The sequence below is a fragment of the Dermacentor silvarum genome, chromosome 11, assembly GCF_013339745.2.
Source record: "Dermacentor silvarum isolate Dsil-2018 chromosome 11, BIME_Dsil_1.4, whole genome shotgun sequence".
Classification (NCBI taxonomy): Eukaryota; Metazoa; Arthropoda; class Arachnida; order Ixodida; family Ixodidae; genus Dermacentor; species Dermacentor silvarum.
Window position 1 is genome coordinate 82,226,067 of NC_051164.1, and position 115,887 is coordinate 82,341,953.

The following is a 115,887-nucleotide window of genomic DNA, read 5'->3' on the forward strand; positions in this document are numbered from 1 at the left end:
CAAGTTCACTGCAAGGTCACCGCCAACATAGACCCCTAAGGCTTTCGCCTTAATAATCGGTCGCCTAAATGTTTGTACTCACAAAGCGATACTAATCTGACTATTGCATAAGTCAATGCACTCCAGTTTACTGGGTAAATATAGACCCTTTCTTTTCTGGCTTTTTATGCCCTGGGAAAAAAACAACAACCAAAAACAGTTCTTTCACAAAATTCTCGGTTTTTATTTTCAAGTCCTCACATCCCTAGCCGCAAAGCAAGATGTAAATTAAATTAATGAATATATTTATTAATACAAGCATTCATAGTCGCATCACTTTGACGCTTCTTTAATGAGCCACTTTCATCGAGGAATCAGAAAACGTCGGCCCGTGAAGCAAGCGCATTCTCATGTAAAATTAAAATGAGATGTAGTGCTATTGTCTACATAACTAGCGAAACTGTAGCAACTCCCGGAAGGCGAGTGCTAGTTTCAGTTTCAAGGATCATGCGCTGCTCCTAGCGCTTTCCGGACATCCTAAGTTATTATTTTATTATTTTTTGTTAGTTTTAAATCGGGCGAAGCTCGGGAAGTGGTTCTCTGCGTGCGTCCGTCGAGCTTGCCTCGGCTCACCCTTGCCACTCGCTCAGCGATATCACAAGTCAGATCGCGCTCGGTCACCTGCTTCGGTGTTCGTCCCAAGTATGAAGATGGGAAAGATAAGACAGATAATCTTGACCAAGCGTGCAAGAAACGGAAGACGCAGGAAACCAGGCCAACCAAGCATTAGACGAAGATGGCTAAGTCGCGACATCGCATGTCTTGTGTGGCTGTGTGGTGTTCCAACACCGGGATTTCCCGTTCCGCGAAGTTTTTCAGGTTTCCTAATGACCACGGGTAAGCACAAGTATTTCACTCTATTTTCCGAACGGGTGTTCATTTTGCATGAGTAAACCAGTTCTGTGCGAGCCTGAGTGGACTGACATAGGAGCAGTGTCGCTCGACTCATTCGTCATGACGGCAGCCCATCTGCTGCCCGTGAAACACTTGTAATGAAGGGCTTGAGTACGTGTTTGCCGGGCTATACATTTTTTCTTCACTCTTTACTTTGTTGACATGCACAGCTAAGGTTAAAAAGAAAGAAAGATACAGACATGGTGGTTAATAATTTTCGCATTGGTTTGGATCTTCTGGAATCTGTGTTCACTTGTTATGTACTAATTTCCGTTGTGAATGAAAATTTTTTTCTACACATTGATACTTTCGCGCTGCGCGGAGGTCAGTCTTGTTCCAGTACGAAACGTGTGAATGAAATGAAAACGTTCGACTTTTAATTGTGTTGAGTTTTGGCGGACTGAGAAATCTGCTGGCTTTAGTTGATCCACTTCACAACACAAAAGCAACGAAGTGATGGTGCCAGGAAGTTTTCTTTTGCTGTGATCTGCGGACTAGTTGAACCGTAGCACTAAGCTTCACCACAAGTTAGGAATTTCAAAGCGGCTACTTTCACGAAATGACGAAATGTAACATTTTAACAGCGAATATTGGTAGGTAACGACGGCTTGCTATATAAACATTTCTCATTTTAATTGCTTGGCGCTGGTGTGTACGAGCGATGCCCCAGTGATTTAAAAAACATGAATGGAAGCTAGCAAGGTAAACGCAGCAAAAAAAAAAAAAAAAAAAAAAAAAAAACCGCTTCCTAAACACTTCAGTGGGTTCTGCTTCGCGATTTGGCCAGTGTCGCTGCGTGGCCAACGGACCTGCAGGAGAGCACGAACATAGCCCGCTTGCATGCGAGGTGGGGAAGGAGGGCTTCCGAGGCAACCCTCCTACTCTACGTTGCGCGCCCTCTCCCTCTACCTTCTGAACTCATCAGTGACGTCATGGAGGCATTGTTTTGTTTGGGAATTATTTACAGTACAATATCCGGCAACCGCCAGTGGTGGAAGCGGCGCTGCCACCGCGTATCGGCTTTAGTATCAGCATGGGACCGAGTGTCTTAAGGGAGGTATAGGGAGTTTCCGCCCCCTGACTCTATAGTATGCTTGTTTTTTTTTTTGTTTTTTTTTTCATTTCAATAGCACGGCATGTAATTAAAATGTGTGTTATTGTTTGCTATTCCTGCAACACCGACACGCGTTCGAGAAGCGCAGTTCGTCTTCTTCGTCTGGGCGCCCGCGCGCATCGTCCAGAAGAAACACGCAATATGCATGTGTCAATATCAATTCGTTGATGGACATGTATTATAACTGTCTAACTGGTTTTTTTTTCCGCGCAGTGTGCCACGCGGCATAATATATTAACTACGCTCACATCTTCTTCGTGAAGACGTTGAAGGAGTGCCTTGTAGAACTTATTATTCATGACAAACTACGCGTATACACAATGACATTTTTATTTGAATCTGCTTGTCTGCTTTTATGTATCTTTCATGAACACCTCAATATTTCGTGGCGAAGTTAGTGCATCGCATATTTTTCGGGTAAATTTTTTTCGGGTAAGCTTTTTTCACCCCCCCCCCCCCCCCCCCCAAGAAGTTTTAGGAGAGTTCGGTTAAACCGTATAATTCTCCTCAATGTTACGGTATTTCGTAAAGGTTAAGACTAAATGAAGGTGTGACGAAACCAAAGAACGCTCTCCTCCTTGTGTGAGCAACTTGTGTATCATATTAGCACAAATAATCAAAGCTATAATATATGCTTTCTTTTCGCTTAATATTCAAGCGAAAGCCGGCGTATATATTCAGCGCCTGCCGGCCTCGCGTAAATGATAGCTTGTTGCTCGCTGGGTAGCCGTGTTCACATGCTCTAATGCCACAATGGCGCATCGCAGCGAATTTACCGCGCGTCGTATGTATGCAAATTGGCGGTGTGATATGCTTTCAGAACGGAACGTAGCGCTGACGCTGCTCCGCATTGCGAGCGGTGGCTGTGACGTCGAGAGGACGTTTTCGCGACTAAGGTACGTTCGAAGGCCCGGCAGGTCTATGACGGATGCCGAAACGCTCAAAATGCAAATGATAATGAGCGTCAGCTTATACAGCTTGGGATGAAATGAGCATGCAGCACCATACATTCGCGCATTTTCTTTCTTTCCTTTGTTCAAGTGCAGAGAACAAAGCAAAAGCAAGGTTTACAAGAACGTGTATATATGCATTTTTAATGCGTTAGCAGTAGGAGTGTCGAAGCGAAAAAGAAAATGTGTGTGTCTGAAGTGTGGAAAGCCGGTCACGTGGTAGAGGTATAGCTAGGGAGGATGGGAGAGCTTAACGAGCGTATATATATACAGGGTGTTTCAGCGAACACTTTCAAAAATTCTTAAAGGTTGCCTGTGGCAGATAGCACAATTCTAGTTCATGAGCTGGTCTACTCGAACAGGCGCACATTACTTGCACAAGAAATTGAAATGCATAATCGAATAATGAACAGAAATTCACTAATTCAGTTTTAAACTAATTACCTGATGGCCCATATTGCAATTTACAAATTGTAGCCGTGGAGTTCGCAAGGCAATTCACTTGGAACGAATTCTCGCGATGACACCAGTTTCCAGTTAGGTTCTTAACAAAACGTCGCTTTTTGCATTGAAGCACAAAATTAACTGGAACGCCAATGCATTTCTCCGCAAAGTTTGGGAATTAATATCTCGAAACTGGTGTCATCCTGCGAATTAATGTCCGCCTCTTCGAGTAGAGACCAGCTCATTAACTAGAATTGGTCTATCTGCCACAGGCAACCTTAAATAAATTTTGAAAGTGTTCGCTGAAACACCCTATATATATATATATATATATATATATATATATATATATATATATATATATATATATATATATATATATATATATATATATGCGATGCCTTTATTTCCGAGCAGCCGCCCGAGTCAGAGACGAAGCGCCGCACGAGACAAAATATGATGATGAGTCGTATGTACAAATGACGACGACGATATACACAAATAGCGCTCACAATATATTATATATATATTACTTCAAGGTAGCGGACTACTAGAGGTACAGTATACTAGAATGTTTTACAGTGGGCCGAGCGGAGGCGCATCTTATTGCGCGTCGCGTACCCGCCAAGGTCGATCCTGTACCCATCATGTACCCGCTTTGAAAGAAAGTAGCGGCGGCGCTGTCGTCGCCCGCACTTGAAGCGAGTGTGCGCCGCTTCTGCGTCTGCACGTTGTTTTTCGATGTCGTCGTCGCGGAACGTCGCTTCTTTCGCGCCTTTTTCTGCGTCAGTGTTTCTGATGCCGCCCAGCGGCGGTTAAACTACTGTTACGCGCCAGGCTGCGCAACTGGCTATGCAGCAACAGCCCAGGAGCGCAAGTTATCGCTTTTTAAGGCTCCGAAAGATGAACACCAAAGGCTTCCTCATATTGGCAAAGCCGTTAGCGCAATTAAATAAAGCCAGGGACGTGACAGAGACACAGAACAGCGCTATCCTTTGTCTCTGTCACGTCCCTGTCTTTTTTGAATTGCGCTAAAGGTTTTGCCAATATAAGGAAACCGTACCAACTAGCTCAAGAATCAGCCTTGTTGAACCAAAGGCTTGTTTGGCAGCGAAATCTCCACAGGCTTCACAAGCCGCTGTACCCTGATTGAGCTGTTTGTGAACTGCACTTCGAGCCGCATTTTATCTTGAGGCATTATGTCCACATGGTCAATGAAGCTGAAGTTACAATTCCGAGGGGTACCCCAACGCTTGCTACACTTTTATATTAAAGGGTAAACAAGTCTCACCCGCCGTGGTTCCTCAGTGGTTACGGTGTTGGGCTGTGAGCACGAGGTCGCGGGATCAAATCCCGGCCACCGCGGCCGCATTTCGATGGAGGCGAAATGCGGAAAACACCCGTGTACTTGGATTTAGGTGCACGTTAAAGAGCCCCAGGTGCTTCAAATTAATCCGGAGTCCACTGCGGCGTGTCTGAGAATCAGATGGTCGTTTTGGCACGTATAATCCCATATACTATTATTATTAAACAAGTCTCGTGATGCAGCGCGGAGAAAGTCGCACCAGCACTTGAAGCTTAGTCGCTTATGAGGGTAATTATACCAAGCCGTTGGACAGTGGTCGACTGAAAAGCGAGCATATTGTGTAAATAAAGGTGCATTGTTGTGCTATATCACAACTTTGCTGTTTATGAATTGTTCATAACTCTACCAGCATATACACGCAAAGTGCCTCGAGCGGCCAGTCGCGCGGCAATTTTGCATGTGTTCGCGGGCTTCTTTCACGCTCGAAAAAACACTCTTATGTAGCACGTATTGAGCACCAGAAACCTGTCTCGGGAGTTTTTCATGTTGCTCTTCAATTTTCTCATTGACACTTTTCATCTCATTGTAATATATTTGAGAAGTTGATTAATTAAGACTAATTATGTAATTAGGCGGAATGCAAAAAAATCTGGGTATCTTCAGGCGACGGCAAACAACATTACATTGTTTCTGTCCCGCTACGTGGCATCTGCATATTTTTAAATCTTGGTGCACGATAGTTCGGACACCCTGCATATTGCAGTCGGCTATCCAGCTCAGCCGCTCTCGAAAATCGCGGTAAGCGTTCGCAAATACTCATTTTACGGTTTGCACGTTCGTATAAAAAACAGTGTCGATAATAAGCCAGGCAAACTGCAACGAATACAACTGCGAAATGTGAAGTATTGCTGCTATGTCTCTCTATACCAGACGATTCCACAACTACAACACGCGCAAGCGACAGTATTTGAATGTTTCCATATGCATAACGAAGTGGCAAAGAATAAAAACCAGAAGCAAAAACATTTGTCGCTTGCTAGTCGTGCATTACTTCGTGGCGGTAAACTTCACCCGCCGAAAACGCCGGACGAAGTGGTTGTCGTAACAGCGCGACGGCCGAAAGCTGAATCGCTTTCAAGTGCGGCCGTCTACAGCGCCGCCGCATCTTTCTTCCCTTCGAGGGCCTCTCCAGCGGAAGTGGTCGCGCCACTAGGAGATATTTTAGTTCACTATACTATCTATGGTTGCCGCAAGGTCTGTCTGTCTGTCTTGGAGGAAAGGCACTTGAGTGAGAGGGGATTCTGTTCTTTCAGTTTGCAGACCTCGTAAAACTGCAACAATGTAGTCGTATATTCGCACACAGAGTACTTCAAGCATACCGTTTACGAATCTTCTCTTAAATCACACTCTTTATTATTTTCTGTTTGGTTTGAAGTATTGAGCTTTGAAATTCTGTACCAACTTCCAATAGAACTTTGTCTGCACCGTTCGACTCCAGCTGGCATATTCCCCTTAGTGGGAATGTGCCACAGTGACAATGATGAGATCATTATCATCATCATCATTCGGTTTTAGAACCCGTGCGTAATTATTCACGAAACCCACAAGAGTGTGCTGATTTACGCCGTGGAAAACGAAACTATAACTACACAACGCTACTTTCCGGAACACCGCATCATGGAAAAACTGGTACTAGATACTTCGACTCGTTCACGATGCTCAATGCGGTCTGTCCACTACAACCCCTCCCCGTTACTTTATCTATTTGCAAAGCGTCTTTCATTGTGATTTTCCTTATTCACAATATTAATTAATCTATTTTGCTAGACAGATTTCGAATGTCGATATACAAAGGAAGAAAGAAAGAAAGAAAGAAAGAAAGAAAGAAAGAAAGAAAGAAAGAAAGAAAGAAAGAAAGAAAGAAAGAAGGACCTGCTGCGGTAGTCCAGTGGTTAGGGCGTTGCGTCGCTAAAAAAGCGTTCACGTACTTAGATTTAGGTGAACTTTGGAGAATCCCAGTTTGTCAAATATAATCCGGAGTTCTCATTACGACGTGCCTCATATTCAGATCGTAGTTCTGGCTCGTCAAACCACAGTGTTTATTATTTTAAAGTAAGAAAGAAAGGCAGAATAAGGTCGCGCAATTTTTGTCGTCTGCTTGAGCAGCCGACACGAGTTGCGCTGTCCTTTACCGCCACCATTTGTCGATAACTTTAAGCTCATATCTCAGTGGCAGATTCCAAACTGTCACTGACACAAATTTGAGAAACACACTTTTATTTGCTATAAACTTTCTACGATAATTCAGGCAACAAAATTCTCGCATGATGCAAAGCTTCGCCTTTATAAACTAGCGCCCCTCGCGGCCACTTGTGCAACGAGCGCACAAATGGCCAGTGACTGTCATACGCGCGCAATTTTCGCAAAAAAGACACGCCAGCCACCGTTTTGAAAGAGAAGGGTGGGGGGGGAGTTGTGTATTGTGCCGCCATCTCTGGAGCCGTTGGCCAACTAATCCCGCCGCGCATGGTCAGTGATGCTTTGCCCGCGGAGTGTGCGGAGAAGCAGGCAGCACAGCCACCGCCAGCCGGGCCGTCGCGCTCTCTCCCTATGCAGCGGCTTGCATTCGCGATCGCGTGCGGACGCCTGGCTGACAGGTCGCTTCCATGTGATCCCGCCGCCGCCGCCACCCGATGGGTTACGAACGCCGCCGCACTCCGCCGGGTTCGCCGAGTCGCCGTGGAGCAGCGACTAGCATGACGGTAAGCGTTAAACGTAGCATGCTGGCCGCTTCACTTCATCTTTTTCCCCACACTTTTAGCTAGCAAACACGGAAGAAAAAGCGCGGTTCCGTCGGCTAAATAACAAAACGAGGCAAAACGACGCCGATTTCGCGTCGTAGTACTCGTCGACACGCTGATCGCGTTCGGCGGAGCGGGGGAATTCGGGAAGCGCAGGAAGCGTTTGTTGTTTTTGCGCTGTTTCTCGAGAGGCGCTCGGCGCGGCGGTTCGCTACAGCTGCCGCCTCCGACAGAGATGCTTGCGGCGTCGACAGCGTTTGGTGTACTGTGCTTTCGCAGCTGCGTCGTGCCTCTGCCGTGATTTGTTTTCTTTTTTTTTTCGGGCGTGAGTTGGTGTGGGACTGTTGACCGTCGGTTCGTGAAAGTGTTTGCTGCATCACTGCGCGGATCAGTGCGATACGGAGATTCCCGGCGCGCGGGAATTGCGGTAAGCGTCGCACTTTTGATTTCTACCGGTCATATCCCTACCCTCGCCCTTTCCCCAACCACTGAGTTACGCGCGGTGGAGTTTCAGAACACGCGTTGCATATGTATTTGACAGTTTGCGGCGCGCAGCCACAACGTGCTTCTGGGCTAAACGCGTTGAATGCTGTGATTTTGTAATTCGGTGTTGTGTTTCGGAGTTTCTCTTTGTTGACTTCTACTGAGAGTGCGCTCTCTTATGTTCGGTACCGCTGTGAGTACAAAACGCGCACGCTATTTTTAGAACGCGTAGCAGACGACGCGTTCCACTCGCTAAATGAGGAGTGGTTACAGATGCACTTGCCCGTTTTTCGTGCTTACAACTGCGAGATTTTGAAACATGTCGCTTTCGCGTGTCAATGAAACGAATCGCATTGTATATCTCTGCGCATAATTTAAATGACGCAATAATTTATTTTAAGCTCGGGTTACAGACAGAGTCAAGATGCATCGGACCAGCACCGTATGTGGTTCTTTGAACAGTGTGTTCATACCGTTAAACGTCAAGCAAAAAAGAGCTAGCTGACGAGGAAAGTTTGAAATTATGTTGGACAGCATGTCGGAATATAACCATTTGGGCCGGGATAATGTAATGATTACATTACATTGCCAGAACTTTTCGCGCTTCGTCAGTGGTCCAAGCGGCGTGTTCCGCCCACGTGATCACCCGGGTCGGCCGGCCGTGAACGGTGGACGATACGAAGTAAATAGAATGGAGTGAAAGGAATCGTTACATTCTGGAGTTTAGAATTTTGTGTGAAACAGGAAGGGAAACGTCACAGCCTTGTGTGTGTTGTGTGTTCACCTGTCAGCCAGGGTGGGAAGTATCGAAATTACATGTATCTTAGATACTATCTGAAGTTACTCTTTGGGTTATCTTGTATCTGTATCGTGATGCATTCAGCAAGACGTGTATCAGTATCTGTATTTTCGATACATCGTACGATGTATCGTACATGTTAAGATACAAGATACACCGATGCCAGTATCCACCAAGACACCCAGAGTCACTGAGCGCAGTTACAATTTATTCTGAGGCGACACTTTCATGCTAACTCATCTTTCTAGTAACCAAATACGATTGAGAAAGTCGACTGCTGTGCGGCACTAGTATTAGATAATGAATAAAGTTTTACTAATTAACTTTTTTAATTATACTTATACTCGTTAGGTATAATGTTCCAACCACAGAATGGAAGTCAAACCGGTGCTTGTAGTATTGCATTGTGCTTGAAACTTCGTGCTTAGAACCAGTTTCAAGATATACAGACTAAACATGTTAAGTCAAATGCATTGCTGATCTGGCTACAGTTTTACATACAGTACTTTACACAACGCAGGAACATATGTGGAACATCAACTCACATCTCTGCAGATTTTAAGTACTTTGATTGCGCTTTACGAGCGCCTGATCTATAGTCACTGGCACATACACTGTAAATTAATTTACGCCCCTAAAAGTTAAAAAATTGTCGCAGTTTCACCTGAAAGGCGAAGCATCAATTGCGATAGCAAATTGGTAGAGAGCTATACGGAGTAATGATATTAGCTTTATCAGCTGTATAAACTTGGACATGCAGCAGCACCGGCAACACGCAGAACTGTTGTCGACGCCGTCGGCGTTTTGCCCGCGTTCGTTCAAAATGCGTGCGGCGTTGGTGACTGTTGCCGGAGCCTCTGATATAAATAGGCACTTGGTGCCGCAGCTAAACGTCGCCTCCCTTCCCTACCCCATGGCCTCTCGCGCATCGGAAGAAGGCGCGTTTGCTCTACATATATGGTGATTGTAAAGGAGGAAAGAGACGATTACTTCTTCAGCCCTTAAGGGAGCACGGCGCTGAACGCGCGTTTGTTCTCCGCCGTGCGTTCGCTCCCCGTGAGAGCGCGCGCCCCTCGCGCCCTTTCACTCGCACATACAGCGTTCGGCGCGCGGCGACGATTTCATCTCCATTGACGTCATACGGAACCTCACGGCGACGGCGACGCCGACGGCAGAAATCTGCTTTTGAGTGTCCATATAATTGCTATCGCAATAAAAGGGTGTAAATGTGTCCATAACTCACACCATTTTTGAGTGTAAGAGTGTGAGCTTTTAGGGTGAATTTATGAAATTTAAAAAGGGTGAATTTACACCCTTTTTTCACTTTTAAGGGTGTTAATTATTTTACAGTGTGCCCGGCAGAGACGCCCCGCAGTAGAATTAAAAGCTGCGAACGGAATCGCTAAAAAAATTGTCAGTTTCACTCGAAGGCGAAGCATTGAAAGCGTTGCACTGAAGGCGTCTCAGAACGCCGGCGTGATGAGCGCGCCAGCGGCGTTGCAGATGTCGCATCCTTAATGGCGCACGAGATGATATACCGAAGGAAAACCGTCGGCATTTGTTTAGCGTCAAAGTAAATTATTACATAAATTTGGCTTGACGTTCACCACGGCGCAGATATGCACACAGCTGCTCAGCACGAACGCTGTAAAGTGTGTGCGCGCACAGAGCTGTTGCAGCGGATGCCAGATCGTTGCCATGGGGACGTAGTCTGCGACGAACTTCACTTTCGGCGACGGTATCGTCTGTCGGCTGTCAGGCGCGCGCTGATTGGCTGGTGGAGCAAAATCCGACGAGCTGATTGGCTGGTTGAGCGCTACGTCACGCGAAGGCGGTATATATAGAATCGACTGAGCGGAACGTGAACGCGCGTCCACTCGTTTTCGCCGCTTTTGGAACAAAGGCGGCGAAAACCTCTGGCCAGCCCATGCCAGAAGACCCTCTGGAGGTCTGCTAATTTTCTGCGCGCAGGCGTTGTCAATAGCAGAACAGCACGACAACGGCGATGGCGCAAGTGCGCCTCGAGCTTTAGTACAATTGCTATCGCAATAAAAGAGAGCCTCGATTCTGATCGCCGAAATCGCCCGCCGCTGTCGCACATCTTTCTCCACGTCCGCCTTCTGTTTGAAGTCACGTGACGCAAAAGAGACAGCTTGCCGTATTATTTCTCTGCTGCAGCACTGAGTTTGGTTAATTGTCCACCATTAGGAATCACATAGATAACGTGATTCAGTTTAGAACAGTTTGACGATTGTCACCATTAAGAGAGTTGCGTGAGAAGGTGTATACAACGGAAGTTATGGAACTTGGAGCCCTGCGGTCGCTCTGTATACTGTCGTCGTGCTAACTGCATGTATTATAGCTCCAGCCGTCTTTTGCTATTTGCCACCGCTGATTCATTTGTCTATTTCCTACGCTATATTTAAAGAAGAACAAAATTGTGTGAGCTGTACTAGTTAACTTCGTTAAGCACCAAAAATGTCGCTCTTATAATACTGTGTGAAGAGGTTCGGTAAAGTATGCTAAAGCGAAAGACGGGCACCAACGCTGCCTTGGAGTTCCCGCGCCAGATCGGCGTGACGTCATGGATTTTGAGCCCGCCTGCTCAGACGCTTTTAATTTTCTTTCAGCAAAAAACGGACTACATTGTGTTCTAAAAGCACGCCAGAGCTGGCCTTAGCAAGTTTCAAGAACATTTACTTGGCTAAAGTGGCGCAAATACTGAAAGACACTTTGAAACCCGTGACGTCACAGTGACGTACCGGCGCTGGGGTTTTCAGCGAGATATATATAAAAAAAGATGAGAACTCTTACCTTCATTTTCTATTCTAATGATCAACCTATTACCGATAGGTTGATCCGATATTACCGATAGGTTGATACGATATTTATCGATAGGTTGATATTACCGTGAAGACAGTTTTGAATAGACAGTTTTGAACAGACTTTATCAGTCTATAAACTAATTTAGTGTTTCTCGTTAGTATTCCCCTAAACTTCAGGGCATTCGACAGAGTAACTACACCATTATTCACCTCTGTGCGGGCACTTGGACATTAGAACAGAATCCCGGCCGCGGCGGCCCCATTTCGATTGAGGTGAAATGCAAAAACTCCCTTGTGCTTGCGTTGTAGTGCACGTTAAAGAACCCCAGGTGGTCAAAATTAATTTGGAGCCCTCCACTACGGCGTGCCTCATAATCAGAACTGGTTTTGGCACGTAAAACCCCAGAAAGAGAACATTAGAACAGAACACGCTCAAAAGTTTCAGTGCCATTGCCAGACGCTACGAATGAGTAGTCATGGGCAATTTTTCTCACTATATATGAAGTTCAGAGAATCATATACCCTCATGTGAGTTCGAACCGCAGTGCTGCAGCACTTTCAAGTATAATAAAACTTCTCTCTTTTGATTTCATTCTTTGGTGTTCGATATACAGTTCCACGATTGGCTTCCCCTCCATCATCCCATTATCCACTGCTGCTGTTTCCCGGTCTCGATCGGATTTTCTGCCGCCGTCGAAGCGTCCGTTTATGTAGTATTTGCTGGTTATAGTATCGCGGCACATTTGTACATTCCCTACACCGCGAGTGAATGTTTTTCAAATGTTACGGAGATTTCTTTCTCAACGAGAAAGATGAGTCTGTTGCCAAATGCGGGCGATCGCTGAGATAAATTCAGAAACGGACTGCTGAGTGCCATAGGAACACAGTGAAAGCATTCACAGATATCTTTGCGAGTGTATGGCATTCAATTGTGTATTATACCGTGGAACAAGAGTACGTTTCGGCGCATGGGCATTGCGTTCTCAAACGCGTCCCAGAACCGTCACCTCATGCTGCGGTGAAACGCGACACAGCGCCAACTCTGTGAGCACAGCATCTAAACCTTCAGACGCCGCAACGCCCTTAGCGGGGAAAGTCCGATTATACGAAAACGAGCAATAAAGGCTCCCCTCCGGGAGAAAAATGGTAAAAATTGGATGAATAGTCAAAACGATTAAATAAATTATGCGTTTGACGGCCTATGTTTGTGGTTGCGTTTGTTGTTTCGTTGCGCGATTGGCGGGGAGAACAGAGCCAGTGACTGGCGCATCTGTATAGCGGTGCAGTACAGATAGATGGTAATACTATCCGCCATGTCATTACACGCGCGCTGCTCTGCGTTGAGTCACATCTGGCGACATAGTTTCCGTGAGACGGAAGTCTGCGGGAACGCAAGTCCCGCTGAGAAACCACTTCTTCGTTAAAAAATGGGTTTTTCATGTTCGTGTCATCATCATCAAATGGGTTTTTAATCATCATCATCATCATCATCATCATCATCATCATCATCATCAGCCTATATTTATGTCCACTGCAGGACGAAGGCCTCTCTCTGCGATTTACAATTACCCCTGTCTTGCGCTAGCTGATTCCAACTTGGGCCTGCAAATTTCCTGACTTCATCACCCCACCTAGCTTTCTGCCGTCCTCGACTGCGCTTCCCTTCTCTTGGCACCCATTCTGTAACTGTAATGGTCCACCAGTTTTCTACCCTACGCATTACATGACCTGCTTAGCTCCATTTCGTTCTCTTAATGTCGACTAGAATATCGTGTAACATACCAGTGGGTAATAAGAGTCAATTTGAAAAGCGATCATGTTCCTCAGCCTTGTTCTGGTATCAGAGGACATGGGTATGTTTGAGGAGGAAAGTCGCAGCTTGGGATCGTGGGATAGCAATCTTCCATTGCGATGTACCCGCCGTGGTTGCTTAGTGGCTATGGCGTTGAGCTGCTAAGCGCGAGGTCGCGCGATCAAATACCGGCCACGCCGGCCGCATTTCGATGGGGGCGAAATGCGAAAACACCCGTTCGATTACTCAGATTATTCCGGAGTCTCCCACTACGGCGTGCCTCATAATCGCATCGTTGTGTTGGCACGCAAAACCCCACAATTTAAATAATGGCATTTGTCCAAATGCGCCTCTATTTTACTGTACATTCTTCCCACACGAACCTGTGTGGTGGGTCCACAAGGTATCGGGTTCGAGTCCCGGCTCCGGTGGTCACGATCGTTTGGGGGCAGAATGCAGCAGTACGTTTGTTTACTTGATATTCCTGTGCACGATTACCAGCTGGTGGAAATTAATCCGAGACACCAGGCCGAACGTCGTGATGACACATTCATAGCTGCAAAAGAATTTGGCAGCTGCAAATTTGAAAAAAAAAATAATAAAAAAAGCCGTTGAATATCGTGCGCTCTCACGTTAGAAAGTAAATGTGCTTAGATATTACTGTAAGTCGACATTATAGATGTATTGAAATTCTGGCCAGCATTGTACACTGTCTATATTGGCTGCTGAGAAGTCAGCTTCCAGCCCAAGTAATGGAACGCATCTGCAGTTCAGTTTATCGAAGTCTGGCGTTCGTGTTGTCTTTCTCTTCTCGTCCGTGTTTAATTGTGCGCTAGAACGATGTTTCATAACGCATCTGGAAGGCGTCTCTGCGACATGACGTTACCTCGCGTCGACAAGAAGAAGCTAAGAACATATTATACCGCTGTATTTTAACACTTTACGTGTGCGAACCTATGAAAAACACGACGTCGCTTACATGAAACGCATATGAAAGTGCTAATACGTTTTTCCTTTCCTATCAGCAGAGGACCTTCCCGTCAAGTTTCCAAGTCGGGGCCATCTTGTTTGGAGAGCAAAGTAGACTACATCGTTCTCAACTTCGATGCTTTTTTTCGCGAAGCTCTCTCTTGTACCGGCTTCGATCGTCAAAATGAGAGCGAGACTTGGAAGGTGACCGCTGTCCACTGAGCTGTCTAGCGTCTACAGCGAATATTGGAACACAGCCTATATTTGCGCGTTTTAATGTCGAGATTTAATGTTTAATTGTGGTAGGAATTATATGGACATTCCAGACGGGTTTTCGCCACCATCAGCGTCGGCGCAACCGTGATGTTCTGTATAAAGTCCGAGTGCGACGAGATTGCGCTCCGCGCGCAGTAAGCTGTGGGTGCTAGGGAAAGCGTGCGAGGGTGAGCCGAGAAGGATGGTGGCGTGATGTGCGCAGTCTTCCCGTACACCCAATGTTGGAGGTCGCGTGATCAAGCACGCGCAAAGGATGGGGGGAGGTGAGTGCGTGGTAACGCGATCAAGCGTGATGGGATGAGGGGGGGGGGCAGGTGAGCGTGCGTTTCCTCCTCTATCCCGGCCGCGGCTGTTCATCAGCGTGGCTGCGCGGCTGAGCGCATACGCGGCCCGCTTGGCGGGTGCGTAGGCTGCGAGAGAGAGAGTGAGAGAGATTGTCAGAGAAGTGTAAAGCCTGCTGACCGCACCGTAACTGTCCAGCGCGCGGCTGACACGTGAACATCGGTCTGCAGTGTAGGGAAGGAAGAGAAGTGGCGAAAGATGACAAAAATATAGGAGGGAAGGTTGTGGATGGAGCTGATAGCTCGACTGGTATAAAATGCTCTTCGAACGCTAAACGAGCTCATTAAAAACGCGGAAAGCGAGAAATCCCGATGTGCCCACTACCTCGCGTACATTATACATGGCGTCAAACCTGAACAGTCAACGAACTTGGCCAGGCTACCGTGTGCCTTATCTCGTATGCGGGCGGATCCACGCGTCCAGAAAAGGCATTGCATGCTGTGGGCGAATCGAGATGGCCGGCCACTTCATGCATGTGCGCTAAGGCGAAATGCAAAAACGCCTGTGTGCTTGCGTTGTAGTGCACGTTAAAGAACCCCAGGTGGTCAAAATTAATCCGGAGCCCTCCACTGCGGCGTGCCTCATAATCAGAATTAGTTTTGGCTCGTAAAACCCCAGAAAGAAAAAGAAGATGAAGAAGCGCTGTCTTCCCGCACGCCTATGGTGTTGGAGGTCGCGTGCTGCCCCAAGTCTCCAAGTTTCGGAGGCACATTGAAGTGAGAGGCAGCACGAAGCGTTATCGCCCCGCTACTGGCGGTCTTCACGCCATCGTTGTGACAGCGTATGTTCGCGTTCATGGAGTGCAGGTGTTCATGTTTGCCTGTGCGCGCGTGACACCTGCTTGTTAATTTAGTTAGCAAAGAAATGTTTACTGCAATTTAGACGGCCGATGACACTACGCAGTTTACTTCGTGCAGTTAACTAATACTTAATTTTCGCTGTCAATATTATGTTTCTCTGGCGAAACTGCGACCCCCCCCCCCCACTTTATCTTTTCTTTTATGTAGATGAGCACAGGTGAGGTTGCCGGCACTACACTGTGTGTCAACTCCATGCTGTATAAGCAGGTTGGCTGTGTCATATCGGGCGAGCTAGGCACCGACCGACCGATGCGACACCGCGGTGGGCTAGGCAAAAAACCCTTTCAGTGTCGGGTTTTTATTGCGATATCAATTATATGGACACTCCAAGCGCATTTCTACTGTCGCCGTCACCGTGATGTTTCGCATAAAGTCCAAACACGATAACATCGTCGCCGCGCGCCTTACGCTGTAGGTGCGAGTAAAAGCTTGCGAGGGTCAGCCGACGATCGCGGCTCAATTTCGCGCTCGCGAGGGAGGAAGGCGGGGCGGAAGCGCGCTGTCTTCCGTCGAGTGCGAGGCACGGGAGGGGGGGGGGAGGCGAGAGAGGGCGTTGTACCCCGGCGGCTGCTGCTTATACTGCGCGGCCGCGCGGGCGATGTATCTTGCAAGCGATCTGCGACGTGGATGAAGTGCGCGCCCGCGCGGGCCTCAACTTCCAAGAGGCAGCACGAAGGTCAATTCGCTCCTCGCTGTTGCAGCCGCGCTTCTTCACTCCAGCGTTTTCACGGGGCGTTTCCGCGGTCATCGAGCGAGATGTGTTCACGTTTACCTGTGCGCGCGTGACACCGTGCTTGTTAATCTGGTTAGTAAGCGAATGTTTGCAAGTTTATACGGCAGAGAAAGCTAATATCCTTACTTCGTATAGCTGTCTACCAATTTGCTATCGCAGTCGATGCTTCGCCCTTCGGGCGAAACTGCGACATTTTTTTTCGAAGGTGACGCACCCTCAGCGGTGGTCTTTTTTTACTCGGATATTATAAAACGGACACAATTGTTTATTTTTGGTTGTGCGCGAAATGAAAATTTGACACGGATAATGGCACAAGCTCTCTTGGGGTGGTCCCCGCATTCTTATCTGACAAAAAGAAATGTCAAAAAGAACACGGTAGGACAGAAACTCGGAAACGTACCGGTACGTCAGTGACGATGGAAGTGTAAAAAATGGAAAGTACGGGAAGATAGTAAGGTCAGGCTAAGAACGTATATATCCCAGCGGCGGCGGCCGCATTCCGATTCGGGGCTAAATGCAAAAACTCTCGTGTACTTTTCTTTAGGAGCACGTTAAAGAACTCCATGAGGTGAAAATTTATTCGGAGTCTTACATTGCGGCCTGCCTCGTAATCAGGCATCGTGGTTTTGGCTCGTATAAACACCACAGAATTTAATCATAATTTAAGGTTCGTGCTTCGTCCGCGTGTTTGTCAATATATATACAGAGGTTGCTTGTAGACCCATGTTACAAGACAGCAGCGTGCGCCGCGGCCGTTTACGGACGGCCTTTCATGTGCGACACATGTTCATTGTCAGCGTGCTCGCACTTGCACCATATAGTACATGCGGGACGGCGCCTGGCGCTGACGGCGTACTTGAAGACAGCCTCCCGCCAAAAAAACATCGAGACACGAACTGTCGTTAATGAAGGCACATATACACGTCGTGTGTGACGAGTTCCACTGTGATCGTTTCTTCGCTAACGAGATGAGCCGCTTTCTCCTTTTTTTTTTTTTTTGCCTTGCGCAGTTCCGTTATAACCCCGTCTCCTGCGGTTTCGTTCCGTGTATTCCGGGCTAATTGCGGCATTCCCGAGAGATAATTACCTCGTCATAAGGGAGTTGGAACAATCTTTACAGGCTTCTGCTAGCCTGCCACCGACGTCCACCCGTCCGCCCTTTAATTTCTTCCTCCCTTGATTGATCGATTCATCCTTGTTTTGTTTTTTTTCATGCTTCACTTATTTGCGGAAATCATACAATGTTAATATCCATTTCCGTGCGAGATACACGGGGCCAGAAAAGCGTGCGGAATTCTTGGGATGTAGATGGAACAATATTTGAGAAACACTTATGTCCAGTATAATGTGCGCCTCATGAGCTGCGTGTATCTTGAGGTAAACTCGTTGGTGATTCGAATATACTAAATTAAAAGAGCACGACATTATAAGACCACGTGCGACTAGGGAGTGCAGGCCACGGCCGGCCCCGTGTGTAGTCTGTACGATGAGGATGATGACTATGATGATGATTATTTAATGGCATTCCCTTTGAAACGGGGTGGTGACAAGTATAGTCACCTAGCCTACTTGATTTAGTCAGGTATGCTATGCGTGTTTTTTATCTAGCATTTTTGTATGCATCTCGACGACCGACGATGTAGGCCCCCTTCCGGCGTGTTTTCACAAGAATGTAGTGGTAGTGCCGAAGAAGGTTATGAAAACAACTTCTGATATGACAATCCCCACAGCTAGCCCCCAATGAAGGCCACTGGTGAGAGCATGAGCGAGTGTGTGTATTTATGCGCAGGAAATGCAATTGTGACAGCGGTAATAACACGTGCACTACACCAGGCTGCTTTTGGCTGTCGAAAGTGTGCTTTTGAAGGTTAAAAGCAGGGATGACGAAATTCGCTCGTAGTACACACATACAAACACCGCGGTGGCCGTGTTCTCGTTAGCATACAGATGCACGTACCTCGAATGCACGTACACAGTGAAAGTCGACGAGAAAGTGGTCGGCAGGGTGTCCCAACTATCATGACCAAGATTTAAAAATATGCAAATGCCACGTAGCTGGACAGGACCAAAGTAATGTTGTTTGACGTCGCTTGGAGATATATACTCAGATTATTTTTGCATCCCGCTTAAAGACATAATTAGTCTTAATTAATTAATCTACTTCTCAAATGTTGTAATTAGATGAAAAGTGTCAATGAGAAGATTGTAGAGCAACATGAGAAATTCCCGATACAGCTTTCTCTTGCTCAATACGTGCTACATAAAAGTGTTTTTACGAGCGTGAAAGAAGCCCGCAAATACATGCAAATTGCCGCATGGACGCTCGAGGCACTTTGCGTCTATTCGCCGGGGACGAAATTCAAATCGCTCGCGTGTACACCCTGCATTGGGTGTACGTTTTAAGGAACCATCGGTTGTCAAAATTAACCAGAAGTCCCCCGCTACGGAGTGCCTCAATCTGATTCGTGGGTCTCTGGCACGTAAGACCACAGAATTTGATTCAAAATTTTAATGCGAATCATTCTTGAGTTCAACCCAGCTTTCAGTAACGAGTATCTGGCCGGTATACCTGCCCGCTTTCGTGGGCCGATCCCAAAGGTAGTGCAGTCTAAGAAACAAATTTGCGTAGCTTGCACTGGAAGCGCAAGGTTAAGGAGACAGCGAAGCTGATGGGCACCTAGCTAGTCCTTGCTTTTGGGCTAGGCTAAGCACTACCAAGTCAACCCCAGAATTTTCCGGAATTTATTTATTTTTGATCGATTATCGATTAGCTATCGATTGGCTGACTAAGCTTAAGTAGTCCCATCCATGCTTAGCTAGACTTAGCCAGGCTCAGCTTCGCTAGTTGACAGGAGTATATGCCATTGCGCTTGGACCCTTTCTGCACTACCGTCAGGATCGGCCCACATTTTCTGTTCGCGGTTGACACATTACGCCCGGCTTAAATTTCAGCTCCGCTGTTAAAAATGTGCCAGCATGTGCCGCTCTTCATAGAACCGTCTATAAAGCGGACCTGACACATATATAGAGCGACTGCCCCGGGCTCAAACCTAGAGCGGAACTCCAACGCTTGTGGGACGCAGAAACAAATAACAAGCTTCATGTGATTAAGCCACAAATAGGTTTCTGGCCCTCCATAACGAAAACGCAACGAATTGACGTCTTGTTCTGCCGAATGCGTCTAGGGCACACATTTGGTACACATACTCACTGGCAACGAACCTCCACTGTTGTGGAAAGTGTGGTGAAATGCTCACCGTCTTCCACGTACTTGTCGAGTGTAAGAAAGCAGAAACCGAACGGAAAAAAGCACTTTGCGCAAGCCTTTCGTTACCATATCCCACTACATCCAACATTGTTTCTGGGCTCAGAACCATTCTTTAATGTGAAAGCAGTTCTGAACTACCTAAATGATGTAGTGCTACATGTTATTAGCCCAGCAATGTCGTAGCGCACCCTCTCACCAGACGGTGCTCCTGCGGTAGTAGTTTTTGTAGGGCACACGCCTCCGTACCCTTGCGTTTGAGGGCCTCGTGAGGCGGTAGTACTAGTTCCGTACTCGTAAATTTTATTATATGCTCGCGCTATAACATTTATTTTAAAGTCACAGCACACCTCACTCTCGTGTTCATTATTTTAATACCTATCTATTTCACGCACCTTTACAGCGACTGATTTTAGGCCCTTTTACAGCCAAGTAACATCGACCTGTTGCAATCCATCTGACCATTGCATTGACATACCATTGTCACACATAAGCACTTGCATGACGCTCTTTGGCCCGTATCTGGCCCTTGCGCCACTAAACACAACACATCATCATAACACTTCGGACTGGGAGGTAGCGGTGTCCAGCTCGGATCCCGCGGTCCAGCTGCGGACCGTCAACTGGGCTTTGGAGGTCGCCGACAGTCAAGGGCTTACGGCCACCTCACGCCGCCTAGCAGATGAAGGAAGCCAGTAATTCAAATAACTCTGCATCTGACGAAAATAAAGTTTTAAAAAACTTGGGCCACTGCAGCTATCGCAACAGCAGACGACACCTTCGCTGTGACATCTATACGTAATCGCATTTACGTAGATGTGAACTGGGAGTTGGCTCAGCTTGTAAACGTTCTAAGCATGCTACAACTCGCTCGAGCGAAACGATGTCAAGTGCTGAAGTAGCAGGTGCAGAGCTCGCTCGGTGCAGCGTTGTCACGTGTTCTTCGGCGGAGCATTGCCGGTCGGATGCACGTCACACTGTTTACACGCCAGTTTGTCGAAAAGCAGGCAGGTATATAAGCAGACAGGCTGCGCGAGCCCGAAGGTATCCTGTAACTGCCGCGTCTATAGCTATATTTATTTTTTTAATCTTTTCTCTTGCTTATCTTTGTTTTCGTACAGCCACGCGCCGCCGCTATATACTTCGTGTGTATCGCTGCGCGCACTAACACACACGTGGCGGCAGGAAGCGCGTCAGGTCTCAAAATGCGATGCTCTCTTGTGTTGCTTGGTCATCACAGGTATATACGTAGTGAGATAGTGGGTTATCGTTTTGTCTTCTCTTTCTCTTTCTTTTCTTTTTTTTTTGTGGTAGCTGCTAAAGCTGTAACCACACACGGAGCGCATTTCCGGCGCAGTTCCGGCGTTGCGCCGCGCCCTGGGTCGGCGCGTCGGGTCCATTTCGCGCCACGCGCGATAACAGCGCAATATTCGTGGCCGAAACGCGTGCCACAAGGTATTCTTTCTTACTTCACTTGAAGCGCAAAAAAAAAAACGTGGAAACATTTATTGTAAATAATGGCACGAGCGGTCTTCAGGTTGGTCGGGGCCCATATTCTAGGGCGCCGCTGGCGTGAGCTCTGCGGCTGGCCTGGAATGTGGCAGCCTTCTGGGCCGCCGCCTCCGAGCCGGAGAGCAGGACCTCCCATATCCCTCTCGCGTTGTGGTTTAGTGATATTCGTGTGAACTTTCGTTTGAAGTAGCGCTCGTCACGTCTGGTCTTCCTTTATCGTGTCCTCGTTAAGTCAAGTATGAATTCGTACAAACTCGCCCAAGTTTCAATTCTTGTATTCTTTCTTTCTCCCTCTTCTTTTACGTCATGTCAAGTATAAGGCGTTGCGCTGCTGAGCACGAGGTCGCGGGATCGAATCCCGGCCCCGGCGGCCGCATTTCGATGAAGGCGACATGCAAAATTAAACGCCCGTGTGCTTGCGTTGTAGTGCACGTTAAAGAACCCCAGGTGGTCAAAATTAATCCGGAGCCCTCCACTATGGCGTGCCTCATAATCAGAACTGGTTTTGGCACGTAAAACCCCAGAAATGCGGATGTCAAGTTAAGTATGGTTGTTTTTGTAGATTACTAAAATTACGGGATGAGACTCGCGTCACTTCCATCGTCTGGCTACCATGGGAAATGGTGCGTGGATATAGTGCATGGATTTATCCATTCATTCTTCGTGCAGGTGGTTTCAGGCGTTCTTGTGAGTTTAGAAACTGTCCTTTATTTATCTGATTTTATTAGGCCGAAGTTTCCAACTAATCATATTTTTCGAAGCGCATATGAAAGCCTCTATGCACATGCATAATCATTGCGGGTTGTTGTATTTATACCTCAATATTTTGTTGAATATGCTCAATTTTCAAAGTCACAAAGTCGTTAGAAACCAGGCCGTTCTTCTTATTCTTCTTATTTTTTTTTTGCTGGCTTTTATTTCACACAAGCGCGCACCGAATGGCTCAGCGCTTGGCCTTTCTTATTCAAATATAGTGGCTGAGGTCCCACAGACTTGGCGATTAAGTTATATTGAAGGATCGTGTAACAAAGGAATATGCCGCCTTAACGATAAAAAAAGAAAGTAAGTTTCACCGTAACATTGGCAGCGAGATTAATTAAAGTTAGCAATTGGCGCTCTTTGGCCAGAACTGGCCCTTGAGCCTTTAAACCCATTAATTAGTCAATCAGTTAATCAATCAATCAATCAATCAATCAATCAGCAACCAAGGCATAGCGTTACGCTGCAGCCGTCTCGGAACGTTGGCGGGATGAGGAGCATGTCACAGTAAAATAATTTACACACTTAAAAGGGAATGAGTGTGTAAGTCGGTCTATAACTCATAGTCTTACACCATATTGAATAAGGGTGTAAGGCGAGTCTATAACTCATACTTACACTCTTTTGAATAAAGGTGTAAATCGGTCTACAATTCACACCTTTACAACCTTTTTGTATAAGGGTGTAAATTGGTCTATAACTCATACTCTTACACCCAAGGAGGGTGTACACGGGTCCGAGTTATCGACAGATTTGCACCCTTATTCACTGTTAAGGGTGTAAATTATTTTACAGTGCTGCAGCGGCGTTGCAGGTGTCGCACCTCGATTGTGCACGAAACGAGACCGAAGGGAGGAAAAAGTTTTGTTTTGTTTAGCGTCCAAATAAATGATTACGTAAATTTAGCTTGACGTTCACGACGGTGAGGTATGCACGCAGCATACTCAAGCAATAAGGAACGCTAATGTGTGTGCGCACAAAAACGCTCATGCAAGCAGTGTGTGGGAGCCAAGAAGGTTAAAAAAATGGCTTAAGTAGAAATGGTTCTTCGGAAGTGAAGGCGGACCACCGCCACCTTAGGAAGGGTACAATAAAGTAAGCGTTTTCCTCACACTTCCCGTAGGTTTACCACAGCTTATTTTGCCGTACAGATATACTGCTCAACGTGTATCTTTGTGTTACTAGTTTTCGGATGGAGCCTGAACGTCTTGACACATTTTTATTGGCGATAATAACGGCCATCAACACTCCGACAAAGGTAATAGTGTCGTCGGAAACAACCAGCTTTTATTTGCTAATTACCTAGCGTTTACATTTCAGCAATTTTAGAGCGCAGCTCGGAATGGACCGTTCCTGCGGCGAACGTCGGCGGTGGCGTAACCGAGCGGACGAGCGCAACAGCGAAGGATGATACGACGCGAGCCGCGACCGGCGGAGACCAATGAGAGCGGCCCCTTCAGTGACGTGCGCGCGGGAAACTCGTTTCATGCGGACCCGCCCGACCGCTCGATGCGTACTCGTCGTGCCTGGTATCAGCCGGACCAGCTAGTTTCGTACTATCGTCTGCTCGCGTCAGCTCTCGCTCGCGCTTGTCTGGTTTGCTTGGCTTGGTCTCGTTCGCGCTTGTTTCGATTGTCATGGTTTGCGATTGTTTTGTAATCTGATCGTATGCGCGACGCAAATTGTGTTTTGCTTTCTGGAAGCCACGCGGGCACTCGCGATTACACTGGAACCTTCGACGAGTCATGTATAAAATCTGACGCGCTTAATTTGACCCGCAAATCAGATATACGACGATTGCTGACTCTGCTAGATGGCTCTCTCAAATTCTTTGCCTTCAATATATCGCGAAATGAAAACACGTATATAAGCTGCGCTCAAATTTCGCAATAGGGAGTGTCGTAATCGTCGGTGAATTTTTTTTTTGTAAACCTCCCTTAGGTGGAAGCATACGCTATGGCTTCCATTGCTGGAAGCCTTCGGTGTAGGCATGTAAGGGTCGAGACAGTTGTTGACGTTGCATTGGCGCGTGTAGCGCAAATCACGTCGGTTGATTTATTGACGGCTCTGTAGTCGAGGTGGTTCTCCCCATCTTTCTAGCGCAAGTTTCCGGAACGGGGCGGGCTGGAATGAGGCAGCGGCTAATTAAAGTCCGGCCTGACAGCTGTTAGTGAACGCGGTGGGTGGCACTCTTCCGGTGTGACAGCACGGCTTCCTTAAAGGAGGCTGTTAATTAGCTTTTTCTCGTTAAGAATAATTAATCGCTTCGGTAAGGTGTATCGGTATCAGAAAAAAAGTTTCCCTGAAGTTTGTGCCCTCGAAAATGAAAAAATCGTTGCACGAGTCTACACGTAATTAATTATTTTTCTTTTTTGAGCACGTGATTTCAGTTTTGCTTTCATAACGATCTGTTAAATGAATAGCCAAGTATCCGATTAACGCTGTATATTACTGCTTAACATGTGCAATTGTGTGTATCGGTGGCCGTCATTAATGACTGTGGGTGCGCAGATGTCTCGAGTGTGGAATGTCTAACCAGGCGAGGGAAAAAAATTGAGCGCTTGATTTTCGTTTTTTTTTTCTTTCTTCTTAAGGGTCACAGTTCTTTTGTATCCTTTTATTTTTTCTCTTTCTTCCTTTCTTTTCTTTTTTTTCAGATGGCGCGTGTCGTATAAAAAATTACGATAGCGTAGTATAAACGTATCTTCGTATTCGAGCAATTGTCTTTCAACGAACGCATATCCTATTGTAGCTTGAATTAACCGATATGACCTTTATCACTTGCGTAACACCGCTGAAGCCAAAACGCAAGTGTAAGCTCCCGTGCTGGGCCTTTCTACGACAATGCGTCTCGTTAACCTCGCGTGAACCTGATATGTAGAGCGATAAAAAAAAAATGACTCGCCATTCCGGCCCTGCGAAAGTGGATGTCCAGCGAAGCTGTGGAAAACCGCCACTAAAACTGCTAGGGGGGTGGGGCGGATTATTCCTTATAAATACGAAATTATATGGCCCATGAAGCGAGAAATCTGGCGTTAACATCCGATGGTGCCAAAACCCACGTGACCGAGTGGTGACGTCACGTTTGACATAATGACCAAACCTGATTACGTCATCACGTGACGATATCGTGATGACGTGACGACATCGTCACGTGAAACGGTACGTTACGAGATAACGGTATCGTCACGTGCCGATATCACCTGATGACGTAATCAGATGACGTCATTACGTCAAACGTGACGTCACGCGCTGACGATACGTAATCGGGTCAAACGTGACGTGGTAACGTGATCACACCAAAGGTCGCGTGATGATATCATCACGTCAAACGTGACGTTACGTGATAACGGCATCGTCACGTGACGATATCGCCTGATGACGTAATCTGATTACGTCAGCATGCGGGGTGAGCAGGAGCAACACCACCTAGATAGCACAAGGCCTACGCACTTTGATCCATGACGTCATGCTACCTGGCCCGACTGCCATAGAATATAATGGGGATACTCCCGCGTAAGCAGCAGTGATTTCGACGTCACCGCTTTTGTCACGCCAGCCTTGGCAACGGAAATTTTGGGCAAGGTAGTCTGACGTCATAGATCGGAGTGCGTAGGCCTGTGCTATCTATCTAGGTGGTTGGTGTTGGCAGGAGGCGCTTTCTTTAATGGGCTCGCGCTTCTTGCTTGTCGCGCGAGTAGGGCGGCACACCGCCTGAGGCTGAAGGACGGTGTGCCAGAGAGCTTCTGCGGCGGCGCCATCTTCACTCACGCGACGTGAAAGACGACGTGAGTCGCGTTCTCTCTCGGTCGCGCCTTATAGTGGGCAGCGTGCGCGTCTTGCTACGCCAGCACTGCCGGTATACCTCAACCTCAGCAGTGGCTTCTTGCCGGGGCCTTAATAAGGAAACCTTCGTCTCCCTGTGGCCGGCCGGCCAATATCCGGTGCTGCTATAGTGGAGAGAGAACTATACTGAATTAAGCGCGCTCAGGAGATAACGAAACTATAGCTACGTACTTGCACCTCGGTTGCGTATAGATCGTAACCTGATACATATGGCTCTACTTTTGCAGGCGTTTTTCCATTTCTTGCGTAGACTCACGCGACGCAGTATATCGCTTTGTTGCGCTGATTTGTTTCGCGGATTATAGAAATTACATTGCTCGACAGTACCAAATGGTGCCGCAAAGAGTGTTTTTTTTTTCTCTCTTTTTTTTCTTCTTTTTTTTTTTTGGAGTAGGACCACATGAAGAAACAGATAACGAAGTCAGAGGAAGCGCGGAAAAAGTGTAATCGGAATGGGAAAAAATAACGAAGAAACGGTAAATGTAAATGGACGACAATATAACTCGCAGCAGGTGGGAACCGAACCCGCATCCTCCGCATTACGCGTGCGGCGCTTTACCAATGAGGCCATCGCGGCGGCTATCCTCCCGTCCGCTTTCTTGGATACCGTATAGACTCGTGTAAGGGCCGCACCCCCAACTTGGCAGCCAAAATTTTGAAAAAACTTTTCCGATGGAGCAGCAAACGCATTCGGTGATCGATGGCGCGCGTGCGCATCGGCGAATTTTTGCGCGCTGCGTACTTCCGCGTGCCGCTACTAGATGGCGAGAACGGGCGTGTGCACAAGATCCGGGGTGTGCACAAGTCACTCAGTGGGCTGCATGCGCCGGCACCATTTTGACCAAAAGGTGCGGTCCCGTGTAAGGGCCGCACCTCATCAAACAATAGGTAAAACCCCTCCCCCACAGGGGTGCACGTGAAGCTTGTCCAGCCCTAGTGGAGGGGTTGGTTAGTTTTTTAGTGTTTGAGACACATTAAAGCGACATGGTTGTTGGTGGATGAGAAACGGTGTATTCGCCTGGTGAGCACGAACACGTTCACGAACCCGCTCCCGTTACTTCAACGCCGCAGCTGGCCTTGAACTGGCGAGAAACGGCGCGCGCGGAGCGGGTGAGGAGAGAACCTGTCAAGCAGCTGTGGGTGAGGAGGGTTTCCGGCCGCCAGCTGCGGGTGAGGAGGGCTTGTGTCTTCGCGTACGACGACAGCCACACCGACGGCGCCAGTCGGGCAATACAAGTGCGGCCCTTACACGAGTCTATACGGTATTTGTGTACGTGTGTCCAAAATTAAAGTGCTGGGAGTGTTAGCCCGCGATGCTGACGGCTAAGGCGGCGTATGGGTAACATCATTTTAACCGCAGTCGTCGCGTAATACGTGAGCGTACGGGAGTAGGCAACTGGCCAAATAACCCTCTGTTGGAAATGCAAGAACGCCCGTGTGCTTGCGTTGTAATGCACGTTAAAGAACCCCAGGTGGTCAAAATTAATCCGGAGGCCTCCACTACAGCGTGCCTCATAATCAGAACTGGTTCTGGCGCGTAAAACTCCAGAAAGAAGAAGAGGGGTGCAAACAGGCACGTATACTCAGAGAAGGACACAGAAGTGATTGTGTTAGTTTGTACCCCTCTTCTAAAAGATATGTTTCACCGACTTGCCAAACGAGAAACATACTCCAATGAACCCTCGTATGCATGGCATGAAGGCTGCTATATTTGAGGCCCTCGTTAAGGCTAACACGATATCGAGCTCCTCGGACACCCTTACTAATAAATAAATTAATTAATTAATTTTGGGGTTCTACGTGCCAAAACCACGATATGATTATGAGGCAACCCGTAGTGGCAGACTCCGGATTAATTTTAATAACCTGTGTTTTTTTTTCTTGTTTTTAACATGCGCCCAATGCATGGTACACAGGCGTTTTTGCATTTCGCCCCCATCGAAATGCGGCCGCCGTGGCCGGGATTTGATCCCGCGCCCGGGGCTTAGCCTGCAGCCAACACCAAAGCAACTATACGCCACTACGGCGGGTATGTCCTTATTCTTCCCGCTTTCAGAGTATATAAAGGAATTTCGCGCAGGAACCAGAGAGTCGTAAGACGAAGCGGGCTGCTTACAATCGCGCTAATTCGGTACCCTCGTTTCTTATAACGCTCGGTTCCCTTCATCGCGATCCTCCCGGAAGTTGCGAGCCGGGACCGCGGCAAAGGAGGAAGGGGGGAGCGTGGAGCATCTTTCGTGGATTCTCGGATGGGATGATTATGCCATTTCCGTGCCGTGGCAACGCCGGGTCGCGGGGGCGCTGATGCCACATTGAATTGTGGCTCGGGTTCCACCTACTGCCTCGATGCTGATGCCGCTACTGGCGTGGCGACGTCGTCGACTTTCCACCTACCTTTGAGCCCGACTCGTATACTTCGCCTTATTGACTCCGTGTAGTGCAACGAAACCTACGTTTCTGCGACAAAGCATATATATAGTTGTTGGGTTTGTTGGCTACTGATATACTTCGAAAACGTCGCGGCGCGTGAGACGAGTAACCACAAAACGAAACACACACACAAAAAAAGGCACACCATGGCGTCTGGCGCGTTTCACCCTGCGTCTTTGTCTTTGTAGCGTCTAGCGAATCAGGAACGAGAAAATGTTGTCCGCTGTCCTCCGCTGAATACCCCTTATGCGTGACCTCGGCAAGGATGGAAGGGATCGCCAAAGGCTTAGCGAAGCCTGGTATGCGAGCCTCCTGCCTTTCTATAGGACACGAAACCGGTTCTCGTTGGGGATTAGGGAAAGGAAAGATTAGGATAGATATTAGATGAAGAAAGGAAAGAATGCACTGTCGGCACCAACGTAGCTGATACGCTGTAACAGTTAGCCGAATTACCGCTTCACAAAGGCACGAAGGCGATAGCCATTGTCTTTCAGAGCCCCCCCCCCCCCCCCTCTCCTCCTCTCCCGGACTCTCTGGATCCGCCGGTGGTTCTGCTGTGTATGGCCCCCGAACTCTATGAGGGCGCCTCAAGATTTCGGATACCGTGTGTTGTGTTATCTGTAGCAGAACTCTGCGTTCACAAGATGGCGCCGCCAGCACTACTGTTCAAGTCCACGTAACCGCCATTCCGTAAATGTGGACAGGCCTTGACAGGTTCATTCTCTACGGTTGCGGGCTGCTCGATTGTCACGGTATAGGAGGCGCACGGACTGCGTAGTATTGCGCATGCGCGCTGTTGCTAAAGGTTAGTGCGGTAACAGTACGCTATGACGCAAAGTATGGTATACGCTAAACCTTCGGATTGGGCTGGTTAGCTCATTTCGTATACGTATACAGGCTGAGCAGCAGCGCGCGAAAAGCATGAACAGGAAAGGGACGCGTAAAATTGGACGAGCGCAGTCTGAAAGCCGCGCGGGTGGGGGGGACGTGGTCTGAACAATCAGAGCTTCGGTGCGGATGGATATTAGAGGCAGCCGCGGAAGGGGGCGAATGGAGCTCTGTGTCGATCGAAGACGCACTGCTCAATTGCGACGGCAGAGGCTCGAGATCGTTTCACCGGGAGGCACGTTCTGTTCCCGCGTTGCTTGGTCCCGCTGAGCTGGCGCATGTGAGCTCTCTCGCGAGATCTGGTCGCGAAAATGTTTCTTTTGTATGTGTGTGTTCGGAAGGGGAGGGGAGGCGGGGGATGGCAGGGCGGTGAGGGGAGAAGGGAAAGGGGGGGGGGGGGCAACTCCGGACGGTTATCGAACCGGGGCCGAGAGAGACAACTTTATTATTACAGTGGTTGGATTTGGAGAGAGCCCCTCTGTCCAAAGCCGTTAAAAGCTCGTCAAAGCGGCGTAGCGACTATTAATTTTAAAAAAAGAACGGGCTTTTGTTTGACCGTTGAGTGTCTGCGGAATTTTTAATATACTGGTACATATGTGGCCCTCGTGCGAAACGTACAGACGCAATACGCGAAGAAGTCGGTGAGATCGCAACCTATTTCTTGTGGGTTTGTTCGGGGACCGTTGTGGGGGTCGCGACAGGAGCGCGGGAGTGAATTACAGTTATCCAGATGAAAAGTGTCCGAAATGCATTTGAATCCGTACATCTGTAGCTGTAGTTGTGATCCATAGCAAGATTCTGCAACGTATAAACATAGCAAAAGAAATTTTAAAAAATTGGCAGTTTCGCCCCAAAGGTGAACTGACTGCGATATCAAGGTTGATATAGCGCTGCGCTTGAATTTATCGAGCGTTGTTTGCTCTAACTATACGCGGGTCCGACTATAACGCGGACGCGACATATACGCCGTTGCGCCAGAATTTCTGGCACCCTTTGAAAGCTTTAACACGCCGTGTAGGGCCTGCGATGACCTCGCGCAGGCGCCACTACGTTATGCATAATGAGCCGCGCGCCAGTAAAATTACGTCGCTTACAGGTTTGAACACCTATATTGTTTTGAACTTTTAATATTTAATATTCTGAGATGATTTAATAGAAAAGGCATGCGGGCTGGCGAATGTTATGTTTTCATGAAATTTGTTTGTGGGCTGACATTTTCAAAATTCTGGGGAATAATGATTCCCGAACGTAAGGACCTGGTGTGAGCAACTTTAGGGGTTGAATAGTGTAGTAGTATAACCTGCATATGCGGCATGGATAAACATTTAGTACAGATATACTCGTACTACCTAAATATGTGCGGAGTCCTACGGCAATGATGACGCCGACGGCGAAAATTCGCCTGGAGTGTCTACGTAATTGCTGTCGCAATAAAACACAGGCAGCATGCAAAAGGCGTACGTACTCTCAATACTAAGCAGGCAACGTTTAATGTAACTTCACAATATGAAAAATCTTTAATAATTCAGGATGTAGAGTAAGCACAGTAAACAAATATGGATCACATGAAAGTAAATGGCACCAGGAAACAAACAAACAAACAAACAAACAAACAAACAAACAAACAAACAAACAAACAAACAAACAAACAAACAAACAAATAAATAAATAAATAAATAAATAAATAAAAAGCCTTTGGCAAATAGAGCGCTAAATGGAGGAAAGAAGGTCATAATAGTTTTAATGGTGACTGAAAATTGGCTGTCTGTTTTAGTTCCTAGTGAGTAAGCGGTTCCACATATACTGGGCCAACACTCTGATGAAAGTCTTCGCTGACTATACGTATTGTGGATTGGAATTAGACAATGTATTTTTAACCCATTTTGTGCGTCGCGTCTTCAATGAGCAAAGTTAGTCCCAGGCAGTTGCTAATTACTCGCAATGACATTGTTTACCATTACAAGAGTTTTAACGTCAGCAATGAGGCAAATGGTAGAACATTTTGTTATTGAAAGAGCGGGGCACTGTGTTGGCAATGTGATGAGATTTAGTAATGACCCTTTTCTTGAAGAGGTATGTGACTAGCCCCATATGGCGTATATGAGAGGAAGGAAGTCATGACTATTTTTTTTTTGAAGATGTATATGTTATATGACTAGCCCAATAGATATATGAGCGAGAACACTGGCTCCGATATACACAGTTGTGGAACAAGCTGAAATGATTTCTTCGATTCGAGGGTTTCCATATCGAAGTTATATCGAAGTTATATCGATATTTGAATGGCTTAAAGAAGGAGTTGCTCGGATTTTACAAAGCTTCTCAATATCAGCGCAGGAGGCCATGTGTTAGGCTAGGTTAGGCTAGGTTTGGGTAAGTTTGTCTAGGTTGGGTTAGGACTTAAGGACATAATGAAGCTCAGCCACGATGGAAGACATAGAGGCACGTGACGTAGAAGACGTGGTGCCTGTGCCGTGTGCCTGTAGCCTATGCTTCCATTAACTCGACGTCATCGGATCGACTCAGACGTCGAACTGGCCCAGCCCGACCCCGATCGCCCTTATACGCATCTTGCCAAACGTATCGGGCGAGTCAAATTAACCCACCGCTTGCAAATGGTCTGGCAGAACTCGCCTCGATGCTCTCCGGACGACCGGTTTTCGGTCCGACAAGCCGAATCGACCCGACTTTATCGGTTTCGCGTAAACGTATACTTTACGTGCCTTCCATCGTTGCGCTGCATTAAGAACTTATCAGTACGAGGCTTCCAGCGAAACGATTCATCCGGTGCATAATCCCCGGCTATCGTACAGTGCTTACGCGTTACAGGCCGTTGCCGGCCATAAGCCAATGCAAACTACCGCAGCTACATTCCTCCCCGAAGAGACTGCTGTCCGAAAGAGAACAGCGTTCTTATATATATATATATATATATATATATATATATATATATATATATATATATATATATATATATATATATATATATAGGGCGCTCTGAACGCAACAAAGACCTTTTTGCATAATCCAGCGAGTGCGAATTCTTTATGGCTCCGGAACGGCCGAGCGGAAAAAGACCCCTTTCCGCATAATGAAGAACAGGGGGCTCTCTACCAACGCCAGAGCGGCACTGAGGTTATCGTGATAGGGGCCGCCAGCTTACGACCCTTGTATTAATGTGGCGCCCCCCCCCCCCCCCTCGTCCACTACACGTACCACACACGCAGTCTTTCACTCTCTCGCGTGCTCGCGGTGCGTGCGCGCTTTTACGAGGCTGTGCCTACGAAAGTGCGCTTATTTTTCGCTTGCTCTCGATGCGCGCAAGTGTATAGGGCTGAAAGGCAGTTGGCACTTCTGTCGTCTACGGACATAAGTATGCAGTGGAATCTCGTTGATACGATTCTGCATAATGCGTTTTTCGGGATAATGCGTTTTCCCCCCTTATATGTCATTTTCTTATATACGATTGTGTTCGGATAATACGATTTTCGGATGATACGTTTTATTTTCTGGTTCCCGTTAAGATCGTATCAACGAGATTTCACTGTAGTGGCATCGACTCCAGAGAAAGGGGGTGGGGGGAGTCGCTGAGCGGTGGTTCGACCCCCCGCCCCCATATCCTATTGCATATATTCTTTATAGAGTAATTATCCCAGGGGACAAAACAGCCGGGCAATGCAGAGGTAAGCAAGGGACATTTGTAAGCGTTGTCCCGGCACTGTGCCAAGCATTTCCGCGACGTCTATGCACGCGCTAGCGCAGTATTCTAACACCGATTGGAAGTCCAGCGCTTTGTGAACCTCATGCGGCGTACTTAAACTGTCCCCGTTCTTATAAGGGACACGCTCGTCTCTTTTGAAGAACTTAACGGGTGCTTTTGCGATGCCTCGCTGTTATTTCTTCCATCCTGCCAGCCAGAACCGGTGGGAAGAGTTGGAGATTAAATCTGATGGGAACGTTAACTGATCAGCGGTGGAGATAAGCAAGTGAAGATTAGAGTATAGGTTGAAAAAAGAAAGTATAGGGAAGGAGATGTGGATGAGATGGCCAGAGGCATAGCTAGCATTACGAAAGAAAGCGGGGATAGGCGGAATGCTATATTGCGATAATGTATTAAATAGCTATTAAACAGTAGGTATTTGTCGGCTCGCTTTTGCGCCACTAAACCCCGTTTAACTAACTATTTGTCGGCCGCCCTATTTAAAAGGGATGTCATTACCGATCGTCATGATTGTCCGCGCTTTGAGTGGAGAGTGGTCTTTAGATATTAGACGAGCGCTTGTGGTACGTGTGTGCAAAAACGCGGGTTACGCGGGTTCAGACGCATTACACAGTGTATTATCGCGACGTGCTCATAGAATTGTCGAACAGCTGATGACTTCTCCTCTGCGTTGGTGGCATCTCTAAGGAACTATTTTACTGGAGCGCGGAGGGACGAATGGCGGGCGCATCACGCTTTCTTTCGGGAGAGGAGCCCGTTCCGTTAGTATTTTTTACCTGTCAATGGCTATAGCTTCCGAAGCATTGCTTGCGAGGTTTTGGCGAAGCAATGTAAGAGGTCACGGGAGCACATTCGAACGTAATTTGTATTTACAGCGTATCTGTACCAGCGTGTTTAACAGCGGTTTTCGCGCGGTGGTTAGATCGGCATCGAGTATATAGGCTCAGGATCAGGCCGCCGTCTTCGCCCTGTATTTCGTACAGGGATAAGTTTAAGTGCAGGGTTAAGTGCAGGGTTAAGTGCAGGGTTAAGTGCAGGGTTAAGTGCAAGGCCAAGTGCAAGGCCAAGTGCAAGGCCAAGTGCAAGGCCAAGTGCAGGGCCAAGTGCAGGGCCAAGTGCTGGGATAAGTACCGGGCCAAGTGCAGGGTCAACTACATGGTGAAGACGGCGCAGTACACTGCAAAATAATTTACACCCTTAGAAGTTTATAAGGGTGTAAATAGGCCTACAGCTCTTACCCTTACACCCAAAAATGATGCAAGGGGAGAGTTACAGACCGATTTACACCCGTATTCACTTCTAAAGGTGTAAGTTATCTTGCGCTGTACGGCCAGTGGTAGCGTAGAGGAACATGCGTCGGATATAGCTTGAAGTAGAGGCACTAAGCTCGGATTTAGTGAAGCGCATGAAAATACTCGGGTACAGTCGACTCCGGTTAATTCGATCTCGGTTAACTCGAATGCTCTAAAGAGCTGCTGCTGCAAAAAAAAAAGAATATAATTTATATGGAAGGAAAACTCGGGGCTCAGTTGGAACTCGAAAGCATGCCACTTTGGTTGATTCGACCCTAATTCGCGACCCTCATCGGTACTTCCTCATTCTCGCAGCATTTACTAAAAAGCTCCAAAACAGAAGAAATTTTGCAGGCAGTGCTGCTACTTCCCTATAGGCGTGAAGGTTTGTTTAAATTTCTTTTAAATTTTTTTTTTAGTGGCCGGCGCTCCTTCCGCCCATGAATCCATACCTTCCCGCTTGTTTCATGTCGTTTCACGCTGAAGCAGCGTTTAAGCAAGTGGGCTCTCTTCGCCTCATGCTAGTTGAATAGCGCTTCAAGAGCGAGATACGGAAATGCGGAAACGGAAACTTCAATCTGTAAAACAAAATTTGAGCTCATTCATTTTGTCGCCGTCTGTTAATTCGACCTTTCGGATAATTCGACCAAATCTTGTGGTCCCGCAAGGGTCGAATTAACGGGAGTCGATAAGGAAGTGTATAATGCAGCAGTTGCACCAGATATAATGAATGATTTGCAAAGTCACGTGTAGATTTCTGGCAGTGGCAAAATAGGCCCCTATAGGAACTACGAAGGCTGTCGAAATTCCCTCAATACAGCTTCGCTGCCTTTGATGTAGGAGTTGTTCGGATTGGCATACTCCTGCGAATCTTTTTTTCTTTCTTTCTTTTATCAATAGCGCGCTCTATCAAATATGGTCGGAAACACGTAATACGCGTGCTACACTCAACTCGTACTTTGGGCGTGAGTCAGATCTGCGCACACTTTCCAAGTGGCAGCTAACATGTGTGGCGAGATTTGAATTTTTTTGTGTGTGTGTATGTGTGTGTGTGTGTGTTGTAGTTTACTCTTATATGAAATGTCAAGGGGGGGGGGGGGAGGGTTTCCAAGCAACAAGCGCATTTTCCCATTGTTCGCGCGAAGAAGTGAGATACGATATGTATAGGGTAAACAAACACACAAGTACAAACGAACAGGCAGAACGCCTTCCGGATTCCCATAAACCCGCGGAAATAGAATGCCTCCACGCCGACGAGCGCACGTTTCGCTTTTTCCCATTACAACGCCGGCCCTGTTCCCCTCATATTTCTCGCAGATGTATACGACTCCTTTTTCCCGGCTGTCATATTGCATTACGTCGAGATTTCTCTCGCATATAGGAATAACTGCGTTCGCGCCGCCGTGGGCAGTTTTGTCTGGATATATATATATATGTATGCTCTTCTAAAGCTGACTCGATCGCAAGGCGATCCTGTGTAGGGGGCATGAGAATGAACGAACGAACGAACGAACGAAACGAAACGAAACGAAACGAAACGAACGAACGAACGAACGAACGAACGAACGAACGAACGAACGAACGAAACAAACAAACAAACAAACAAACAAACAAACAAACAAACAACGAACGAAAGAAACAATAAAAAAAAAGAAAGAAAGAAAGAAAGAAAGAAGAAAAAGATGGCGACAGAGAATTGCTTGGTTATGGAGAGATGGCATATAAACGGAGTGGTTGGGGAGTGTACGTGCGATACGAAGAAAACGAGCTGGGAGAAATTGTGATCTCGAGGTGCGATATGTGCACGACCGCAACCGCTGCATACGAACGGAAACTATAGGAAGTGCCTCCATACCCGCGCGAATACGCCAGCGCTTGAGCGTGTTGTGCGTGTGGGTGTATGAATGCTCCCTAAAGGAAACGTGGCCCTCGCTTCGGCAGTACATATAGTACACTGTTCGTCGTTCCGGTATCGCTCTTTTGAAGAGCCGGCAATAATAACCTTCGTTGTAAGGCGCCTGTTACTGTCTTTGTCTTTCTTTTTTTTTTTTTTTTTTTGGGGGGGGGGGGGTGTCTTATTTCTTCCTGTCACGCTTATATTTTTTTTCGAAGTTTCCTCGTGGTTCCGTCTGCGTAATTTCTTTTTATTTGTTCTCGCGGTACACCGGACACTATAGCGAACGCGATTGCACGTTTTATTAGGGCGTTTAAAATCCTCCGTTATTATCATCTCTAGCTTCGCTTCTTTCGTTGCTGTAGCGGTGCCAAAATGGGTCGTATTGGATGGTCCCCGATGGTGAGCAGCGGCCACGTTATCTTCACTCTTTTGAAAATTCAGTTAGGGGGGTTTAAACATTTCAAACCAACTCCCGTGTTTATGAATGACGCCGTATGAGACGTGTTTTGGCTATATCAATCTATACTAGACTATCCGGGAGTTTTTTAACGTTCACTCAAAGCAGACTGCACGTGCGCGTGTTTCCTTTTTTTTTCATTTCACGTTAATCGAACGTAAGCCGCCGTGGGTAAGACTCGTACCCGCGACCTCGCGCTTAGCAGCACAACACCATATCCACTGAGCCACCGCGGACAGCCTGTCTTTTTTTCATAAACCAAATTCATTCTTACACAGTAAACCCTCGTTATAGCGAAGTCGTTTTATTCGAAACACAGCTTCATGCGAAGTCTGTAATGTTTTCGCGTTGCTATGACTCTCCGATAGCTCCTCCGCTTTGAACGAAGTACTGCTTATAACGAAGTGAATTTCTTGACCCGACGACTTCGTTACAATGAGGGTTTAATAATAATATTAATAATTGATTCTCTTTACTAATAATTCACAATGTTCGCCGCGCCGGTGTGTCCTTGGGGCTGAATTTTTGTTCTTTACAGGGGGGAGGCGAGGGAGACAGGTGCCCGGTGTTCCACCCCCTGGCTACGTCACCGGTGCCACCATTCTATCAAACAACGTTGAAATGAAGCGCATTGAGATTTAATCCGAAGACAACACGCTGGTGCAGTGTCCATAAATAGCAGCAAAAAGTACCCACTGCCGAATATCTCGTCCGAGTTAAATTTAAGTGCGAATGATCAAGGTTTATAGCTGTTATGGACTAGGTTCCAGGAGATCGCGTCCGGCAACGGAAGTAGGTAGATAGACCGGAAGTAGATCAACAATTTCGGCTCCATGGTGCGTGTCGGTTTGTCTCCATGTGCGTAGCGGTTTCCCGCCAGCTGTGCTGCGGCTATGTACGCTGTGGCTCATGCGCTAGTCTATGACGATGGGGCGGACTTGGCGCAGCAAACGCACTACTTGGCCATTGCGCCGGGCGAAAACAAGACGCCGGTGTCCTTGCTCTTTGACGAACATGCCGAAGATGCTCAGTATAGTCAATAATGATAATACATAAATTCACTATAGCAATATTCAAAACAGCAGACCCACCACAGTCACAGCTTCACTGACTTCCATCTTCACAGTAGTGGAAGGGTTCTGAATTTTTTTTTTTTTCGCATGCTGCTTCGTTCACTGAAAATCAGTCACGTGCTAAATTATAATGTCTGTGTTCGTCGATTTCTCCGCGAAATAAAGCTGCGTAATCTCGTTGCCCTATGTAAACGCACAGCGGGCGGCGAGCGATTGTCGCATCCTTGAGGACTGCGCTCACAGCGAGCTGTGAATGTTGCCGTCTTAGCCCGTTTGTCGCTTTGCGCGGAGTCATTAACGTGAGCTCACGTGATTATACGCCATCGCAACGCGGACGGCGTTGGTCAGCAATAAGCAAACCGCAGCTAAACGCAGCTTCGTCATTTCCGCAACGGTTTCCGCAGTGTCTGAAAGCGAAAGCGATTCGTAACTTGATCTTACTTGCCGGCAAGCGCGTTGAAAGTGTTTTCCTGTGCCTCACTGCGACTACGTCCTCTCGGCTTCGTCGTGCTGCGAAGCCATTTCTTCTTCCTGAGCCTAGTAGAAACACCCCCTCCGTCTTTCTTTCTTTCTTTCTTTCTTTCTTTCTTTCTTTCTTTCTTTCTTTCTTTCTTTCTTCTTTCTTTCTTTCTTTCTCATTTTTTGCTCGAAACTCGATCGTTGCAAGCGTTCTTTTGTTTCGCACATTCCTCGACCGACTATATACTTCCTCGCGCTTTCCTCTTGTACGGTCACGTGACCGTCTCTCCTGGCTCCCCACTTCTTGTCGTGGCGGCAGCCCACGAGTCGTAAATCGCGGAGCCGCGGAGATTGGAACTCGCCTCGGGTCTTTCAAGCCACAGCCCTCTCTCTCCCCCCTGTCTCCTCGCCTTGCGCCCCGACTTGAAACCCCCTGCGGAAGGCGCAAGCCGCACGACGTCGACGGGGACAGCTGTGATGTATGTATATGTGGCGTGCCCGACGTTCCTATATACGCTTATTTCTTTCATCCGTCTCCTTGCGTGTGCGTGTGCGTTAATTTGAGTGGCTGAGCGTGAGCGGCTCGGTGAGCGTGCCAGCGTGGATGCGTTGTTGAGTGAAGCGAGTTTGGTCATGTCAGTGAGTGGTGGACTAATGACTTACGGGGCTTAGCGTCTTAAAGCGACTGGAGGGCTGTGGAAGGCACCGTATCGAGGAATCCGGATTAATTTTCACCGCTCGGGTTTTCTTTAACGCGCTCGCAAAGATCGGCGTACGTTTTTTTTTTCTTTTAGTTTTTTGCATTCTGCTCCCATCGAGGTACGCGCGCTGGCCTGGAATCGAAACCATGACCTTGCGCTCACAGCTGCGTCCGCTAAGCAACCACGCAACTCACTGGGTGTGAAATGAAAACAGGTTCAGTTGAAGTGAAATGCGAACGTGTTAAGTTGAAGGCGGGCACGTCAGTGTGAGTTAGAGTACGTCAGTGAGTGGGTACAACACTGGGGGTTGCGTACGCCAGTTATTTAGTACATCAGTGTGGGTTGAGTGCGTCAGAATTAGTACGTCAGTTATTGGGTACATCGGTGTGGGTTTTGTACGTCAGAATCATTACGTCAGTGAAAGGGTACTTCAGTGGAGGTATGGCAGAATCAATGACTCAGTGAGTAGGGGCGTCAGCGTGGGTTGAGTACGTTATAAGGAACGGGTGCGTCAGTATTGTTTGATTACGTCTGAATGAGCTCGTGAATGTTGGCTTGGCTATGTCAGAATAAGTACGTCACTGTATGTTGGGTACGTCTGAACGAGTACGTAAATTAGTGGGTACGTGTGGGTTGAGTATACGTCAAAATCAGTGCGTCAGTGAGTGGGTAGATCAGTGTGGGTTGAGTATGTCATAACACTGAGTGGGTGCCACTGCGGATTAGTTACGTCAGAATGAGTACGTCAGTCAAGTGTGGGCAACACTCTGCGTTGAGTATGTCATAATCAGTGAGGAGCATATCAGTGTGTAGTTTGATTATATCCGAACGAGTACGTCAATGTGGGTTGGTTACATCAGAATGACCACGTCGTCAGTGTGGGCTATGACAGAATGGGTGCGTCAGAGAGTGGGTACGTCAGTGTGGGTTGAGCACATCAAAATCAGTACGTCAGTCTAGTTTGAATAATTACATTGGAATGAATATGTCAGTGTGGGTAGGATACTTCAGAATGAGGACCTGACTGGTTGGGTACGTCAGTAGAGGTTGATTATTCCAGAGTGTGTACGTCGATGCAGGCCGGCTACGTAAGAGTGAGTACATCAGCGAGCGGGTGCGTCAACGCATGTTGGTTACATCAGAATCAGTACGTCAGTGTAATTTGATTACATCATAATGAGTACGTCGATTTGGGTTGGTTACGTCAAAATCACTACGCCAGTGAGCGGGGTTCATCAGTCTGGGTTGGTTTCGTCAGAATGAGTACGTCAGTGTGGGCTGATCACGTCAGAATGAGCATGTTGATGTGGGTTGGTTACGTCAGAATGAGTACATCAGTAAATGGATCCGATAACGTCGCCGAGTGTTGGAGATTAAATGGCCGCTGAATATGTGTATGCTTGCGTGTCTTACATCAGTCAGTGTGAGTAATTGTCGATCAGTGCATCGTATGAGCAAACGCGCGAGTACGCCATTGAGTAAGCGAGTGAGATTTAGCATTTCAGCAAAGTGTGAACGAGCGGACAAGCCATCAAGTGGTAGAATTAGTGAGAACTCGTCGTTGAGCTTGTGTGGCAGCGAGCGAGAGGGTTTACTTGCGTCAGTGGGTTTTGGTAAAGAAGAAGAAAATAACTTCATTATTTTGGTGAGTGATTAGCGTTCTGCATAGTTCCGCTGTTCTGCACGACTAGTTCGAGCCTCGCTCTGCAGCGTACAATAGCGTCGCGTCGCCCGCTAACGCAAGAACTTTATGCTAAACTAAAGCTCTCTATTGACAGCAGCGCCAAAACGCAGAGACGGTGCAGACGCACAAAAACTACAGGAACAGTGGGCTCTGCTTGTTCTTGTCTCTGTTCTCACCGTCCCAGTTCCTCGCGCTGTCGTTAATATTGAACCAGCCGTAACTTGTCAAATTTACTTCTTCTCAAACTGACGTCGCGCGCCAGTCCGCATTGATTGACGGACTCCTCGCGTTGTTTACCGCAGCCCGCTGCATGGATGCGATTCGCGTTTTGCTTTCGCTGGAAAACGTCGCCTCGGTGACACGGCCGCCCTGTTTGTTATCACGGTGTATTCATTCAGTCGACGCTCAGTGTGGATGTTGAGAGAGCTATGTTTACTGCATTTTTTTTTCCACTCTTCCATCTTGGGACATCTTTAGCGCCCGCACGTGACCTGGCTTGTCACGTTTTATTACCGCGGTCGATTCGTTCTTTCTGTCGACTGTCATCGGTCGTTGGCTGTAGTCGAAAAGCTGAATATCTCCGCAGCCTCAAAACGCAGCCTGGTGTTCCCATTTCCAGCCTCTACTGGTATATGCGAACAACATTGTAATGTACGGTTTTACTGGCTACTCTTAAAGGCTGCTCGCATATTTACCGTTTTCTGAGATCCCATGGTCCGTAAACTTTTTTTGGTCGATAGTACATGCGAACGCTTCCACGTGGTCACCGCCCCCACACCAGACGTTGGGCGATGAATTTCCTTTACGTGCGTGTGGCCAACTTTTAATGAGAACGCTTAGTTAGTGTTCAAACCAGCGTAGCTATTATCATATAGGGGAAAAAAGAAGTGCTTGATGTTGCGTGTTAGATGGACTTATATGGATAAAAAAATCGTATCGGCGAGGTCTTTGTGTCAAAACTGAAGTTGAAGTTTATTCACACGCAAAACAGGTACATAAATCTGATATACAGACGAGGGTCCCAAAATATTAATACTGAAAACGGGACCCTCGGTTAGAAACAACAACAGAATTGTACAATTGTTGGCAGCATAACAGTGGATGGCATAATAGTGTATTAGTTGCAAGAAAAGAAAATGATAATAACGAAAGAAAACCCAACAAACAATGTTCTAATTGATGTAGTGTAACAGAAATAACAACGGAAGTGACAAAAATTACGCAATTTTTAATGGCAGAAGAAAAAACAAGAACGAACAACGAGGGAAAAAAAATGTGGCGCAGTGTGAAAACTGCAAAAAAAATGGTGATACTTATTAGTTATGTGACTTGAAAATACAAATATTTATTAAGGAAAATGATCAGAGGTTAGCAGAAAATCTTTTAGCGAAGCTTTGAAACGCTGAAATGTAGGTAGTATTTTAAGTGAAGCAGGAAAACGATTCCAAAGTGTAATGGTAGCGAATGTAGAGGGTTTTTTTTTACCATAGTGCGAATGGATGGTAACAAAAAATTATAATTAGAAGCGAACCTAGTGGTGTTGGCATTCCTAAGGGAGCTACCTTGAATGTATTGAAAGATCAGCTGGGAATAAAGCAATTTATTAAACATTATTGCTAAATTGTAGTTGAATCACTTTTTATACATAAAATATTGTACTGCTCACGCAGGCCGATAGCATTAGAGCGGGGTGAACTATGGGTGATGATACGTATTGCTTGATTTTATATATGCTGAAGAAACTAACTCAATACTGATATGTAATACCCCAAACTATTAATCCGTAGTTAATGTGCGAATGAGTGAACGCAAAGTAGAGTGAAAGCAAAGCGCAAGGAGAAAAATGGCGTCGTGGCCTTGATAAGCGCACGGATACCAAAAGCGCACTTCAGCTTGATATGGTTGATGTGCAGGTGAAACTTGTGATGGCTGTCTACGATAACACCCAGAAATGAAACGGAGTCGCTAATAGGAATATAACGATTGCCTAAGGTTAATGAAGGAGGAATAATTAGTGACTTTCGGCGTGAATGGAAGACTAAAAATTTCGTTTTAGATGGATTAATGACTAGATAGTTGTCGTAGCACCATTTCATTAGAAGGTCAAGAGTCTTATTTAGTTTGATTACTAGAGAAAAGATACACTTATCGGCTACATGGATATAGTTGTATCGTCAGCATACAGAACGTAATGGCTTAAGTCTGTGACGTCTGGCATATCATTAATGTAAACAGAAAAAAAAGCAAAGGCCCCAGCATTGAGCCCTGTGGTACCCCTTGGTTAAGTTTTTTTAGAATGGGAAAAAGTTTCACACGCATATACAATAAATTCGCTTTCAGACAAATAACTTTTTAAAAAGGCTAGGGCAGGGCCAGTTATTCCGTATGCTTCAAGTTTACGAAATAAAATCATGTGATTAATAGTATCAAATGCCTTAGTAAGGTCTAAGAAAACGGAACCGACGAATTCATTATTTTCAAGACTATTCTTAATGAAATCAGTTAAACAAAGTAGAGCTAAGTTAGTAGAGTTTCCAGACCGAAAACCGAACTGGCAGGGTTTAATTATATGGAATTTTTGCAAATACTTGCTTAATCTGATCAAAATAATTTTTTCAATTATTTTACTTGGGGAAGAAAGAATCGAAATTGGACGGTAATTTGAAATGAATTCTTTATTACGTTTCTTAAAAACTGGAATAACCTTTGCACGTTTTAGCAATGGCGGAAATTCATCAGAATTAAATATCAGGTTAATTACTACGCTCAGGGGCCTCGCACATGGCATCAGCGACTAGATTTACGTGGCGCCCTGCAATACCATCCAATCCTGGCCTTGTGTTACCAAGATTACGCGTAATAGAACGCACTTCATGCGGCGTGACAGGATGAACGAAAAATGAATGGCTCAGGCCATGGAGGAAGGAAACCCCAGGAGAGGCCCTGGCCAGCACGAACGTATTGGAGAAGGTGTGGCGGAAGTCACGTGCTGTTTCTCGCAAAGCAGCACTGGGACGGGTACCCCAAATGTCAACGTTGCCATGGCAACCGCGCTTCTGAAGCTTTCGCTGCTGCTCGCGGTCTCTGAAAAGTGAGATAAGATTTTTCCGCCGGTGTCTTTCCCGCAGCACCTTTTGTTCGCGAGAAAAGCTGACTTTGGAGTGTGGTGTGTGAGCTTGAAAGTTGTGTTTTGGGTCTGAGTGTGAGTGTCGGCCAGCAACAGATACACTCAAACAATCACGGCGCGGATCTTCGTTGTCTTCTTCAATGTGCCACGGAAAAACACAGGAGCGCGTCTGCTCACTAAACCTGCTACAGAAGTTTTGTAGGCTTTGTTTTGACGCGCGTCAGGAGCGCACACTTCCGGCGGCTCGTAACAATGCAAGTTCAAAGTTCGCGCCCATCTGCTCCGGCGAGCTGCAGAACCCCTGATTGGAGGCGCAAAGAGAGGTGGCACACCAACATGGCTGCACTTCCGGCTTCAAAAAAGCGACGTCAGAGCCTCTCCTGTTTTGTTTCCTTCCTCCGTGGCTCAGGCGGTCTATTTTAGGCTGAAAAGTTGTTTGCTCGCTTCTCTCGGGTAATGCGAAATGATCGGAAAAAGCGTTTGCTATCTGAGCAGGCTGACAAAAAGTAAGATTGTCGCGTACAATTTTAGAGATAAACTTAGGCGGCTCACTGTTCAAAAAAGTCATACAGCAACTGCCGTTGCTTTTTAGGGATGTTTTTGTCCTGCAAGAACGCTGCTTCATATATTGAAGCCTTTTGGCTTCTATGAGAGTCCAGTTAAGAGCGATGCAGTATGTTTTGTACCGATTTATCCGAGAACAGTTAAATGGTTGTCTTTTAGTCTTCCTATAAAAATTATCTTTTTTTCCGCAAGCTCTTCAGCAGACCATCTGCCATCTAAGGATTATTGGGGCGTTTAAGTCGATTTTTACATCGCACAGTTCGAGAGCAACTACTGACCGCTTTAGTGAATAAATTGCAGAAGAAATAAGAGCCTCTATAGGGTCTTCAATAAAATCGAGATCTGACCAGTCAGTGGAGCTAATGGTAGAAATGAATTTATTTGTGACAATGTTAGCGAAACGTACTTCGAAGATTGCTGAAATCGGCAAGTGATCAGTGAGGTCAGTGTTAACAACGCCCACCAGAATAAGTACGTCTAGGTTTGTTAAAACATGATCAATTAGTGAATGAGAACCCTCACCAACGCATCTTGTAGGCGATGTGATGAGGGATTCAAGGCCGTAGCCACTGAAACAGTCAGTGTAGGGTGTATACAAGCTAGAATTAACATCCAGCAGGTTGATGTTAACATCTCCCACAATCATTACACTCTTATTTTCCGACAGCAGTTTGTCAAGTACGTTATCAAGAGCATAGATTAAATCCGAAACTTTAGAACCTGGTGACCTATAAGCACAACCGAGAACAAACCTTTTGGTGCTTCATGCCTCGAGGGGCTCGTTAGCTTCCCCCCATACCGTTTCCCAGCAATCGACGTGAAAGTTTAAATAATTTCGGCGAGTGTACCTGATTCCGGGAGAAACAAAGATGTGAGCCCTACCATGCCTACTGATTAAACGGTGACTGTAAGAATGGAACCCATACATGTTACTGTCATCGCTAGAAATCCACGTTCCGACTGAACTGCAATCTGCCTCGAAATATTAATTTGACGCTTCCTTTAACAGGACACCATACTGTATACGATGTACGCCCAGAGATGTACGCTAGTATATACTTCAGCAGTAGGCGCGAACATAGGCCACGTTGTACTCTGCTGCTTGCATTTATTTTTATTTTTTGTATTGACGGATGTGGTTTCATCCAGGGAGGGCTTTGCGTGTATAATTTATTTGGACTTGTTTTTCTTCTGCCTCCGTCTTATTCTTTACTGTTTGGTTACGAAGCGGCCTCCGTCTCTTCTCTCTCTACACCTCTTTGTCGCGCAGGACACGTACGCTCAGACACACACAACGCCCACAGAAAGGCACCCCCCCCCCCCACACACACACACACACACACGCACGCACGCATCTACACTGACACACGTCATGTGCAAATCTCGTCCCACAAGTACTGTCAGGCGCAGCCGTGCCAAACTGGCCCGTCGTCCCACATATCAGAGCGCTGCCATGCGTCGCCAAGATTGACGCTGGCAATCTTGGCTCCCCTATTCTTCTGTGACCTCGATCACTTCCCTGCGATCTCGCAAAAAAAAAAAAAGAAAGAAAAAGTTCACCTCGGGTTTCTTCGCAGAGCAAACGCCTGAGGCAGGTGAGAAAATGGTACAGCTGCGGGTCAGCCACCTTATGTATCAATCCCAAGTGCAAGCACGCACATACAAGTGCAGGCGCTGGACACTTAGTATTAAGGTACCCTATATAGCTGTATAGCGTGGTCGGGCTGTCGCGCTGCCGAATTGCGTCGTACGTCTCCTGTGGTGACAATGCGGCGATCGAATTCCTTCTTCCCCCCCCTTTTTTTTCTCTCTCTCTCTATCGGCACCCCATCTGTGATACCTTTTCTTCTGGGTCTATAATGCTGGAGTTTGCGATTATAGGGGTGTGTGTGTGTGTGCGTGCGTGCGTGCGTGCGGGTGGTTTTTACTATGCAGTTTACGTCTTTCATTTATCGATTTTTTTCTTTTTTTCTTTATTCGAGCCGTACATCCCGTTGTATCTTACTATTTTCATGCTGTAGGTTTTTTGTGCGTTTTGTTTTAATTTCATTCCGTTTTCTTGGACAAAGAAAAAAAGTGGTCGAACGAAAAAAAAAATGAAGCGTTTCCCTTTTCCGTGACAAGAATATAAAAAAATAACACAAACCTGACTGCAGGAGCGATTCTTCGGATTTCGTTGGTCGCCCAAACTTTGGAGCGCGTATAACGTACGATTGTCAAGGGGATATATATGCATCCATAGCGGGCGCGTCACGCTGCATAATGCGTCGATACGACATCGACTCGCATTCCCACGCCTGTGAATCTGAAATTCTGATTCGTCGCGTATAATGTGGGCGACCGACGAGTATGTCGTTCGCCATCTTTGTACGGGCACACCATGCAATTTGCGCGCTTGGTTTATACTATTGCCGTTTTCCGGGTACTCAGACGTTCTTTTGTAAGTCAATAAGGCTTCTTAGCTCGGGGGTAACATGCGATTTCTCTATTCAACGCGGCAAGCTCGACGGTATAGTGTATAGCCGTAGTTGAGACTGTATATAGTCACAAAGACTAAAGCCACACGCACCGGCCGCGGTATAGCTTACTATATGGCGTTGCGCTGCTGAAATCGAGGTCGGGAGTTCGACCCCGACGGCGGCGGCAGCATTTAGATGGAGGCAAAATGTGACAACGCTGGCGGATTTAGATTTAGGTGCAGGTTAAAGAACCCCAGGTGGTCAAAATGAATCCGGAGTGCCCCCATCTGCGGCGTGCCTCAGATCCTGGTTTTGGCGCGTGAAACGCCAGAGTTCATTACAACTTTTTTTTATATATATAAAGCCACACTAAAGAGAAACAACAAATCAGTTCAGATAGATGACGTGTTCTTTCAGAACATTGAAAGCTCTATTTTCGTTAATTTCGCGGCAATTAGCTGGTTATTAGTAGAGAAGCGAAGGCCAAATTTCTTTTTTTTTTCTTTATTTCACGCAAAATACAACAGCCCCAGTGCGTCACGGTGACGTCATGGAGTGCAAAGTCTTTTCGTATTCGGCCTGTCGTGGCTCAGTAAAATTCCTTAAAACTTGCTATGTTTAGTATTTGGCTCGTTTAAGGGACGGTTGCATAACTAGTAAAAATGGACATTTTGCTTCCCGTCAGACAATTGTAACTATAGGCCCGAGCAGAAGCCGGTAAAATCCTTGGCGTAGGGGCGACATGATGCGCGGATGTCAGAACGGCGTCGCAAGCCGTCTCTCTTTTTTTTCTTCTTTTTTTTTTCGTGAGTGGCTTTTTTGTTATTGTAGAAGCGTTATTTACTAATACTACTCAACTTCTTCTGTTCTTCATTGTGCCCTTTACACAGCGAAAAAAAAAAGGAAAAAGAAGGAAGAATAGTGAACAAACTGAGATGTGTAACACAGATGCCCCCCCCCCCCCCCCCCCTCGCAGCCGAATGATGATGATGACTTATCAGGTTGAGAATCGGCTCATTGACCTCGATGGGTAGATCGACATGCCAGGACGTGCCAGAGGTGTCAACAATGCCTAACCTAACCTACCGAAATGCCATACACAGGATGCGGATTATGCCCCATTCCGCGAACGAGGGCGTATGACGCCCCTAGGCATAGACCGCGGAGAAGTGTATACATAGACGGCTGCGAAACGTTTACAGAACACGAAAAAAAAAATTATGTAGCGATTTAGGTGTAAATGCGAGAGAAATGCGTGAGCATTATACGTCGCATCTTTCTCTGAGGTCAAGGATCCATGGTGTAAACCGCGTTCACTACATTGCAAAGTGCTGTTCAGGAAGTCACGTGACACACGTCCTGGCACTTCGAGAAGCGAAGTGTAGCTGACGATGGTGAAAGTCTTTATTTCTGTATCTTTACAGAAACGGTGGCAGGAGCAAAAGGCATCGAGGCCTGACAGAGGCTCCTGCACCGTTTAAAGTGTTTGACAACAGCGAAAGGATTTCATGTAGCACAAAAGTAAATGCAACAACGTCGTTTTAAGATATTGTAACAAAGAAAAGAGCATTGTCAACTAACAGATCACATATTAAATAAACACTAGAATTGAAATTAAGTACTGCTTCATGACATGTGAGACATTGTTACTATGTGACGTACACCCAATTTAAACACAAAAATACATCACAAATTGTCAACATAACCAGGGCGAAATCAATAAAGATCTAACACCGTATACAATGTTACTTAGTAAAGTCAAGTTCAAGTCAAGTTCATTTATTTTCCACATACATGGAGTATCACATAAGTGGTTGGGACGAGGGAAAAAAAGCTGCATTAAAGACAGCTTGACTAGCCCCACGTCCCCGGTTCACTATGGCAGCATGGCATTTCAATTGTTGCATTTCAATTTCTTGTGCAAGTAATGTCCGCCTCTTCGAGTGGACCAGCTCATTAACTAGAATTGAGCTATCTGCCACAGGCAACCTTAAATAAATTTTGAAAGTGTTCGCTGAAACACCCTGTATATAGCAGAAGCAGCCTGTCTGGTTGTGCAGTGGGATTGGTGTACAATAAAATAAATAGGTAGGTGATCACTGATAGCGGTACAAATAGTGCCAGAAAGTACGGAATCGGAAGGAAAGTTTGTTATGAACAGGTCTATTAATGTTGCACTCGAGTCAGTAATACGAGTAGGAGTGACAATAACATTCTATAAAAGGTGGGAATCAAGAAGTGCCTAAAGATCCTTTTGCTTATTTGTGCTAGCTACCTAACATATCAATATTCAGGTCACCTCCCAAAACGAGTCTATATCCATTGTCATAAACAAAGGAAAATATGTTATCTAACAACTGTATAAAATTGTTTATGCTGCCATCGGTTGGTCTGTATACTGCAACAAACACAGTTTCCTACTTTAAGACATACAATTTCAATATCATCCGTGCATTGATACCATTCGTTAAGGAATTCGTATCTCATCTCGTGTTTAACATTTATTTATTTATTTACTCATACTGTTGGCCTGTCGGCCGTTACAGGGTGGGTCAAAAGTAGCACTTCAACAATTAGTACAATGCATGAAAATTCCAACATTACATAGAGCGCAAATAAAAACAGGTCAATAGCAGAATTTCGGCAATTAGTACAGTACACGAATAAGGCAGTACATGAATAAGCGAACCAAAAAGATAAAGAAAAAAAACATAAGCTTACATATGCGAAATATTCTGCACATGCTCTGATCAATAATACAAGACTACACATAATACAAGACACACACACACACACACGCTCTTCCAACACTCTACAGAAGGACAGGGTTATTTTTTCTTGTCTAACAAAGCGATCAAAAAAAAAAAAAAATAAAGGAAAATGACATGCAGGATCACAACTAAGAAAGGCATACATACATACGCCACCTCCTGTCCTTGTTTTCCTATTTAAATAAACTTAATTATAACCTGCGATATTAATAACATCTGAGTCATCATGGTACCATGTTTCTGTTAGCATAATTATGGAGAAATCAAATTTAATCTCACCAAGAAGAACAAAGAGGTTGTCCTCTTTGCAACGAGCAAACTGCATATTAATTTGAAGCACAGCAAGGGGTGATATGCGCTGGTCTACAATGCGTGAATTTAGTTCCGATGGACTAGAACCTATCGTATTAGAGTCCATTAGTAGACAGTGGTGATAACATTTGTATACAGAAATTAATTATAGCAAGTATAACAAAACAGCAGCCCTTGAATAGGGTAAACGTATTCACTAAGAAATGTTGCTGAATCATTAGAAAGCCATACGTTCGTTGTACAACGTTAGAATAACTAGCGTAGACAACAGAGAAGTGATATATGCCACTAATCCAGCACACAGAAATATTGAAAGCATTATACAAAAGTTCAGTTGCATAATATTGATGAAGAGTAGGGGCATTTGTTACACAAAGTGCTGTGTAATATGAAGAAATGGGTTTAGACACATAACACTCTACAACACTCTACAGAAGGACAGGGTTATTTTTTTCCTGCCTAACAAAGCGATCAAAAAAAAAAAAGGAAAATGACATGCAGGATCACAAGAAAGCCATTTTTCCATCGTGACGACCTGTTAAACAACTTGCGCCAAGTCCTCTTCGCACGTTATGCGCGAAACTGGTGTCTTTTCCAATTTCCGCATGAGAACTTTGCCTTGAGACACCCAGATAAACTTTCATGTATTCTCTTTCCTTGCTTGTCTCGCCTTTGCTAGTAAAATATTGTTTTCGCGACAGAGATGCTCATTTACATAGATCGAAGCATCTGTGTCATACCCTAAATCCCTTGCATTCAGTTTTCGTTTCCTTGCTGCCGAAAGCATTCTGTCCCGGGCGGCTCTCAAACGAAACTTTACCACCACATACGGCCTACTCTTATCTCTGGATGGCACACGATGTACTATTATGAGCAATATGAAAGGGAACACAGGAACGCGTGGAAAACAGCCTCGAACCAGACTCGGAGCGATACGCGGATGGCGCTGTGAAAAACAAAGGGGGAAAGGAGGGTGCTCTTCCACTAACTGTTGGCACTCCCACCACGCTGGCATTCCTACAAAGCAGCAGCTTCCGTCATTTCGCCGATAATATGGTATCGTCCGACAGCCGATAAGACGGTAATCGTCGCAGTGACTTGCACCGATTCATTTTCTTCTCTGTCGTTCATTCTTCTTTTTTTTTTCCTTCGCGCAACCGCTTGATAGTACTCTTAAGACCATGCTTGCCCTGTATTTCAAACCGATTCTTTATTTGAATCGACGCACCCAGTTGTCAGTGACGCAATATCTAACAGTGTTGTTATCCCTGTCTGCTGGCATGCGAAGTTCCGCGCTTTGCAGACGCATGGTGGGAGTGCGAACAGTTGTTGGAACAGCGTCCCCCTTTCCACTTTGTTTCCGACGGCGGCCGCTGCGTATCACCCATAGCTGGTCTGAGGTAAAATCCCTATATAAGAAAAGTACCGCCATCCTTTGATAAACGCCGCTTCTCTCTCTCCTGTATCTCCGATTGGACGATGATAGCGCGCGCTTTTCACTTCTTTATATTTTCTTTTTTTCCGCCTCAGAGCCATGTTGAAAGTCCTCTGCGCAGCCGCAGTCGCCGGCGGCGGCGCGCGCCCGGCCTGAAAGCTTCAACGTGGACTTTCTAGGTGCGCCACCGTCGACTTGGCTTTCGCAAGCAAAAAGTAGAGAAAAAAAGCAAGCGCTTTAGGAGAGGAGGCGGCGGAGGAAAGAGTAGATGGCGGTACTTTTCTTATATAGGGACTTTAGTCTGAGGGTGTTTTCTACGCGTTCCTGTGTTCCCTTTCATATTGGTCATAATAGTACAACGTCTATGTCATTCTCAGTGACTCCGGCCTTCAAATACCCCGCAAGTTTTCCCAACTTTTCCCAACTGTTTCAACTCACTCAGTTATCTCACTCCTAGCCCGCTTCAGTTCTTTTTTGAGTAGTTCACTTTCAATGCGGCACTGCTCATTGTCAGCCCTAACAGCAGAACGGTCACCACGGAAGGCCTCGACATCAAGTTTGAATTTTTCGAAACCATCACTCAATAATTGTACAGATCGTTGAAGACCAGCGATTTCCGACCGAATGTCACCGTTTGAGATACTGATGCGAGCAACGTCACTTTTAATGTCTGACGCGAATGAATCGAGCTTAGTCACCGACTCAGTCAATACCTTGACGACCTCTTCTTTAATGCTTCCCGGCTGCTTCTCAGCCATAACCTTAGCAAGGTCGTTTAGGCCACTAGAATTCATTTCCCTGCTCGACTCAAGGTTGACAATAGAAGACAACAACACAGCAGAAAGTAGAAGGCATTCACACAAAAAAAGAAAAATAGAACCCAGCGCAACAAATGACCAGGTACGGCTTTACATTAGCTTTTTACTACACTATTCATGGTAACACGCATGGCAGCAACAGCGACGGGAGAGCAGTGTGCGCAAGAGCGCGATAGAAAGAATACACCAACCTGCAATGTAGTCGAAGAGTAGAATTAGTTTGCGCCCGCACACCGTCGCCGTCGCTGCCACAGTGAAAAGAATGCGATTCCCGGGAACACCGCCCCCAAGATGAGACCGATAATCCGAGGTTGCGGCAGCCTCACACAGATGGCAGTTCTGGCATGGAATCCGGCCAATCAGATTGGGCAGGCACAGGCGACTGCAATGTAGTCGGAAGAGTAGAATTAGTTTGCGCCCGCACACCGTCGCCGTCGCTGCCACAGTGAAAAGAATGCGATTCCCGGGAACACCGCCCCCAAGATGAGACCGATAATCCGAGGTTGCGGCAGCCTCACACAGATGGCAGTTCTGGCATGGAATCCGGCCAATCAGATTGGGCAGGCACAGGCGACTGCAATGTAGTCGAAGAGTAGAATTGGTTTGCGCCCGCACACCGTCGCCGTCGCTGCCACAGTGAAAAGAATGCGATTCCCGGGAACACCGCCCCCAAGATGAGACCGATAATCCGAGGTTGCGGCAGCCTCACACAGATGGCAGTTCTGGCATGGAATCCGGCCAATCAGATTGGGCAGGCACAGGCGACTGCAATGTAGTCGAAGAGTAGAATTGGTTTGCGCCCGCACACCGTCGCCGTCGCTGCCACAGTGAAAAGAATGCGATTCCCGGGAACACCGCCCCCAAGATGAGACCGATAATCCGAGGTTGCGGCAGCCTCACACAGATGGCAGTTCTGGCATGGAATCCGGCCAATCAGATTGGGCAGGCACAGGCGACTGCAATGTAGTCGAAGAGTAGAATTAGTTTGCGCCCGCACACCGTCGCCGTCGCTGCCACAGTGAAAAGAATGCGATTCCCGGGAACACCGCCCCCAAGATGAGACCGATAATCCGAGGTTGCGGCAGCCTCACACAGATGGCAGTTCTGGCATGGAATCCGGCCAATCAGATTGGGCAGGCACAGGCGACTGCAATGTAGTCGGAAGAGTAGAATTAGTTTGCGCCCGCACACCGTCGCCGTCGCTGCCACAGTGAAAAGAATGCGATTCCCGGGAACACCGCCCCCAAGATGAGACCGATAATCCGAGGTTGCGGCAGCCTCACACAGATGGCAGTTCTGGCATGGAATCCGGCCAATCAGATTGGGCAGGCACAGGCGACTGCAATGTAGTCGAAGAGTAGAATTAGTTTGCGCCCGCACACCGTCGCCGTCGCTGCCACAGTGAAAAGAATGCGATTCCCGGGAACACCGCCCCCAAGATGAGACCGATAATCCGAGGTTGCGGCAGCCTCACACAGATGGCAGTTCTGGCATGGAATCCGGCCAATCAGATTGGGCAGGCACAGGCGACTGCAATGTAGTCGAAGAGTAGAATTAGTTTGCGCCCGCACACCGTCGCCGTCGCTGCCACAGTGAAAAGAATGCGATTCCCGGGAACACCGCCCCCAAGATGAGACCGATAATCCGAGGTTGCGGCAGCCTCACACAGATGGCAGTTCTGGCATGGAATCCGGCCAATCAGATTGGGCAGGCACAGGCGACTGCAATGTAGTCGGAAGAGTAGAATTAGTTTGCGCCCGCACACCGTCGCCGTCGCTGCCACAGTGAAAAGAATGCGATTCCCGGGAACACCGCCCCCAAGATGAGACCGATAATCCGAGGTTGCGGCAGCCTCACACAGATGGCAGTTCTGGCATGGAATCCGGCCAATCAGATTGGGCAGGCACAGGCGACTGCAATGTAGTCGAAGAGTAGAATTGGTTTGCGCCCGCACACCGTCGCCGTCGCTGCCACAGTGAAAAGAATGCGATTCCCGGGAACACCGCCCCCAAGATGAGACCGATAATCCGAGGTTGCGGCAGCCTCACACAGATGGCAGTTCTGGCATGGAATCCGGCCAATCAGATTGGGCAGGCACAGGCGACTGCAATGTAGTCGAAGAGTAGAATTGGTTTGCGCCCGCACACCGTCGCCGTCGCTGCCACAGTGAAAAGAATGCGATTCCCGGGAACACCGCCCCCAAGATGAGACCGATAATCCGAGGTTGCGGCAGCCTCACACAGATGGCAGTTCTGGCATGGAATCCGGCCAATCAGATTGGGCAGGCACAGGCGACTGCAATGTAGTCGAAGAGTAGAATTGGTTTGCGCCCGCACACCGTCGCCGTCGCTGCCACAGTGAAAAGAATGCGATTCCCGGGAACACCGCCCCCAAGATGAGACCGATAATCCGAGGTTGCGGCAGCCTCACACAGATGGCAGTTCTGGCATGGAATCCGGCCAATCAGATTGGGCAGGCACAGGCGACTGCAATGTAGTCGAAGAGTAGAATTAGTTTGCGCCCGCACACCGTCGCCGTCGCTGCCACAGTGAAAAGAATGCGATTCCCGGGAACACCGCCCCCAAGATGAGACCGATAATCCGAGGTTGCGGCAGCCTCACACAGATGGCAGTTCTGGCATGGAATCCGGCCAATCAGATTGGGCAGGCACAGGCGACTGCAATGTAGTCGGAAGAGTAGAATTAGTTTGCGCCCGCACACCGTCGCCGTCGCTGCCACAGTGAAAAGAATGCGATTCCCGGGAACACCGCCCCCAAGATGAGACCGATAATCCGAGGTTGCGGCAGCCTCACACAGATGGCAGTTCTGGCATGGAATCCGGCCAATCAGATTGGGCAGGCACAGGCGACTGCAATGTAGTCGAAGAGTAGAATTAGTTTGCGCCCGCACACCGTCGCCGTCGCTGCCACAGTGAAAAGAATGCGATTCCCGGGAACACCGCCCCCAAGATGAGACCGATAATCCGAGGTTGCGGCAGCCTCACACAGATGGCAGTTCTGGCATGGAATCCGGCCAATCAGATTGGGCAGGCACAGGCGACTGCAATGTAGTCGGAAGAGTAAAATTAGTTTGCGCCCGCACACCGTCGCCGTCGCTGAAGCATGAAGAAAATGTATAAAATATCACAGGTAGCAAGGAACAAAATTAAGAATGTAGTAATTACAGCACGCATTAGATATATAATAGGAAGTGAAAATAGTCAGTTATATTCTATTTCATTTTCAATTAACAAGACCTTGAAAGATTTCTTAGTAAGTATGTTGTGCTCCGTAGATCCCAGACGATTCAGCAAGGCCGAGATTTGATAAGTTACATGTTTTCTGCCATAATTGGTTCTCGTCCGCGTAACTCGAATAGCTTTGCTACGTAATGGATACTGATTTTGCGATTGTGACCCGTGAACATCAGAACGTTTATTATCTTTTATCTTTTATATCTTTTATATATTATCTTTTATATGTTGTAATAACTTATAATAGTAAATTTGGGAGGGCTTTAGTAGGTATATAATCTTTTATAAACAAAGGCTCTGTTCTCAAGTGTTGTGGCCTTCCGTGATAATTTTCGAAAAATCTCAGCACTCTCTTTTGTAATATAAGTTTAGTCTAATTCTGCATATACGTAGTGCCCCATACTAATATACAATACGAAAGCCTAGAGTAAATTAATGGATAATATGGCACTCTCTTTAACCAAACAGGTATAATATCACTTATTTTAAAGAAACAACCTGTAATTTTGCTAAGCTCCGCTGTAAGGTTAATAACATGGGTATTCCAGGATAGGTCCTCCCTAACCACACCCCAAGAAACTTGTGAGCTTGTACCTGTGCCAGTTTAGGCCCACGGAACTGAACTGTAATTTTATATTGATGCGGTTTGTTAATTGGGGCAAATAATATGTACTTAGTTTTGTTAACATTTAACTGTAGCTTATTGATGTGTAACCAATTTGATAGCCGATCTAAATATTTATTAGCTGAACTTTGCAATACTTCCATCGATCTGTCTGCAAAAAACACGTTAGTATCATCGGCGTACATTATTAATCTTTGGGAAAATGGAATTAGAGCAAGATCATTAATATATAGGTTAAACAGTAATGGACCTAATATGGACCCCTGGGGGACACCATTTTAGTTTTTTAGTTTCGGTGACATTACTTTATTGACTGAAACATATTGCTATCTATTTGTAAGGTAGCTTTGTAATAATTTTAATGCAACACCGCGTATTCCATAATCATGTAGCTTATCTAAAAACAGGTCATGATTCACTGAATCAAACGCTTTCCTTAAATCTATGAATAGCCCGATAGTGTATAGCTTCTGTTCAAAGTTTTCTATGATTTGATGTTTAGCATTCAGTAGTGCCTGCTCGCAAGATCTTCCTTTCCGAAAACCGTACTGCGCGTCACACATAATATTGTATTTTGTCATGAAACCTTCAATGCGGATGTTTGACTTTTTCAAAAACCTTCGATAATACAGGAAGTACTGAGATAGGTCGATAATTATTGACACTGTGATCTGTACCTCCTTTATGTATTGGGCATACTCTAGCTACTTTTAAGTGCATCAGGAAATATACCGTATTCAAACATTCAGTTAGCAATGTAAGCTATGGGGATAGAAATTAAGTCTGCTACATGCTTAACCGGAACTGAAAGGATATCATCAATATCAGAAGCGGTATCATTTTTTAGATTTCCGATTATGCTGACAACTTCATGCATTGTTGTAGGCGAGAAAACAGGGGAATTCAGAAGTCCCTTTCTTTCTGTGTTCGCAGTGTTTGATATATTAGCAGGCAGTATATATTCTCCACTACGTATAGATTGAGCATTTAGGGCTGTAGCAGCTTCTTCATCACTTAGAATACCCTGAGCTGTCGTTACATTTATGGTGTTACTAGTTTTTTCCTATTAGTTATTTCATTACCAGCCTGTCAGACCTTCCTTGAATTATCTGAAATCCGAGTAAATAAATTTTCATAATACTGTAGTTTTGCACGTTTTAAATCAGTATTTAGCTTATTTCGATAGTCTTTAAACTGAGCACGTTTAGTCAGATCTCTACTTTTAACGAAGGTGTGGTATAATTTGTTTTTCGGCTTGATTCTACTCAAACGCAAACCCACGGTTTTCTATTCTTGTTTTTACGAGTCTTACTACATTTAAGAGGAAAAGACAGGTTGTAGCTATGTTTAAAGCTGTCATGAAAATAATTGCACGCTTTATTTGGGTCCGTAGTTGTCATCACCAAATTCCCAGTTTAATTTTTCAATAAGTGAGCGGAACGTTTCCAGTGACTGTGAATTGACGCTCCGATAAGAAGAAGCAGATATTTTAGTATCCTGAGCTTTTACAACCGGCAAGAAACAGAAGACTGGCAGATGATCACTGATATCTAGCGTCAGCAGACCGGCAGTACACTCTAAAAACAGATGCACCCTTTGGGGTGCATTTTTGCCACACAACAATAATCGTCATCTGTCTTGCTTGCGTTTCCTATCTTGAAAACTCTGCACTTGCTACTTTCCTGTCGAGAACGCTGTGTCACGCTGATAACGCTCTTGTCGTTCGTGACCGAGAAGTGCCGGGCGCATAGCGTTAAAGAAAGGAAAGCCACGCAAGTCAGATGACTATTATTGTTCTGTGGCAAAAATACGCCCCAAAGGGTGCAACTGTTCTTAGAGTGTAGCATCCTGGCGGAACATATTTGTGATACATACATCAAGCGACGTTGCACTCTAGCTCTGCCGTGATCCGCGTCGATAAGTTGATAAGATTTTCACATGCGTATATGATTTGATTATATTCTTGAATTCTGTTGTACTTAAATCGTTTCCAAGCATGTTAATATTAACATCCCCAGTAATTAAAAACATAGCGCCACTGCTACTTAAAACATTTTAAGAGATCTTCTGCAAAATTAAGAAAATGTCTCTTGCTGCCGCAGGGTGGCCTACAGATAACACAGTAGTACCCGCATTTTGTATGAATAACAAGACATTCTACATTTTCATTCCTGACAGTATATTCGTGTAATACTTCATGCCGGATACACCTTTTGACATACATGGCAAGACCGCCACCGCGACAGCAGTTTCTTATTAGTCCTTCATATCTATGTCCATCAAATTGTGGTGGATTATCCCGTTCAGTAAGCCACGTTTTTGTGAAACATAAAATGTCAAACTTGCATTTGATGTTTTCAAGCGCCTCTTGCAGTTTTTCATGCTTATTTCTCATACTTCGTGTGTTCAAGTGAAACACCGACATCCATTTTTTATAACTTATATCACCACAATATGCATTAAAGGAGTCATAATCATGATAAGAGCAGACATTATGGCTGATCATTCCCATCATGTTTGCATCTGCGCTACTAACAGATGACAGAGGTCCGCAGCAGACCGCTGTAATAGTTCCACTATTATATATATATATATATATATATATATATAGTAGTAACTGGATTTTTCAATGGGCCAAGCGTATTTAGGAAAGTCAGAAGCACAACTTCGCGGTTATCTTAGGTTTAATATTTTCCCAACAGTTTCGGTCGGTGGACCGACCTTTTTCAAGGGAAAAAGGTCGACCTTGAAAAAGGTCGGTCCACCGACCGAAACTGTTGGGAACATATTAAACCTAAGATAACCGCGAAGTTGTGCTTCTGACTTTCCTATATATATATATATATATATATATATATAATAGTGCAACTCGTGCGCGACCTCGTGCTGCTGAGCACGAGGTCGCGGGATCGAATCCCGGCCACGGCGGCCGCATTTGGATGGGGCCGAAATGCGAAAACACCCCTGTACTTAGATTTAGGTGCACGTTAAAGAACCCCAGGTGGTCGAAATTTCCGGAGTCCCCCACTACGGCGTGCTTCATGATCATATCGTGGTTTTGGCACGTAAAACCCCATAATTTTTTTACGCAAATTACGACGCCACAATGGCAACATTCTTTTCCCTTCAATTCGACAATTTTTAGTCGGATCGGTTCGACGCTTGCCAGATGAACGTGCATTTGTAATCAAAAGTGGGCGGACCAAGGGTTGTGGACCCCCCCCCCCCCCCCCCCCCCGGCAACTCAGACCGGCAATCTGAAATTGCCGAATGCAATGGAGTGTTTGCCATGTTAAATCTCAATTCCAGACTTCAGATTTAGGTTTCAGTAAACCCTCGTCATAATGGCGTCGTTTTATTCCAAATATCGCTTTATTCGCATTTTTGCTTGTTCTCGCTTTACTATGACTCCGCTATAGCTTTCGGCACCCAAAACAGACCAAGTACGCGAATGTATGCTTTGAATTTTTTTTAACCCCCTACCCCCTCTGAGGGACTCGGGTAGGAGCCTGTCCGGTTTCTGAATGTAATAAAGTTTTACTACTACTACTACTTCTTTATTGCCTCGCATGTCACAGAGCTTACAAACTCAAAAGAACAGTACAGGAAGATTTCATTACGGTGAGAATCTTCAGCTGTTATTTGCTAGCAGACTACAGATTTCGAGCATTTCGGCATGTGTATAACAAAGTGTGGGCAACTCACTCCAGTACATACGTCTGCACCGTCTGCACATCGACAAAATAAAATGAGACACAGATTCCCAACAAACATTCGCGAAAACGGGTCTAACATCAATACCTGCATTGTGCGCAGCCGTCTGAGTTTGACATATTCTATATACTAAAACGGTTTCAACAGCGGAGCTGTTCTTAGTCGAGCGTGCGCCATCGATGACGGCGCCGTCACGCAGGAGCAGAGCCGGAGAGGTCACGTGACCCGCTCGCCAGAAGGAGAGGAGCCGACCAATCGGAGCGCGCGCCGGGGAGGAGGAGGAGAGGAGCCGGGGTACAATAGCAGGTGTTTGCGCCGCGCTTTCTTCGCACGATAGACGCCGCTATCGGCTTCCATCGCTGCTAAAAGAAACATGCGCGACAATCGCCAAAACAGAACGACCACAGCTCCGCTGTTTCGACAGATTTCACTTCGTGGAACTGGCTGCATTTTTTTAAGACTACTTTTTGCCTGAACTGACACATTGCTGTCCTCGAGTAATAACCAAGGTTTTCCCGCTCAATTAGGTAAAATAAGGATTTTATGTCGTTTGTCAGCGTCCGCTCAACTTGTTATTTACTACTGTGCTTTAATGTCCCTTGTATGACAAATGGAGCTATCCGAACGAGCCGTGTTTTCTAAGCGCGCGTGCGGCGAACGAAATGCGTTTGTTCCGATTCCCACGCTGCGGTGGTAAATCAACCGCGTAAAAGCGGTCGCTCCGAAGGCGCTGACGGTAAAACGGCGCCCGGCGTCTTAGTTTTGTATAAATGACGATACATGCGTTTCCAACCGTCGCTCCGCGCTTAGTGCGAGCGCGTGGGCGACTGCATGTTGCCCGCCTCTTCCGCTGTGAGGCGCTTTTGTATAAGCGGATTGTGTTGGCGTGGGGATTTTGTGGCCCGCGTTGATTTACCGCACGAGCCCGAAATGGTGATGTGGGTGGTTGGGGGAGTGTGAGAGAGCGCGTGGCTGTGGCGATGCGTGTTGTTATAACAGCTGAATGCAAAAGTGTACGGACCACAGGCTCTCTGAAAAAGAAATACCGCAGTTTCGCCATAAGGGCGAGACAATGAATGCGATAGGAGCATGTTAAAATAATAACACGAAGTGTATAGACTCGTAGCTGTAGTGGCAGTATGAATTGAAGTAAACGTAAGCTAAGTAGAAACGAGCTGTAGTGCTTGGAGTCCTCTGTTTGAATCCTGCCATTGGACAATTTCGTTTGTTTTTATTAATTAAAGTCAACGTCTTTCTTAGCGACTTTACCAACACTTTTCCGTATCGCATATGTTTCAACCCTCTTTCCTAGGCCGATCCCGGAGGTAGTGCACAGACGCGCCACTAAAGTTGCATCATTTTCAGGTTTGAACTCTGTTGTTGTTTCGCACTTTTAATATTTAAGTCTGAGGAGATTTAAGATAAAGGGCCTGTGCTGCCGGCGTTTTTGTTTCATGGGATTTGTTTGCGGGCTGCCATTCTCTAAAATTCCGAAGAATAAATTTGTCAAGAATGTAAGACCTGGTATACGAGCAAATTTAGTGATAGAATGGTGTGACAATATAACCCGTGCATACTGAATGTCATACAGCATGGCATGACATATAACATACGCATACCTAAATATAAGCGGAACCTCACGACGACCACGACGGCAAAAATTCGCTTGGAGTGTTCATATAATTGCTATCGTAATAAAAAACTGTCGCTATCGTAATAAAATGTCGAGCGTGAGCAGCAGCAGATGCACTGGTCACAAAACCTGAATGTTTCGTCGTTATCTTCTTGACGTAATGGTTCAGCGGAAACCCGCTAGATGGAGAGACTTTACCAACACTTGGAGCTATCCGAACGAGCCGTGTTTTTAAGCGCGCCTGCGGCAAACGAAATGTGTTTGTTCCGATTCCCACGCTCAATGAAAAATGAGACATCCACCCGATCGTAGCAATTGCTACAAAGGAAACTCATGCGGGTTCCTCGAAAGAAAAGCCTCGCAGTTGAAGAAAAAAAAAAAAAAGATCTTAGCGCACGTGGGGGTCATAGTCTCGCCAATGCGAAATTATTTTTTTCTTTTTGAAGCAAGCACTTATTTCTTAACTCAATAAAGGTGCATCTCAAGATTACACATTGACCTTGCCAAAGCAACTGCCAGAGACCAGTTTTTGGACCGTACATTTGCCTTTCACCACCTGGTCAACAATAACTTTGACCTACTGTCTCTCTTCGTTTTTTGGGAAACCGTTCAATATTTCAATTGGTATGTATTTGAGCAAATTAAAGAACCAAAGCAATAAAATGATTCTAGGCGAAGTCTTTCTTATCTTGCCAGTTAAAGGGTTAACGCTATCGCGTTAAAATTTAAATGCATAATCGACCAATTAACAAAAATGCACTAATTAATTTTGTAACTAGTTCGCAAGGCGCATCCACTTGGAACGAATTATCGGGATGGCGCCAGTTTCGAGATATTAATTGCCGAGCTTTGCGGAGAAGTTGATTGGGGTTCCAGTTAATTTTGTGCTTAAAATGCATAAAACGACGTTTTGTTAAGAAAATAACTGGAACGCCAATGTTCGGGAAATAATATCTCGAAACTGGTGTCATCCTGGGAACTCCACGGCTAGAATTTGTAAATTGCAATATGGGCCATAATATAATTAGTTAAAACCTAATTAGTTAATTGTTGTTAATTAGTCGATTATGTATTTCAATTTTCTGTGCAAGTAATGTCCGCCTCTTCGAGTAGACCAGCGCCTGAACTATAGAATTGTGCTATCTGGCACAGGCAATCTTTACTCTTTTTTTTTTTAAGTGTTCGCTGAAACACCCCGTATATAGCCACTCTATTACGTATACTAGCAGAAAAAGAAGTGAGAAGAATCCAAGGAACTATCTATTGGTTTGGTATGAAAGTAAAAAAAAAATGACAAAAAAAAAGAAATGTTTCCTCACTTTTTTGGGCTGCCCTGTCTTGCGCCATATGAGGCTTGACTTCATTTAATTGTCACGTGCATGTTAAAGCTGCTACTATTTAAGAAAGTCACACAAAACTAGTTTTTTCTATTTTATTTTCCAGTCGTTTCGATGCATTCGCGGAATTTGAAACTTGAAACAAAAGTAAAATAAAAGTACAGTTCCGATTATTTTTTTTCTTGTCCTTTCTCATTGGTTCGCGTAAAGCCATGCTCCCGCTATCGGTGCGATCGGCCACTCAGCCGATAAATAAATAAATAAATAAATAAAATGGCGCGTAATTTACTATGCTTTTTTAGTATTTACAGAGTGTCCAAGACGGCATTCCTCCCCATAATTCCGTCCCATCTCAATCAGACGGCCGACCCGCCGCCGTTGGTTAGTGGCTATGGTGTTGGGCTGCTAAGCACGAGGTCGCGGGATCGAATCCCGGCAATGGCGGCCGCATTTAGATTGGGACGAAATGCGAAAAAAATCCGTGTATTTGGATTTAGGTGCATGTAAAAGAACCCCAGGTGGTCCAAATTATTCCGTAGTCCTCCAGTAAGACATAATAATCGTAATAACCATAATCAGATCGTGGTTCTGGCGCGTAAAACCCATATTTCCTTTTTTCTCTTTTTTTTATGCAGTCGGCCAGCGCTATAGCCTCTGTACTATGTTAACAACGAAGCTGTTTAAGCCAGCCGTAATTCGTGGTGCGTAGCCGTGGTAGCCATGGCAACCCGGAGGAGGAGGAGGAGGAGACGGCGTGCATGCGAACGCGGCCCCTTTCTCGCCAGCTCCCTTCCTTCCCGACCCGTGCCTCTCTTCTCTCCGCGGCGCGCTGAGCCAGGAAAAAAAAAAAAAAAAAAAAAAAAAAAAAAAAAAAAAAAAAAAACGAGAAAAAAAAAAAAAACGCCCGGAAGCGTTCTCTGGAAGCCGGCTTCCGGAAGCGGAGCCGAGCTCTCTCTCTCTCTCTCTCTATATATATATATATATATATATATATATATATATATAATATACATACACGAGAAGAAAGGGAACCGAGGGGCCCGATTTTTATTAATTATATCATTAGACGCCAACAAACATTGACACCAAGAACAACATAGGGGAAATTACTTGTACACACTAATTGAATTGAAGAAATGATAAATTAAAGGAAATGAAAACGGATGAAAAAACAAAAAAAAACTACTGTCCGCTGGTGGGGAACGAACCCACGTCTTCGCATTACGCGTGCGATGCTCTCACCATTGAGCTATCGCGCAACCGTTTTCCCATCCGCTTTCTGTTTCTGGGGTATTTATGTTTTTACAACTAGAACTAACTCTGGGAGTATATATATATATATATATATATATATATATATATGTGTGTGTGTGTGTGTGTGTGTGTGTGTGTGTGTGTGTGTGTGTGTGTGTGTGTGTGGGTGGGTGGGTTGGAGCGTCGTCACGTGGTATTTTTTTATATTTCGAGGGGTTTCTTTATCACTTGGAAAAAATGAGTACGCAATTAGTACGGCGCTGAAAATACCGCAGTTAGATGCCCCACGTGGTTGCCTACAAACGCCTCATTGACACTTTGATAATTAGGACAGTACTTCTCGAGTTAGATAATTAATTACAGTTAAATAATAATTAAATATCGGTGACGAAAAAAATTACTGGTGGCTACTCCACTGCACTGGAAACAATACGCACTAGGTTTGCTTCGCGTAACGCCGTTGCTCTATTTTAAAATCGTGCTGCGTGATAGCTGGGACACCCTGTATATATAGATAATATTCATGTGACGTCACGCAGACATATCTCACCGCGCTGGTACCCTAAGATGGCGACTACGATGACGTCAGTGCAACGTATCATCACGCGCAAACTGTTTTGCTTTTTCACGGCGATTGTTTCTCACCGGTTTATCATTGTTATCGCTCTGACGTTCGACGTAAGACGGGCTTTTTGTTGCTGTCATGCTGTCATGTTCCTTCTTACGCCCCTTCTCGGCCTGCAGGTACCCCAATATGGCATCCGTGATGACGTCCGTGCAACCTATGTATACTTCTTCGTTCTGGGGTTTTACGTGCCAAAACCAGTTCTGATTATGAGGCATGCCGTAGTGGAGGGCTCCGGATTAATTTTGACCACCTGGGGTTTTTTAACGTGCACTACAACGCAAGCACACGGGCGTTTTTGCATTTCGCCTCCATCGACCTGTATATATACTTATACATATATATATACTGTACATGTGTGCAGTACACATGTACAGTCGCATTCTTTTTTAGGGTGAACACGGGAGCGCGTGGCTTTCTAGATCACCAGCGCCGTCAGACGGCAGCCACAATATCTGCGCGCATGCTCGGGGAGGGTAGGCTCCTTTCGTGCGAATTACGTCATCGTAGCGTGCGTGTGTCGTCTGCTAGCAGTTCTTTCCCCTCAATAGAAACCAAATTATGACAGAAACCACGATTGTGATGCTTTTAATTCAGAACGTTGTGCTTATTATGCTTGGCGTTATTGTAATTCAACTTTTCACTTTGTTTAGTTTTCCTTCTGCTGTGTTCTTATCGTACAACGAACAGGCGAGGGAACACAAACATCCGAACTTTTATTCGGTGCAAGTTGAACAAAAGATTGATCCGTTTAGAAGTAGTATTAGTAAGCAGGAATAATTTTCTCTTTGATGATGTTAGTATTTTGTCATACAACCCTTTGCGGAAACGACAGCTGCCATCCTAGAGGGCAGTGACGCGTACAGCGCTGGTTTCGGCTTACTGGAGACGTGAATTCTTGTTCGAAGAAGTGACGACTGGCTTTCGTGCAGCTACAGAATTTCGCAGTCCAGCACTTCGGAGGCGTCGCCGCACCGTAGCAAGGGAAGCGTCCACAACTAGCTGCTCCCGCACTTGCCTCGCGGACTTTAACGGGTTCTCGACGACAGCAGCTACCATAAGCGCGTCTTCATCCTCCGTCGTTGCCTTTGGTCGACACCTGTGTGGGGCATCACAGAGTCGGCCTTCTTTGCTGAATGCCTGAATAATCCTGTTGACGGTCTTTAGCGGCCTGTGCACGAGAGCACCGATGGAGCGCTGTGAATATCCCTTGAGCGAATATTGTACGATTTTCCACTCTCTTCTTCGGGAACGCGGGCCATGCTGAAATACAATTGCTGCTCTGACAGATGCGGTAATGTGCAAGAATATATATACGCACCTCAAAGACGGAAGCCGCTTTTTAAATACGCCCACAAGTGTCATGAGCATGCGTGGCCCGGCTACAGATCAACAATGATCTTGAGAACGTCCACAAAACATAACATAGATTTTCAACTTTATTGATGCATCGTGGGGAGCGTAATGAGAAGTTCAACATCGTCAAGAATCCCGAACCGTACGGCTGCGCATTGCGGTACGCGCGCAGCAGACGACACGCACTTGCTTGCGTGACGCAATGCGCGCGGCGGGAGAATTTGCGCAGGCCGGACACACTGCGCATGAGCAATGCTTCTCGTTGTCGCCGCTGAACCGCGCTGTGAGCTCAGAAGGCCACGCGTTCCCGTGTTCACCCTCAAAAAGATTGCGACTGTACATACTCTGGTATACACAGTATACATACAAACCAGAGCAACGGACAACTACGAGGGACAAGGCTCGGCCCTAAGGTGCTTCGCCCCTAAAAAAGGCAAAAGCTTGCGCTATAGGCCGTGCGAAGCTCAAGACACAGCGAAGCTGGCCGATTGATATCGAGCGGCTAGCCTCCAATGCGTTCGGCGTCAGCAAGCAGCAGCGTTCTTGGCACTGTGCCAACCTTGGTTAGCCTGCCTGCGTTTGTGGCATGCCAGGAACGCTATCGCTCGTACGTAGGCGCCGACGCGTCCAGCGCTAGTCACGCGAAATGTCGCCAACGCGTTCGGCGTCGGCAAGCGACAGCGTTCTTGGCACTGTACCAAACTTGGTTAGCCTGCCTGCGTTTGTGGCATGCCAGGAGCGCTGTCGCTCGTAGGCGCCCACGCCTCCAGCGCTAGTCACGCGAAATGTCGCGAAAGGGAAGGTACCTCCGAAAATGATCGCTCGAGAATACCTTCGTACACGCGTAGCTAAGTTAAACCAAGTTAAGACCTAGCAGCAACCAAGTTCATACCTAGCAGTAGCAGCCAGTAAGCTTCGCTGTGCCTAAGCATTTTATAATAGTGAGCTTAGATACTGTGTAAATTGTCCTCAGACTTCAAGCGTTTTCCTTGTTTAGAGACTTGTTCATTTATAGTGTCGAAAGAATACATGTAATACATACTGTGTGCACATAAATGTCGTCGATTTCTTTTAGTTTAATTAATTGTAGTATACATAGAGTTTCAAGCTGGTTCTTTTCAGAAAGGATACGTATAAAAATGTTGAGAGAAAGCTAGGGATCACAGGTTGTCAACAGATTGGGTGGTAAGATATCTGCAGATGTCGCTAGACTGCCCAGATAAGTTACACTTAGTCTACCGCACCGTTACAGCGAGGCGTAGCATATGAATGTGTTTGTAGCAGCCATGTGACGTCAAGTACAGTCGCCTTTAATATGAGCTGCAACACGGGCGCCCGGCCGTGGCTGAAGAGGCCCCGAGACTGCAAGGCGGCCGTGCCGGCATGCGAAAAATTTGAGAACACCCTTCCAGTTACTGGTATTTTGTTACTGACGTCAATTTCTTTTTCATATCGTATTTGGTAAACAGGGAGAGAGTTTTCATATGTGGGCGCCTCCATGAAGTTTTCGGGCCCCTTAATTCGGCCACGGCATACCACGTTGTAGCTCACCTTGAGCGAAACCTTTTGTTCTTTCTTTTTTTATTTCAAGTAGTCTCAAGGCCAGATGGCGTTACACAGAGGAGCGGGAGAGAAAAAAAAATACATATGCAATCTGTTCAAGAAAAAGTGCTGTGAACAGCAGATTAAATTTTTCAGAGAATAAGAGCGACGATGGCAGGAAGGTGGTTCCAGTCGGAGCTTGACCTATAGGGATGCAACTGTACGTAAAGAACGCATACGCGTGGCGGCCCGCCGTCCCAATAGCAAAACAAGATCCGGACCCTGGAGCCAGACCGCATGCAGCTGTGCCGAGCCACGCTGGAGGCAAACGTTGTAGCTATAGAGCGCCCGACAGGAAATGAGCGAGGGGTGAGAGTGGAAGGGGAAGGAACGCGAAAGGGAGGTGCGTAACGACTTCAAGCAGGTGGCGACCGCAAGACATCCAGCAGTCTCTCTTCCGCTCTCTCTCTCTTTCAAGCTTAGAAGATATTCGCGTATCACATGTTTGCGCGCTAACCTAGTTAGCACCGTCTCTGGAGCACTATTCTGTATACCACCGCGCCTCTATATATACGAGTGCGGAAAATGGTTTCTCCAGGGTCGAGGTCGTTTTCGACTTTTTGTTTGCCGCTGAAAAGGGGTGCGTAATCGAGGGCCTGAGCTTCTTTCTATTCCCGCCTGAGGCAAACGCAAAGTCTTTTTTTTTTTTTTTTCGCAGCAGCCATCGGAAGCAGTGTGGGTGTTCGTGTAACTCTCTTTGAAGCGCACGAGGCTTTCGCTTGTTCTTCTTTATTTCTTCTTTATTTCTTGGGAGCCCGCTATTACTTTCGGTCCCTGATTCAGCATCGTCTTCGGCGTATTCGTCGGCGGCGTCGTTAACCGCCTAACGCCTAACGTGTCACACATGCTGCGCCGTGTTTTACGGCTCCAAATAACGGTTTAAGCGTGGTAAACTTAACGCATAGCCGATATAGTAGCGTTTTCGTTACTCTGGAGCGAGTTTTCAGGTAAATTTTAACTCGGATAACATTTAATTGCAGTTATGTAGAAATTTACTCTACGTAGCCAGAGGTGAAGATGAACAAGCTGTCCTAATTTTCCTAGTTGCGGAACATGTGTATGGGCATTACAGGGTTAATTGGCGTGCAAGTAAGTATACCCGCATGAATGCCTGTAGAATTACTGTATAGTTGGTCTTCGATATCTGAGTAAGTTGCACGGCACAGGCCTAGTATTTCTATTGTTTCCCAGTAACCTGTACATCGCAACTGTCTCGACAGCCAACCGCTGTCCGAAGACGTTGTATTGTGCACTTGACGTGACTGTGCAGTTCTAGTCTTCAGATCTAGCTCTCAGGTCATTCAGGCCCGTTATGTGTTTTGACTCCTCATCCTGTCCTCATCGTCAACCATTTTGTTACTCTTTCCTTCTCTCTTCCCCTTCCCCCAAAGCAGAGCGGAGTAGCTCGCTAGAGGAATGTACCTCAGATCTATAGTTCTCCGCCTTTCTTCGCATTAAACTTTCTCTCTCTTTCTACTCAGAAATGAACCCACCGTCGCCCCCTGGGCCGAACACGTGACCGAATAATTACTTTTTCGATTCTTACTTCTTCAATACCGGAAATGTCATCAGTGCTACTGCGAGTGATATCTTGCAAAGGTATAGAAAATGCGCAGAAGAAGGAGATGGGCTTGAAGTCACCGCAGCATTCTCTCCGTGACGTCATAACTTTGGACAGTGTCTGCCCTTTACTGGTTCATAGCTAATCACTAAGTTTCAACCTAGCGAACCCGCACAAATTTTTTCTTAACAAAACAAAAATGAAAAATGAGGCCAAACTTGTGATAATACTTTGAATCCGTGACGTCATACTGACCTGCCGACTGCGCATACTTCGTGTTACTCTTTGATGCCCTTGTAAGCTTGTTCGAAACTCTCCGTTTATGCACCTGGTTATAACAGTTAATCGACAAGCAAGGATTACGTTGTTTGTTGAAGCGAACCGAAACCGAAACGAACCTAGCGAACCTGGATGACTTTTTCTTTACAAAAATGGGGCGCGAACTTGTGAAAATACTTTGAATCCGTGAAGTCGTACAGACGTGCCGACTGCATACACCCATTTCGTCTTACTCTTTAATGCCCTTTTTAAGCGTGTTGAAATTTCTCTCCGCTATGCAACGGCGTAAATGTCGCACCGCAGAACATTCATTGCTTCGCGATGCGCTCGAATCGTTACGTTTTTGCGAGCGTACAGCGTGGCTTACAGCTCTCTGCGACTAGAAACTGGAGCGCTTTCGGTTCGGTCACCTGACCGCCTGATTCCTGCGTAGCGTGACTCACCTGCCGTACGTAATCCCTTCGCAGCAGCTCACATGTAAGCGAAAAGCGCCGTTAAAAAAAAACGAAGGTAAAGCTGATAAGGTAGATGAACGAAGCGACTGGGAAAACACATTTCAACTTCCCGGAAAGCATTGAGAGAGATTTCACCTACTGGGGGCAACGGTTTAGCCATTGTATACAGGGTGTTCATTTTTAAGTTTTACGGAATTTTTAGAAATCGCCTGTGGGAGGTAGCATAATTCTTAAGATTGAGCTGGGGTATTCGATGAGGTGGACATTATAGTAGCACGAGAAATCGAAACACATATCCATCTAATTAACAAAAAATCACAAATTAACTTCTTATACTTTAGAACACATATTGCAATTTACGAATTTTAGCCGACGAGCTTGTCAGGCGTATCCATTTCGAATGAATTTCCAGAATGACACCAGTTTGGAGATGTGCGCCATCAAAGTCGCCGTAAAAACGCACTGTTGTTCCGCTTACTTCTTTACGAAAATGCCGTTTTGTACATTGAAGCACAAAATTAACGGGAATGCCTATGTATTTCGTCCCACACTTTCGGAAATAATATCTCGAAACTGGTGTCATCCTGGAAATTCATTTCAAGTGGATGCGTCTTGCAAACTCACCGGCTACAATTCGTAAATTGCAATATGTGTCTTAAAGTAATTAACTAAGAAGTTCATTAGTCAATTTTTGTTCATTAGTTGAACATATGTGTTTCGATTTCTCGTGCTACTAATGTCCCCCTCTTCGAATAACCCAGCTCAACGATAAGAATTGTGCTACCTGCCACAGGCGATTTTTTAAAGATACAGAGCCCTTCCACTACTGTGAAGATGGAAGCCAACGAAGCTGTGACTATGGTGGGTCTGCTGTAGTGAATATTGCTATAGTGAATTTATATATTATCATTATTGGTTATATTAAGTGTCTTCGGCATGTTCGTCAAAGAGCAAGGACACCGGCGTCTTGTTTTCGGCGGCTCATACCCACATATCCAACGCGGGCATGAGCCACACGTGGTTTCTTTCTTACCTTCCTCCTTTCTTTATTTCCTTCCTTCCTTCCTTCTTTCTTTCTTTCTTGTCCCTGGCTCATACCCGCATATCTTATGTGGGTATGCGCCACACGTGATTTTATTATCGTTAATCGTGACGTAATTGATGAGCATGTGATGTTTCTGATGTGATGACCTATCAGTCATGTTAGTCATCCGTTTTGCACCTGTGCTAAGGCACAACTGGCGGTAAACCGCCTCGCACATGGAGCCGAAATGATGATGATAGTTTTTTTTTTCTACACGTGGACATGATCCTAGGGGAACTAGCCCTTAACAGGTTCGCTGTAGAATTCCGTAAAGCTAAATTTTGAACACCCGGTATACTGGGTGTTTATGGGAAGACTTTAAACAAATTTTAAAAGATCACCTGTGACAGATGGCACGTTTCTAATCCTTGAGCCGGAATGCTCAAGTAGGCGGACATTATTTGCGCGAGAAACCGAAAAGCATAATGGATTAATTAACAAACATTCACTAATTATAATTAGATTAATTACCTCGTGGCACATATTGCAATTTACAAATTGTAGCCAGGGAGTTCGCAAGGCTGATACGATAAAAACTAATTCTCAAGATGACACTTGGTTCGAGAAATTAATTCCCAAAATGGGCGAAAAAGGTATATTGGCTGTCCAGTTGCTTTTGCGCATCAGTGCATAAAACGGCGTTTATAGTTGGAACGACAGTGCATTTTTGCCGAATATTTGATGGCACATATCTCGAAAATGGTGTCATCTGCAGAATTCTTTTAAAGTTGATATGACTTGCAGTTTCAGCGGCTACAATTTGTAAATTGCAATATGTGCCTCGCGCAGAAATGCACACAATAAAAAAATAGTTTGCGCTTAGCACTGCTTGCTCTGTTCTTGCTGAAATTTCGCAGCAAAATATAGCATTTTGTGGTCCGCATCGTTCAACATAACACTTCGTGGCATTGTTACTTGCCGAATTTTCAAGAAAATAAAATCGAATTTGTCTAGCTTATACTGCGCGCCTCGTGATATCTACATCACATCCCCTAGCGAGTAGTGAAAGAAACGCATCTCGAAAGTCATGCTTTGCCGCATAGCGAACGGCAAGTGACGTCGTGCATCAATGCCTAAAAACAGCGTTTGCGCTGCAGTGGTGCAGCTAAAATGAAACACCCTGTATGTAGTACAGCCGTTCCTCGGGTATACACGCATATAACGGTTGTGGTCGCTGAATTGGTGCGCGCTTCCAGCAATTAAAAAATAATAATAAATAAAATAATTTTCTTTTTATCGAGTAGACTGTGTCAGGCAAGCGCAGCCGCACTAAGGAACGTGAAACGTCTTCTCCAGAAGGTGTATAACGTTGCATTTATTCATGCATTAGAGAGGTTGCATGCCTAACTTATGTTACATCTACATTGAGGGTACGGTCCAACTGCTCGCTCCCTATTCGGCCCGCCGTTGGACAAAGGTGGTGAGCGCGAAATGGAATCCCTCTATCTTGCTGCCCGAGTCTCTTCAGACCATATCTATAGACTACGCTTCGAACGCAGGAGATAGGGCCATTTCCGAGCAAGCGCGAAACCTCTGCAACGATTTGCATACTGCTAGGCCTTATAACTCCTTATGGGCACTGGTTTGAATTTCATGCATTGTACCTATACTACATATGGTTCAGCTCTCTCAAATGCGACCACTTCCCGCCCGGATCGACAAACGTCCTGCGAGCTACGCCTGTCTGAACGCCGAGCGAGAGGCTAAACTTAGCTCCGATTGAGTCATGGCTTGGCACGGAAACGGCGTCATCTGTGCACGTGACACACGCATGATTGAGTGCTAGCTTCTTTCCCCTACGAAACGATACCAAAGTAAGGCGCGTGGTGTAGTACGGTTGCAAGGATATAAGCGATGATGCTATAACAGGTTTTCGTTACATGCGGTTCTAGCGAGCGACCCCCTCTGACTAATCTTGAAAGACCGTTTCACGTCAAAAGTTTCCCATCCGGGTTGAAAGCTTCTCTATGTAAACACAACGCTCCCGCTCGACTACAGGAAGTGATTGTGGCGCCGGCCATCAAAGTTAAGTAATGACCGCGCTTGATTAACGCTGTTCGGTGATTCCTCAATTGGTTATATTGGTTTCACTGCCAGGCAGTTTTGGATCTCGGAAGGCCATGTTTTTGCTGGCTGTATACACCGGATGCGAATGCAGGGGCGCTATAATGTAAAATGATTCCAAACTGTTTAAATTTCAAACTCCTGACGTCAAAATTTACGTAATCACCAAAGCAAGCATCGGGCGGTGACCCTTAGCGCTGTCTGAACAATCCAGTCAAACATTCTCCTCGTTTATAGGAGGTCACCTTTGTTCGCTTTCAAAACCAATACCATTGTCTACACACAACGGTTTTTCTTATCTAATTGGATGACAAGAGACGAGGAGCATGCTCTAGTGGAGAGGGCCAAGCCAGCACAGTGAAAATAGATAACCGATGAAGAGGGTGGTGCCGGCTTCTCCGATTGGTCCGCTTCGCCTTACCTAGATTGCGGTGACTGGTCGAAAATCGCGGCGGCGTGCAACAGAAGGATAAGAATGCCCCTAAAACGGATCGTCCGTAAGGAAGAGTTGGCAGAGCGATGTCGTATTCATGCTGAAAGGGCTCCATAACGCTTTACTGCCACGCAAAAAAAAAAAAAAAAAGTTTATCATGCGCAAATAAATACATGCTCACCGGCGGGTGCGAGTAGCGAGGGCCTGAGCGATCGGCGGGCAGCCATCTTCTATTCCTTTAGGAACGGGGCAGTCTGTGGCTATTCAGAAAAATTTTAGTTTTGTTCGGCATATTAATGCATTTTTTTCGCGTACACGTCACTTTGACGTAGTGAGTTTTCGCGGTTTTGTGAGGTCGTGTGACAGACAGGCGAAGTGGGCGTAGCTAGAAAACATTGGACCAATAGCAGAGGGCTAATGGTGAAAAGGCGTCGAATCAGGAATGTTTATTTTTCTTTTGTGCGGTTTAATCATACATAATCAGTGTGTACACATTATATCAGATGGGGAGCTATCGCGGTTTTCGTGACGTCACGTGACAGACAGGCGAAGTTGGGAGTGGCCCGAAAATCTTTTGATCAATCGTGGAGGCTGATTGCAGAAATTGGAATCAAAACAGTTTGGAATCATTTTACGTTATAGCGCCCCAGGTCCAGAAACACATCACAGGGGCCATGTTTTGAACATCACGGATATAAGAGCTGCCGTATATAATGCGAGGCTCTGGATTAATTCCCGAACACCTGCGGGTTCCGTCAACACGCACCCAAAGGGTGGGACAGGAGCACTTTTGCCAGGGAAGTTTGCGTTTTCGATACTATCTCTAAATCCAAAGGCCACTGGCTTTGCCGTGACACGGTCAGCCTTGACACTACGTGACTCTGGATGAACTCAGCGACACTCCAACGAAACACGTTCCAAGGCGGTGCTTTCAGCCAATGAACGTTGAGTATGCAGCGTCTCCGGCAGTTCTGGATAGACCTACACGACAAACCGAAGAGGCTGGTGTGGACTTGGAACGCCACCGACTGCACGTTGGGGACATTTGGGACGTTGAAACCAGTCACCTATTCGATGGCTTGCCACCACCAAGGACGATGCGGCAAGGTCACTAATTTTGTGACCATGCGTCGAATATCATCCATCTATTTATGGAGCAGGAACGGAGCGTCGATTGGAGGAGCGTTTGAGATAGTGCGAAGGTCAGCTCTTCGTCTGACGGATGCAAGAGATTGGCCAGTCGTGTGCTGCTGGTCTCATATCGCTGCATCCGTCTGCGCGCGTTGTGCTATACAGCCAGCCCCCTTGCCTCCTCCTTATCGAAAAGCTGTGTAAACATTAACGCACCTCGCCCAATCTTTCGAGCTGTCGATGTGAAGTGCATGAGTGAGTCAGATGATGCGAGGGAGATCAGAGAGAAGTTCGAGAGGAGTGGCGCACGAATTCCTTATCGCGGAGACGCGTTTAGATGCGCTTATCCCACCCGTGGCTCGCGTTATCAGTGGGGGCAAGGGCTCAGCTCGGCCCGTGTTTTCCCAGCTGGCTATCTATACCGGTACCCCTTCTCTCGTCGCGCGACGCGCGCTTTTTTTCCGTGTTTGGAAAGCCGCTCCACATCTCGGAACCTGCACGCCCGTTACTGACTGGGACAAGTGTTCGCTGTTCGTTCGTGAGCTACGTAACGAACAAAGATGGCGCTGCTCTGTGTTCACTTTCTTTATCGGTAATCTTTTGCTTTGTTGCGTGACTAAGTGGTGTGATTTTTTTTTTCTCAGATTAGGCAGTACTCGCGGCGTGACTGGCTTCTTATTTCACCTGGTTTTTGCAAGCGCGCGTGAGTTTGACGGAGCTACGCGGGAAGGGTAGAGCTGCTGCTCCGCAGTGCGCGTCTTTTCACTGCTAGCCGGTGACTGCTCCTCAATCGCGCAGTGGCTGCTGGGAAGTGTATTCTACGCTGGAGCAACGGCTGGCAGAGCTTTTAATCGTACGTAACTGAAACCAATATGCGTGTCGCTGAATTTCGCCACAATTGTTTTATTTGCTGTCGCATTGTCGCTTACGTTTTCTCCATTTCCGAGTCTCTCGCCCCCCCCCCCCCCCCTCCCATCCGCCCGCTTATAAGGCCCACATTTCTGCGGATCACTTTTCTAGGAATCGAAGTTTTGACGAGGCAGTAATGACGTTACTGTAATGAGTATGCTGAGTAGATATTGCCTCAGTTGCTGTGAATTACAAGAGTTAGTAGCTGATCCTGTGTGTGACGTAATCGGTTACTACTATTGCGGGTGTCGCTATTCATTTGGTGCGACCGTGCTTGTGTCGTTAATATTAGTTATGTATAGTTAAAAAAGGTGAAAGAACAACGGAATCCCCACGACAACGCTGTGTCTCTTGCGCGTCATATTCTATAAAGTGAAGATTTTTTTTTCTTTGGCCTGCAATTTCACGCTATATATATCTCATTACATATGTATGTTAACATATGTGCTAACATATGGGGCAGAAACTTGGAGGTTAACAAAGAAGCTCGAGAACAAGTTAAGGACCGCACAAAGAGCGATGGAACGAAAAATCTTAGGAGTAACGTTAAGAGACAGGAAGAGAGTGGTGTGGATCAGAGAACAAACGGGGATAGACGATATTCTAGCCGACATTAAGCGGAAGAAATGGAGCTGGGCAGATCATGTAATGCGTAGGATGGATAACCGGTGGACCATTAGGGTTACAGAATGGATGCCAAGAGAAGGGAAGCGCAGTCGAGGACGCCAGAAAACCAGGTGGGATGAAATTGGCAGGCGCAAGTTGGAATGCGCTAGCGCAAGACAGGGGTAATTGGAGATCGCATGGAGAGGCCTTTGTCCTGCAGTGGACATAAAATATAGGCTGATGATGATGAGATATGTATAGTTGCCGCTTTCCAGCGCACCGCGTCAAAGAAATTCGCATCCCTGATGATTATTGTGTTAGGAACTTATCTCACACATGGTTTTCTGTACGGTGAAGTGTTAGACCCCGGAATCGGGGGAACACGACGACGCGCTAATTAGCCTCGGCCTGGGGTGGTTACTGGAGCAATACAGTTTGCGCTGTTGCTGATGCCAGGATAGCTTCTGCGTTGACATTGACTTGAAGGCAGGATTGCAGTCAAAATTTCGCCTACCCATTTGCTTACAATTAATTTAAGTATGTATATTAATTGAAACTGGACTTCAGTACTTTTTAATGGTGACTATGTTGTATGGCAGATTCGTTTATTCAACCTTGGTCCATGAATTTGATTGGTTTTCAACAGCAACTGTAATATTTGTTCGTTGCGAATTCGCCCTGCACTTATTTGTAGTTCAATTACTCTTGGCAAATAATTTTTATGTTTGTAGTTCAATGCAACAAATGATACGTGTTGAGCTCTCGAGAAAAATACTAGGGATCGAAGTGCCCAAACTTTGGTAAGGTTATGAAACCAGTAAATGCGGACAAAAATTAAAGGTTTGTAGAATGTAATATGCATGATGGGTGAATTACCGTTAAGATGGATTTATTTATTTATTTATTTATTTATTTATTTATTTATTTATTTATTTATTTATTTATTTATTTATTTTAACTTCCTAAGAAGGGAGAAGTAACAGTGTGGCTAAGCGGTAAGCTTCATGTTGCTAATAAAGGAGAAAAAGAAAATGAAAGTGTAAAGAAAACAAGATAACCTTGCCATGCCGGTGCGAGCCAGAGCCCACAACCTCTGGACGACGTTTGCGGTTCTATACTAATTCAAATAAGGGTACAGATAATAACCTGTGCTGTCACATATGCGTTCGCCTGCCTAAAGTTTTGCTTCCATGTTCTTTTTTTTTACTTTCAAAAGCCTGTAAGCAGGTTGTGCTGTGCCATGGCCGCTGGCTGTGCAGCCTGATTGTTCTTCACGTGCGGGCACGGACTTCGTTGCTGTAACCCAATAGCGTGCACCGTCGTTTTCACATTCAGACCTCGCTTTGAAGCGCGTCAAGGAATCGAGCGTGCGACCGGATATATATGCTCGGCAAAAGAGCGTCTGGTCGCCGAGTATGTCGCAGTCAATCTCTAGATGTTTTGGTCGCAGGGAAACAAATGAAAGCAACAGTAGTTAAAAGTGCACGGGGTGACGCGTTCGTAAAACTTATTTGCCCAGTGTGGCGTGTGCGTGCGCGCGCGCGCGTGACAAGTATACATAAGTGGTGGTGAAGAAGATGATTTGATTCGTAGGGTGGATTTAAGTTTTCCTTTGGCGCGGCTGATGCAGGCTGACATTGAGAAGACATGCACTTCATTAATGAAACACTCGCACGTGCGCATGGTACCACTCGATGTGAAGGTGAACGTCTACATGCCTGCGGTTCTTTTTTTTTTTCTGTTCTTTACTCGGCCCTCGTGGTCGCCAAACTTTCGCTCGCGACCTGTTATGACGCAAACAGTTTCTCATTAAATTCGGCAATTCGCTTTTGCATTTGTGATCTCTCGTCGCCCGTAAATTTTTCATGTGCATTGGGAAAACGCTGGTTGGCGTTTCGTGGTTTTAAACATCACACTTTGTATTATGCCTAAGGGCAAGCTTTCGAAATGAATAAAAAAAAAAAAAAAACATCACACGCGCAGCTGGACACGGACGAGAAGAAGGAAGGGAGACGATGCGCTGAGATTGGCGTCAAGATGTACGAAAAAGGGCGCAGTAGACGCAGTGCCTAAAAATCTTCAGGAGTGAATAAAGCGATCGGAAATTCTTATACGGAATCTTGCTCAACTCAGTCGTTCGAAACCGTTCGCGTCGGGCCAGTCTAAGTAGTTGTCCGGCGATATAGTGAAATCCATTCCGGTGATCATGGGCTCTACTCCATGGTTCAGTGGGCCCGGTCTCATACGGTGCTGTCAGCGAGGCTGGCGGGTTCGATCATTCCTCGTGGTGGCCGCATTCCGATAGGGATGTAGGTGAGTGCAAAGATTGCATGCGATTTCTGAACACACTTTGGGCAGTCAAGCCGAATCACTCGTGATCCGGAGGCCGCCTCCGCAGAGGTGTCCCTCAAAGACCGGGTGTAACTTTTCGGAACGTTAATACTTTCATCAAATCAACTCGACATTCAGAGTGTTAATTCAGGCGGAGAGCTGTTTCTGCCCGCTTTCTGCCGCCATCCGGCTCTTAATCGACGTTCGATTCGTTTCCCGTTCGCTTCTCCTGTTTTTTGTGTCCTTTTATCCTCGTCTGTAAAGGGTTGCCGAGGATGCCGGCAACCCTTTACAGGAGGTAGAGGTAAAGGAGGTGGTAAAGAGACGTAGAGGAGGAGGTAAAGGATGCCGAGTTGTGCCGCGTCGGGCCGGTCCATGCCGTGCTGCGTTGTGCTTGTCTTCGTTACATTGGCTTAGTTGACCTGACTGTTAGATTGCGCTATAATAAGCGTTAGTTATGCTTCTGTCTGATCATTACAAATTCATGACATATATTTTTTTTGTTGTCGTCTCGCATGTAAATACCAGGCTTATCATTTTTCTTTCTCTTCCCTCTGATTTTCAAATTGCAAATGTTCAAACATTGCCCCCCCCCCCCCCCTCTCCTATTCCTTGCCACAATAAGAATAGCATGTTGGCGGTTAACCCTGTAATGCCCAACGTATCGTTTATGCTACTAAGAGTTTGATATCACAAAATTTTCATTGGAGTACAGGAAACCTAAATCGTAGCCTATAGTAGCGTTTTCAGTCTGGAGCAAAGTTTCAGTTGTGAATTGTATATAAAATCAATTACTAATTAATTACTAATTATACTAATTAAGTATTTACTAGTTTATTGATCTTTTTTTCGCGCAAGTCTGCTCTCCATGACTAGAAATAAAGCTGAACAAGTTGCTTTAAATTTTCTTGATGCAGAAATAACTTTGGCCTTTGCAGCGTTAAACGTGCGCCCTGTCAAACGTCTCTGCTCTTCACCGAAGAGTTCTCTCTCTCTCTTCTTCGCGGTTACTAACTTGCGGACTGCATGACATTGCTCGGATGCCATGAACATGATGGATCGTTTCCAAGAAAAAAAATGGAAGCAAGCTCAGCAACCCTGCCGCGTGTCTTTGGCACGGGTTTTGTAACGAGCCGTTGAAGCGTGAGCAGCATAGCGATCGCTGTAAGCGTGTAATTGACTTCTCCCCAGGTGCGAAGATTCGCGCGATCAACGCGACCGTTACGTCACCAACAGCTGCGCTTCTTCTCACAGGGCGTCAGCGCGGCGTTTACATTTTGCTTTCCTCCTTAACGGGTTGGCCTTAGCCGCTGCTTGTGCAGACAGAAGCCTTTGAAGTCCGCTTGAGTCTTCACCGCACCTGCGCCAACGTCGCCGCGTATATTGCTCGCGTGGCAACACCCTGCCGAACGTAACTGGTAAGAAGAAAAAAAGGCGTTAGTGCGATGTTCGATTACCTTAGAAATGCTGTTGCCGACTCCGTCGAGGCAACCAGACAAGGGAGTGAAAAGGCTTTATTACGGAGACCAAGCTGTTAATGCCCGGAGGTAGGGGGCCACCCTATTCTAGGTAGCCGGAGCCCTGTGCTGATAGCCTGGTCCCCGTTCAGTAGCCGTAGCTGATCCTCAGGTCTTGGGCTTGTCATCTGGGCCTCCCACTGGTCTTCTGTTGGTGCTTGGATGGGCGTTGTCCGCGGGTTCTTTTTGCATTCCCAGACCATGTGGTAAAGGGTGTTTGGTGTACTGCAGAGTTGGCAGTCTATATTGTAAATGTTGAGGGGTACATCGCGTGTAGTAGAGTGCCGTGGAGGTAATGGACACTTTGCAAAAAAAATGTTAGTGCGCACGCGCGAGCAAGTATATCTTCCAACCAAACAACCTCGACCACAGGCTAACAGAACGAACTATTCTTTCCATTCAACACTCGTCCATGCCTATCCTTTATTTCGTTTCTCCTTTTCTCTCTGTACACCGCGGAGCTTATTACAATGAGGAGGGACATTCCCGCAGAAATGTTTTTGAAAAGCCTTTTTGGTGCTCGCGCGCCTTCGTTGGAATGTGCAGGGGTGCAATCACTTAGAGCGAGAAAAGCAGTCTGCGAACGAGAGTTTTCGGTTAGATTATTTTCTTGCAGGAAAGCCAACTTACAGATTTTTTGCAAACTGTCCATTGCCCATCTGAAGTCGGCAACCAGACAACAATGCCTTTCTTTTTTAATAATAACAAACTTTATTTGCATCATGCGAAGGCCAATGCCGGAGGCCGGCAGTAGAAGGCCGCAATACCGGTGTCTTGACGTGGGTGTAGGCCCCAGCGTTGGCAGCTTCGCAGTAATCGGAATGCAGATCGCTTACAGTCGCTGAATTCATTGAGGGTTTTTTTTTTTTCGCGGCGCATATAAATCCAGATTTGTGTAAATGTGGTAATAGATACTTGATTATACTCCAAACAGGAATACGGAGCACGGAACATGAGAACCTAAGTGATAGCGAAAATGCAGAAAAAATACATACACTGGATTAGTTTCCGAATGTAATGCTTGCACGTGAGACAATTTGCGTGGCATTTAATTTGCGTGGGAATAAAAAAAAAAAAAGAAAGTGAGGCGAAGCGAACGCAACGTTTCCTCTCACAGATATGTATTAACGCCCGTTGAAGTAACTTTGTGGTTATTTAAGAAGTCATGCCTACGAATTCCATAGTTCTAGTATGTGCCGAGTCTAAGAAATCGTATTGCTAGCCTGTTCTTTTTTTTTTTTTTTTTTTTTCGTCTAACAAGGCATAAGGTAACCGTCATTTTGTTTTTCACCTTCCAAGGCTCAGTTTTATTTCGCGCGCTGCACCCGGATACGTAACATTTCACATTTGCCGAGTATATATCGTAAGATGAGTATTATTTCATATTTGTTGTTTACCTAGTACTTCTTCTTAACAATTCGCCTTGAAAATGAGTTGGCGGCCTGTCTATAGTGACTTCTGAAGTAGTGCGTTTTCACGTGCTGACGATCGCTTTATTCCCTGCAGCCTTTGTGGTGTGACCAGTTTTCTCTGTTCTGTATACTTGTTCTCTTTAAACAATCTTGGACAAGTTGTAGGCAGGAAGAATGAACGACGCATGGAGGTTAAAAATGCGGCCAGCTTGACACTATAGCGGTGCCAAGTCTGAAGAGACAGCGTAGCTGGGCGACTTTTCTTAGCAACTAGCCTAAGCCTATCAGGCCGGGGTCGCTTTCGCGGCGTTGACGCTTGGCTTGATTCTCGCGTTCTCGGCATTCCGGATCGGCTCGGCGACGTACGTCGCATATCGGCGGCTTTGTTGGCGAAGACGGCGATTCCTTTCCTGCGTGGCTTGAAGGTGCTTCTTTGGTCGGGCAGCCTCATCTTCCGGCGTCAAGGTGTGCTTAGGTCGAGCCATATCTCGGTAGAGCGGAGAAATGCCGCCGCGCGCACGCTTTAATTAGCGCGGTCACGTGACTCTGCTGAACACGTGCCCCCATCGAAATGCGGCCGCCGTGGCCGGGATTCGATCCCGCGACCTCGTGCTCAGCAGCTCAACACCATAGCCACTGAGCAACCATGGCGGGTAGCGAAGCTGTTTAGGCTGCATATGCATGGGCTGCATACATTATGAAATAATGCATCTTTTTTTTTTTTTTCATAGAGGCGTATACCTTTATTTAAAACGCCCTGTGTTCTGGGATACTCGTTCTCCACTCCCCCGTCAATGGTTTCTCCGAAAGAAATCAACAACAACTAACTGCATGTTTCTGTTGGCTTGCCCCCAACGCTTGAGCGGGTTGGCCCACGATGTTCCACTTGAATATATACACCTTCGGCGGGTGTGGGCGTCGTTGATGACACGCGAGTGTGGCCTATACGCGGGGCACCGTGACATCTTTATTGGAGCGGGGCTGTCTTTTATAGATCTCGCTCGAGCTGTACGCGCGTATCAGGCCGTGACATTCAGCGCGTGTCGCGCAGCATGCAACAGCGACGGTCACCTCTCAACAGTGTGTCCGCCTGTCTTTTTTTTTTCTTCCTTTCTTCTTTTTCTAGGTTGTTTGTTTTCCTCGCATCGGTCCCATTGTGTTCGATCGCGCGGCGATCTCCCACATGTGACGTCACAAGGCCGATTGTCCCGCAGTCTCACGTTGTGCGCGATAAATAACGTTGCTTTTCAACGCGTACGCACGAGCTTTGTTGTTCGCGATGTTTGTTCGCTGTGTTAAGGGATCTGACAAACAAGACCGAGGCACGAGGTTGTGGGTTCGATTCCTCGCATGCCCTGCTGCATGCTGAAGAGGGCGCAGAAGGAAGAAAGAAAGGAAGTGCTGGTGTGCATAGATTTAGGTGCACCTTAACGAAACCTCTAATGACCAAAAAGAATTGTAGCACTTTTTTTGTTTGGTCATTTATATATAAGGTACGGTTTGATTAAAGTCTCGTACGTTTCTTTTGTTATTTTTGTTACTATATTGTTATAGATGTAAACAATGTCTGATAAAAACAACGATTGTAATTTTGTCATTTTTTGTACGCGCTTTGTATTTCATTGTCGGCTGACTGTCAGTGTGTTAATTACTGTTAATCCTCGTTTTCTTTTTACATAACTTTTATTTTCTTTCCTATTTTGCCCCTCCTCCTTTATGTATTGACAGTTTCTGTTTGCTTTAATTTTCCTCTACTTGTATTGCTATACCTAATATTAACGATTGAAATTTTGTTCTTTGTTGTACTCGCTGCGTATTTATTTGTTTGGAAAGCGCCTGCCGTTCTGTTAATTATCGCATTCGTTTTATGACATGTTATTTTTGTTACTTCTCGTCCCTCCCTTATGTGATTCCCAGTAATGGGACCTTAAGGGTGATGATGATGGTGGTGGTGATCGTGATTATGATGGTGATGTTGATGATGGTGAGGACTCCAGCGCCCTCCGGTTTACATCGTCACTCATATAGTTACCAGCACTGGGGGTGTAAACTGTGATCAATCAAACGCTGCTTCTTCCCCATCGTGTCGCCCCATATTGTTCTTGTTAAAGATTAGCAACGCTGTAATGGTTAGAGCTAGATTTTAACCTAATCGCAGGGGTTAACTTGTATCATTGCCTCTACTTACCTGCCGTGGTGTACGTTGCGCTACTGAGCTCGAGGTCATGGGTTCGGTCATGGGTTCGGTCATGGGTTCGGTCATGGGTTCGGTCATGGGTCATGGGTTCACTTCGATGGGGGCGAAATGCAAAAAAAGAACAGAAAAACGCTCGTGTGCTTTAATTAAAGAACCACTGGTGGTCAAAATTATTCCGGAGCTCCCCCTCTCCACCTTACTGCGCGCGCCTCTAATCAGATCGTGGTTTGGCACATCAAAACCCAGATTTTAAATTGCCTTTACGCGCCGTATTTATATCGCGTGTCCCAGCTACCGTTAGCCAAGCTGATCAAAAAGAGAAAGGAAAAAAATATTGTGCAAGATACGCTCTTAATACCTACGGGCTACGGTGTTCGGTCGTTATACTTCTGACGACCAAACATCGTAGGTCTTAAAATCACATATTGCACCATGTTTTCTTTCATTTTTTTTTTTTTCGTTGAACAGCTTGGCTAATTTTAGCTGAGACACCTTATATAAAACCTCCCCTTACATTGGCTTGCTAACAACGGTGAAACCGACTTTCGTATACAGGCTACCGGAGTTCCGTAATGTTAAACGAAAAACCCAACGGCAGGCATTTTGTTAGACATGATGGCTGCCCATATGCGCAGGTACGGTTAGCTTTTTCTTGTGCCCAAACTAGACAGCGGATGAGGTTCACCTTAACCGCGGCTATAATGTCGCCGGACTGTCATTCGATACGCACACTGCGGGGCAGTATCTGCCCTGGTCAGTAATTGCGAAGGATATTTCGTAATGTACCTGTGGCGTAATATTGACTAGCCGGGGAAACAAGAAAAAAAAAAAGAAAGAAAACCGAGTAGCCGAAGTAGTCCAAGTCGCGTTTTGTAACACTTCGTTTCCCGCTTCGTGGTTGGCTAATTTGACATTTTATTTTGCGTCGCCGTGTATCTCGCGTCACGTCACTGAACTGCAAAAATCGAAAAAAAAAAAGAAAACAGCTGGCCTTGGCACGGCAGGACAAGGCGCGAAAGTAGAAGGGGGTTGTCACAGATTATTTTCGACGACTTATATTGATTATTGAATGGATTTTTACCAATCGATTATGTTGGTTTCAAGAATAGGTGACTCAGTTTCGTTTTAGCCTTTCCTCCAAAAGAAGCACCGGAACGCATGGATAAGGCCGCGGAAACTAGCCGACATCATGGATAACGACGTCCTGCGGCCGTTATAATACAGCTGTGGACTTCCGCGTGATATGAAGTGTTTTAACCTGGCGTACAGTCGAGCACACATTTTTGTGGACCGTGACAGGGGCCAATAAAAAGCCGCGAACATCATCGTAACGCTGGCACTTTCGCGTGACGTGCATGAATTTCCGTTACCGGGATACGGAGAGTGTTATCTTTGTGCACAGTCGGCCACAAATGTTTGTGGACCGTGACCACTGCGTAGTAAAACCGCTGGTTACCCCAGGTGGTCTAAATTTCCGGCGTGCCTCATAATCAGATCATGGTTTTGGCGCGTAAAACCCCATAATTTAATTTTTAATTTTTTTACCACGGAAGGCGCGTCTCTTACTTGTCTGGCCGAGTTTAAATAAGATGCTCTTATGAATTATAGAATTGGTCATGGCTTAAGACCGTGACAAAGTTAGTTGTTACTTTTTCACGACTCCCGTGGTTCATAAATTTTTTGTCGCCGACTACACATGATGCCTTGCTGTCGTGATGACGTAACCGGGCAGCTATAGCGCTAATGCGAGCGAGTACGGAGAAGATCAGGGACGTTGCTTTTCTGGACTGTTTACAAACTGACGCGTGATTGACAGGCGCGAATGTGAATGCTCTTTGTGTCTGGCTTTATCGGTTTGCTTCGCTTTTTACCTGTGACTTTGTATACGCTCCGTCGCGTATGCGATAGATGGATGACAGCCGGTTCTATTCAACCGGTTCTTCGCATTCATCCATATATGGATGAATGCGAAGTGCTCAGTTAACTTTCTTTGTTTAATCGTATATAGCTTGGCGCCTGCGATCCCTCACTTGTAATCTATGGAGGACGCGCACTAACAGCTGTATTTAGAGCAGTTACATCTTTAAAATGGGCACTTTGCGACTACCGCTCTGCACAGCCGAATGAGGTCCAATTGACATGTGAAAGGATTTTGTGATTGTAGAGGAGTACGCTGTAATGCATGGTTCCCGATTAGTTTGGCCTGTGTGTATGACCAGTTTGCACGTATGGGAGACAACTAAGGCCATCACATAGAAACGTCACGCATAGATCGCACACAAAGCGCTCGCCCTTGATTTCTTCTTTCCGTGTGGTCGCCATACAGTTCCCAACGTCTAAATGTGCTCCCTAGTTTTACACTGTTTATGCTTGTTAGGACTTTTTTCAGACGTGAATTTGTCCGGTGTCCGCCCGCGGATACTAAGAAAACCATGCACCGCTCGGTCGATCGCATTTCATCTCGCCACATCAGTGGCTGGCTGTCATTGCCTTTTATTGCGATAGCAATTATATGGACACTCCAAAGCAGATTTCTGCCGTCGGCGTCGCCGTCGCCGTCGCCGTGAGGTTCCGTATGACGTCAATGGAGATGAAAGCGTCGCCGCGCGCCGCCGAACGCTGTATGTGCGAGTGAAAGGGCGCGAGGGACGCGCGCTTTCACGGGGAGTGAACGCACGGCGGAGAACAAACGCGCGTTCTGTGCCGTGCTCCCTTAAGGGCTGCAGAAGTAGGCGTGTCTTTCCTCCTTTACAATCACCATATATGTAGAGCAGACGCGCCTTCTTCTGACGCACGAAAGGCCGTGGGGGGGGGGGGGGGGGGGGGAGGGAGGGGACGTTTAGCTGCGGCACCAAGTACCTATTTATATCAGAGGCTCCGGCAACAGTCACCAACGCCGCACGCATTTTGTGCGAACGTGGGCAAAACGCCGACGGCGTCGACAACAGTTCTGCGTGTTGCCGGTGCTGCTGCATGTCCAAGTTTATACAGCTGATAAAGCTACTATCATTACTCCGTATAGCTCTCTACAAATTTGCTATCGCAATTGATGCTTCGCCTTTCAGGTGAAACTGTGACTTTTTCGCTAGTGTAGCTGCTTCTGTCGCGTGGCCAAACCATCCATTCTCTATCACTAAAGCCAAATGTGCGATCCTCAAATTTGTATGCCAAAAAGCGTTGTTTTCTGCTGCCTGCTCTTGTAGTTTTTGTTTTGTTTTAGGGGTGATGTGGCCCGTCAAGCTGCTTCTATGCGGCTATTTCCTCGTCATACCCAACCACAAATGCACATTTCTCAAGTACCATTTGGTTGAATAAATTCAAACTCAGTCGGTTTTTAACTCGCACATTTACACCCTTTACAGATGTAAGTGTTATAGACCAATTTGCACCCTTAAGGGTGCAAATTGGAGACACAATCTCTCCAACGCTGTTCACTGCATGCTTAAAAGAAGTATTCAAACTCTTAGACTGGGAAGGCTTAGGAGTGAGGATCAACGGCGAATATCTCAGCAACCTTCGGTTTGCAAATGACATTGTCCTATCCAGCAACAATGGGGACGAATTACAACAAATGATTGAGGGCCTTAACCGAGAAAGTGTAATAGTGTGGTTGAAGATTAATATGAAGAAGACAATGTTCAATAGCCTGGCAAGGGAACAAGAATTCAGGATCGCCAGTCAGCCTCTAGAGTTTGTAAAGGAGTTCGTTTATCTCGGTCAATTACTCACAGGGGACCCTGATCATGAGAAGGAAATTTACAGAACAATAAAAATGGGTTGGACTGCATACGGCAGGCATTGCCAAATCCTGAGTGGGAGCTTACCACTGTCGTTGAAAGAAAAGTGTACAATCATTGCATTCTACCGGTGCTAAAATATGGGGCAGAAACTTGGAGGTTAACAGGGAAGCTCGAGAACAAGTTAAGGACCGCACAAAAAGCGATGGAACGAAAAATGGTAGGTCTAACGTTGAGAGACAGGAAGAGAGCGGTGTAGATCAGAGAGCAAACGGGGATAGCCGATATTCTAGTTGACATTAAGAGGAAAAGAAGGAGCTGGGCAGGCCATGTAGTGCGTAGAATGTATAACCGGTGGACCATTAGAGTTACAGTATGGATACCAAGAGAAGGGAAGCGCAGTCGAGCACGGCATAAAAGTAGGTGAGTAGGTGAGGTGAGAAATTTGCAGGCGCAATTTGGATTCAGCTAGCGCAAGAGAGGGGTAATTGGAGATCGCAGGGAGAGGCCTTCGTCCTGCAGTGGACATAATATAGGATAATATAGGATGATGATGATGATGATGATGATGATGATGAAAGGGGGGGGGGGCACGGTCAACTTGTTTCTGATTGGCTACGCGCCTCTCTCTCTCTCTCTTCTTTTTTCTCCTCGACTTCGCAGCGGCATCGATGAGAGCGGTCGCGGATCGCCTTGGACACTCCCTTGGGTGAGTTGCTGTGGTCCTCGTTTTCATGGGAGTACGCCGTTGAATAAAAAACAAGTTTGTAACGCGTGCCAGACGTATCATATATGCTGAATTTGATGCCTCAAAATGCTTATTTATGAGCAGTAAACTTAGCGCTCAGTTCATAGTTGCTTTTTTGAGTGCTTTTATGGATCTGCGCAAGGCTTTACAATCACATTTAGGCTGTCATAGGAGCTCCCGTATGGATTGTACAGCTGTGAGAGCGGACAAATGCTGACACAAAAAATGTAGAGAGAACGAGCTCGGCACTATACTTGTAACTCACATCCTTACACCAATAATAGGGGTGTAAACTATTCTACAGTGCACACGGCGGTGGAAGCGTGGATTGAGGAGACAGAAGTTATAATAAAATTTAAGCGACCGGTGACAAATAATCGTCCCGCCATAATTCTGGCGAGAGTAGCTAGACGCACTCCCATGCTGTGAACAGTACTAGCTGTTATTGCGGAAAAAGTGTGTATAGCTATACTTTTATCAACATCATGCGAACTGAATAGCCAATATGAAAGAATCAGGTTGCTCGCTCGATAAAAAAAAACCTTTGCTGCCTGACACCCCAGACTGGGATGTATACGCGCTAGATTGTTTGGCAGCCAAGACGCCACACATACAATGCTTAAAACATGAAAACACTCGGAATTAATCGTGGCTGTACCGCTTGGGATGACGAACACTTCGCAGCCGGTATCGCGATGTGTCGCTTTTATAGCGCAGGGGGCGAAATATATATATATATATATATATATATATATATATATAATGTCGCTTTTATAGTGATGGGGGTGAAATGCGAAAACACCCGTGTACTTAGATTTAGGTGCACGTTAAAGAACCCCCGGTGGTCCAAATTTCCGGAGTCCCCCACTAGGGCGTGCCTCATAATCATATCGTGGTTTTGGCACGTAAAACCCCATAATTTAATTTTTAATTAATAGCGCAGCTCTTAGGCGCCGGTCCTGCGGCGAGAGTCGGCGTTGTACCTCGTAACCGAGCGAACAAGCCCAGCGGATGATGAAAGCGAACGCGGAGCGCAGCGGGAGATGAAAGACGGCGATAGCGAAGAGAGCGCGAGGCGGAAAGCGGAGGAGGAGGGTATGGCGAAAGCGTGAGATGAAAAGCGTAGGTGCCGCGCAACACGGGCTTTGCGGAGACTATGGCTACGAGATGGCGCCAGAGTAGCGCGTGTCGTCTGTATGGAAACGAAGTGCTGCATGAGCGGAGGTCTGTCTGCGGCGGCTGCTGTGAATCGCGCCCACGCGTCACCCCCGCGCTGCCTCCCGCGATCTGCCGATTATCGAGGCAGTCGCGCCACACTTCGCTCCGTTTGCAACTTGTCGCACGAGACGGATTGTCCACGCCAGCCAGTATATCGTGAAGTGAAAACACTTTTACAGCTGCGCTCGAATTTCGCATTCGGCTGTATCGTAATCGTCGGTGAATGTTTTTTGTTTACGTCACGGAGAGATTCCAGCAGATGGCGCCGCGGTATGTCATCGAGGCCAATAGCTGGCTACACGGAAATTGCAGCGAAGCTCCCGGACTTTTCTCCTTCCAACGTGTCGTGTGGATGGTTCTTTCACGCTTCAGCACACGCTTACGAGTACGCAAACGGCTGTGGCGGCTCCTTGCCGTATAGTGCTTGATTTTCGACCTCGTGTGCAGTGGTCCTTTGGCCCGCAGAGTTTAACCACGCGCGGCGTGACGCAAACAACGTACAAAGGACGAGCCGGCGAGCGCGGGAAAGTGACCGCTCGTGGCGCTCACGTGGCGTGGCGTGCTCTAGTCGTATATACACGTTCCCGAAAGCGTGCAGGCGGGCTGGCCGCGGTTTGAGTGCGCAATCATTTACTGCGGAAGCGCGCCCCGGTGTCGTCAGGCCCCCAAAGAGCGCTTTAACGGCGAGCACTTAATGGTCTATACGCGTATAGCGCGCACAAGGGACGGGGGGTGATGGGGCTCCCTCTCGATGTTTGGGTCCCGAAGTTGCTTCGCTCCCGCTAGGTCACTTCCCGCGCTTGCTCTCTGGAGCTCACCGGGGCGGAAGTCGAAATGGATTCTTTGCACGACATCGCGAGTCGCGCTTTTACGGCGTCGGTGACCTTTCTGCATAATGAACGATGTGGCATATATATATATATATATATATATATATATATATATATATATATATATATACATTACTCGAACATGGCCGTGTGTATACGAATGGCCCTCGACTGCATGCGCGTTCGGATTCTCATGTACAACGTCGTGGCCTGCGAAGCAAACTTTTGCGCTGCGGGCTAATGGATTACGAGAAGCACGCTGCCGGCTAGCTTGTCAAGAGAGTGTGTTCGGCCAGAACCCCTATATAGTTCTTGAAAGAGGCGGTATCAGTGTTACATCGCGCAAATTGCACGTTCCGAAACGCCTGCTAGCTCCGAGAAACAGCCTTGCGTGCTGCATAGAATGCAGCCACGGTATAAGCCTGTATACAAGTGGCATCGTTCCTTGTATACTTGGCGCGTTATATAGATCGTTATGCTGCGCACTCCGGTCCAATGTGATGGGATCCGAATGTGCACAATCTGGAAAACGAAGGCAGCATGCAATGTTGCGCAGCGCGCTACGTTGGTTTTTTTTTTTTGTTACCCAAATAGCTATATGTGGCGCGCGCATTCGCTGCGTGACTTGCGGTTTTTTGCCTAATCTGCCCAGAAGCGAAGGGAGGGGCGAGAGCCTCGAGTTGGAAACCCCGCCCTCCGAGTTCTGGACGCAAGCTTCTCGATCGGATCTCGAGTCCGCCAGTGATAACGGCGCAGTCGAGACACACGGCGATGGCATTGTTCGCGCACTGATTTGCTAAACTGTGCTCGTTAAGCGTGGAGTGTACGAAGTAAACTGAGAAGATTGATCTTCTATAGTTGTCGACGACGCCGCGTCTGATCGTCAGGTGACATCTCGAGTGTATGAGTCAAATAACTTACACGCGCCGGCCGCTCCTGTAACCTTATAGTGTTCGATTCAGTGCAAGACCTTCCCCTGATTCGCAATTCCAGCGTGATTGTGTATAGCTCGTGACGTCAGGTAAGGTGAATCTTCACTACCTGCGCGATTCCTGTGACGTCAGTACCGCCTTAGCTCGTACGCTTTTCGACGTCAGTTGTTAAGCCGAAGAGAAAGTGTTGCAGCCGTTTCGAATGCAGTAAGAGTCTATCTAATGTGTGTCATTATGTGCGAGGTTTGCGCCTGATGTCAATTCTGACTTGAAATATTTCGTTCGCTAAGGCACGGAAAAGACGTGCTGAACGAAGATTTCGAAGTGCTCACGCATTTCCGAAGAACGCGGTGACTGAATGCATCAGCTACAAGAAGATGGTTACTTTAATCGCAAACCGTAAAATTTAGGGAGAAATTCCTCGCAGTCTAGCGCTGCTGCACTGCTGTTCTTAAAAAAATGTATTGGAACAATTTTGAGAATGCTGTTCTTGCTGTTGTCAATTTCGATTTTTTTTTTTTCAGGAGAAAAAGAAAGCGTACTAAAGGAGGCGTTCCCTTACAGTGCATTTTATATCTTCGAGCATGTCAGCCCAATATACGACGACTGCGGTTATGTTCTGTAATTACTCTGTCAGTACCACCTGGCTTCTGCACATGCTGGTTCTTAATTTGGAAATTGAGCTGTGCCGTCGACGTTCTACCTGCGAATGAGATCTGCGTAGACTCGAAAAAAAAAAACTGTACTTGTTAAATTGAACGCTAGCGTTGGGATTGAATGCGATCGATTTTTCCAGCTTGCTCGTTTAGTGGTAACGGCACGTAAAAAAAAGAAAGAAGAAAAATAAAGAAGCCATCAGACGCGACCCGCTTGGTTATCCTTTAGTAGAGCTCCTCTGTATGCTACCGTATCAGCTAAAAAGAATAGCATGCTCCCCTAAGGAAGATATAACGCTACGCTCCCGTACAGCTAAACATAGTGTTCATTTGCATGCTCCCTTAACGAATATATCCCGTAACGCAACAGACAAAAAGTATACGTTCATCTGTGTGCTCCCGTATATGTACGCTCCCGCAGTAGATAAAAAGCATTGTTTCTCTACTCTAAGTGAGCACAAATCGAAACATATTGGCTCCTTATATGTATATGCTGAACATATCAATAGAGAGAGCATATTAAGCTGCGCTCGCCTATAAGGGAAGAGTGCGCGGACCGACACGCCACTTTCAGGCATAAGCGAACCCCGTCGTCATTGCAGAAAAAAAAAATGGGAGCAGAGTGAACTCCGGTTTACATAGATGTCACTACATATGTGTTGCTTGTTATGATAGCCAGTGACCCAAATTGGCGTCGAAGAGGTTCATTGAAGATCGACACACACCCATGGAGTGACGCAGTCAGTCAGTCAACCAACCAATTTGGCGCCAAACACGTTCCTTGAAGACACATAACCGGTGGCCCCAACGACACATACCCTAGGTGGCCTCAAAGGTGTTTATTGGAGAGCGGCGCATGCACGGGGACGGCTCGCATTTTTAAACTGCACTATCTTCGGGACAGGCCCACAAAAAACGGCCATACACCCGTCACAGAAACCTAGCTTGAACTCGTCGAGAATGCTTCGCCTTAGAACACACGCAGGGCACTGATAGGACGGTGGGCGGCGGCACGCTGCTCAACGGCGTCATCGGCCGCGGACAGAAAACTTTTGCTTCAACTCGTCAAGAATTATCCGCATTAATACACATACTGCGGGACATTGTGAGTGTAAAAACAGCGCGGTATCGGCGACACCGTGACTGATCGTCGGTTGATGAGATATCCCGACTTTGTTTATAGTCGGATACAACTTAAGTATGCAGTGAAGCCCCGCCCACGCCCTCATAACCGTCAGCCTCTGTTCGTCCGCGAGGCCGCAAATAGTTCGTACTTCAAACTTTCCTCGTTACCTAAATGAGGCGGTATACTACACAAATAAAATTATAAGGGCGTAATTTTATACGTTTTCACTCGTCTGTTATAGCAGAACGTACAAGCATACAGTCGTATCAAGTACGACGCCATTTTGAAAAGGTCGCACGACGACGATTTTGTTTGCTTCTGTGAATGGCTGGCGGAATAACACAACCCCGCGCGGTCCGTGTGCCTTTGTTGCCAACTGCTGTTTTTTTTTTAAGTTTTATCCTACTATAGTCTAGCAACTCGCGCGCACAATGCAACAATCTACCACGCAACTTTACGAAGGCGCGCCTCATAATCAGATGGTGGTTTTTGGCACGTAAAACGCCATAATTTTTTTAATTAACTCTACCAACCCGCCCGCAACTAGCCGCACTTAACTGACGCGCGCGCAGGGCCTGATCGTACGGTGGGTGGCGGCATGCTGCTCAACGGCGTCATTGGCCGCGGGGTGTCCTCCGGCGGCGCGGTGGCGGGCGGCAAGACGTCCCTGCTCGAGCACCGCGTCACGCTGCTCGTGTCGTTCGCGCTGCTCACCTACTTCCTGTGGATGGACGTGGCGCTCTACCACCGCATACAGAGCCTGCAGCTGGCCGGACCCACGCCGGCGCCGGCGCCGTCGAGACTGTTCTCGCCTTTCACCGGCCTCTCGATCAAGATGATGATGCTCGACCAGGTCAACAACTACATCCACGCACCGCTCGCCAACCTCTTCGACCGGGTGAGCGCGCCTGTGCCCGGAATTGGCCTGCTATAAGAAAAAAAAAAACCCTAAACCTCTCAACACACTGTAAAATAATTTATACCCTTAAAACGAATAAGGGTGTAAATCGGTCTATAAAACACACCCTTACACCCTTTTAAATAAGGATGTAAGTTAGTGTATAACTCACACCCTTACATGCAAGAAGGGTGTAAGGGTGCGAGTTATAGACTGCTTTACACTCTTATTTACTTCAGAGAGTGTAAATCGGTCTGTAACTCACACTGACACCCTTTTACATAAGGGTGTAAATCGGCCTGTGACTCACACCGTTTTAAATAAGGTTGTAAGGAAGTCTATAACTCATACCCTTACATTCAAAAAGGGGTGTAAGAGTGCGAATTATTGACTACTTTACACCCTTATTCACTTTCAAGGGTGTAAGTCGGTTTATAACTCACCCGTACACCCTTCTAAATAAGGGTGTAAATCGGTCTGTAACTCACACCCTTACATTCAAAAAGGGTGTAGGGTGCGAATTATAGACTACTTTACACCCTTATTCACTTTCAAGGGCGTAAATCAAGCACGCTCTTTCTGTCCGTCTCGATCTTACTTCTGCCACTTACCCTTTGCGCCGCAGGCATTGTCAGCTATGCAGCAGCTATAGACCGAAATCCTAGTATACTTTTATAAAAGTAAAAAGTGCATAGATTGTTTTGGGCCGCCGCCGTAGCTCTCTTGCCGAGCACGAGATTATGCACCTCTTGCGGCGGCCGCATTCGTAATAGCCACTATATACTCATGATTTGTTGCTGCTGCCGACGCCTTATCTATACCACCAGCAAAGTCGCACTGCTCTTAGCGTGTCATTTTAATAATGGCCTTACGCGCTCTGGCTGACATCAGCGTCGCGAGAGGGCGCCACCAGCTGCGTCTCCGGTATTTCGGTATACTCCCTGTAAGATGGTGATGCGCGGACAGGCTAAACTCGCTAACACCCCTTTACTGACCTCCACGTGAATCGTTTCTTACTTTCACGTCCCTTGCAAAAGCAACTCTTTTCTTACTCTCTCTCCTTCGCACGTGACGGGAAGCAAATGTCGCTGTTAAGACCTTCGATGACAACCGTGAATACGCTACTGAGAGGCGAGAGCCGAGGCGGGGGCGCCTAACAAGACCTTCTCCGAGAACGACCTACAGGGGCGCTGCGAGCACCGCTCGCGTAGGGAGCCTACATGCAACGCCGTTTTAGGGTGGTGACAGCCTTTGTAAGGGTACTTGCCGCCGCCAGCTAAATTAGCGGGTTAAATCTGGGTCACAAAATGGCGAAAGACCAGCCGACAGACCACATTCCCCGCAACGGTGACGTGAAATTAATTTACTTCTTTTAATAAACTTTAACCTCAGCAGCCAGAGACAAATGGTGCGTCTGAGCACCGTACACGGCACGTCTACGCTTTAGTTAAACAGACTAGTAAGGACAGTCTTTATTACAGCACACTTCGAAAAGCACCCTTTATATATTATGTACAACTGGAAGGCAACGACAATGCTTAATGCAGTTCACATTCTTGGCCTGAGATAATGCTACCACGAGCACGCCATCGAGCCTTATAACTTGTTGCTTTATATGTGCCCCACGACATGCAATAGAAAAGTAAGTTTGATGTGTTAAAATAAAAGAAAAATGCAACTAGTATATTAAAGATGTATGCAGGTTTCTAGTGCGCATTGGCGCAAAACTAAATTAAAGAAATTTAATAGATCGCGTGCCAACATGAGTACATCAGAGCGTCACAAATAAAGCCACTAAGGCTGGGGACCAAAATGGCTACCCACCAAATTCGGTGGTAAATAGCGGTCAAAATGTTGGTGTTGTCACCACCCTAATACGGCGTTACATGTAAGCTCCCTACGCTCGCGTACGCTCGCGTGACGTCAGGGCACGGACTCGCGCCTGTCGTCTGCTGCCGTTCGGGCGCTGTCCGGGCACCTTCTGCAGTGTTTCCGTTTGTTCGCTGTCGTTCCCTGTGCTTGTGTACTTATGACGGTCATCTCAAATACATTTTACGACGTCTTCATTCGCGCAAACTTATTCAAAGAGCTTATTTTCTAGACGACAATTTGTTTCTCAATGGCAACGATGCAGTGCCAGCTGAAGGAGCTCGAACCAGCCCATTGCGTGTTTTTCATGGGCGGATCTAGACTTTGCAGATTGAGGGGCTAATAAAAAAGCATGAATAGCACGTGACTAATAAAAGCATAAACTCATAAACATAGCACGTAATAACCCAGTTAGGATACCATACGTACATATGACCGCTACATTTACCTTGATTTTAACCCATTAAAACGTGTTTGCTTATGACGAGTAGCTCGTGGTATAATATCTAATTTTTTATTTCTTCACAAAAACGCTCGGCAGTAACACGATCGAGGACCTGACAGTGCAGTTTAGATTCAACCAGCACCACTTGTTCCTTTAACTGCTTCTCAAAATTAGGCCGTTCTTCACCGGTTAATTTCAAGTGCACGGTAATTTGAAGTAAATCTAATTGAGGCTTACAGCTATATGCAGAATACGCAAATGAATGTACCAATATTTATTCCCTGTTCCGTGCTACACGTTAAACTCACTTGTGAAATTTACTGCTGCTTGTTTCTTGAGGAACAGACATCACGAATCTGTTTGGCGAACTGGCACAGGCTGCTCAGCCCAAAATGTTTTAGTGAAATATGCCTTTTGGACCGTATGGCTGCAGCTAGAAAGAATCCGAAGCCTCATTCATTAGTAATATGAGGCTTATTGAAGATATCATTATTCCCCTGGGGATGTCAAAAATCAAGTGAATTCATTTGAGGCTTGTGGTGCCTTATCTATGAGGCGGGTATGTGAGGTTCTCTTTTATGTACTCACGAACGGAACAGTTCTCAGTTTGTGTAGTTAGACAACGCAGGATCGAGTCATGGTGAGGCAAAAGGCGTTTGAATTTTCCTCTTCAGTGCAGCCAGCCTAAGCTGCGCTGTATACCTTAGGCATTGCAATTGGCGCTTAAAGAACTTCTTCATGGTTTCAATTCGAAGTTGTAGTGAACTGCTGGGTTTCGCGAATAATGCGTGCCTCGCCATAACCACAGTCGGTAGATTTAGTTGCGTAAGGGCTGTGCCATGATGTCGATAAAGGCAACTGAGGGTCACTATGAAAAATTTTCTCGCGTGCAATTGATAGGCTCTCGATCATAACCACGAAATTGTTCTTTCAGGTGATTGCTACTATGGTATTCGTGAAGTATATACGTACTATACGTGACGCGCCGTCGTGTTAACAGCCACGAGCAATGCGTTTTCTGGGTGCCTGTTTCAGAGAACGGTGAAAGTATTAGCAAACGTTTTCATGCAAAATGCGCGCCTAATTCCTCCTTTTACGCATTAATAAAGTAGCCATATTCGACTAGAAGAACTCACCATAGTAATAAGAATCATCATAAAAGATTCGCTGTGCAGTTTCCTTCTAACACGCATTTATAATATCGACATCAATACCAATACCATCAATACCAATACCCCGCTCGCAGGTGACCCGATTCACGGAGGTGTTCTACTTCATCACGCCCAACATGATCAGCGTGGCTGGCGTGGTCAGCGCGTTGGCTGCCGCCAAGGTGGTGACGGCCGAGAGTCTGGCCATGCAGCGGCTCGCCGTGCTCCTCATGACGCTGCGAACCTTCCTGGACGCCTTCGATGGACAGGTGTGTGTTTGGTATATATATATATATATATATATATATATATATATATATATATATATATATACACCGCACTTTTTCTCTTGCGCGCTTGCACTCATTGCCCTTTGCCGCGTTTTCTTCTTCCCTGGTTTTCCTTTTGCTTGCGCCACTTAATCGTTTAGGATATGGGGTCAAATGTGGAACAAATAATTACTCCCCCGCAAAGGAGTGAATTATCCGTACTCCACTTTCTTAGAACGCAATATTAGAGCGGTTTAGTATAATTGAGTAGGAGATCAGAATATAAAGTGCGCGCTGCCAACAGCAACAGTGGCGCCAATTAACCTGTGAATGCTGTGACACAGCGTTCTATCCAACGCGCGCGCTCTTGATATATGCTATGAGTCTATGACCGACTGCATCCGACTTATCTGCTGGTGTAAAACATTTTGTCAACGACGTAATCGTGCACCACAAATATATTTTTGCTACGGCGGGCCTCATATAATCAGGTTGTGGTTTTGGCACGTAAAACCCCATAATTGAATTGAATCGTTATGGGGCTCTATCGGTCGCGCAGGTTGCCCGTTCCCGCATGGGCATCGTGCGTCTCATGTCCATGCGCCAGACGTCGGGCTACATGGTGGACGGCGTGGCCGACACCATCGGCTTCACCGCCTTCCTGGTCGGCTGCTTCCTGCACCTGCGCCGTCGGGTGCTCTCGTCCAAGCACTACCTGCCTATGGTGCAGGTCGAGGCCGTCGACAAGTCCCTGCCCAACGGTAGGGGTGCAGTGGCACGCACGTTGCTGCCCCGCCAACTGGCATATACAGTCAAAAGCTCGTTATAACGAAACGGGACATAACGAAGCAAGTTAAATTCCCCTTGAAACCTCCATAGATATATTCATATTGCATTACCTGCAATAATGGATATAACGAAGTAATTGACATAACAAAGTAATTATGGCTTTCCTTTAACTTCGTTATAACGAGGTTTTACTGTGCACCGACAAATTCACAACAAAGCGAAAGCATCCGCCGCAGCGGCTAAGCCGGCTATGGCGTTTAGAAGTTCTAAAGTTAGGCCAGGTGTTACGGGTTATTTCTAATGTATAGATTCTGGTGTAATGGCCCCACATACCTTAAAGAGTGCCAGAAAAAAAATGGCGGTTTCGCCCGAAAGGCGGAGCTTTGACAGCTATAGCGAGGTTTTAACAATGCGCTTGGACTCGTCGGGTCGTTGTTCTACCTAGGCGCCGGTGCCACGTGTTGGTGCGGCGTAGCACGCAAGGGAACTGCTGCAGGGCAGATGAAACAGCCCCCTGGCCGCCTGCCAGGCGTCTCACAACGCTCGCGTGAAGAGCTAGGAGCGCAGCCGCCAGGGGGCGTTTCAGGCGTCGCACCTTGATGGATGCACGCGATGAGATGACGTCAGCTCTAATCAGAAACACAATATATATATATATATAATTTGATTTTTCAATGGGCCAAGCGTATTTAGAAAAATGAGAAGCACAACTTCGCGCTTATCTTAGGTTTACTTACCCAACAGTTTCGGTCGATAGACCGAAATATATATAATGCACCCGGGGTGACACAAAGTAATTTTATTCATTAAAACATTTTTGTTTCATGCTGTGTAAACGGTGAACGACTGATGCGTACGTTTCTCATTTTCTTTGTGAATGTGCTGAGACTCGGCTTATTTCGTGTGTTTTCTGGTCATGAAGCCTGGCGAAAACGCGAGCCTAGTGGTGATATGTTACTACACGCTCTCTAAAGTTCGAGTTAGGAGTCTGCGCTCGTTTCCACTGTGTCTGCTTTTTTTTTTTTTTTTTTTTTTTTTGTCTTTGTTTACTCTCCGTGGTGCCGTTAAACCGGGAATGGCTGCGCCGTTCCGCTGCTGAGCGCAATGTCGCAGATTCGATTCTCAACGGCCACGGTTCCGTTCCGCTGTGGATGAATGCAAAAAAAAAAAAAAAAACGCTCATTTGCATCCATTTTTGAATGCGTGCTTATGCCTTTAAACAATGCCTGAGGGTCAACGCTGGCTCGGAGCCCTATTTTGCGGCACCTCTCGTAGCCAGCGTGTCAATTCATAACCTTACCTAAAGCTCTTTGTTATTTGGGCGCATGGAAGCATTTATGTACACTCTAAAAAGCGGTTTACACCCTTTGGGGCGTGTCTCTGTCCCACGCAATAGTCATCGTCTTGCTCGCGTTTCCTTTCTTGAAAACTCAGCGCTTGCTACTTTCATAGCTGTCACGAATACTATGTCACGCCGACAGCGCTCGTGCCGTTAGTGACGTGGAAGTAGTGGGCCCGCCTCGTTAAATAAAATAACTGCACGCAAGACAGATGAAGATTATTGTTGCGGGCCGAAGATACGCCCGGAAGAGTGTAAACTGTTTTTAGAGTGTAGCGGTGTAGTAAGTCACTTTACGAGATATATTCTAAATAAGTAATTCTGCACAACTATCGTACTTGCACGAGTTATATAACTCTACTTTTCCTTCCTTCCTTTATTTTATTTTATTCATTTTAATTCTAAACTCGCAAAGCGTATTGCGTTGTACTTAAAGTAATTCCTTAAATCTGTGCTGATTTTTCGTTTGCCGTACATCCCGCACCTCGCCAATTAGGCGTAAACTCGGCCACTGGGCGACTAAGCCTTACTGGAAAGCCAGCTTCTGGGTTTTCAAGAGCGAACGCAGATGCGGACGCGCGGAAGGGGCACGACTCGCTAGTAAACAAGACTGCTAGGGAGAAAATAGGTGACACTAGGAAATTTTTTTTCCTTCTTCGCTTTGCTCTAATGAAATATCTAAAGCCGGAGGGCCGCTCCGCTACCGCGATGCGTATTCGCAAGGCTTTATCGGTACATTGCTCAACTTATACGGTGCTGCGTGAGCGCCCGAATCTACTGTCTCGAGGCATATAATCGCCAGCACCACAGTTTCGTAGTGTAGCAACTGCATCGCATTAGGAGATCGCACATCGTGCCATACTATAGTCGGGTACAACTTTAGAAGGCAGTGGCATTTGCCCATCAAAGGCGGATGCGCACGAGCCTCCACCAATGGGCGCGCACTCTAAACTGACGTCATGAGCCTTCACGTTAGTCTGGTTGCATCATCGTTCTGGTTGCATCCTTGGTCGTTAATGCCACGACCAAGCACGAGATCGCGGGTTCGATTCCCAACTGCGGCGACTGCGTTTTCATGGTGGCGAAATGAAAAAAAAAATAATAATAATAATAATATTAATATTAATATTAATATTAATAATAATAAAGTGCACTTTAAAGAACATCAGGTTGTTAAACCGCCAGGGTACTCCGCTACCCGGCGTTTTCGGGACCTATACTGAGTTGCTTTGGGACGTTTAACCCTATGAATCGACCAGTATAACATTATCATATTCAAGCAGCAGTTAAATGCAACTGTAAATCAGTTTTTTTAAATTGTTAAGCATTCTTCAAAATGCCGCCTTCATTTATTTGGTGGGTCAGGCAGGGTTTTACTAGCGGTAAAAATAAAGCTCAGTGATTGTTTCTTTTTCTTTTTTAATTTCGCGCGAAAACCGGAGCACCCCAACGTCAGTGTTACGACATGAATTTCAAAGTATTTTTGAATGTTTGGCTCATTTCTGTGCAGGAAAAGTTGTCAAAACTCAATAGTCATTAATTCGTTTAGAATACAATGTAGTCCCTTCTCTTTTATCGACAAAATGTTAATCAGTCTCGAGAAGACTCTTTTCTAAATCCATGACGTCACGGGCCAGACAGTGAGGAAATCTCGAGATGGCGTAGCCACTTTCTTTCTTTCTTCCTTTCTTTCACCCCCCCCCCCCTCCCCCCTTTATGGGTACTCCGCTACCCGGCGTTTTCGGGACCTATACTGAGTTGCTTTGGGACGTTTAACCCTATGAATCGACCAGTATAACATTATCATATTCAAGCAGCAGTTAAATGCAACTGTAAATCAGTTTTTTTAAATTGTTAAGCATTCTTCAAAATGCCGCCTTCATTTATTTGGTGGGTCAGGCAGGGTTTTACTAGCGGTAAAAATAAAGCTCAGTGAGCATCCAACGATCGTGGAATTAGATTTCAGAAATCAATAACAATCTGCTTTACTGGTTCACGTGTCTCACTCTGCAGGTGGTTCATCTTTCTCGGTGGTCCAGCACCCGGTCAAGAAGGTCATGGTTGTGGCGCTCTGCTTTGGTGCTCAGATGGCCATCAGCTGCTTCTTCTGGGACCGCTACATCAACGAATACCACATACTCCTGGAGACGCCCGGCTCCAGGAAAGAGGTGCGTCATCAACACAAAAGAATAACGAAGGTGGGAGTGGGGGAGAAGCGGGGTCACTGCTCGGTGCTGCCAGTGCAGAATGCTGGAATGTCTCAGTCTTGGGGGGGGATCCGTTTGTGGATCCGCCAGTGGCACTATGGATGAGCTCTTCCCTCTTGCCTCTCCTCCATCCTGTCTTTGGCGGGTTATTGATATATGTTTATTGAAATAATTATCAAACTCTTGTCGTGTGCAGGGCCAATTTATAGAGAACCTGCACAGTATAGAATCTGAGATGGCTATAGGTTGACGGGTCGAAACTTCGCTGATAGAGTATATGGCCTGTGTATATATTGGTGAATCGCTTAAAAAGTGGTTGATGAGATCCTAAAGCCTGCAATCAACGAAGTTGCAAGGAAACTTGGAAATATGGGTGTGTGCACTTGGTATTGAACAGAGTCTTTGGCGTCATATAACATTCAGGGTGTTGCCAGAGATTATATTGATAAAGTATGTATGAAGAATACTCACAACCACAAATAGTCACAACTCACAACCAAATACTCACAGGCACGAGAGTTGAGGTGTCATTGTGAAGCTTTGCAAGAGTTGTATAGACCCAATGTAGGTGTGCGCAAGGCCAATGAATGTAGTCAGGTTGTGAACCTTGCAGTTGGATTAACAAAGCTTTAAGCTTAGGAGCCTTGACTTAAATTTAGAAATCCTCACTAACCTTTTGCCTGACGCTCTTCTTGACGTATGCATGCAAGGAGTAGTTTGCGTATAGATTTCCCAATAAATGTTCTTTGCGCGATATCTGCCGATCCACCCAAGACTTGGACTAAATTTTCTCACGTGACAGTGCGCGTGCGCACACACACACGCATGCACGCAACCTGGTGTGCCCAAGTATAATGGCGGCAGATCGACCCCCAGTGATCGGTGTGGCTACCAATGGTACTGGATATTCTTACAAACGTCAGTCCCTTTCCCCATACCCTATGCTCATTTGATTTGATGTGCAGTGCCATGCGCTGGCTTCTACACTTGAAAGGTATACTATGTGCGACCAAGCAAAATACTTTTTTGAGGTGCCAGTGCCTGAAGACCAACTGTTTCTTCTTTCAGCGTTTATCAGAGGTAAGTTATACAGTGCCGTGCGTAAGTAAACAACACTGGCTTGTAGCTCTGCGACAAGGAGCCAAGTTTATTTTGTTTTAACAAGAAACCTTATTTCGTACTTTTTCTTACTGCTGCTTATTAGTAAACTGATGGTCGTGCAAAGCAGAATCAGTCGTTTGTCACATGGATAAGAAAGCCAGGCACTGTCACACATGATCACTCGTTAAGAGGGAGGGCACCTATAAATGCCCGGTGTTGGCGGCTTCTTTTTTTTTTTTTTTTGCCATGAAATAGCTCAGCAGCTCTACATCTCAATCAGTTGCATTAGGCGAAACTCTCCATACTTGTCTCTTCATACTTCATACTTATTCTGTGACTTGCTGGTGGTGCATCAGTATAATTTAAACCCCCACAGTTGTATTCAAGCATGCTCAGGGTGCTATTCTGGATGCTCAAATTTTGCAACTTTGTCCGACTCCACCTTCTTTGCATTCTTAGCCAATCAGAGACATTGGTTCAGACCAAAGGGACCCTTGATGTTGCCCCTGATCAGAGAACCTGTAGCCTTGTCGTAATCCTGTCATTAACTCCACAGGTGTACAGACAAAACTAGCTGATCACTGCTTCATTTGCTCTTCTCTAACGCAGTCATCTGTCGCGAGTGTTTCTAGCGCTTCCAAGAAAGCAATTTCTATAAGTGATCCAAGGTTGTTTGATAGGCTAGTCCAACAGTATCATTGGCACAGTTTTATATCAGCCCTGCCCCCGCCTAAAATGTATGAAAAATTTGTTGCTATTTTAGATGGCGTTCGGAGAGAATCTACTCGAATTACAACAGTTAAACAACGCAGTGCTAACGATGGATGGATGTCAGCTGAAATCCTTGCTGCTATAAAAGAAAAAGATCTGCTTTGGAGCCTGTGTCGCCGAACCCCTAACTGTGACACAATTCGCTTAAAATGTAAACTTTGCAGAAACAAAGTTAATGCAGCTATTCGCCTCGCTAAATGTAAGCACTTTCTCAACTAATTTATCGATGCCCGGTTTGATAGCCGTAAAACTTGGTCCCTAATAAATGACCTGAGAGGTACTGTTAAAAAACTGCGTAATGATCATTACTTTTTTCCCACGTTTCATCTGATGGTCAGTGTATAGCAAATGTTTTTAATGATTACTTTTCTAGAATATCAGGTTTCACCAGACCATAACCGGATTCATGCTCATTAAAAATGAGCAACCTGCAATCAGCTTATCTGCCGCTTCTGACTGATTGTGACCTAAAAACAATTCTTTTTGGCCTTAAACTCAACAAATAGGTACCGATGGAATTTCTGTCAATGAGCTTCGAAGAAACTATGGCTGCATCAACACCGTTTTGTTAGCAATAATTAATTACATCTTGTCATGCGCCGATATTCCAGTCAGAATGAAAACGGCAATCATTATGCCTATATCCATTTTACCTTACTTGACACAAATCTTAGAGAAACATATACTCCTAACTATTAACAGTTCCCGTTATGCTCACAATATATTGTCACTGCATTAATATGGCTTTATAAAAGGCAAAGGCACTCAGGTGCTTTTGGATGATTTTTACGACTTCCTGAATTCCTGTTTAGAAGGTAACGAGGTAGCGTGCGCACTGTTTCTTGACATAAGCACAGCTTACGAAACTTTTTTTGTTAACGAAACTTTCGTTGATGGGATTCTGTGGTTTATTTCTGTCACTTCTCGATAATTTTCTACGAGACCGGTATCAGTATGTCTCAGTTCAAAACTTTCACAGCAGTGTTTCGCAAATCAAAGCTGGTGTTCCACAAGGTTCAATACTAAGCCCCCTCCTATTTAACATTTACATCAACGATCTGTCTAATGAAATCCCCATTAAAATATTTCCGTATGCAGACGATACCGTGTTAGTCTCTCGTGCAAATCATTATTCTCATGCAGCTTCTCTTTTACAAGAATCAGCAACGAAGGCAGTGGACTGGTTTGCAACAAATTTAATCGACATTAATGCATTAAAAACGTAACTCGTCTGCTTTCGAAGCCCCATTAAAGAAAGTTCACCTGACTAGGGGAATAACATTACACAGATCGCAATGTAATCCGTGTTCTTGCGACCTTATCGACTACACATCATCTGTAAATTACGCCTGTTTGCGTTTTGACAGCGACCTTTCATGGAATTTCGCACGTTTCTTATGTTTGTCAAAGGCTTCACTCAGTGCTGTACTTACTTTACAAAATCCGCCACCTCATGCCGTTATCAGTAAGAAAAACCACAGCACATGCGTTATCCTACAGTGTAGTCCGATACGGGGTTACTGCTTACGGTCATTGCGCTCTTCGTCTGCAAAAAAGAATTGATTTACTAATGCGCTCTCTTCTAAGGTTATAGGTTACGACTTGTGTCTCGAAGGCAACACAGATATTTTTTAAGCGTTATCAATGCCGAACTTTCCTTCTGTCTTGCTGCATACAATAGCCCTGAGACATTTCTGGGACAATCGTGTTAAAGTGCCTTATGTAACTTCCCAGTTGCCTTAGGCCAAAATGACGTTATCAAATACCACGATGTGCTACGAAATATCATAGAAGAATGCGCGAATCCTATGTTCCGCCATTCTTCAATAATTTACCCTGTAATGTGCTACAGTCCACAAGAAAATATAAGCTCAAGAAAGCACTAAAATGTGCGGATTTGATTACCTACAATAATTAAACAAATATTTATTACTTATCCCTTTCTGTATTGCACCTACAGAGTGGCTTTACGTTATTAATGTGATCCAAATGCTTGCTTCTTCAAAGGTTGTCAAAGGACCATTTCCAGCTCTTAATCTTCATGTTTGTAATCATGTATCCCCTTTTTATTGTGCTATGTTAATTAACTATATCGTACTGTGAAAGTTGTATGTGCCAATTGTGCTTTGCAAAACATGTATGTGTATATATGTATGTAAAGGTGTTATATTCGTGTCTATATTGTGTGTATCGGCATATATACACGGATTTGTCCGCTTTCTTTATTTTCTTTTTTAGTTCGTTTTTTTAGAAACGGCGAAAGAAACTATTTCGTGTAACAGTTTGTATGCTGCCTGTCACGCTCTGCCAGTCAAGCCCAATGTGGCTGTGGCAGGCCTGACGAATGTACTGTGTGTTTTCCAGAAATAATAAAGTATTATTGTTATTATTATTTTTTTTTTAATTTTTATTGTAATTGCGAACCAATCGGAGCTTACAAGATAGCAAATTTGCAATATGGGAGAATTTGATGGTGTTCAGAATAGCACTCATGGAATTTCAAGCAAAGCTTTCCATTCATTTAGTGCTATTGCTGACTTATTAGCCAATCAACGTGCCCTAGAACTGTTGCTCCCGTAAGTGATAGATTGAGAATAGTGTCCCAAGGTGTCCACCTCAAGGGAGACAGAAAGTGAGAGAGGCATAAAGAAGAGATGCCTCGACCTGGCTCAAGGGAGACAGTTGCAGTGTCTACTGCAGAGAATTAACCTTATCAAACACTATCTGTATGATGTGCTGTGCATCTGATTTGTGATTGCGTTCATAGCCGTTATCAGAGAGAAAGAGAGAGAGAGAAAGAAAAATGCTCTGCTGCTTTGCTTTTTTGTCATTCTTTTTTTACTTACAGGTTGCTCAAACAGAGGTGCTGCGTTCTTCCATGATGTGGATCATTATGTGGTTCTGGCGCATCGCCAATGCTCACGCACTCATGCAAATGTTCCTCTTTGCAATCTTCATCAATCGTATGTGGGTGAGTGTCATACACCAAAGGAAATTATAAGCACTTAAATGGCTCATTATGTGTTTATAATTCTTCAGTTTGCGAACTTTGTTGAATATGATGTCACGCACGAAGTTCCTGGCTCAGACCATGCTTGGTGGGAGTATGCGTCATATCTCACTGGCCCTTCAAGTGCCTTTTGCATGCATTCTCACATGCCAATTCAAGGGCACAAATGCCATGTAGGAAACACTGTACCATGTCTGTTTAACTGTAATGAGTACACTGTGAATGGGAGGAACTTTTGATGGTTGTGAAAATAATAAGATTGTAATGCCTCTAATGGACAGCCAGACAGCCTTAACGATGCGCCTATGACCTCTTCTAATTACTGGCTGTCCTGGTTTCACATCATAACAATTCTGTGCTTCTGGCAGATTCTCAAGCTGTGAAAAGCTACGTCTTGGCATTGCGTATAGTAGTCTGTCAACATCACGTGTCACCACATGCGTATTATTATTTATTATTTTTAATGTAGAAAAATGGAAAGTTATTAGCCTCTCCAGGGCTTTCTTTAGGGTGACGCACTGCACATCGATTTTTCAATGAACACTGCAATCAACACACGGCATAGAGAGGGACTTATTGTATGGGAAAAGCTTAGAAGTTGGGCTGAACTAGTGTTGTGTGGACAACTAAAATTCAACTAGTTTGAGTTTTAGGAAAAGGGAGCAAAGGAAATTAAGTGCAAGGAATAAAGAAAGAGTAAGATGACAATTCGGAGAGAGAAACTTGTGCATAAGAATAGAAACGTTGGGAGCACACCTTAATTGAAGTGCCGCAAATCGAATTCGCGCCTCCAAAACCCATTAACAGTTTGCAAGAAATATAGTGAGTACAAGAGGTACTGGAATTGATACCCAGCACCTCAACGAGAATGTTGCGCGAGTGAAGCACTAATTACGCACAAGACTATTTACAAAGTATACTTACAAAATTAATTGTAACACTGACCAATCTAGCTGATAGGTTCTGTGCTTGTCCATTCATTATCTTTGTCAGGACAACTTTTCCCTTCTTCCTAAATGGATGCACATATCAATATTGTTACGTAAAACAACAGAAGGCGGGACTATTTGCACTGTATTTACACAACGTGGGAGACGCAGTAGCCAAGATGGTGGACAGCCACCAACACTGCGACAGAACCGTCTTCTTTGTCTTCTGCCCCAGTCTCTCTCGTAGCAATATTCTTGTAACGAACATCAGTTGTAACAAAGGTATTTTCATGTTGGATGCACGCAAGGTTTGACTGTACTGCTTTCTTTTTGATGATAATCAAAATCATTATTTTACTTAATGCGTATTTCAGCTTCCTCCATGAAAACTTGGTGACACTTTTGTGTGCATCCTACAGGAGTTCCTGTTGTGGATTCAATACATTGGATTTGCGGTGCTTGGAACTCTGGTGGTCTTCACAGAATTTCATCTGAGGACCGTAAGTATTATCAGTGGGGTAAAAGAAGGCTCTGGTTTGTTATAGAAAAATCTGATTTGATAACATAATGTGATTTATGCATTCAGCTTTCATTACTGTCATATAAGGCTTGCTTTCTGTAGTACCTTACAGCTCTAATCAGCGTTTACTTAAGAATGCCAACAATATTACAATTGCTTTGTTACAGCATAAATAATGACTTACTAAAGGTAACAGTATAACTCTAGCAGACCGTAAAAAGTACCTCCTGCAATATAGTTCACAGATATGGTGTTCTCTTTCCCTCGTCTTTCACGGGTGCTGTGAAAATGAGTCATGCACATATAAACAGCCGGTGCTTTGACCCGTAGATCGGATTTCAATAATGGTGCTCGCCACTATCGTTAGGCTTTAAGTGTTGTGTGTTTTGTTCTCAATTTCGCCCAGTAAGGAGCTCAATTTTGAACTAAAGCTTTTGGCAGTTCTGTTCTTTATTGTCATTACAATGTGACGATATCTTTACACATGTTTTCTTTATTCTTGCATTTACGTTATGTTATCTTGCTGTTGCGTAAAGTAGTTTGCACATTCTACTTTGTACAGTGCATTGATGTGATACATTGATGAGTAAAATACTACATACAGAATGCAGTTAAACCTCGATATAAAGAACCTCGATAAAACGAAATTCGCGAAGTAATGAACTATTTTTATTTGCCGATCTTAGTTCCATTGAATTAACAAAACCTCGAATTAAGGAAATTAAAGATATAACGAAGTTTTTCACTGCAAGTACAACTTCGTTATATCGAGGTTCGACTGTATATACTCGTGCTGCAAGCTTGGTCTTAAGTTACATAGCACACGGACCAAAAAAAAAGTGTATTTATACCTTCATTATAAGCATATGGTCGCATTCTTTGCCCCCTTATTCTATATTTGACATTACAGATGACTTGCTGTTAAATTTTCTTTCTGTATGCATCTCTTAGCTGTTAGTTAAATAACATAAACGCCGGTCGCATTTAGTAAATGGCCACATCTTTTGTTTCCCTAGTAGCAACAGTAGATAGATGTCTTGCAAAATAGGAAGATGGGTCGGTTGTTATGACTTGATGCTTTTCTACTGTTTCATATGCCTGACAAGAAACCACGTAAAAAATTTCGCAATACATGCATTTAATTTGGACAGTTTCGGAACAGGCGCTCATATGAAAGGCAATTATGGAAAGTAGACCATATGAAACTAGTTTTAAAAAGTTAGGAGGTTATTTGGATGAGCACATGTCCCCACACCATTATCGTGACTGCACAGCTTACAGGAGGTCAGTGTCTTCTGATCTGTAAGCATGCTTCAGGTGAAGCTTGCACTGGGCCACACTCAACTTGGCTCGTGCATTCGTCTTAGACATTGAGTAAGCAGAAAAAAATGCAGACGTCTTCTGCAAGTGTTTATGTTGATTAAATACTGAACACACTAGCATTCATTGTTCAAATAGTGTATCAACAGTTCATCCTGAGAAAGATCTTCAAATGGCGCCGACAATTTCAAATATGTTTGATGCTAAACACACTGACGGCAGGAAACGCATTATGTTCTGTGATGACTCAGCACTTAAGGTGTTTTGCTTCCGAGCATGGGGTTGCGAGTTTGATTCCCAGCAGTTGCGGGTGCAAAATGCAAAAATGCTCACATACCTTAAAGGAGCCCTGAACCACCCCTCGGTGGTGAAATAACATAGTCCGCGGGTAGCATATGCTGCTGTGAACATCTCAGCCAACTTTTGCTGTCGTACGCGGTGCATGGTGCTTGCAAGTGGAGTGCGAAGTCACCTTTCTCTCAAAACACTCTCGTTTCAATTCAGTTTCAACAGAAGCCATGATCCTCACTATCTTCTGTGTGCTTTCTTATGTAATAAAGCACATTCCAATACATGGCTGCTATTGGTCGCTGCGATCGGCTACACAGTGGCCGCCGCGGGGTGCCGCCATGAGTCCACTGGCTAAGCTCACTGGCTAAGCTCACTGGGGCTCGCTGAGGACAACCACGTTTGGTGTAGGCACCAAAATCGGAAGTCGTGGCATCTATGTTAATATCAAAAATTAAATTTGAACTGCGCACCACGGTGACGTTTTGGAGCGAGAGCGTTGTGGCCCCGCCCCACTCCGCCGTAGCCTTCTCAGTGCAAGGCATTGAGAAAGGAAGGGGAGGCCGTGTTTGATTGCCAATAACTCCGCTTCTGCTGAACGCATTCAAATACTTTTGCGGCAGAGTATTTCTGAAATGGCCTGTTTTCACTTCAAATGTCTTTCTCCACTTCGATATAAAGTGGTTCAGGGCCCCTTTAACCTCGCAAAGCCCAATGTGTCAATATGTTCAGTTCCATGCCTCAAAATTTTGATGTAAGTGCAACGAACTAAACACAAAGCTTGCAGTAGCATTTTTCGTGCTCTGGGGCAAGATTTAAGCTCTGAATACTTCAGCAGACCGATTACTGATGAATGATTACTGTACTATAATTAAGCTTTGACTCATTTATTCACGGCCTCTTTCTTGTATGAATGTACTCTCCATCGCCAGAAATAATGTTGAACGCGTTTAAATTTTTCTCGATGTGGAATAGTGTTAGGTTTATCGGGCCAAGTTATAGCAGTGCACTAAGAGTCCCAAGTGGTCACAGTTAATCTGGTACCCGCCACCATAAAATTTAGCCATGCGTTGCTTTGAAATGTTACACATCAAATACTGAATGAATGATTCAATCAGTCAATTAACAAGGAAACTAAATAATAAATAAATAAATAAATAAGTAAAATCTTTGCAGGTCCGGAGCTACCTCTTATGAAAAAGCAGGCGGGAGCATTCAAGAGGAGAGGCAGTTCAATACGAAGGCCTAGTCACCATTCACCCAGCTGCGCTCCACGACACAGTTGCAGCCGACAAGACGCGAGGGTTTCTGCGCCTTCTCTGCATTTTTTTTTCTACACTGCAAGGATCAGTGTTAGTTTGGTGCTGCATTCAGACACGTTGCATGCAAGCCCAGCGCTGGAGTGACATTTTTAAGACCAGCCCGATGGCGGAAGCCCACTCCACCATGCCGCGTTGGACTTCTTCTTTCACCATTATGTGTAATTTCATCTAACTTGGTGCCACTGTCTCGCATCGGCAGTAATTGTCAAGTGGTGGTTTCGGTTCGCTTGCTAGTTGTCCCATACTGCAACGTTGTATCTCTGCTCTGTTCTGAACATTTTTTTTCCCGCTGTTTTTTTCACGCACTGTAACATTCCGATCTCACATGAGTTCATCATTCGCACCCTAAAGCTTCCGCATTGACACATTTTCTCATATCGACACTGGTATTCGAAAAAGATAAATAGAGGAAAAAAAAAACTATGCAACTGTAAAAATGCCTTGACCAGAACCGAGCACTGCTACACGGTGTATGAGATTTTGTACGAAGTTGCGCATGCTACGTTCACTTATTTTCATCGCAAACTTATCGATTTTCGTACCATGAATGCATTACGATTTTGAGCCGTGCTGCTGAGGTTGGTGTGACACTTCAGTTTGCCGGTCGGGCGAACGCAGGAATTGCATTGTAGCAAGCTCTGTTTTTGCACCGCTAAATTTAGAACCACCCAAAATTCTTTGCGGTGCCTTTGCGGATGATTTTAATGGCTTGATGGCAGACATCCTTTTGCTCTGTTCAATCATTAGTTCTGTCCCGGCATGGCGGTGCTTATGATTTGTGCCTTTAGGCACGTGGGCTTGACATTGCTGGCTCCTGCGATAGTGAGTGGCAGGGGATACATATCTGACCTTGTGCTGTCACACATATCGGGATAGTTGACGAAACGTGCCCACAGCCACGTGCCAAAGTTTCTCTACGAATGTATTCCTATACCTGGTCCCGTGGCAGATAGGGAGCAGGGTAAATTGCTCACATGCATGTGTGAGCATGCGACGTGCGCTAAAAAGCGTCAAACTTACGGGAGGCGGCGAAAAATTATAGCAATATTTAGATTTCAGCAGCGAATTGCACCATGTCTTACAAACTGAGTGGCGGCGGCAGCGGCAAAAATTTTAACCGGTGCAATACCCCCACTAGCTCAGTGCCCTTATTGTTAACTTCTAGTCCATTTGCACAGATTAGTTTTAATCACTAGTAAACAAACAAATGAAAATTTGCACAGCTGCAGTGTCATAAAAGACTTTGCGATGCGAAGACTATGCAGTTATCATAGGGCAGTGTTCATTGTGATACCATGTGAATCTGCATCAAAGTAGAATGCTACGTGTACAATGTGTGTAGATATGAAAGAATTTATTTATAATTGTTAGGCTCCCCAAGTGTGGGCATGTGTGCTGAACGTGACGTTTACGTGCGTGCGTCCCCCCCTCTTGTGCGCTGAGCACAGGTGATGCTTTGAACAAACGTTGCTGGTTCTTGGGCGTTGTACCCTGCGCAGGGCCTTGACAATGAACGCGTGTTGTTGTACCATGCTGTACCATGTGGTTAAGCAAATGCTTCTTTTTTGAGTAAGAGATCAAAGTAGTACGTTTAACTGGTGAAATGATTGTACAAATAGGCGCTGCGAGTGAACGTTTGTAGTTGTTTATAAATAAAGATGTATTTTTTTATTGTGAGTACGCACAACACCAAATCCATTTTGTATTGTTTGGTGCCACTTTTTCAGGAGCAATACAGAAACTGAAGTGATCATCAATTGTTGTTCACAGTTTGGTATTGACAATAAAGTGAGTGTGAATCTAAGTGACAGATGCTATGGCGAAAGATAAGCATTTTGAATGTACTAATAATGAAATGCAGTGAATGAATATATTTCTTGAAAAGATGTCTTAGAACCTTGATTTACTGCACTTGGCTTCCGTAACTTGACTACCGTGCTGGATGTAGATTCGATTAATTTGAAGACCGAATGAAATAATATTTCATTAGTTATCTGAAATTACTATTGATAGCAGACTGCACTACTGCTTGGAAATTACTTTGTGACTTTGTAGAGACATAACTACTTTGTGCATTCTTGGCATTCCTTCAACGGCCAAAAAACTGAAATGCAAAGCAGTGTTTTGTTTCCATTGCTGCTGTGGTGTTTTAGTCAGCCAGCGTAGAATTTTAAAATTGGTGCCCGCATTCCAACTCCCCCAAAATTGAGGAAAACTTTGGCTTGCTGATGTCCTGGTGCTGGACACCAAGCGGTGAAAAGAAGTGCAAGAAGATTGCACATTCTGGGTACAAACGTGTTTGCAGTTGTCAAAAGATCTTTGCTTAGAAGCAATCGTGTGCTCGTAACATGGCAAAATTGGTTGTGTAAAAAAAAATCACTTTATACATGTAGTTGCTCATTTGCACATCACTGCTGCAGTACTGCTTTGCATATTTCACAGCTGCTTGTCGACATGTTTGCAGCAGGTAAAGCTGCGCTTATTACAGCTACCTTTCACTGGTTCTGTCAGTGAAATAGACTAACAATTGACATATCATGACTGAATTGAACAAGCTCCTTTTCTGAAGTGAATGTATGAAGAGTACCTGGTGTGGGACACTTAAAAGCAATCAAATTAAGCTTAAAGGTGACCCAACTTGTGTCAAACTAGGGATTTAAATGCAGTTCATTCAAACAGTGTCCAATTTGTGGCCAACGTTTTTTAATGTTTCGTAATCATAGATGTATTAGCATGTAGTGGCACAAGGCAGCATTTTTAGAATGTTATACCTTGTCAACATTGTTTAGAAAACCTTTTTATAAAAGTTGCTCATGTTGAGGACTGTAAGCCCAAGCAGAAACAATGAGCAATTTGCCACAAGGTAATTGCAAATCGCATTTGAAATGGAGAACGTGAAGTTTTTACTTAAAGGGTCTTTAGATGGAAGTGACATGCTTTTGCTTTTTACACTAAGTGCAATCAGCTGTTTGAGTTAGGCATCAAATTTAGAAATCGCATATCATACCAGAAGCAGCCTGCATTGAACGAACTCAGCCTTTTTTATTATGCTCATGATTCTTGGGTTGACACTGTGCGTCTGTTTAGTATGTGAAAAAATGTTCAAACGAGTGCAATTGGCTGTTAGGTGCAGGAGCTTGGCAAGCGATTTTTATCGGCTACATCATACCTTTACAGAAATGTTTTTTTTTCTCTTGGCCATCTCAAATCATAGAACGTATCCTGTGGTCACCTAGCAGTATTTTGGGGAATCGGCATAGTTGATTCAAATTTGCGGAGTTCCTAGCATCTTGCTGGTATTATGTACAAGGGTGGAGGAGGGGGCAATATTGGCAAGAACATGCGAATGCATGGCTCCAGCTTCATGTCATCCTGGAGTTGGGCACCGATGGTAGCACCCTCAAGCAATATGAAAGAGAACAAGGATATTGGCCTTCAAAATACTGCAGTGGCTTAACACACATTCCCAGCACAAAAGTGCTCGGTGCCAATAAACGTTGGAGGGAGATCTACCTGCTGTGTGTTAAAATGCCGCATTTGAATTGATAAATCACGAATAACATTTTCTTCAAAATAAATTCGGTGTTCCTGCTCCCGCTCATATTGCTCACGCTATACACAAGAAGTGTTGTGAGGTGTAACAAGAGCTCCATCATCTGTTGTGGCACCAAGTGCAGTCCAACTAGCTGCGAAACCAATTCACTTGTGCACGTCAGACTCCTTGGCTTACCTGCTCCTGTCTGTGGCAAGCTAAAATGTATCATGTGAAGTTCGCAACTTGGACCAGGAATGGATCGATGATGGAGCTCTTGGCGCAGTGGCAGACGACACACCAAAGGCAGCATCCACTGCATTTCCATTGTTGCTGCTGACGCCAGTATCTGGTATGGTGTGAAGCTTGAGCTACACGTTCCCGCCAAGTTTAGTCCTCCCTGTACATTCTCTAACATGGTATACTAGACGAAACTTCCATTTAACTTCAAGCACAGGGATTTATGGTCCAAATCTTACTTTACTGTGCACAAATTTAATGAAACTAGGCATTGAATGCATTATGAAATGCAAGCACAGGAATAACTAGCCTTGAACACTTTCAGTTTAGTTGTTTATAGCAACCCAGAAGGCTGCAAGTAACTGCACAAAGGTTACTCTCTGTATCAAGCAACACATATCATGTACTGCCTATGCGTATCCAGAAGGACAAGGTGGTGGAGTGCTTGTGAACATTCTTTAATTGCACTGCTCTTACACAAACTTACCTAATTTATTGCACCTTCCAGTGTGATGCTAGATTAACGACATCCTGTGAACTAGAAGTCTGCTTTGAAAGCGCCATTCATTATGGCCGAGTGGTCCCTGTTTTGTGTCTTTGCAATGGAAGCTGAATTTTGTGTTTTGAAGTGGAAGTCGGCAGTGGACTTGCTAAGAGTGCAAAGTCTGCTGGAAATGGTAAATGCACTTTGTCCGGTTACCTGCTAAATCAATCGGTCCCACCGACTGGGCTATTATTTGTAAAAAGAGAATATATTCTGTATGTGGGCTTCAAAGTGACAATTTTCCTATTGAAAGTGCCACGTGGGTCATTTCAGTTGTGTGTAGATAATAGCCGTTCCAGCCAAGACAAGCAATGCTCTTGTATTATTGCAGACAAATGTCCCCATGATGTGCAAGCTGTAACAAATGCATGTCACTACTATTTCTCTTGACATGCATAGATTTACATAGCTGATGTGCTCTTCTCTGGACTTACAATGGCAGATAACACAAACGCATCTCAATGTCACTCGCATGTCCCCGGGATTTTTGTCTACATACCTAGTCCAAGCACCTAGTTAAGACTAGGTACAGGTACCTAGTCCAATGCGAACTGTCTGTAGTTGTTTCATACCGACTTACAGACAATACTACATACCTATGTCCACGTACTAGGTGGGTGG

General features: G+C 45.8%; 1 protein-coding gene across 4 annotated transcripts; it reads left to right on the forward strand.

Annotated features, from left to right (window-relative positions):
* Positions 1 to 671: 671 nt before the first annotated feature.
* LOC119433103 (ceramide phosphoethanolamine synthase) lies at positions 672 to 112,644 on the forward strand. 4 transcript variants are annotated; one of them, XM_049658620.1, is made up of 9 exons: positions 673 to 876; positions 87,876 to 87,921; positions 93,295 to 93,620; positions 97,181 to 97,354; positions 97,914 to 98,115; positions 101,496 to 101,650; positions 106,410 to 106,532; positions 107,920 to 108,000; positions 110,805 to 112,644. In XM_049658620.1, the coding sequence occupies exons 3-9, from the start codon at positions 93,321 to 93,323 to the stop codon at positions 110,823 to 110,825; spliced, it is 1,056 nt and encodes a 351-aa protein (XP_049514577.1). In that variant the 5' UTR covers positions 673 to 876; positions 87,876 to 87,921; positions 93,295 to 93,320; the 3' UTR covers positions 110,826 to 112,644. The 4 variants fall into 4 exon arrangements, with proteins under 4 accessions (XP_049514576.1, XP_049514577.1, XP_037556175.1 ...); XM_037700247.2 differs by lacking the exon at positions 673 to 876 and adding an exon at positions 7,322 to 7,509; XM_037700248.2 differs by lacking the exon at positions 673 to 876 and adding an exon at positions 75,207 to 75,356.
* The last annotated feature ends 3,243 nt before the right edge of the window (positions 112,645 to 115,887 follow it).

Coding starts and splice junctions, on each gene's coding strand:
- LOC119433103 (XM_049658619.1), top strand. CDS start 684: ATGAAGATGGGAAAGATAAGACAGATAATCTTGACCAAGCGTGCAAGA. Junction 98,116..101,495: donor CGACAAGTCCCTGCCCAACG/GTAGGGGTGCAG, acceptor CTCACTCTGCAG/GTGGTTCATCTTTCTCGGTG. Junction 108,001..110,804: donor CAGAATTTCATCTGAGGACC/GTAAGTATTATC, acceptor AAATCTTTGCAG/GTCCGGAGCTACCTCTTATG.